Source organism: Oryctolagus cuniculus, chromosome 6 (assembly GCF_964237555.1).
Source record: "Oryctolagus cuniculus chromosome 6, mOryCun1.1, whole genome shotgun sequence".
In the NCBI taxonomy this organism is placed as follows: domain Eukaryota; kingdom Metazoa; phylum Chordata; class Mammalia; order Lagomorpha; family Leporidae; genus Oryctolagus; species Oryctolagus cuniculus.
Genome location: NC_091437.1, coordinates 100,660,051 through 100,804,229, shown reverse-complemented (window position 1 = coordinate 100,804,229; position 144,179 = coordinate 100,660,051). Strand labels below are relative to the sequence as shown.

The following is a 144,179-nucleotide window of genomic DNA, read 5'->3' as shown; positions in this document are numbered from 1 at the left end:
AGACTTAAATGAAGCAACCTATGCAAATTATCCTATTTGGTACATAATACATATTGAGTACTTAAAAACATTATTAACCTTTCCATGACACTTTTTTTATTCTTAATGAAAGAAAAAATATTACTATTGGTGAGGGAGAAGTGGTGGACTCTGGAACACCTCACCTCATTCCACTTTCTCCTCACCCAAATTAGAAAGTCTCATACAGATTCTCTGGATACAGCATTTCTTCCTTTTCATAACCCAACTTCTTTATTTCCAATTTATTTTCCCTGCCAACCCTAAGGAATTTGGCAAGTGTGAACCAGGAAGCTGGATGAAGGCTTGCCAATCGAGAATGACTTGGAAGGGTAGGGGTGGGAGGGTAGCAATACCACTATGTTACTTAGCCCATGAAATTCCTTCCACTTCTCTTCCCCTGCATTGTGGGCATGCCCACTCTTGGGATGAATTGAAAAATATGTGGTCAGCTATTTACATCCGATTGCAGAGAGATTTCCAGTTCAGAAACATATTTCTAAAAATTATTGGAGGCAGGAGTGGGAGCAGAGGTGGGTTGGGCAGGTATTTGGCCTAGCAGTTGAGATGTTCCTCAGGACCCCTGCATCCGTATTGTTGTGCCTGGGTTTGAGTCCTGGCTCCGCTCCCGACTCAAGCTTTCTACAAATAATGCTCACCCTGGGAGGCAGCAGGTGTTGGTTCAAGTACTTGAGACTCTGCCACCCATGTGGGAGACCTGGATTGAGTTCCTGGCTGTTGCAGGCATTTGGGTAGACAGCCAGTGAATAGGAGTGCTCTCTCTCACTCTCTCTCTCTCAAATAAATAAAATCAGCAAATAAAAAAGTTTAGAAATAAATAAACAAAATAAAAATTACTAGGGATGGAGAAACACCAATGCCTTTAAACCTGCTTTGTGCCTTTAAAACAGTGTTGCTAGTTCCTCAGCAGATTAAATAGAATTTCATGGATTAGCCAATGAATTTAGCCTACCATGGCACTATTTCATTACTAATTAATAATTTCCAGCTTTCCAAAAATATGACTAGTACTTTATAAATGCAACGTTTCATGGGCTATTTCACTTTAATAGACAAAGCTTTTGTGCAAGGTGCTATTGTCAGCCACCCAGCTATGACATCCCAACGGATTGTCTTAATCACCAAGGTTTTCTCTCTGACACTTCCCTAAGGAGTTGAAGACTGCTAAGGAAAACTGGATTGATGCATATCAGGGGACACCATCTCAGCCCCAGAAATCATTAGCTTGGAATTCTTCTCATTTGGGCATTTGCAACCTCATGGTTACTTGAGATAAAATCCTATTTACTTTTGAATCCTTTAACTTGGAGAGAATAATGCAGTTTCCCTTGGAAAAAAGCATTAATGAGAAGTATTTAAAGATCAGTTCATTTTTCTTGATTACTGGGGGCATGGGTGGAATTCTGGTTTGCAGTTTCTATCTGGAAAAGGAAAGCATCAGAGACTAAAAGAAAGGCAAGGAAATGAATAAATCTTTAAGGTTCAGCAAGGTGACCCCAGCACTGAGACCATTGCTATCAATAAGTGACTTTCTGTGTCCAGAAGGTCTGGGTCCTTATGGAATTAGAAGAAGCATGAAGATGAGTATGCTGAGCATGGTGAAGGCACTGACTCCCACTCAGTGGCTAGGTGATTCATTCCTCTTGATGGATTACCTACTGAGCAAGAATAAAAACTGTCTTATTAGAAACTTAATCATATCTCAAATCAAAAGTTGGCCGGAAATTGGAAAAAGATCCCAGTTAAAAATAAATAAGAGGGGGAGTCGGGGCGCCGGATTTGTCCCGGTTGCCCCTCTTCCAGGCCAGCTCTCTGCTGTGGTCCGGGAAGGCAGTGGAGGATGGCCCAAGTACTTGGGCCCTGCACCCCATGGGAGACCAGGAGAAGTACCTGGCTCCTGTCATCGGATCAGCGTGGTGCACCGGCTGCAGCGCGCCGGCCGCAGCAGCCATTGGAGGGTGAGCCAACGGCAAAGGAAGACCTTTCTCTCTGTCTCTCTCTCTCACTGTCCACTCTGCCTGTCAAAAAAAATAAATAAATAAAACAAGAGGGGGAATAAGAGAGGAAGGAGGTAGTCTATGACTGTGCAGTATAGTTCTGCATGCAGTCATACAGACTTACCTCTAAAGGCACAGCCTAAGAACTTATCATGGGGCTCCAAACCCGTAAGAATCGGAGGTATAAATGCCATCTTAACTGTTAAAATGATCACATTAAATGTTAAAGTCAACATATAGATTGGTTTAATTATAAAAGTGGTCATATAAATAACATCAAGTGCCCAGTAAAAATAATAGAATTTAAAAAGAAAGAAAATACAATATGGGAAGCAGTCCACATAGAGGACTCCTACAATGACATTTGCTGTAAATGACACTCTGACCTCAGAATCAACCCTTAAGGCTTCCTAGTCTGGCTGAAAGGTCTGTGAGAGCATTTCAAGCATGGAAAGCTCGGACTCTGTGGCAAAAAAAATATCCTACATGGAGGATCTCTGTGAGACCCCAGTGAAAAGAAGGGGTCATCAGAAAAGGATATACTCTTTGAAGGGAGGAGAGAACATCCACTTTGCTTATGGCCATGTCCAAAAACTGATGGAGTTTATGGTCACAAAAGGCTTCCATAGCCTTAGCAGCCATGGCAAGAGCCTCAGGTCATCACTGATGTCATAAATAAGAGTGTTAATTGTTAAAGGAACAACAGAAGTCACTGTGCACTTACTCCCCATGTAGGACCTCCGTTCCTAACGAGTTGTACTATGAGAATTGACTGCAAATTTTGTTCCCAAACTCTGCTCTATATGTTGTGTGTGGTTATGGGTGCAAACGGTTGAAATTTATGCTAAACATGGAGTTGGTCCTCTGTATATAAAATCAAAATAAAAATCAACCATAATGAAGAAGGAGATGGGAGAGGAGAGGGAGGTGGGATGGGAGATAGGAATGGGTATGGGGGAAATAAACACTATATTCCTAAAGTTGTATTTATGAAAAAAATGCATTCATTAAATAAAAACTTGAAAAAAAGTTTAATAAAAAAAAGTTGGCCTGAAATTCAGGGTGCAGAAGCAACAGCCTACCAGTGCTTCATGTCCTTGCATTCCTAATTAGTTGGCCATGCTGAGGTCACATTTTCCCTTTTTATCCCTGAACATGCCTGAGACACCACTAGACATCAGTCAGTGTCTGTAGGGGGAAATTTTCATGCCAGTATACACTGGGACTGAATTGACACATGCTAAGATACGCTGCACAGGTCTGGAGGGAATGGACATGTATTCACCATGACAAGGGAGATTTTTATTGTTTTTCCCCAGGCTTCCATTTCACCTCCTGCAGTGACATTAAGCTGATTTTTTTTCAGAGAACTAATTCTTCCCTGTGTAACTATCATTGGGGAGGTAACAAGGCTAAAAACATACACAACCTATGTTCATCTAAAACAAGCCTTAATCCTGAGTTTTCAGTTGCCTATGCCAATAATTTCACTTTTAAAAACAGTTTGCATTTATTTTTGTGTTATTTGTCTCTAATATATTATATAAAATTAATATAATATGTTATTATTTATACCATATAATGTGATATATATAATATTACATTATATATAAATATATACTATTTTTTGGTTATTAAATTCCACACTCTTGAACAGTCTATAATCTGGGTTATTTTTAGAACCTGAGCTTCAAAAGGGTCTAACCTTAAAACACTGAATTCTTGAAACACATAGAATTCAGGCAAAGGCAAGAATTTTGTTCCATATACTACCGATAATCCATTCACCTCTCATGGTTCTTCCTACCCATTGTTTTGGGTTTGTTTCTCCCTCAGCATTTCATACATTTGCTTTGCTGTCTGCTTTTGACCTCTGTTTTGTCAGTACATCAGCCTCCCTGTGCTTGGCTTCCTGTCTTTAGCTCAACTCTGTATCCTGGACACATTTATGGAGTGCCTTGGGTGAACTCCTTCTGCTGGTTATGACATCCCTAACCCCCAATCTCTTCATTGCACCTCCGCCCTCACCAAGAGTCACCCTTGCTAAAATAGCTGGATTTCTGCACTGAGTCTTACAGGTGTGTCATTTTTGCAATGGAAAGACTTTAATTACTTAGAATCATGAAACAGTGCTTATAATATGCAGAGGGAACATTGGAGATTACTGTATATCCTTCAAGTGGAGAGGACTCTAAACTTTAGAGTGTGGCTTGTTGACATCACAGAGTTAGTTATAGGTATCACAAATTATTACTTATGAAACTTTATTACACTGAGAATGTTATTTGCATCCTTGCATAATAATGTAAACAATATTGTAACAGGATTCGTGTACTGAGACAAGACACCAAGGCCTTTTAACAAGAAGTACTTTTATTATGCCGGCATAAGGCCCAGATGGAATTTTTTATCCAAAAGCCTGAACCTCAAACAAAAAGAGTTATTTTCTTATATATGGTTTCAGCCTCTTTGTCTCCATTATGTGGTTACATGCATATATTTGCTTGGCTATCCTAATGTTACATGGCAGCCACAGGATTGATACACTACTGGGCACACAAACATAGTTATTGATGATGTTTTTCCCATACACATACTGAGCTGTCTGCTGTCTGGCAAGGGTTAACATCATTTCTCTGTACTAGCAAACAGAACCTGGAATGATTACATATGAGCAGATAGGGACTATGGCGGAAGCATTCATAAGCAAGCAGATAACAACCACATTTCATTCCAAGGACAGATGCCTCCCTTTTCCTTCTTCTGACCTTGGAAAGACCTCTACCACAATTTAATCATGTCCGAAACAAGTTTAATTAAAAGACAAAGGCCTCTACCACAATATCAAAGCGCTAACTTGGAGCAGGACTTCTACCTTGTGTGTTCCTAGAAGTTACTAATTGAATACTGACTGAAATTAGAAGCTCTTTTTGTGGTAATGCTTTCTAACACCATGCAAATAGTATTTGCTGGGGTAGGTGTTTGGCAAATCATTTTAGATGCTGGTTGGGACTCTTGTGTCCCATCTCAGAACCCTTAGTTTGAGTCCCCTCTGCTAACGTGTACCCTGGGAGGTAGCAGGTGATGGCTCCAGTAGTTGGGCTCCTGCCATCCACGTGGGAGACATGAATTGAGTTCCCAGTCATCTGAGGAGCAAACCAGCAGATGGGAGCTCTCTGTCTCTTTGACTCTCAAATAAATAAACAAGAATTTTAAATAATGCTTGGCAGAGAAACTTAGTCATGGCCAGACTTGTTCAAATCATCAAACTTTCTGTGAAGTCTTATTATGACTTTCTGACTTATCTCCCACTTCCTGCTACTTACATTAATTTCTCTGAAAAGTAAACATGTTGTAACCACAATTGTTTTGGCATTGTTCCTTACGTAATTGTCACTTCCTTGAATGTCCTCCCTTAATATCTAATCTTCATTCAAGCAGAACTGTTAACTTGCCAAAAATGCAATGTTTCCCATATTACTCCATAGTTCATTTGACTGCTTGGTTCATTTAGAAGAGCCTCTAGGGAAATAATAGATGAATCAGATCAGGAAAAAAAATCTCGCCATGTTTATGGAAAATGACAGCAAAGTGTGAAAATGTTTGTCCTCCTCTCAAAGTGAATTTGTCCTTTTTCTGATTAAAACCCTGGGGTGAGTACTGACCTCAAACTTACAAACTTTGCAATTACTCCTCCTGTGCTCTCAATCCCACCCCATTCTCCCTTCTTGGGAAAAGAGATCATTTTCTTCCATATCTGTTAACTCTTGGCTGCTTACCTGAGGCTCCCAGTCAGCAAGGTTGCTAGAGCAACTCCTACCTTAAAATCACTCACTCATTAAACCAACAAAATACCAAAATTCTCTGGTCCCTTGCCTGCGTCCGCTCTTTTAAAGCCAAATTTCTTGAAATATCTATCTTAACTCTTCATTTTTTAACACTTTTTTTAAAAAAGGATGTATTTATTTGAAAGTCAGAGTTACACAGAAAGGGAAAGAGATAGATAGATAAATAATAGATCAATTGATCCTCCATCTGCTGGTTCACTCCCTAGATGGCCCCAACAGCCAGGGCTAGGACAGGCCAAAGCCAAGAACCAGGAGTTTCATGTAGGTCTCCCACATGAGTATTAGGGGCCCAAACCCTTGGGCAATCTTCCACTGCTTTTCTCAGGCCATTGACAGGGAGCTGGATGAAGTAGAGCAGCTGGGACACACACAGACACCCATGTAGGAGGCTGGCATTCCAGGAGGCAACTTTACTGACTACACCATAAATGCCAACCTCATTTTCTCACCTGTCAATACATTCCTTGTTGGCTTTTGTTTCTATAGCTCCACTGACATTATCTCTTCAACACACTCATCTGCAGTCTCTGTACTGCTAAATACCTTGATCTATTTCTGCCTTAATATGGTGTTACTTCTCAGGCTACTTATTGAACAGGTGATCACTGATTCTGGAGCACCACACTGTTTGCTCTTTCCTTATTTATCTGCAAATCCCTTCTGAATCATGTTTGCAAGCTAATACAGACTCATAGTGCCTTATTCACAGTTGTTGATCTTATAGAACAGCAGCCACTCCATCGATTTACAAGGGCTGCTATAAGAAATAAATGAGCTATTATACAGGAAAACTTCATGCATATAATCACAGATTATAATAGACCCCCATATGGTATTTTAAATTTTTTCAAATTTCTTCATTTTTTATTTATCTGAAAGACAAAAGGACAAAGACAGATCTTCCATCTGCTGTTTCACTCACCAAATGTCTGTAATGGCTGGGGCTGCGTCAGAAACTCAACCTAGGTCTCCCCTAGGTTGTAGGGACCCACGTACTTGAGCCAACACCTGCTGCCTCCCAGAGTCAGCATTAGCAGGAAACTATAATTGGAAGGAGCAACAGAACACGGACCCAGGGAATCTGATATAGGATGCAGGTATCCCAAGTGGCATCTTAAACTCTAAAATAAATGTCTACTCCTCAAATTGTTATTTTTAATATATTGAGAAAGCCTTTAAAAGCTGTTAAATTTGTATTTAATAATTAATATAGCTAACTTGTTATTCATAATTATGTATGGTAAAGAAAAGTATCATGTTATACACCTTAACTATATGTAGTTTTGTCAATTATATTTAAATAGAGCTAAAAATAATAGATAATCTATTATGCTTTAATTGGTATAGCATTATCCCTTTCGAGGATAAACTTGTGGTCTAAATACAAATATATATTCAAAACCAGCAAAGTTTTGTTATCAAGTTATCCATTTCAGAACATAATAATGGCATGCCTTTCCAATTATAAAACTCATAAATTGATAATCAACACAAAGTTTTACAGTTAATGTTATTAGTGAATTTAAAGTATGGTTTATAAAAATTGTTAGAAATAAAATTACTTTGGGAAGTTGTCTCTAGGCAGGAAAGTAGGGCAAGCATAGCATTCACCTGTTTCTCTTCTTTCCAGTACTACTATCCTACACCACTTGTGTAATACACAAAAACTGCTCTTTAATAAATTTTGTCCCCCTTTTTCGGTTGTTCAGAATGGGATATTAAATACAGGCTATCATTCTATCTTAGTAGGAAGTGCAGGTTCCTAAATCCTTGGGGGCATAATCCCACTGGTTTTGATACCGTCCTTACTTTCTGGTCCAATAAGACACAAGTATGTTTTGTACATTTCTACTCTAGGCCTAGATGAGCTATTTCTTCTTTGTTGTTAATAATAGTTTTTAGATAACATATCTGGGTACCAAGAGTGTTCACTGCTACTGAACTATCTTTGCCTTTGGTTCATTGTTCTTGCTATGGAAAAAGCTAAAATATATTTAACTTCAAGAGTTAGAAAAATTGTGGATTCATATGTGTGTTTTCAATTCCATTCAAAGATCACCTTATAAATTTTATTCTTTGGATTTACACTCATATATGTGCTATCTGATGCTGGAAATTTTGGTTTCTAACAATGTTAATATAATTTGTTTTACCATATGTATATATTAAATAATTTCAATGTACGATACCTATATTATTACCAACAAGAAAGACCACTTGATGGAAAAAAAAGAACTATTGTTCAGAATTAGTTTTGGTCTTCAGTTCTGGTAGCAGGAGCAATCATTTCTTCTGCATGATGATGTTGCTTTAAATTTTAAAAGGAAAACTTTTCCTAAGCAGGTTACTATTAGAGCTTTAAGATTTCTCATAGAAATCCATATTGGCAAATGAAGGCCCAGGAGTAGCTTTAGGCTTCTAGAACTACTAAATTACTGCCTAATTCAGTCGGCATGCACAAAGTATTATATCTGGATCAAACGATTTTCAAACTGTGGGAAAGCAACTTTCATAAGTGAAATTTTTACTCAATAAATCATGCCTAAATATTGGTCTTGATTCTTTTTACTTCACCAATCTTGAATTCCACTTTACTTAAGCAACCATTTTTGTCCTCAAGCAGACAGTTTGGTATGTCTAACTTTCTCTTCCAGTATGACATCAGAAAACTGTAACCTCTCATTATTTGCAAAACTATTAATTCAAAAACCTTGCAAAGTGTAGTATAAACATAATTTATCTGTAGTGTTCCAACCAAAATCCCTTGAAAATTTAAAATGCTATTCAAGTAAGATTATAACTAGACCTACAAACATTTCCTGTGCCAGTGCAATGTAGGATCTACTACAATAATAATTTCTATTAATTGTATGGCCCCTGACAATTTAAAAAGCACTCTTAGCCACTATCTCTTCTGATCACTGTAATAACAATTTATGTCAATAGTATTATTAAATATCAAAGCAATTATTAAGTATTACTATAAAAATAGCAAATATTGCTTGTTGGTAAGGATTTGGAGCCACTTCTCATACATGGTTAATGGAAATATAAGTACAATCAGTTTGGAAAAATGCTTTGCAGTTTTTTAAAATGTTAACTATAACTTATCATAAGAGCAAGACGGTGCACTCCTAGATGTCTACTCAAGAGAAATGAGAACACATGTCACACAATATCTTGAACAAATCTCCACACTAGCCAGAGACTGGGAACAAACCAAATGCAGGTGTTATAGAGAAGGATCAACTGTGACTTAATGAGGCAAATGGCTGTATGACCTGATCTGCAAGTGGCAAAGGTAAGATTGAAAATCCATACCTAATGTGGTTCCTTCTACTTCAATATTACATTCTTTTCTTAACAAGTAGATGGTGTTTATACTAAATAAAGCAATGTCTTTCTTCATATGAATACTCCATTCGGGTACATATTATTTCAAGTAAATCTCTGTGTCATAATATCTCATGATGCTAAATAAAGGTGAAATAAAAATAGTAGAGAGAGGAAGAAAGAGACATAGGGTGGGAGAGATGGGGAATGGGGGGCTCCATAAGTAGGAATAATGAGGATGAAACTATTTAACACTAGACTTAAAACACGAAGGATATTATTAAAATCTTAATTTCTTAAGTCTTTGATTTTGAAAGGATATTGAATTTATGATAAATGTCTTAATTGTGATCCAAGCATTACAAATTCAAAGGGAAGATATATTTGTAATTCTTGCTTTACAATTAACATAATCTGTCTGAACTTCAGTAAATTCCTAAGAAGAGAAATACAGTGCAACAGAGAGAGACAGAGAAAGAGAGAGACACGGACAGAGAGAGAATGAGAGATCTTGCATCTCTTGGTTCACTCCAAAATGGCTACAATAGTCAGAGCTGGGTGAGGACAAAGCCAGGAGCCAGGAACTCCATCTGGGTCTCCACGTGCCTGGCAGACACTCACGCACCTTGAGCCATCTTCTATTGCCGTCCCAGGCGCATTCACAGAGAGCTGGATTAGAAGCAAAGCAGCCAGGACCGAGATGCTGGCATCACAAGTGGCAACTTTGTGCCACAACACTGGCCCCTGATAGATTGTTCTCATACTTCTTAATTGTAAATCTATAGCTCTCAATATTAAAAGGATTGTGATATCTTCACAGCATATACCTTAATTTTTTCTATAGAGCAAAGTAAATGTAAATATAAGATCATCGTATCTTTGTTGACCTGTTCTTTCCACTGGGATCTCACTCCCAGAGATCTTCCATTTAGGATTTTTTTTCCCCCAGAGTGTCTTGGCTTTCCATGCCTGAAATACTCTCATGGGCTTTTCAGCCATATCCGCGTTCCTTAAGGGCTGATTCTGAGGCCAGAGTGCTGTTTAGACATCTGCCATTCTATGGGTCTGCTGTGTATCTCGCTTCCCATGTTGGATCGTTCTCTCCCTTTTTGATTCTATCAGCTAGTATTTGCAGACACTAGTCTTGTTTATGTGCTCCCTTTTGCTCTTAGTCCTATCATTATGATCAATTGTGAACAGAAATTGATCACTGGGACTAGTGACATGGCATTGGTACATGCCACCTTGATGGGATTGAATTGGAATCCCCTTTCTCTGAAGGGAGGAGAGAACTTCCACTTTGACTGCGACCTTGTCTAAATATGGTCAGAGTCAGTGAACTCGAAAGGCTTCCATAGCCTTGGCAACTCATGACAAGAGCCTAGGGTGATTACTGGTGCCATAAACAAGAGTGTCAATTTGTTAAATCAACAACAGGAGTCACTGTGCACTTACTCCTCATATAGGATCTCTGTCCTTAATGTGCTGTACATTGTGATTTAATGCTATAATTAGTACTCAAACAGTATTTTTCACTTTGTGTTTCTATGTGGGTGCAAACTGTTGAAATCTTTACTTAATATATGCTAAACTGATCTTCTGTATATAAAGAGAATTGAAAATGAATCTTGATGTGAATGGAAGGGGAGAGGGAGAGGGAAAGGGGAGGGTTGCGGGTGGTAAGGAAGTTATGGGGGGGGGGGGAAGCCATTGTAATCCATAAGCTGTACTTTGGAAATTTATATTCATTAAATAAAAGTTAAAAAAAAGATCATCGTATCTTACCTAAATTATGGTAATAACTTTTAAATTTATTTAAATAATCCATTGAACCTGCTCCGAAACATATTTTCCCAAACTTACACCTGATATGATAATATTTTTCTGCTTAACACCTTTTAATAATTCCTTATTTCATATAGCAGTACTTCTCAAAATGTAGTGGGGCCACCTCAGTCACTTTTACCTCTAGTAGAGAAGTTAAAATAGGAAAGTGTTAAACATAATTATAGCTATAATAATTTGTTAATGGACAGAATGTAGAAACAACTAAAGTATAACATCAATGATATAAGATGTGTGGTACAGGGTATAAAAATGTAGAATCTTTTTTTATGTATTAGAAATTAAGTTATCAATACATAATAAACTTATGACTGTAATATTTTTATTTAAGACTAATGGTAACTACAAATAAAAACCCTATTATATACACACCAAAGGTAAAGAGGAGGATGTCAAAGCATACCACCACAAGAACAAACAAATCACAAAAGAAGACAGCAAGAGAAGGAACAAATGAATTACAAAACATTCAGAAAACAATTGACAAAATTGCAATAGTAATTCCTTACCTAACAATACTTAGTTTAAATGTTTATTACACAAATATCTCAGACAAGCTACTTATAATTGAAAGCAAATTACTTCATTCTACAGATTAAAGTCCAAAAGTAGGGTCCCTGTTAGTTCGGCATCTAGTGTTTGCATTCTTACTGACAGTGTCCACTATGATTTGAACAAAGAGGCTCCACCCTAATGACTCCATCTAATACAATTACCTTCCAAAGGCTAAATCCTCAACCAATATGAAGAGAGAAACTTTCTACTCTTATAATATCATTGACATAAAACTTTGAGGGCCGAATCTCAAACACATGGGTTTTTTGGGAATATTCAATATCCAAACTAATATCTAAACCAGCAAAAATAAATGGATTTAAATTCTCCATTCAAAAGGTGTAGCGTTGCTAAATGAATGAAATTGAGATCCAAAATATGCTACCTAGAAGAGACTCACTTGGTGACACACATGGGATGAATGTGAAAAGATAAACTACATTATGGGGCCGGTACCATGGTGCTGTGGATTAATCCTCCGCCTGTGGCACCAGCATCCCATATGGTGCCGGTTCTAGTCCCGGCTGCTCCTTTTCCAATCCAGCTCTCTGTTGTGGCCTGGGAAAACAGTGGAAGATGGTCCAAGTGCTTGGGTCCCTGCACCCACATGGGAGACTAGGAGGAAGCACCTGGATCCTGGCTTCGGATCAGCACAGCTCCAGCACAGCTTTGACAGTTGCGACCATTTGGTGAGTGAACCAAAGGAAGGAAGACTTTTCTCTCTGTCTCCTTCTCACTGTCTGTAACTTTCTCAAACAAATAAATAAAAAATCTTTAAAAAAAGATGAACAATATTATTCCATATTTCATACAAATTATAAACAAAAAAGCAGGGATGGCTAAATTTATATCAGCAAAACTAGACTTTCATACAAAATATGTCATAAGAAATAAAGGTCATCATATAAAGGGATAAATTAATGAATATATATAACAATTAAAAATATATGCACCTAACATTGGAGCACCTGAATATCATAAAGTAAATATTAATATATTTTAAGGGAAGATTGGACAACCATTTAAAGATAATAAAGGACTTGAATCCCCACTCTCAACAAAGGGTATGTTTTGCAAACATAAAATTAATAAGGAAACAACAGGCTTGAATAACACTAAAGATCAAATAGACGTAGACCTATGTATAGAAGATTCCATTGCAAAGCAGCAGAATCCATATTCTTCTCAAGCACATTTAGAACACTCTCCAGGGTAGACCATATTCTGGACCACAAAATCCATCTTAAACTTAAAACTTCAAGAAATGATATTGGGAACATTGAGTATGCATATAAAAAGAATGAAATTGGACTCTTACCTTACCTCATATAAAAAGATTAGCTCAGATGGATTAAAGACTTAAATGTAACACCTAAAGTCATAAAAATACTAAAAGACAAGATAGGAAAGATATTCATTGACATTAGTCTTAGAAATGTTTTTTAGATATGACACCAGAAGCAAAGGCAAACTAAAGTGAAAATAAATAAGTAGGACTACATTGAATTAAAAATCTCCTGCATAGTGATGCAAGCAATGAACAAAAGTGAAAAGGCAACCTATAGAATATGAGAAAATATTTGCAAATCACAAACCTCATAAAAATTTATTTCTACAATATACAACTAACTTATACAATTTAATAACAGAATAATATTCAGAATAGCATAAATTTGAAATGCATAATTGACCTGGATAGACATTTTTTCCCAAGAAGAATAAGAAATAAATAAATGGTCAAACAGAGATAAGGAAGTGTGCTCAACCTCATTAATCATCAGGAAAATGCAAACAGAACCACTATGAGATATCACTTTGTATCTGTTATAATGGTTAATATCAAAGAAGGAGTATTAGAAAGAACGTGAAGAAAAGGAAAACTGGGGCAGGTGTTCTGATTAATTCACCATTTGGGGTACTCGCATCACAAATTAGAGTGCTAGTTTGAGTCCTGTGCTACTCTGCTTCTGATCCAGCTCCCCCACTACTGCTCCTAGGAAGCAGAAGATGGCAGTTGAACTACTGAGTTCCTGCTATGTAGGTGGGAAACTTAGAGGAGTTCCTGACTTGGCTTCAGCTTGACCCAGTCCTAGCTGTGGCGCCATTTGGGGAGTGAACCAGCAGATGGATGATTCTCTCTCTCTCTCTTTCTCTCTCTCTCTGCCATTCCACCTTTCAAATAAAAAAGTAAATCGTTAAACAAAAAAAATTGAATTAAATAAAATAAAAATGGGGTTGCTATTTAATCCAGCAATTCTATTTCTGGCTTATATATCCAAAGGAAATCAAGAAAGAAACAAACTAAATATCCATTGATAGATGAATGGATAAAGAAAGTATGATGTGTATATACAATGGAATATTATTCATATGTAAAAAGAAGGAAATATTTCCATTTCGAATAACTTGGTTTAATCTGCAGAATTTTATGCTATGTGAAATAAGTGAGACACCAATAAACAAATACTGCATGATTTCACTACATACAAAATCTAAACAATGGCTTTCGTAAGAGCAGAGAATATAATGGTGGTTGCCAGGGGCCAGGGGAAGGGGAAATGAGGCAATGTTAGTCAAAGGGTAGAAACTCTTTTTTTTTTTTTTTTTTTTTTTGACAGGCAGAGTTAGACAGTGAGAGAGAGAGACAGGGAGAAAGGTCTTCCTTTTTCCGTTGGCTCACCCCACAAAGTGGCGGCTACAGCCGGCGCGCTGCACTGATCCAAAGCCAGGAACCAGGTGCTTCCTCCTAGTCTCCCATGCCGGTGAAGGGCCCAAGGACCTGGGCCATCCTCCACTACCTTCCCGGGCCACAGCAGAGAGCTGAACTGGAAGAGGAGCAACCAAGACAGAATCCGGTGCCCTGACCAGGACTAGAACCCGGGATACTGGCACCGCAGGCAGAAGATTAGCCTAGTGAGCCACAGTGCCAGCCTAGAAACTCATTTATAAGATGAATAATTTCTGGGGACACAGTGTACAGTATACTGTTGATAACACTATGTTGTACAATTAACATTTCATTAGAGAGTAGATCTTAGATGTTCATATTACCAAAAAAATTAAATAATACTAATTATGTGAGAATTTAATGAGTACATTAGTTAACTTGTGTAAATATGTTGAATAATCACATTGTATATTTCAAATGTATATAGTTCTTATTTGCCATTTCTACCTGAATGCATTGGGAAAAAAGCATCAAAAACAATAAATATAAAATTACTCATTTAGAAATTATTGCATACATATTATGAAATATCTAACTAAAGGGAAAGACTTTCATTCAATGTAAGATTCTAGGGATGATCCTTAACATCTAGTTATTTTAAAGGGCTAAATTAAGGGTAAAAGTTGAGAACAATAAATATATTTATTTTCAACTATACCAAAGTACTATTCATATTCTGCAGACAAAAAAATGTTAAATTAATTTTATCCTTCAATAAGCTATAACAAACTATAATTTTCATCCAAGTTTGAGGGACATAATAATTTCAATAAATAAAGGCAATCATCTCTAAACAGAGAGCCACAGGATTTTGGCTGACAATTCAGAAGCTTAAATACACAACGGGACTTCAACAAATTCATGGAAAGGAAACTAAAAGTTAAACTAAAAATATAAACCATATTTCTCAATTTAAGCTGTTGTCAGTTCAAGATAATTTTGTGTGGAGACAGCACTGTGGCTCAGTAATGGAAGCCACCACTTGAGATGCTGGTATCACATTTCAGTGTGCCGGTTTGATTCATGGCCACCCCATTTCCAATCCAGCTCTCTGCTAAGGAGTCTGGGAAAGCAGCAGAAGATGGCCCAGGTACTTGAGTCCCTGTCATCCATTTGGATGACCTGGAAGAAGCTCCTGGCTCCCGGCTTTGGCCTGGCCCCGCTCTGTCCATTGCAGTCATTTGGGGAATGAACCAGTGAATGGAAGATCTTCCTATATCTCTACCTCTTTCTCTGTCACTCTGCCATTTAAATACATTAAATAAATATTAAAAAATAATTTTGTGAACAATGAGAACAGCTACTTAGTCTATCTCTAAAGAACTGAGAGTCCTGAGAATTTAGCTGTATCAATGTAGTCTTCTTTTTAGATTCTTAACTAAAGAAATGGGTGGTCTCTAAAGATTTTTGAAGATGAGGAAATGAAAAAAACAATCAGAAAGATCCAAACCAACTCCATAAGGTTATCTAATAATTTCTCATAAAAGTCTGGCAAAATTTAACTTGGTTGATAAGGACAATGAGTGAGAACATTATCATGATGCACAGAACCTTTCCCAAGGTGTTTTCTGCTAAAGCTTTACCTGATTTTCTCCAAAACCTCATAATGAGTAACTGGCCCTAAAGGAAGTCAACAAGCAAAACGTCTCTGAACAGTGTTGGCATAACCTTTGCTCTCTTCTGGTCTGCTTTTGTTTTGACTGGACCACTATCTCTTGGTATCCAGTATTTTGAATATACATCGTTTCTAGGATCATCCTAGTAGAGCCATGTTTCATCCTCCATGGCACTCATTTTGAGGAACTGCTTTAGGATCTGCATCACCCTGACTGAAATTTCAGTTGAAATCTCTGCTCTTCTCTACAGCTGCTCTAGGTGCAATAGTTGTGACACCCTCAGCAAAAGGTTTGCTCCGCTTTAATTTTTCAGCCAGAGTTCTGTAAGCTGGATCAGCTGAGATGCCTTTAGTGTTGGCTATAGTTTTTGCTGTTAACCATCAATCATCTTCACTTAAAGCATGATCAAAATTAACGTTGTCCTAGCAAAGCCTGGGAATGATTTGCCACTATAGGCTTCCACATGAACACCATCCTGCCCCTCCTTGAAATGCATTATCCACTCCTAAACTGCTGATTTATTTGGGGGCATTGTTTCATCATATTTCTACCTAAGCTTCAGAATAAATTTGGTATTTGTTCTTGCTTCAATTTTAGCATAATCCATATTACTCTGAGAAGGCCTTATTTCAAGCTGAGGCCATACCCTTCTTAGTGCCTCAAATTAGATCCTGCTCAGATGTGTTATACCAAATTTATTTTGGACCTCTTCAAAAATATGAAATCCATGCAGTTTTTTCACAATACATTTTTCCATGAATTTTTGAGACCCCCCATATCTGTTAAAATTTACACGGAAAACCTATTATAAATATTTATGATAGCTTTCTAAAATTTTGTTTTCATATTTTTTAACTAAAAAAATGAAATTTACAGGAACTTATGCCCAAAATAATTCTCTGGAATAGAGTTTGGAAACCAGATTTAGCTGCTAGGAAAAAGGAAAAAAAAAGTTCTATGTTGCCAATTGAAATAAGAATGATTATTAAAAAACAAGAAGCTGGTGTTTGAAAATTTCCTTTCCCAATTAAACTTTTGAATACTCCCAAAATCAAACCTCTAAATATTGAATGGGCTATAAAAATGAAATTTGCACTTGTTATTATATGTTAAACATTGTTCCTAGAGATAAATATATTGGCCACACTTTAATTCCAAAGAAAATATTTGAACATCATCTATTCTTCGGTTGTGCAAATTTTTCCAGCTTCTCTTTGAAGTGTGTTCCTTAAATATTCTGAGACACATGAACAAAACTGTTTCTTAAAAATCATTCACCCTTAAACACTGTGACTATTGGAATTCATATGTTTTCGTGTTGTTAATATTTGCTCAACAACTCTTGATGATGGCTCACTGTAAAGATCAAATGTAACAGCATATTTTGCTTGATCTTAATTTCTCTTACACTGTTACTTTTTATCCTAATGATATATGAAATCTGTAATAAAATACTTGGCGATGGTGGTGCCATATGCTCCACACGGTGGTCCCTGCCGTTTTGCTTTGCTACCTGCTGCAGTCGGATACTGCTTGGTGTTTGGTGTATGGCTGGTGTTGGGTCAAACAGATGTTTTCACAGTCTCACACTCCAGCTTCCCTCTCAGGCAGGCCCTGTGTTTCTGAACCTCATATAGGATTTTTGTCAGTGTTCCCTTCCTTCTCCTGGTGGTAAAAACATCTGCTTTCTCCTCATTACAGGGTCTCTGCACTGATTGGTTGAATGGAGAGTGAAGCCCGAGTAGCAACAGGTTTCTTACTCCTATCAGCTAAAGATCCTGTGCACATGTGTGTTTCTTGTGTCTGCAGGGCCTTTATCCAGTGTCAGGGAAGACTGATGGAGCAGAGAAAGTTCTTCTACTCAGAGAAACATTTTCCTTCTGATTATTATAAACAGATGAAGAGATATGGAGGACAAGGTTTCTGGGAAAAAGCCTGAAGTTTCCATGCCAGGGCTGACACCCTCCTTGTACTTCCATGTGTTCAGCAACATACAAGCTCTCCCAACCCGGCAGGTTAGGAATACTTATGCAGCCTTCATCATGTGGGCATGATGGGCTGTTGACTCATTCTCGACCATCTTTGATGGGAGAATAAGAGATGAAAGTTCTAGGTTTTTTAATCAAAGTTTGATCTTTCTTTAACCGGCCTCCAGCCAGGAGCTCACTGAGAGTCAACCATGAGAACAAAAGGCACTCCTATTACCTAGGAAATTCCAAGGGAGTAGGAGCTCTGTGCCAAAAATTAGGATTGAAGGGACTGGCACGGTGGCTCACTAGGTTAATCCTCCACTTGTGGCGCCGGCATTCCATGTGGGCGCCGGGTTCTAGTCCTGGTTGCTCCTCTTTCAGTCCAGCTCTCTGCTGCGGCCTGGGAAGGCAGTGGAGGATGGCCCACGTGCTTGGGCCCCTGTACCCGCATGGGAGACCAGGAGGAAGCACCTGGCTCCTGGCTTCGGATCGGTGTACCTCCGGTCGTGGCAGCCATTTGGGGCGTAAACCAGCGGAAGGAAGACCTTTTTCTCTTTCTCTCTCTCTCACTGTCTAACTCTATCTGTCAAATAAAAAAAAAAAAAAAAAAGAATTAGGATTGAAGACCATGGGTTAGAACAAAAGATGTACCTAGCATCCCTTCCACTCAGGAATAACAAATATGTTAGGAGGACTGTATCACTAACTTGAAGCAGAGACCAGATATATATTTCTTGTTATATCACAATATCACATTTCTCCAGAGGCACATCAGCAGGGAGCTGGATTGAAAGTGCCGCAGCTGGGATGCGAACTGGCACCCATACAGGATACTAGCATCACAGGTGACAGCTTAATCTGATGCACCACAACACAGGCTCCACCAATATTCTTTAAAGATTTATTTATTTATTTGAAAATCGGAGTTGGAGAGAGAGAGAGAGAGAGAGAGAGAGATCTTATATCTGCTGGTTGATTTTCCAAGTGGCTGCAATGATCAGGGCTGAGCCAGGCTGAAGCCAGGAACCTGTAGTTTCCTCCAGCTCTCTCATGTGGGTGCAGGGGCACAAGTACTTGGGGCTTCTTCTGCTTCTTTTCCCAGGCTGGACTGGAAGTAGAGGATCCAGGACATGAACTGGTGTTCATAGGTGATGGAAGAATTGCAGGTAGTGGTTTTGCACACAGCCTCCATCAATATCCTTAAAAGGCAAGAAAGACGAGGCTCATGGAGATTAAGTCACTTGTTCAAGGTCTCAGACAGTAAATGGAGACATGAGATTTCAAAAGCAGGCAGCTGGGTTCTAGTTGCCTTCCAAATTTGTCTTTGAAAGTCCTCAGCTCAGATCAATTTAATATTTTTAAATCCTACTGTATCAATATTAAGCCACACAAGTCAATTCCTCATGAATTTATAACAGAAGAAAATATACCAAAAAAGCAAAGAAGCAAAAAACCCAAGCATAGTTTTTGCTAGCAAACCTTCCCTTAAAGTTCTCTGAACCAAAAGGAAATGCTAACAAAAGTTTCACAACTTCAGATTTTATGATATAAATACAACAAACCATATTTTTTCTCATGAATTATTAAGTAATAGCTGATTATTGAAAGCAAATTGTTGTGGTGGTACTCATAGCATATAGAGGAAATATTTCCTATGATTGTGCTTAAAGATTATAAAAAATTGGGCAGCTGTTTGGCACAGAGGTTAAGACAACACTTGGGACATCCACAACCCACACTGGAGTGCCTGGGTCTGCATCCTGGCTCTGCTCTAATTCCAAGTTCCTACTAATGTGTATCTTGGAGGCAGTGGGTGATGGCTCAAGTACTCGGTTCCCTGCCACCCATGTTAGAGATCCAGATTGAGCTCCTGGCTCCAGGCCTCAGCCTGGCCCAGCCCTAGCTGTTGAGAGCATTTGGAGAATAACCGGCAGATAGAATATCTCTGCCTTTTAAATAAAAGGAATAAATAAACTATTTGAAAAATATGAAATATAAAAAGGTCTAAATGGAAGTAAGTTTTCTACTCTTTATCCAAAGTAGCGAAATGTTGGTACCAGTGTACTATGGCAGATTTACACCCTTGATCAAATATTTCCTTAAATCTAAATCATCTAGAGCAGGGGGTGTTTGGTACAGCAGTGCAGAGTCCGCTTGGATTACCCACACTCCGTATTGGACTGCCAATGCTCAAACCCTGGTTCTGCTTGCCAGTCCAGCTGCCTGCTAAAGACAATGAGGCAGCAGGGGATGGCTCAAGTATTTGGGTCCCTGTCATCCACATGGGGAGGCCCAGATTGAGATCCAAGCTCCTGTATTTTGCCCTGGCTATTGTGGGCATTTGGGGAATGAACTAGCAGATGAAAGATCTCTCTCTCTCTCTCTCTCTCTCTCTCTCTCTCTCTCTCTCTTTCTGTCTTTGCCTCTTGCCTTTGAAATAAAAAAAAAAAATGACAGCTTAAAAGGAAAATCATCTATAGCATTTTAAAAAGATTGACAGAACAGATTTCGTAAAATTATGCGAAGATAAGCTGCATAAAAGAAACTCACTTCAAACATAATGATATAATAGGCAGGCTGGATGTAAAAGGGTAGAAAAAGATGTACTGAGCAAACATTAGCTTTAAAAAGTGAGGAAGTGTATCTGTTGATGTCAGATTTCATAGCAAAGAAAATTATAAGAGACAGAGGTAGTTAGATAATAAGAAGATAAATGTATCAGCAAGACAAAGTAAATAGCTGAAACTCAAAAGTTGATACATGTATCACTGTTTCTATGATTAATTAGATATGTAAAATATCAATGAGCCAGATAATTCAGAAAATTTCATTGTGAGCATTAGAGTTTGGTAATAGAGTTCTATCTTCCATTCTGATGTAGATGTTTTAAAGTCTCCACAGATTCATCATGAAAAATAATTTCAAACACTGGTTATTAAACTTTTGTGTGTATCTAAATCACACGGAGGACTTGTTAGAACCTAAATTACTGGTCCCTGACCCTAGAGTTTTTGAGTCAGAAGGTCTGGAATTGCCTTGAAAATTTTCCACATCATGGGATCTTCATTAGACAATAGATTTAATTTTAATTCTAATTATGATGGCACATTAGTAAACTTCCTATGTCTCAAATTTGATAGCATTTTTCTACATGATACTAGCAGTGGACTATTTCACATATTATGTCAGCAAGCATACCTTAAACAAATATTTGAAATATTCAAAGTAAGTCAGATGCAGTAAAAAAGCCAATTACATTCTAGTTATAAATACTTTAAAATAATATCAATTAAAAACTGATAGTAACAGCCGGCACCGTGGCTCAATAGGCTAATCCTCCACCTAGTGGTGCCGGCACACTGGGTTCTAGTCCCAGTTGGGGCGCCAGATTCTGTCCCATTTGCCCCTCTTCCAGGCCAGCTCTCTGCTGTGGCCCGGGAGTGCAGTGGAGGATGGCCCAAGTGCTTGGGCCCTGCACCCCATAGGAGACCAGGATAAGCACCTGGCTCCTGGCTTCAGATCAGCGCGGTGCGCCAGCCACAGCGTGCTGGCCGCAGTGGCCATTGGAGGGTGAACCAACGGCAAAGGAAGACTTTCTCTCTCTCTCTCTCACTGTCCACTCTGCCTGTAAAAAAAAAAAAAGAAAAGAAAAGAAAAGAAAAAACTGGTAGTAACAAGGAAAGCTAAAAATAATGTCCACGGTGGAAATGATATCAACTTGTCCTTAGACATTGGGTAGTAACACAGCTGGCAACATATAACGAAGCTTTGGACTAAACTGAGGTCTATAGTCCAAATATGTCTGTGCAGAACTATCATATAGGGTACATTACAGATTTTGTGTTAATAACTACATGAGTCATTAAACAGAAAGTTAGTATTGTTATCAAATTTTTCTCAATTTGTCTCTAGTAGAACTCCTTGAAGAAAATTTAAGCTAGGTTTGTTGTAGGTGGAAAACAATGAATAAGTATATGCAAGTCTCATAGGTAAGAATGCTGAAGATATGCACATGGTTCTTACTTTCAAACATCATTTCAGTCCTTGAGTCATGGTAATTGGCCTCTGTTTCTGAGGAACAGTAAAAGAACCAACCAGCATGTTAAAATAAGAGACTGAGAAAGTAAATACAGCTGTAAATAGCAACAGGCCGTAAAACAGCAGCTACAGACAAAAGGGCAACACTTTTTTAGACATATATTTTAAAATTGATGTTACTGTTGAGACTTTCAGACAATATCACACATGTATAAATTTGTCAAGCATACAAATTTTGAATGGAGACAATCTTATATAGAACAATAACTAGAAATAATGACTATTTTTAATTTCAGCTACTTTAGTTCACCTTTCCTAGTTTGAATCACTAATTTATTTTCATCCCTCCCAACATTCCTCATCTCTACATGAATGTTTTCATTTTGACATGCAAATTCTTGGATATTGCTTTCATTTTTCATCTAGAAAATCTAACAAAATTTTTTTGTGTGTAGTAGTAATTGTGTGACTTGTGGACAGGAAGCATCAAGCTATGAATTTTAACTTTTTATTCTCAGTAACTTCCTATCTTATCTCCAATAAAACAATTTGGGTTAAAGGTGTCTATTTTAGACACAAAATAAAAGTAAATTCTAGACAAGCTTACATTCAGTTTTGGACAATGACTCTTATGCTAGGCAACATATGTGTATTTCTTGAAAATAAGCTTAGTGGCTAATTTCTTTATGAATGCAACCAAAAATAGCATAATTGGATTATAATATAATCTTTATACTACCTCTAAATGTCTCTATAATTAATTCATATCATAATAGTATGCAGCTTTTTGAAAGAGAGATCTCTAGTGTAACCTTTTCCATATTTAGGTATATTATTATTTTTTAAAAGCTGTATATCTCTTTCCAATAATTCAGCATCATCTGATAAAGGTATAAAAATGCCACAAACACTTCCCAGTGCCTGTCCTCTCATGTTATTTGAGTATTCCGTGAAGTGTATTTTGCTGATAAATACACTGAGATTTATTCTCAGGAGGCCAGGATTTTACACAACTTTAAGCTCCACATAACTTAAAACACCTTAGGAAAAATATTCATTCAAAAATATAATTATCAAGTGCCTGAGTGATAGACATTGGGTCTATTCTAATTAAAGACACAATCTGTCCTGGAGTTACTTGTTGCTTAATAGACAAAATAATTAATTAGGTAAATATCAGATAAGGCTAATTATGGGGTCTGTAACTGTCTCAAGCAGAATCACTGATTCTTGGCTAAAAACCATGGGAGGCATCCTAAGGAACTGATCTCTAATTTAACTTGCAAGACAAATAATGTCTTGTTTGCAGCTACATAGAAACAGAGTTTGTTGTGACTAATTACCACAATAAGTTGGTGACTACCTCCAAAATTTGGAAGGAGCATCAAGTTCATGCACTATCAGAGAGTGTATGCATGTGTACTGGAAGTTGTAAATGCGAAAAGTGTTATGTGTATAACAAGCAAACAGACTAAAAAAAATCCTACAGAGAAAGAGAGACATGCTTGTTCATACGTCTACAAGTGCTTCAGTGTAGTGAGACCTGAGGACATGATGAGAGACTGGGCATGTATTTACAGGTATTACAGTGACCAGATCTTGAAGAATAGCATATTCCATGGAAAGAACTTTAGAATTTATCCTAAGGATCTAGGGAGGAAACTGAAAAGATTTAATTAGGGAGAGCATCAGAGTCCAATTTGTAATGTCGGCAGTGGATAAATTAAGGGAAATGACTAAAAACAAAGTGGCAACTCAGGAAATGGTTAAAATAGTTATAGAAAAGAAAATGGTGCCATTACCTATAGGCCTTGATAGAGGAAATGGAGAAGAGAGAAAAGATTTGAAATTTAGGAGGGAAAGTGTTAGATTTAATAATACAGCAGAGGTAGGAGCTGAAACAGAGGAAAACAGGGTGACTTCATAGTTTCTGATGTTGATAATTGGATTAACAATGACAGATGACCTTGACAAAGATGAAAATACAAGAGAAAATGTTTACAGAATATTCAGATGAAGATGTTAAATACAGTAATCTATGAAAATTTTTGTATGAAAGAGTGATTTGGGTGAGCAACTTATAGACCAAATGGAAGCAATTAGAACAGATGAATACAATTTAGGAAAAATGTAAAAAACAAAAAAGAAGTTGTGCCAAATTAAAAAATCTGAAGGAAATTGAGAGGAAATGATTGATCTCCTAATTTGCAAAAAGGACCTGTAAGAAGTGTCATAATCACTTTGCCTGTGTTATATTCAATTTGAGGGGCAAGTGCAATTTCTAATAAAAAATACTTTGAAAATAAAGGAAATTACTAAACGAATAAAATATTGCTATGTCGTGGTTAATTAAATTATGTATTACTTATTTCACCATGCCTTCCTTATCTCTTTCATGTTTCTTTTCCCAGAATCTTACTCTCAGAAATATCTTAATCTCAGATTCATTCCTGGTTTGCTTTTCTTTTTCCTCAGCCCCATCTCTTGGCTTATCCCTTACATTCTCAGTTCTAACTGCTATCTACATACTGAGAAGTTTGAAATCTTTGTTTCCAACTCTAACATTTTCTGAGGCCCAGAGTCACATCCTGAGCTGCCTATAGCATGCAGTGAACTGAGTGTCCTAAAAAACAAGTTTCACTTTTAGTTTTCTCCAAGACATTTTTTTCTCTGTATTCTTGAACATAGCTAGGAGCACCATACCAGAGCATCAGGAATGCCTAGGCCAGAAACTTTCCCTCACACTCCATATCCAACCCACCACCAAATCCTTATGATTCTATCTCTTTACAATCCCCTGTTAGTCATCATTCTTTGTGGAAAGTATCACATTATTCACTTAATTTCCCTCTCTTTAAGCAATCCTCCACCCTGCAGCCAAGATAATCTATCAAACAAGCAAATCATACCAAATCTCTGGCTCCCATTCCTAGTAGGATTTTCGCAAGATCTTTAGTACTTCAGACAACCTTTAGCAATCTCTTCCTTCCACTCTGATTCCAGCTCACAAATCCTTTCCTCTTCAGGCTCAGGTTACTGAAGAATGATTCCTGGCATGAACTTTGAGATTCACTTGTCTTTGCATCCATGGACATTACTCCTTTTGCCTATAATTCCCTTCTAACTTTTTCTTTGGTTAAAACTAGAATCCTTTGACACTCCAAGTATCCTTCCCTGAAAAGAGCAATCCCTGAACCCACATCTTAGCTTAAATTCTGAATCCTTTCCATGAGCTTCTGTTAGGCTCTATATGAGCACTGCTCAGGCCTTATTGACACAAATGTGGCCATATCTCGGTATGTTCACCTGTTAGCGGCACTGTCTAAACCAAGATCACAGCTTTCAGGCAGTTCCTGGGACAGCGTAAATGTTTCAGGCATATGTGTTGAGCTGAACTGGAAGTAGTTCATAATAATAACACCAATGCAGTAACTACTATGCCATCTCTCCTACATCTTGCCAAACTTCCCTTGATCTAAGGCTTCCCTTTTGTTCCTATGACAGGTGATTGAGATCAGGAAGAGACTTTACAGAAAAGTAAGAATTAAATCGAAGTTGAACAGGTCCTTCTGCCATGGGCTTCACTCCCCTTTTAGAGCTCATTAGCTCGTTGTTACATACTTAACTTTCTCAAGTAACAAGATTCATAGAATGATGAAGATTAATGAACGATGCCATGAGTGCTTGGTCTCTCACCATCAGAGACTGGAAGCTGGCAGCTGTGCCAAGGACTCGCAGTGAGAAGGCCTGTTTACTATTTTTGGCTCTCACTCCAACTTGCTGAATGTCCTTAAGCAATTTCCTTAACCTCTGCATTTGCTTGCACTCCTTGTACCATAAACGTAGCCCTTGAGGCTCATGGGAATCCTCCTTTGAAAGGCAGTACAAAAATGTCCTTCTCCACATATTTTTGAAAGTAAGGGATTTGGATATCAGCAAAAAGAAAGACAGCCTCCCAAGAGATTAAAACTAAAGAGCAATGAAAACTTTAAATCAGGTTAGGTGATAAATTACAAAGCTTACTCAGTTTTTCACATTAGTAGTGAGCTTATGGTCCCTAACCGATGTAGATGAGTTCAAAACAAGAAGGGTTTATTTGCTAGTCATTTGGGGCAGGCCAACCTGTGTGGCCACCCTACCAGCTAACAAAATATGTCTTTGTACAGCAACATGTATCTTACTTTTATGTTTTTACAGTCATGTACGGTACACTTGCTTAAAAATGATTTCCCCCCAAAATGACAAGCTGTTGAAATTCACTCCTCCTTATTTTTCACAGTTTGACCACATGGACAGTTGAATACACAAAGATCTTTGACAAGATATAGAGAAACAACAGGACAAAATTATAATTATAAAGATTCTGAACATGAAACATTAGGAAATGTTATTTAGTTTTATGACACGCATACCGAAATCTTAAAAAAAATAGTATTCTAAAAGACTTCTGATATAAATTTTATAAGTCACATACTTGTGGAATTTTGAAGTGTCTTTTATTTTGGCTGTTGTTGCTATTGTAACAAAGAAAAAATAATTGAGTTCTCAAAATAAGTTGTAAATGCTAGAAAATATAAAGATATTGATAGAAAGCCTACATCATATATTTTTTATATTCAGATTCAGATAAAATTAAGAATAACCTACAACTTTATAGCAATAGATTTAAGAATTAAGTTCTTAAATATTGCCTATAGATAGTGTTGCAGAATAAAGACAGCTGGCCAACTTTACCAATCCCTGTTTTATACTGCCATGTGAATAAAAATATGGTGAAAAGATATGGCATAATTAAACTGCATTTTTTAATAACACAGAAATTATCATAATACACAAGTAAACTATACAATAAGATGAAATAATATAAGGCAGATCAAATAAAATTTTCATTTCCTTTGATTTTCCTCGAGTAGGTGCTATGGGGTCGACTGTTAACTTATTTTCCATGAAAAGCAGAGTTTAACATTCTAAGCATACATATAAAACAACAGAACTAAAATTTTTAATCATAGATGACATTAATAAATAATTTTAAAGTCAACAGGTTCAGAGAATTCATATTTATCAGTCATGATTATTTTTGTGGGCTACTTAAAAGACATTTATGATTCATTTTAGCAAACTTTCAATACAATATACAATGCCAAAAATTGATAACTTTCCAAAAAAACAATAAGTTAGTTAATTCATCTGAGTGACTCAACAGAATGTATTTTATAAATGTCATATACTTTTTAGAGAATATTTTAAAATTTAGTGAAAAGATCTATCAATTTTGCAACAAATGTGTATTCCATATGCTCCACCCTGTTTTCTATATTTCTACTTTCTTACTTAGACCTATATTCATCTTACCTAGAAAACTGCAAATATATCTTTTTAATGTATATATACATATATATTTAATATACATATTTGAAAGGCAGAGTGAGAGAGAGAGGAGGAGGCGAGAGATAGCCTTTATCTGTGGATTCATGGCCTCCGTTGGCTGCAACAGCCATGTCTGGACCAGGCTGAAGTCAGGATCCAGGAACTCTATTCATGTCTCCCACATGGGTGACAGGGACCAAAGTACTTAGGCCATTATCCTCAGTCTTCCCAGGTACATTAGCAGGAGGCTGAATGGGACACATAGCAGTAAGGACTCAAAGTGGCACTCTGATATAGGATCTCAGAATCGCAAGTAACAGTTTAATCCACTTCACCATAACACAAACCCTTGCAAATACATCTTTTTATTTTTAAAAGTTTACTAAATTGACTTTTTAAGTTTTATTTATTTTATTTGAAAGAGTTACAGAGAGGCACTCACTCCCCAAATGGCCACAATGGCTGTAGCCACACCAATCCAAAGCCAGGAGCTTCTTTATAACTTGGTGCAGGGGCCCAAGGACTTGGGCCTTCTTCTACTGCTTTTCCAGGTCATAGCAGTGATCTGGATTGGAAGTCAAGCAGCTGGGACTTGAACCGCTGCCCGTATGAGATGCCAGCCCTGCAAGCAGTGACTTTACCAGCTACACCATAGCGCCGGCCCCATGAATACATCTTAAAGTGTTTCCTTGTTTGCTATCTACTCACACACCCCATCCCATTTCCTTCAATCCATAATTATGAAGCCAATGTTTGATCTTATTCCTCCTGTATTTGAAAAGTCTTCCATGGCTTTTAAAAAAGTGTCTCCCACCTTATTCTATTGTTACAGTTATCCAGGACAAAATGTTTACAAGTGATGGGCAATTGGTAATATCACACTGTAGGTCAATTCATTCATTTGTCCTCAATAGAAAAAAAATCACCTTCCGATGTTGAGAGTTCCTATGCTTTTTCTTTCAGCCTTCCTCTTTCCATCATTTTCCCTTTTCTCTACCTTTTCATAAATCCCAGTCCTGTCTCATCTCTCAGAGTGGAAAGCCTGTTTCTGCCAATGTTGGCACTTCTACGTTGAGTACTTAAGGAAGTCACATGTTTGAGACATCAGCAACTTGATAAGAGGCAGTGATAAGAGGCAGGAGGGAAATGCAGAGAAATAATCTTTGTAAAACCTAACAACAATCAACCTGCTCCAGTAGGACACAGAGATGAAAAGAAATGGTCCAGTACAAGAATGGCTAACTGAAAATATATTTTGTTGATTAAAAATCAGACATAGCTTTTGAGGGAGCAGGTGAGAAGAATGAATTCTTGACTTTTGAGTGAGCTATGGGCACCAGGATGGCTGTCGGTGCGTGAATTTTGGAGAGAAGCATGACAGAGGGTCAGATGATGTGGAAAAAGAGGGAAGAAGACAAAAGTTCAGTTTGGAGCATTCAATTTGAAGATAGCGTCAGACATCCAGGAATCTGTCAGGATAGCAGTTAAAAATATATATTTGCAACTCATGGGAATATTCATCTGAACTTATCGATGTGAGTGTCATATTCAAAGGCTGGGAATTGAAGGCATCGATGCACATGAGATATTGCCCAAGGAAAAGATGGAGGAAGAAAAGAGCCCAGCAGTAAGCTTTGAGGGCCTCCAACTTTGACCCTCATTTAAGAAGTGTAAATCCAGTACAAAGATAGAATAGCCAGAAGAGTAGAGGGCAGAAAAATACGGTATCACAGAAAGCAAAGGAAGAGAGTATTTCAAGAAGGAAGGAGAGTTTTTAATGTTTAGACCACATCTAAGAGGAAGAATGAAAAGCTGTTTAAATGTTTTTTCAATTTTATTTATTTTCCTTTGATTTGAAAGGCAGAGAGACTGACAGAGATCTTCTATCCTGTGTTTACGCCTCCAAATGCCCACAACAGCCAGAGTTGGGCCAAGCCAAAGCCAGAAGCCAGAAACTGCCCCCAGGTCTCCCTTGTGGGTGGCAGGGCACCAAGTACTTGAGCCATCATCACCTGTTGCCTCCCAAAGTGCACATTGACAGGAGGCTGGATAGCAACCAAATTAGCCCAGATTAGAACCGGGCACTCCAAAATGGGATGTGAGCATGCAAGCAGCAACTTCATGCCTGTGCCAAACGACCACTCCAAACACACTGTTAATTACATTTAGGTACCGGAAGTCATTAGAGATCAGTAGGTTTTTAGATAATTTGGTGGACCAGTAAGTCAACTCAATTAATAAAGAGTGAGAAAGCCTTGAAGAAATGAAAGCAAGGCATGTAAGGGAATCTTTCAAGAATTAAGGCTATGAAAGGAAAAGAGACAAAAGTGTAGAAGGCAGAGGAGAAGATGGGGGCAAGAGAGGGTTTGTTTAAAGTGGAAAACCTTTTTTTTTTAAATTAATTGATTTTTTTTTCCCAAAGAGAACTTTTATTTAAGGAATACAAATTTCATGCATGGGAAATACACTTTGTTGCATGTATTAATAGCCTTAAAAATTGATTCATTGTGATGCAATAGTTATCCACAAAATAACTGAATTCAAGTAATCATCTGAAATAGAATTTAAAAGTTCATACCACCAAATGTGTACATGCTCACACAGACATCTTAGATTTTTGGAAGACAATAGCCCATAACATGGAAAAGATAATTATGATATAGCTTTAGATTGTAGCAATGAAGAAACAGACTTCCTTCATGCAGTAAATACTTACTGAACGTTGTTTTGCACAGCAGAATGTTTGATAACCAGAAAAATGAGAATATCTGTCCTCAAAATAAATCACATACTCATGGTGAGGGCCAAGCAGTTAACACAATAAAATACCTACTCTATGTCCTGTTCTTTATTAGGAAATTTCACACTGCACTTTGACTAGACTCAGAACTACGTTGGGAGGTGGAAAATGAGGATTCTGGTGGAGAACTAACGTGTCCCAAATCACAAAGCCAAGAAGGAGCAGGGCTGCTATACAAACCGTCATTCATCTGATTCTAAAGCCAACATTTTTCCAGTAAAATTTGTGTTCACTGTGCCGTGGTTCTGTTGTCTCTTTTGTTAAACTTACATTGGGATACAAATCCAATCCACAGTAGCTACAGAACTGGCTGTTGTAATATGCGATTTCTGGAGGACTGGGGAAAAGGATTCATTTTATATTTTTTTAGTTATGTTTTCAAAGGTATAGAATTTACCTAAAGGCCTCAACCTGGGTATAGATATTCCCACCTTTGGAGAATCATTTTGGAATGGAATGAAAGTGTTCCCTAATATAGCGGTAAAGTTGCAACCTAGTAAGAACATTTATATAAGCTTTTGAAATGGACTCGGTGCTCATTGGAAATCTACTGTATTCAGTTTTTGCTTTCAATACACACTAATAACTCAGAGTGCCCCTAGGAGAGCTTGAGCATGTGGTGTAAAATAAATAATGTGAAATTCACTTCACTTCTCTGGATTCATTCCTGATTGTCACAGTTAACAAATTATTGATCCTGAGAATTATTTATCAAAGGTAAAGTTGGCAGAAAAAAATAAAAATATGCCATCATTCAAATTTTAATGATGTAAACAGCCAGATTTACTCCAGTCTCACTAGGCTAACTTGCCAGTCTACAACATGAGCCAATCATAATAAGCACAGCTGACCTCATGCCAAGATGTTGGAGTATAAAGCTGAGGCTATTACAATGTTTCCATTCTATAATTTTCTATTGGGTTGCACTACTCATCTGTCCATGTAAACAAATGAATTTATTCACATATGAGGTATATTCAGTGATTCAGTTGGATAAGCAGTCAACTTAGGTTGTATAACTGTTTATGTCCTGTATGTAGACAAGTTAAGCATATGAGTGCTCATTTGAAAGGTTGTCATTACATTTTTATCTAAATGTCTATCTGACAATAATATAGCCTAAGATATTACTTTTGCCACAGCTCACAAGAGAAAGCCTTATTCTTAAATCAGAGATGTAAGCAGATACTTATGTAGAAAAGTATTCTTCACCATTTAACATTTCAAAATCTGGTAGAAATCATTCCATAAGAAAAAACTCACTAATATTAAGAGTGCAATAGCTTCTTCAAGTTTTGTTTCTTCTAGAAGGATTGCTATTGGCCTAGGATCTAAATGTAAGCTTGGTAGATTTTTCTCATTTCCTGAATAAGATAACACAGCTCAGAGGAACAGATTTATATCTACCATTCCAACTAATGAAATAACAGAATTTTAATTTTCTCATTTATGAAACTATACTATCAGGACATTTATTTTGATAAGGGAATGTAGCCATTCTATACGTCAATTAAATGTACAAGAAACAAAATGAATAAATTTAAAGCTGCTGTTGAATATGGAATTCAAATAAATAAAACCAAATGCTCTTGAAAAGTGTTTACCTTCATTATGGTAAAGTCTATAGGTTGCTCTTTGACCTGCTGTGGAGTATAATACTTTAATTTTTTTTTAAAGATTTTATTTTTATTTATTTAAGAAGTAGATTTACAGACAGTGAGAGGGAGAGACAAAGAGAGGTTTTCCATCCGCTGGTCCACTCCCCACATGGTGGCAACAGCCAAGAGCTGAGCCAACCAGAAGCCGGGAGCTTAGAGCTTCTTCCAGGTCTCCCATGCAGGTGCAGAGGCCCAAGGACTTGGGCCATGTTCTACTTCTTTTCCAGGCCATAGCAGAAAGCTGGCAGAAGAGGAGCAGCCGGGACTAGAACCAAGAACTGTATGGGATGCCAGAGCTGCAGGTGGAGAATTAACCTACTGCACCACAGCACTGGCCTGTATAGCACTTTAATATTAACAGTTTGTGTGTTTTCCACATAGTACCTCATGTTGTCGTAGTGTAGTGAATGAATGTTGATAATTTCAATCTCTAATTAAGAACCAAAAGCTTCAAATGGGTAAAATACTGCTTTCTTTACATTTATTTTATATGTATTCCCTTGCCAAAAGTGAATTGTCAAGATGATTTTTTTTACAATCATCTACTCCGGAAACAGGTTATACATAGCTAATGATCTCAACTCAAATTTCAAAATTTGTTTTCAAGGCGGATATTTAATTATTGGTGTCAGAAAAGCTCCTAAACTCAACCAAGTTAAAATTGTATATTACTTAATTTCACTCATGTGATCAGAAAATATTTATAACTCAATTCATTTCAACTCAATCCAACAAATATTTACTGGACAGCTACTACATACCAAACATGCTAGCCACTGCAGTGTGAAGTACAAAGATGAATCCATTATCCCTGCCATTAAAAAGCAACTAACTGTGGGGGAAAAAAACAAACAAACAAACAAACTTAAGATTAAAAGCAGCTTCACAATTTTCTAAAATATCTTTTTTTTTTTAAAAAAAAATTCATTTATTTATTTGAAAGTCAGAGTTACAAAGAGATAAGGATAGGCAGAGAGAGAGAGGTCTTCCATCTGCTGGTTCACTCCCCAATTGGGCGCAATGGCCAGAGCTGTGCTGATTGGAAGCCAGGAGCCAGGAGCTTTTTCCAGGTCTCCCATGCAGGTGCAGAGGCCCAAAGATTTAGACCATCTTCTGCTTTCCCAGGCCATTACAGAGAGCTGGATTGGAAGCCGAGCAGCCGGGACTTGAACCGGTGCCCATCTTGGATGCTGGCACTGCAGGCGAGGCTTTACCCGCTACACCACAGTGCTGGCCCCTACAATATCTCAATATCCTAGAAAATGTATGTCTTCCTGAATGTTTTGGTTATAAGTTGTACAGGGAAATTTTTTTTAAGAAAAGTCTTCCAGTAGAATGATTAACCATGTATTTTAAAAAAATTGCTTTTTTTTGGAAGCAAAGCAAAATGATACAATGAAAATCAACTATAGAAAAAGTCAAGCAGGCACTGCGGCTCACTAGGCTAATCCTCCGCCTTGTGGTGCCGGCACACCGGGTTCTAGTCCCGGCCAGGGCGCCGAATTCTGTCCCGGTTGCCCCTCTTCCAGGCCAGCTCTCTGCTGTGGCCCTGGAGTGCAGTGGAGGATGGCCCAAGTACTTGGGCCCTGCACCCCATGGGAGACCAGGAGAAGCACCTGGCTCCTGCCTTCAGATCAGCGCAGTGCGTCGGCCGCAGCGCGCCGGCCGCGGTGGGCCATTGGAGGGTGAACCAATGGCAAAAGGAAAACCTTTCTCTCTGTCTCTCTCTCTCTCTCACTGTCCACTCTACCTGTCCAAAAAAAAAAAAAAAAAAAGTCTCATTTTCTTGGCCGGCGCCATGGCTCACTTGGTTAATCCTCCGCCTACGGCACCAGCACCCCATATGGGCACCGGGTTCTAGTCCCGGTTGCTCCTCTTCCAGTCCAGCTCTCTGCTGTGGCCCAGGAGGGCAGCGGAGGATGGCCCAAGCGCTTGGGCCCCTGCACCCAAGTGGGAAACTGGGAGAAAGCACCTGGCTCCTGGCTTCAGATTGGCGTAGCTCTGGTCGTGGCAGCCCTTTGAGGGGTGAAGCAACAGAAGGAAGACCTTTCTCTCTCACTGTCTCACTCTGCCAAATAAAAAAAAAAGTTTAAAAAGTCACATTTTCTAATTAATATTGTCATTCAAGCTAGAATATAAATTTTCACAAATTTAATCTATGTTAATTTTTTATTTAAAAATATTTTTTCACAATTTACCTTTATCCTGGACTTAATTTTTTTTTACTTTTTTCTTTTAATTTTAATATTTTATTTATATAAAATGAGCTAATTTCATGTATTTCATTTTTTTTTTGGGGAGAACATGCCTGTAGGTTTTATTTTGCAGCCATAATACTTTGCATATTGGAAGACATGTATTTCATTTTATACAGATTTAAGAGCATATGATCCTTCCCACTCTATCCTCCCTCCTACCTACACTCCCACTCTCCCTCCTCTTCCTTTCTTATTTTTCTTCTCATTTTCATAATGACATACTTTCAGTTTATTTGATAATCACAAGCTTAAATGTCCAAACAAAGGATTCAATAATTATTAAGTAGAAATCCATTGTTCCTCAAGACTATAGACAAGGGCTTTAAACAATATCCAAGTCTCAAAATGTCAGTTTCTCTCATAGACATTATTTTTTTTTTAGCTCTGTAAATTAACTAGCACAAGTCAGGGAATGCATATGATACTTGTCTTTTTGAGAATGACTTATTCCACTAAGTATAATGGTTTTTTAGTTGCATCCATTTTATTGCAAAAGACAGGATTTCATTCTTTTTTGATGTCTGCATAGTATTTCATAGTGTATACATATCACATTTTCTTTATACAGTCAGAGAACAGGTATAGTGTTAATACCTTGAATAGCTCTTTTTTTCTAAATATTCTGTAAATAAATCTAAATATTCCATACATAATTCAAATATTTTCTCTACATTAACAGCAAATAGAATAAGAATTTTTTTTCAGTATGAATATTTGAGACAGGTTTTTTGGAGCATTTAAAAACTTGGTAAAGCTAAGGATCCCAAATTCATTTAATTTTGCATACTATTTTTCAAAGGTTGTCTCAGGTATGTCCATGAACTTCTACAGATAATAACAATAAAATGTTCACCTTGCCATTGCATTATGATACTCGATACTTGATGGCACACTTTTTCAACTTTCTCATTTCAATATTCTTCATTGGTAGCTTTATCAATTTCTTTATTTGGGCATACTGCTTTCTCTTGTGATCTTGCTTAATGCCATGCACTTGCCTTAGAAAAATTGTGTTTTCCCTCAATCAACTTAACATCATGTTGCACCTATTTTTTGTTTTTTTGTTTTGTTTTGTTTTGTTTTGTTTTGCCAGGCAGAGTTAGACAGTGAGAAAGAGAGACAGAGAGAGAATTATAGACAGTGAGAGAGAGACAGAGAGAGAGGTCTTCCTTCTGTTGGTTCAGTTCCCCAGTGGCCGCTACGGCCAGCGCTGTGCCAATCCAAAGGCAGGAGCCGGGTGCTCCTCCTGGTCTCCCACACGAGTGCAGGGACCCAAGCACTTGGGCCATCCTCTGCTGCCCTACCAGGCCATAGCAGAGAGCTGGACTGGAAGAGGAGCCACCGGGACTAGTACCCAGCGCCCCAAAAGGGACTAGAACCTGGGGTGCGGGTGCCACAGGCAGAGGATTAGCCAAGTAAGCCACAGAGCTGGCCTACATTTAAAACATTCTAACAAACCTCCTTTGCCCTTCAGAGGCAGTTCCCAATACAAGTCAGTTTTGTATTTCCGAACATGCTTAATTTTTTTTCTGTTCTTACATCTTTTCAATAGATAATAATAATCACAATTGAGAGACAACAACAGTGCTATAGACAAAGAATGATAATAGCAACAAGTTGGTTGAACAGGGGGTAAACTAGAGGCAGGTGGACTGGAATTCTATTTCCATGAACTATGGCTTGAACTCAGGCACCACTGAGCACAGATTATTGGCTCTTTTCTCCTCCCACCTCCTTTCCTCATCCAACTAAGGTACTACTTGCCCAATAGCCTTCATCTCCTGTTTTCCACATCAGTTGTTGTGCCTTGAGAGGTACAGGTCCAGGTCATAACATAGTAAAATTGCAAAATCTGAGTTTACTTTCCATCTTCTTCATTAACTTTTCCCATCTTCCATAATTTTCACTTTACCTTGGCCTTATATCTTTCCTTTCTAGTCCAATTTAAATTGTCTTAAGGGATACTGATTACCAATTGCCTAAAATGGCTAAGATGAAATAAACAGTAACTATGCTTATACTAGAATTTCACATAAAGAATTTTGAATTTTCTATTTAATTTTTTTCTAATTTTAAGAAGTAGTATTTACATAATATAGTACTGCATCTTTTGATTTATCTTCCAGGGTGCAGTAACTCTGCTTCTACTAGAAAGAATAACCTCTTTCTTATGGAGAACTCTCCCCCAACTCCACGACATTTAAGTAGAGTTGTCAATCAGATTTACATGGACTCCATCTACAGCAGCCATAGGAATGTCAGATTACCTAGGTCTGGCCAGTCAGGTTTCTCAAGTCAAAAATGGCCAAGTCTATCAAACTAATAATCCCCTCAGAATTTTCTGATCAGAGACAGTACCAAGGAAGATCCTCTTTCTCTTGGGGTCAATGTGCTGAAATGAGTAGGTGTAAAATTGTTTTCTGACATCTCACTCAGTTATGAGATAATAAGTGAGGGAATTGGGGCTATTTACAAAGAGCTTCATAGACAAGTAAATATAAGAGATGGATTAGAAGAGTAATTAAAAAAACTCATTTGAGCAATGCTGGAATAGACTTAGGGTTTAGAGTAAAATGTCTTGGTTTCAATTTAGCTTTAATAGAATTCAATAAATATCCATGTGCCAAAAACTGTTATATGTTTGTATGAGGAAGACTGCAATTAAAATGGTTCCAACAGTCTGGTGCCTGTATGCTTTCAAAGCAGGCACATTGCCTTTCCAAACTTCAAGCCAAAACACAAACTTAGTGGAGGGTCATGAACCACTCCTTCTGAGAAGACTACTATAAACTTACATAGTTCCTATCTGGGGCACTAACTACTCCTATATGCATTAATTTCCCCAACCACCAGCCCCAACAGAATCTTGAATTTAGAAGAAGTTCATCTGTTCCAAGTCCATGTCCACTTTCCACTGCCACAGAACACCACTGAGCTGAAAGAACATCTATCCAATCAATGCCACAATCCTTTTACCTTTTTAGTCTTGTCTTCCTTTCTCCATCAAAACTATCTGCATTTTAGAACTATAATGGTTTCTGCTCCATGCTGTTTCATTGTGATTCCTAAAATGGCAGCTAGTCAAAAACCAAGCAAAAATAAAGGCAACTCAGAATTATATTGAGAAAATGGGTGGAAGTAAGGAAGAAGTTCCATATAATGAGCACATTTGCTGGCATGAAGCCCATAGGAAGACATTTGGGTGATAGGTACTATCTGACTCTCTTTGCATTACCTATATTATCTATCCAATAAAAATCAAGAGATTGGTTTCCCCAGCTTCTTCAATATGACAGAGGACATTGACAACTTCCTATACCTTCATCAACAGGAATCCACAAGATATTTCAACTCTTCTTTTGCTCTCAGCCAACAGAGATCTTACACTTAACTCAAATCCATTAATCTTCCCCCAAGGTCAAATTGAGGTGACTCTTTAAATTATCCTATGATTTGGTGACTGCTTACTGTCTATCACACTGGAAGGGGCCTGGCCGAAAGAAGTAGTTGTGGTAAAGATCTTCTGTCTTGAGACTGAGGCTGGAGATACAAGATGAAGTCATCAATCTGAGGAAATCTGACCTCAGTCAATCATGAAACAAGTTATGTGCCACCGGAATGTTCTTAACATCATCCTTCCAGTTTGGAGACACATTCCAGGCAACCAAGAAGAACATGGCTCTCTTGATTAACACGAGTATCTCACCATATTTTGTCCTGTATCTGGCCCTTTGCCCTTTTGCTGGTCCTGTGTGGGACTCCAGGGTCATGTCAGTTTTATCAAGTACATATTCACTTTATCCTTTCAAATTGTCTTGTGTTCACACCAAACAGATCAATGCCATTCTATTCCCAAACATCAGCCAAGTAAAGATGGCTAGACCACATACTTGACCTCCAAAAGAGAGAAATAGATTAGCTTAAAAAAATCTTAAACATTTCCAAAAATATCTTGAATGTAGTTCATTCTAAATGAAGATGTTAACAGAAGCATTTTCTGCCTCTGACTTCTTGGAGTCAATGACTATGATTGTGTCCATATTTCTTTGTATGAAAACTAAACACATAAAACAAATTTCACAGGATTAGGAATGGAATTGGTAAAGCAGGCCTGGAAAATGCAGATGCTTCCAGACTGTTTCCAGGGGTGGCGTGTCACTCTTGTTCCTTCCCTTTGCATGTCCAAAAAATCCAAAGGAATTGAGAATTGCCTCACACTCGCAGAAAATACATGGGGTTGAGTTAATTATTTACTTAAACATAAAAATACTACTTATATCCCATAACTTAAGAATAAATACTCTGGTCAGTCTGTATGCATATGACCAAGACCACTATTTCCATATGTAGCTATATAAACATGCACACAGCAAATAATTGATGTTGGGTTCACTTAAAGTCACTCAAAAATTGTTTTTCTTGCACATATGTAAAGTTTTGCATGCAAATAAAACCAATGACTGAATTTGAAAATTTGAATATGTCATCAGAGGAGGGAGGAAAACATTTAATTAGGTGTTCTAAGCAAATCAAGCCACCCATGAGTGTGTTTTCTGGAGATGATAGTATTTTTACTGGCATGGTATAGCTACATGATGTTATTTTTCTGTGTAATATATTCTGCTGAACAAAAGTTTGACCAAAAGAATTGGCGAAAGACATATTTTATTTTTTAGTGTGTGTTTAGGGAAGGGGTGGGTGCTAAAAGAGGCATCCCTTTGGAGATGTAATGTTTCAGTGGATGTCGTTTCTGAAATTGATTAAAATGGACTACTATGTAGCATTAAGAATTGTTAGGTGGAAAAAATGAAAACCTGGTGAAATCTGAGAAGATCTCCTGCAAATCTGACACTCTGTTTCATAAGCCATTCCAGTACTATTGATGATTAGGTAATTTTTCTAAGAAAATAAAAAGTTCCAGCCAGTGGTAAAATCATTAATTCCTAACATGAAATATATTAGACATCAAGAGTCGGTAAGATGGTACTGTATAAGCCCTGGCAAGAAGTGGTCTCTATCAAAAAAGTTATAATAGAAATCAAACAGAGAAGGCATAAATATGTAGCAAGATACCAGATGTTATGTAATTATAAATTGTACAGAAGGTTCTTTCTCATCATCCTTGTGTGGCCAATTTGTATTCATCTTTCAAGATCCATTTGACACACGTTACTTTGGAAAGCATGTCCCAATCTGTCACAACCTCTCATCCCAGAACCACACTTCTCTAGTTGGTATTTCATTGTACTTTGTGCTTATCTCCAACATCAGGGAATCCAACTGTGTCATCGCTGTTTACCTGATGAGACAATGAACTATCAAAGGCCATGACATTTGTTTGTTTGTTTTCCCTAGTAATTGGCATTACCAGACAATGAGTAGAAGCTCAATAAATGCTTGGTAGAATAAAACTGAGTAGAGTCCATCGGGGAGAGTAAGGAGAGATCAAGAACTGAGAAAAAGTGACTAGGAGAATGTATATGTCAAGCTGATAGTTCAGTGCAAAGGATTATAGTGGGTAATTTTTCCTTTTATGGCCAAAAATCTCTTTCCAGTGTAGAACTGCACTTCCCTCATCCCATATGAGTCTGCGAGTCTGTGCTAAACCACAGCCACGTGTCTCAAGGTAGTCAAAGAACTGGACACAAAACAAGAATCTACTTGAAATGTACCACATCAACACAGGGTGAAAGAGTCTCTATATCAGTCCATTTCCCATTACAGTAATGAAATACTTGAGTCTGGATGCTTTATAATGAAGAGAGGATTACTTAACTCATAGATTTGGGTATTCAAGAGCATGACATCAACAGCAGCTTGGCTCTTATGAGGGCCTCCTTCTCTAAGTCATATGGTAGATGGCATTGCAATAGTAGGATCAGAGGTGAGAGGGATTCAGGTGACCCAGGAAGCCAGAGAGAGATTCTGCTATCAGGATTGCTTTTTTTTTTTTTTTATAACAATTCACTCTCACGGAGCTAACCAGGGCCCCGTGAGGACTACCTTAATCCCTTCCAAGTGCAGCGCCCTGAGGTCCTAACTATCTCCCACAAGACCCCATGTATGAGGCCTACACACCTCCAACATCATGACATTGACGACCAAGCTTCCAACACATAAACCTTTGGAGTACATACTTCAATCATACTGAAACCACAGCAGGTTCCTTCTTCCTTTTACATTTTAAGCTGTAAGCCCATCAGCTCAGGTTTTGGATTTTGGAGTTTTGTTTTTTTTTTTTTATAAAGATATATTTATTTATTTCAAAGTCACAGTTAAAGGAAGAGAGGGAGATATAGAGATAGAGACAGAGATAGAGATAGAGAGATAGAGAGATAGAGATAGGTGGGGAGGGAGAGGGAGAGAGAGAGATATCTTCCATCCAGTGGTTCACTTCCCACATGGTCAAACAGCCAGGGCAGGACCAGGCTGAAGCCAGGAGCCAAGAGCTTCATCTGGGTCTCCCATGTGAGTGGTTGGGATCCAAACACTGCAGCCATCCTCCACTGCTTTTCCCAGGCCATTAGCAGGGAGCTGGATTGGAAGCGAAGCAGCCAGGACACAAAATGGCACCCACATGGGATGTGCGCATTGAGAGCAGCAGCTTTACCCACTATACCATGATTCCAGTTCCTGGATTTTGGATTTTTGGCACTACTTTTGTCATTGGTGAAGCAAGAGAGAAGACAACACAAGGCAAGATGTACTGAAACAGTCAAAGCCAGCATCCAATCCAGATGTCCATACGTGGACTTTAATGCATCTTCTCTTTTGTTTCAGTAAAAGGGAAAAAGTATTCTGTCACTTGAAGCCAGATGGTGCCGTCTCATGTAATAGGCTACATTCAAGAGTATAGTAAAACAAGTTCTCTCATGCACATTATCTCTTGAGTCTCCAATCACTTCTTGTTGCGGACACTAGTATCGATCTTTTTTTTTCCAAGATGAAGAAATTGAGGGTCAAAGGTATAAAATACCTGTTTGAGATCTCATAGCGGAAATGTGGCTACTTTACCTAGATGCACTCATTTCAAGCATACACTGATTTCTTTTTCAAATTTACAAAAATACAAAACATGGTGTTATATATATAATTTAAAGAAGTACAATTTATGGTATTATACAGAGCAGGATGCCCTAGGGTGAACATATATTGAGAACAGAAGGAAGGGAGAATAATACCCATGTTTGTGTCCATTTCTTCGCAGAGTACAGAATGACTTTTGTTGAAAAAAAAAAAAAAACATAATGGCACCAAAGACGCAGGACTTAGCTTGCTAACGCATTCTGGGCTATTTTAGAAATTTTGGCATGGAGAACGAGGACCTTGAATGTATAATACAAAGAAGAGACAATGAACAAGGAAAATCTGTACATAGCACCTCATTGGAATTCACATTGTGAAGCTTGAAAACAACCAGGTCAAATTCTCTTTCTCAAATAACATATTTGAGTTTTAGGAGCTAAGCAATGATGGAAATATGCTTCCCTTCAAAATGTTTACATCTATTGACTTGTTAATGGATTATGCTATCTGGAGTAAACAAGATTATATTGTTTGTATATCTAGAAAGGTTGATTTTTGTTCCTAAATGGTTATTTAGAATCAAGAACACTCAGATGGAATTTGAAATGCAAGATAAGCTGGCTCTATGATCTTGAGCAACCTCGTTAAATTTCAGTTTGCTTACTTAATAAGCATGACATTAATAATTACTTCTCAAGATACTTGCCAAGTTAACAAATTGGTATGTACATATGTGAATAATAAATTAGACAAGTATAAATATTAGCTTTTGAAATCTTGGTTATGATTTTGTATTCAATGTGATTTTGCTGATAACAAAATGTGAAAGGTGTTTTCCAGGTTTAAAAAAAAAACAGTTTTAATAGCTATTATTAACATTATTTTGCCTAGACACAATTTCTCTTGTGTGAATTTATATTTTGCATTTGTTTATATATAATATCTTAAGATACTAAACACAATATGAATTGAACAAAAATGACTGTAAGTTAAAGCTCCTCATTTCAAGTTTTCTACATTTTCATCTGAGAGAACTTCAAAAAGTTTATGGCAAATATGTGTTATCTAATTCTATTGCTATTTTCTGATTTACCCTTGTATACAGAAAAGATGTCTGCTTAATTATGGGTTAATCTGTCTCTGCATTTAGGAAGCAATCCCATTACATCCATAAGTCTATGTCTCTTCATTTTGTCAGAATACAAGAACTGAAGGCAGCATGCAGGCAAAGATCTGCTCAGGACATGAACCAAAATAACCCAGCCTGTCAGCACAAAAGGACCTGCTTGCATTCGAGCAGGTGAGGTTTGGCACCACTTCCACTACCTGGCAAGGCTAGTGTGGCTCCCTGGCCTGGCTTTTCCTTACAGTTTACAGTCCTCCAAATTGTATTTCCCCGCCCTTCCCCCTCACCTCACATGTTTGTCCAAACTTCTGGATTGCTCGGCCCTATGAGGTTGGAAGACTGCCTTAAACCTGTAATTTGGGCTGGTAGGGGGTGGGGTTAAAGGAAAAGCAGTACTGGTCATCCCAGTATCTTCTATCATTTCATTCCGACTCTACTCTTCACTCCTCTATGATATCGTCTAGTACCCGCCTCACTGACAAGCTATGGGCTTGGGACCTGCTTTAACCCATAAAGATTTGTCTGCAGTCAGGACTCTGTAAACGCTTTCATTATTAGCATCACCACAGCTCAGAACTCCTGCTACCATAAACAAAATTAGGAACCAGGGGCAATCAATCTCTGCCCTGTTCAAACGGCAGTCTGCCACAGTCCCACGCGGATTTTGATTTGGGCTTTTTGCCTCTTCTATGAGAATCAAACCTCCACCATATGAAGTTCCTCCTGTGCTAGGGAAACAGATTATTTCCCTTATTTTTGTTGGCCTACTGTTAAGGGCCCTGCATGACCCAAAGCCAAGAACACACAGATTTTTGAAAATATCCACACCGAATAGAATGCCTAAAAATAAGTTATTGCTTTCATCAGCAAGTGAAATTTAATGTTTCTGTTAGCTATTTCTCTCATATAATTGGGAAAAAATGAAAATTATTTTAAATGTGCATTTCTTTTTTTTATAGTGACTCATTTTTTTCTTTAAAGATGTATTTACTTATTTTAAAGGCAGAGTTACACAGAGAGAAAGACAGACAGACAGAAAGGGAGAGAGAAATCTTCCATCCCTGGTTCACTCCTCAAATGGCTGCAACATCTGGGGCTGGGCCAGGCATATGCCAGGAGCCAGGGACTCCATCCGGGTCTCCTACTTGAGTGGCAAGATTCCAAGGATTTGGACCATCTTCTGATGCCTTTCCAGGCACATTAGCAGGGAACTGGAATTGGCAGCATCAGAACTCAAACCAGGCACTCTGATACAGGATGTAGGCATCCTAAGCAGTGTCAATTGGTGCACCAAAGGCCTGCCCCTTTGTCTTTTTGAGAGTGCTCACTTGACACCCACTTGTATGTGTGTATGTGTGCACATACTTTTGTGTCTGTGTGTGCACAGGATGTCTCTATGCCAGATTCTAATTACTTCCTTTTCAAAAATTAGTAGCAGGACTTGTGTTTACTTTAATGCCTTCACTCTAGGAAGTCAAGATCAGTACTACAATTATGAATCCAGCATAATCCCTTGTTCAAATCTGTTTAGTTAAATTTTTATGACCTCTCTTACTAATTGCTCTCCTTCATATTCAGAATCTAATTCAACCACTCTAGTAACATTATGGACATACTATCCATTTACTTAATCTAAGCTTCCAGCAAATAGTTTATGATAAAATGTTCTTTCTCAAATTTCATTTTGCCTGTCACAATTATAGAAGTATAGGCTTTATGCTATGTATACCAATTAATGAGATGACTTCCTGTTTGCTTTATCTAATAATTTTCTCTTTGAATATTGAAGTAGAAAGCTAAATTTAAGTTTCTTGGCTTGTTATATTTCCAACAAGTTTTTCTTTCTTTTTTTCCCCCAAACATTGCCCCCTTATGCCTTTGGTCCCTCAACAGCCCCATATGAAGTTAGTCATGTTACCCAATGATATATGCTGTTTCAGCATTGGGCACACTCCACTCTGGCAAGGTCATATTTCAGGAGTGACGCAATTTGTGTGCATAGGGTTAGGGGATGGGAAGGTAAGAAGAGGGGAAGACTGTATGTACATATTCATGTAAGGAATTTGGGCTTCCTTTGGGTTGAAACACCATATAGACACATCGTTGTTAGTAAGATTGAAGACCTTGTTAAACTGGAAAACCAGAGGCAAGAAAGACTTTTTGTTTTTAAATATGGAAACAGAAGAAGCCATAACTGAAAATAAAGTGGGGTTCCTGGATAGTCAGCCTCCTGTGTTTTTGGTTGGTGAAAGTCAATGGAATCCTTTCATAGCAAGCAAAAGTTGGCCACAGGGGCAGCTGACATTGGAAACATAGCACAGAGCTCATGTTTTGTGGAGCTTATTGACTGCTTCCCAAACAGAAGAAATAAACAGAGGACTGGGTTTTTAATTTTAGGATCTATTTGCACCCTATTAAATTAAAGAACCCAAATGACGTCTGCTTGGAGGAACTCCTGGCTGCACCAGTGCTTTCCCTCCTAGCCTGACAAAAGAGGATTCAGTTCTAAGTGGGCACATATCTCTTCCTTGTCCACCAGTAGGAGTCACGGGGATGAAACACAAAAATAAGGTTTTTCCCTTTATGTTTGTGATAATATCACACCTTATGCAGATTGGTCACTTAATTTCAATTCAGCATTAAGGGGTTCATGCCAAAACTAAGTTGTGTATTGAAAGTCATTAACTTTCAAGTTCACTAAACTGTGGCTTGAACTGGGGATCCCAAAATGAGACCAGTTGAACTTTCAAATTGAATTTTATTTTTAATACATATGTAACACTTTGCAGAGAATTAGTTTTTACTTATCTAGTTCAGATATTTTGTTAATTAATTTATTGTCTTTCATCATTAGAATGAGAGTGTAAAGACAGTAGGGATTGTTCATGTATTAATGGAGGAGCAAGACTGAACACATTAATTACACAAGAATCACTTTCACGAAGGAGTGAAGTAGAGCACATAGACACACACAGCTATGCAAGCTGTAGTGCTTGATTTTAGAATGATGCATTCTTAGTATCAGATTTTCTCTGAGTTGTCCTTTGCCTTCCCTGAAATTTATGAATTAATACAAAGATATAATCTGATACTTGTGAAGCAGCAGGGGGCAATTATATGTGGATATTTTTCTTCTCAGAATGGCTAATTTGTACAATATTCTGTGTACTTGGGGGTTTGGGGGGGAGAGTATGGTCTAGTGTTTAAGACACTGGTTAAGATCCCTGTGTCCCGTATGGAGTACCTAGAATATCCAGCTCCATTCCTGACTCTAGTTTCCTACTAATGCAGACCCTGAGAGGCAACGATGCTGGCTCAAGTTACTGAGTTCTTGCCACTCTCCTAGGAAGCTTGTATCAAATTCTCTTGGCTTTGATGATGAGGCTGGGGGCTATTATCGGCATTTGATGTGCTAACCAGCAGGCAGGGAGCTTTCTCTCAGTCTCTTAAATTAATAAGTATCTAATACAGCTTAATTTGTTAAATGAAAGCTCTCAAATAGTGTTAGCTTAAATATGTCTTATTCTAACCAAAAATGAGCATTAATCAGAAGATAGTAATTCCTAGATTCTTTCACTAAATTTTCTATTAATGTACTGCTGAAAGCAGTCATATTGATTTTTAACTGTGATTGTCCTTACATGGTCACTTAAAGATTAAGTATTAAAAAGAAAGTTTTGGGGCCAGCATTGTGGCCTGAGTTAAGCCACTGCCTGCAATGCTGGCATCCCATATAGATGGGATATGCCCCAGATACCCCACTTTCCATTCAGCTCCCTAGTAATGCATCTGGGAAAGCAGCAGAAGATGGTCCAAGAATCTGGGACCCTTCACCCATGTGTGAGACTTAGAAGAAGAAGCTCCTGGCTCCTGGCTTTGGCCTGACCCAGCCCTGGCTGTTGCAGCCACTTGGGGAGTGAGCCAGCAGATGGAAGATCTTTCAGTCTCTCTCTTTCTCTCCTATACCGTATACTATTTCCTGGTGCTTTCTTGCTATAGAGTCACTTGTCCATTTAAATTCAAATAAATTCTTCCAAGACATCAATTCATAAATTCATAATGTAGCAATCTAATACAAAGACTATTTCATATGTACACACGTACATACACACATATGCCACCACCATCATCACTACCAAAAGTATAAGCAACAGAGAGAAAGAATGGAAAAACTGGAACTTATCAAATTTAAAATGTTTGTGCATCAAAAACATTATCAAGAAAGTCTGGAAATATGCAGAATGTGACAAAGCGTTGGCTAATCAAATGTTAGAAAGGGATTTCATGACTAGAATATTTAACAAATCTTACATTTCAGAAATTGAAAGATAAACTACACAGTTAAAATATCAGTGAAAGATTTAAATAGACACTTGCACAAATAAGATATATATGAATGAGCAATAAGCACCTGAAAACACTTTGCACTAGGTAAACCCAAACCACAATGAAGTACAACTCCACTTTCACTAAAATGGTTACAGTCAGAAAAACAAAAAATAGCAAGGGCTGGCAAGGATGTGAGAAACTGGAGCCCTTGTGCATTGTCAGTAGGAATGTAAAAAGGTACAACTGCTACAGTAAATGCATATTTTGTTAGATCCTTGAAAAGCTAGACATGGAGTTATGAAGAATCCATTAGCTCCACTCTTAAGAATTCAAGGGGTCTTCAAAATGTTAATGGAAAATATATACTATGAAAAACTGCACAGATGTCAAAAATGTTTAAACTAAAATAAACTTGTTATAATATGTCTGAACAAACTAGTTTGAGTCACTGAGAAAAATGACATCAGTTAGAAAACAGCCCTTATCAAAGCATCATGACTTCTGCTAAAACTGGAGCAAAAACAAACATCAGATTGGGTGAAATAAGGCTGCTTTATGAAACATTTATGGGGAAAATACCTGCCCCCACTAACAGATCAACAGGTTAGAGGTCAGGACTGTGGCACAGCTTGTTAAGGCACTGCTTATGATGATTGCGTCCCATACCAGAGAGCTGGTTCTAGTCCTGGATTCCCCACTTCTCACCCAGCATTTCTGCTAATGTGCCTGGGAAGGCAGCAGAGGATGGCTGAAGTACTTGGGCCCCTTCCAACGATGTTGGAGACCCAGATAAATTTTCTGGCATTTGACTTTAGCCTGGCCCAGCCCTAGCTGTTGTGACCATTTGGGGAGTGAACCAGCAGATGGAAGATATCTCTCTTCATCTATCTCTACCCTTATCTCTATATCATCTCTCTCTCTCTCTCTCTCTCTCTCTCTCTCTTTCCTGCCCAGGCTTTTGAACAAATAAATATTAACATAGAGAAAGCACCAGTTTATGAATGAAAAACTCCTTTTAAGAAGGGATAAAACAACATTGAAGATGAAGGATGAAGCTTTTAGCAGTGTGCCATCTTCATCATTTTGTAAGAAATAATTAATCTTATTTATTCCCTATTTGAAGAGGACCAACAAAACAATCAAAACAATCACCTACATCATAGACTTCTTAATTGGTTCAACTTATACAATTTTGACTAAAAACATTAAAATTCAGCAAAATTTCTGCTCAATGAGTGCCAGAGCTGTGTTGTCCAGGTCAGCTATAGACAAGAGCCGAACTTTCAATAGATATTTTTTTAAGTGGGAACCACAATCCTCAAGAATTTCCTCAAAAAATTGAGAATTGTAACAGGTGCTTAAACACAGCTTTACCAGTATGATCTTATAGACAAAGCAATGAATAACAAAGCCCCGTCGAAGAAAAAGCAGGTTAGTTGAGATCAAAGTTCATGGCAACAATTTTGGGGGATTCTCAAGATATTTTGCTGGTTGACCTTCTGACAGACCAAAGAGTGGTAACATACACCTATTGTGAGTGTTTTGTGAAACTAACTAATGCTTTATCCAGGAAATCTTCACCAGAGTGTCCTTCTCCACTGTAACAATGCTTTTACTTATTCATCACATCAAAAGGGACAGTTCTGTGAGATTTACAATGGGAAATCATTTCTAGACACACTATTTACATTGTTGATTTGACTCATTTGTCATTTATCTTGCATCCTAATTTTAAGAAATCATTGAAGGACGCTCATTTTTCTTCAGTTAATAATGTTAAAAGGACTGCATTGACATACTGCAATAATACAACGAAAGCAGCCATTAAATAGCAACTTTGGGGAAAATCTTAAACAGTTCAGGGAGATGCTACAACTGACTAAAATATAATTTTATTACAAGAATCTATTGTGCTTCACTTATACATATCAGACAATTTTCAAGCCTTTGAAATATGATGACAAAATCATAAAAGTCAGACAGCTTTCTGCCTTCACAGAGTTTACTGTGTTGCTGAGAGGTACAACAGAGTGGAGTGTATGCGCTTGGAGAACAAGGGCATATTTTAAAGGCTGGGAAGAGTGAAGAGTTATTCTAAATTCTGGATGCACTGTTTTTCTGGACACTTCTTTAAGATTTGTTTTTATTTATTTGAAAGGGAGAGTTACAGAGAGAGAGTGAGAGACTGAGACAGAGAGAGATATTCCATCCACTGGTTCACTCCCCAAGTGGCTGCAACAGCCTGGTCTGGACCAGGCTGAAGCCAGCTGCCTGGAATTCTGTCTGGGTCTCTCTAGTGGGAAGCAGGATATAAGCACTTGGGTCATCCTCCACTGCTTTCCCAGGCATATTATCAGGGAGCTGGATTGGAAGTAGAGAAGCCAGGACTCAAATGGCACTCATATGGGATGCCAGAATTGCAGGTGGCAGCTTAACCCATCTCGTGACAATGCAGGCCCTTCTGCACACTTCCATGAGGGCTAGCTATTTTATAGCAAATGGAATGTACAAATATGTCACATATGAAGTAGGCTTTTGGTGCAGCAGTCTAAGTCACCACTAAGATACACACAGCCCATATCAGAGTACCTGGTTGAAGCCCCAGTTCTGCTCCAGATTCAGTTTCCTGCTAATTTACGAACTGGGAGGCAGCAGGTAATGGCTCAAGTGAGTCCCTGTCACGTACATGGGAGACCAAAATGGTATTTCAGGCTCCTGGATTCAGCCTAGGCCCAGCCCTGTATGTTATGGGCATTTGAGTACTGAACCAGGGGTGAAAGATTTGTGTGTGTGCGTGTATCAGAGTGTGAGTGTGTGCCTGCCAAATAAAAATTTAAACGAATAGGAATTATACTTCCATATACAGAGATTTGTCAAGAAAGGGAAAATTGAGTCTAAACTTCGAAATCTCTAAGGTCATTTTGTTTAACTGTATCAACTTATAAGAAGCTATTTTTGAGCAAAGAATGACATGGAAATTGTACTTATAAATAAAATTTATAATGTGGGCCTGTTTGAGTTTCCTGGTAGAACTGAGATTATGAGAAAGGACAAATACTATGACAAGGAGTCATGAGTGTAAAATGGGATGGCTGGTGTTGAAGTGTTGAAGTTTTTCTCTGGGAGAAAAAGACTTTGAAAAGTTCAAGAGATGGAGCATTTAAAGAACTAGTAAACAACAGGAGTGCAATTACTTTTTAATCACTGTTGTTTCAAATTTAATGTTTTTCATTACCTTAGACTAAAATAAGTCCTGCCATACACAAATCCTTCGGTTTTATAAAACTCAAAGTGAACTTTTCCTAGATCTGCATTAATAAAGAGTAGCAAGAAGATAATAGTGCATGAAAGGGAGACTGAAAATTAAACTGATCCATCATCACCAATTAAAAAATAAGGCCTTAGGAACTCACAGGAACAAAAGTGAAAATGGAGCACTGCCTCCCACCTACACTTACAGAAACAACATATATCTGTGAGCTTGAGCCAAGTTTATTCACATGATATGTCAATAATGGATGACTTCCATTAATATGATTTCTTTCTATTTCAATGGGAGAGGCATCCTAAACCAACAAGGAGACACAGAAGAAAAAGCATCATGCAAACTCTAGAGAGCTACATGTACCCAGATGTAGTTGGACCATAAATTCCGAGGTCAGAGTATCAAGGGATAAGGCTAATTGGATAGGATAACCCACTTTATGGCCATAAAAAGCTTTCTATGCTTGAGAAGGAATTGGTCCCCCAGCCACCCACCCACACACACGGACAATAGACAGTTTTTTAGGCAGGGAAGTGATAGATGAGATTTATGACTAAGTAAAACCATTTGGCATTGTGGATAATGTGGCTACAAAGGACTGAGAAGAGTTCAAAAGGCCACTCATGGAGCAGGTTAGTGACAGGATTAACAACCTTCTAGTGATCTAATACGTGAGCAGTTTCATTCAACATTTTTTGCAGAGGTCTAGCATCCTGGCCAGTGGAAAGCATAAGGATCAAGAAACCACTGCCTAGAGAAATGGAAACTCAGATTCAAGTGAAAAAGACAAAACCACAGAAGGATGATTTTGGTATTTTCTTTCAACTAGTAAAAACATCAGAAATTGCTAACACCCACAGTTTTCCAGGAAGAAAGAATTGCTTTGCCTGGGCCTTTCTTGCCAATATTCTCTGCCCTCTCCTACCCGCTGTGATTTGGAAGAACACCATTGGGGCACTTCACTCCATAAATTCACTATTGAATTATTAGCTTTAATTTTCAAAATTTTGTATAGGAAGTGAGTTTTCTTGATAAAAAGTGTTTGTATAGATTGACTTTTGAGAAAGCCAGAAACTGACATGGGAAAAGGGCATGGTTGGATGTATTGAAAAGATAGAAGGACACTTTAAGCTATGATTAATTGAACAAAAAAAAACACAAAGAAAGATACTGTGAAAAAATTGAACACAAAGAATATTGTAAAAAATTTACATATTACAATTAGTATTTAAAATCTTCTATGCAAAAGAGGACATAAGACAGCATGTACTAAGAAATAGGAGAAGTAATATTCTTATCAGAATCCCACTAGTTGAAGAAAATTAAAAAAAGAAAGATTTGGTTCAAATACTTATTTTTTTCAATATCTTTCTGAAGAGGTAAGAAAAAGTGATTAAGAGGAAGCCATAGACCAAAATCAGTGAAAAAGAAGTTCTGAGAAGACTTAGCCACTTTAATTTAGTTTAAATGTTTGGGCCCAGAAAAAATAGATTTTATGGATCTAAAGGAATATCCAAGGTGGTCATGAAACCATCATCCATAATGTTTGAGTAGTTATACCAGCTGTATATCATTTTGCCTGCAAGAAATAGAACATTTGAATATTGGATACTTATGAAATAAAAACTTAATATTTTTGTTATTAACAATAACGCTCCTAGTGGGTGCTTCTATTATAGTTCTCTATGCTCAGACTAAATAGGTTTTATAATTTACATAAGGATAACCAATCACCACCCACTATCTGGGAGTCTGTAAGGAATGTTCTTTCCATCTAATTGCAATTGGTCTTGTTCCAGTTTTGCTTATGCTAACTGACAAACTTATATGTTTCAGAACTCAACAACTTCTGGGAATAACTGACCATGCAGGAGACACAGCCATTGCGGTGACCAAGACTGCTCCAGCTCACAAAGCCAATTTGTTGGATGAGATAGGCAGACTTTCAGACTCAGGACAGGCAGGGCCTGTGCTGCACTTCTCATAAGCAAGAAGCAGCTATAGAAGATATGATGATTCTTTGTCTTCAGTATCCCTTAGGATTAAGGGAATGGAATCTCTGAGGGGGGAATGATGTAGGCAGCCATACAGGATAAAATTCAGTTAGGTTTGTGAGCTAGAAGACCATGCCTTCACCACGCCCCCTGTTATCTCATGACCCTACTGGACCACACCTGTATGCCCACCTGCCAATCCCTTTTGGAAGTGGATTTAAGGCCTGGAACACTGTGGGCCCAGCCCCTTTTTTTGCCTTTCTTTTCCCTCCCTGCCCTTGATCCCCTTGCTGCCTCGTGCCTTCAGAGTGCCTGGCTTTGGGCCACCTGTTCCATGCTTTCTGGCATGTATGCTCCTCCATGTGGCTGGCTCCTGGTGCTCAGTATGAATTATTTCCCTCTCTCTTTTAGATAGGGCCCTCACTCTCCTATGCATTCCTCTCACTAAATAAAAAGCTTAAAACTTAAAAAAAAAAAAAAAAAAAACTGGAGATAGGAAGTTTCAGGCTTGAGGGCCATAATTCAACAAAATTACTTCTTAAAGTTTTAGCTTCTTACTATTTTTCTGCTTTTTCATCCTCCACATATTAGCATCATTAAAATAAATGTCATCTCTTTTTCATATAATAAAAAAATCACAATTACAAGCTACTGTACAAATCTTCATATGACTTTGTCCAAGATAAGAGAATATTTATCTTATTATTCGTATTTTGTTTGTTTGTTTTAAGTTTTACTTATTTTTCTGAAAGATACAGTGACAGAGAGAAAGAGAGAGGGAGAGATATAGAAAGAGATCTCTTCCATCCGCTGATTCACTCCCAGATGGCTGCAATAGCAAGGACTGGGCCGATATTAAGCCAGGAGCTTGGAACTCCATCCAGGTCTCCCAGATAGTAACAGCGGCCCAAGTACTCGTGCTGTGTTCTGCTGCTTTCCCAGGTGCATTATCAGAAAGCTGGGTCAAAAGCTGATTAGCAGGGATTCAAACAGATGCCCTGATACAGTGGTGGCTTATCCAGCAGTGCCACGACACCAACCCCTACTATTGCTTCTTTCTTCCTTTCCTTCTCCTCTTCCTCTTCTCTCTCTCCTTTCCCCTTCCTACTCCACTCCTCCCCCTCCTTTTCTTCTCCCTCTCTACCACCTCTTCCTTTTCCTTATTTATTACAAAAAGCCATGAAGCAAAATCCTGGCCAGAACAAGCCTGCCCCTAAGCAGATGTCTCTTTAAATATCTTTGTTTATACTGCTCACCTCCCTATCCCCAGTGAGATCAGTGGCAGAGTCAAATACTGTAACTATGCTTAATTTAGGTATCTGTGCTTCACCCCTTGGTGAACAGGGATAGATCTGTTTTCCTTGAGTATTTTAGCTCCCAAATAATAATGGAGTTCTATAAGCTAATAAGGAAGAAATATTGGGTAGTCCCAAGAGCAACACCACACAGAGGCAGGCTATCAGAAGACAAAGGCAAACAGGATGTAAGAATTTTTGAAATTCCTTTCTTAAAGTTTTATTATGAAAATCAAAACAGTAAAAGTAGAGTAGAAAAAACGAATGGTCCCCAATATCAATCTACCAGCTATAATAATTTTAATATATATTTTTATTTGACAGAGCTAGACAGAGAGAGAGACAGAGACAGAGAGAAAGGTCTTTCTTCCGTTGATTCACCCCCTAAATGGCCGCTACGGCCGTTGCTGCGCTGATCCAAAGCCAGGAGCCAGGAGCTTCTTTCTGGTCTCCCATGCGGGTGCAGGGGCCCAAGCACTTGGGCCATCCTCCACTGCATTCCCAGGCCACAGCAGAGAGGTAGACTAGAACCCGGCACCCATATGGGATGCCAGCGCCGCAGGCAGAGGATTAACCAAGTGAGCCACAGCACCGGCCCAATAATTTTTAATATTTTAACAAATTTTTTCACTGATAAACTCATCATTTTCATGGGAATACTTAAAGAAAATCCAAAAATCATAATATTCCATCCTTAAATATTTTATTATAATATGTGAATGTATGGCCAGCGCCTCGGCTCACTTGGCTAATCCTCCGCCTGCAGCGCCGTCACCACAGGTTCTAGTCCCGGTTGCTCCTCTTCCAGTCCAGCTCTCTGCTGTGGCCTGGGAGTGCAGTGGAGGATGGCCCAAGTGCTTGGGTCCTGCACCTGCATGGGAGACCAGGAGGAAGCACCTGGCTCCTGGCTTCAGTTCCGCACTGCGTGCTGGCCATGGCGACCATTTAGGGTGTGAACCAACGGAAGGAAGACCTTTCTCTCTGTCTCTCTCTCTCACTGTCTAACTCTGCCTGGCCAAAAAAAAAAAAAAAGAAAAAAAAAAGTGAAGGTACTCAAAGTCAAACAATATTTCTTCACATTAATACATTAAAAATACATAATCAATGCTTGTACAAAGTTTTCTAATCATCACAAAATACAGCATTTAAAAAATCTTAGATTTACAGAGAAGTTGCAAAGATAAGACAGAGAGGTTTCTATTTCTTCTTTACTCAGCAGCCCCTAATGTTTAATATTTTGTATGGCCATGTTGCAATTACAAAAATAAGAAATTAACATTGTTAAAGTACTATTAACTGAACTCTAGATTTTCTGTAGATTTCCCTAATTTTTCCTAAACGTCTACATTTTGTTCCAGGATCCAATCCAGATTATTACATTCCATTTAACAATCATTTCTGCATAGTCTCCTCAAATATGTAATAGTTTTATAAAATTTCTTAATGTCTTCCTATAAGAAGATTTTTAAAATAAAGGATAGTGAAAATTTGTAATTGTTTGAATAGAACTATAATGAGATTAACATTTGAATTGACTGTAATTTCTCACTCAATCCTTTTATATTCATGCAACAAATAGTGAACTCATGATATTATTCATATGTTGGTGATACAGCAACAAATAGAAAAAAAATCCCTGTCCTTGTGAAATTTACATTTTAATATAACTAGCAATAAAATCCTGAGCTAAATATAAATATATATAATTGGGGACAGAAAGTAAACAAAGAACCTCAGGAAGTCATTCTAAACAAAGATTTTCAGAGAAGAATTGTTATACAACTAGGAAGACAGCAATAACTCAAGTAAGGAGTGGTAAACTGACAGAAGGTCTTGTGATCTACAGGAAAATAAGAATATTTCTTGGGAATTTGTGCTGAGCCATGAAATGACCTCTGCATTTTAATTAGAAGTATCTTGCTTGGCTATTCTACATTTTAAGTCAACTTAGAATATTGCCCTCTTCCCCCAATAAAAACACAGCTTATTAGTTTCCAGGGCTGTAGCTCAATTCTGAAATCCCAAAGCAATTTCCTCTTTCTATTTTAATCAATAACTTAGATGGTGGGATGGATTGAATTACTGCTCAAAAATATCTGGTGTCCCTCCCTTGGGAAAGATTACATTTCTTTGCATCCTTGAAAAATGAACTTGACCAGTAGCCTTGGCTGATGAACTATGAGCAAAAATAGCTTAAGTCACTCACTTGCTGGGTAAAGTGTTAGAAGTGGGGAGCATTTCACTGCATTTTCTTCTCTGATAGCAAACTTAGCATCTATGTTCCAGCTCATGTTGTGTCAGAAGGTGGTCCAGAGTGGGGACCACAGTGATGGGAGACAACGGCGATGCCTTTCCATCTATTTAGTTTCGTTTCCATCATCACTATTTTGTGCAATAAGTAATAAAGATGTGTTTTTACAAGAAAAATCATGACTTCTGTAAATAAAGACTGTTTTACTTCTCCCTTTCCAAATATGATGTCTGCTCTAGCATACCTTTTTCTTACTTTATTCTAGAACCTACAGTGTAACATCTTATTGACATGGTGAGAGCAGATATTGATGCTTTGCTCCTGACCATAGGAGAAAGACAACATTTTTTTTTACCAAATATAATTTTGGATTTGTGTATTTTTCCTTATGATTACATCATGCTTTCCTTCATGTGTTTTGAAGCTCTGTTATTAGGTGAATACACATTTAGGATTTCTATATTCTCTCTATGAATTGACCCTTTCATCAGTGTGAAATATCTCTTTCATGCTATATGAATACTCATATTTCTTATTAAAAGGTTTACTTTATCTACCATTAGTGTACTAGTCTGGCTCTCTTTTAATTAATCTTTACATGGCATATTTTCCCTCCTTTTATCTTTCATATATTTGTGTATTTATTCTTAAAGTGGAATCTTATACAAAAGCAAGTTACAATGTTATATCCAGTCTGAAAATGCTGCCCTCGCCTCTTGCTCCACATCCATGCTGATCCTGTTCAACCTGGTATTTCTTGGGGGCAACGAAGTTGGGAAAACCTACTGGAATAGGATCTTCATACAAGGCTGGCCATGGGTGACCCTCTCTGTCCTGGGATTCCTGTACTGATATTCCCACGTGGGCATTGCCTGGGCCCAGACATACACCTGGGACTAACGGCGCTGGCCCAGGCCAGCTCTCCCAGCCAGCCTCCAGGGCAAATGCTGCTGCAGCCTACTCCAGGACACTCTCCAAGGGACCAGTGCTTGATCTGCTCGTCTCTGTTGAACTTACCTCCCTGCAAGACAGAAGCCTGAGATGTCACAGTAAATTCACAACCATGCAGTCTTCTAACTTGAGGGCATTATTTGCCTGTCGAGTACCTTGGGGCATGGTGCGTAGGGTGTTTGGCCTGGCTGCACATGATGATGTTTTGATCTAGAACCTAGTCCCAATGGTTCTTTCATTTCTCTCTCTGCTCAGAATTAAATGCAATGGACATTTCTTGTTGGAGGCGCAGAAATCCCAGTTAGCAATAGCCCCATCCTCCACTGGGCAGTATCTCTAGAATATCTTGGTGTGGTGGCTAGAACCAGCCCTAGCTTCTTCCTGCAGATCCTCAGTAGGGAGGTGACAGCGACAGCTGTGTTTCTCATGACCTAGTCCAAGAAGACAGACACAGAGTTAGAGACTTCCTAGGAGTCCTCCTGTGATTTGAACTTCATCAGGGAGGACTACTTAGGCTACTTGTTCCTGAGACCTTCAGAAAAGTATGGATATGGTGGTTGTTCTGACAGTTAATTGCTTACTAATAGAGTTTAAAAGCCAGAGAATAGTGCTTGCATGAACAGATCCTGTCTGGCAGGTCACAGAAAGTAAGGAACAGGGAGCCTTTTGTGGTCCTGTCTGCCCTTGCCATGCAAGTCCCAGCAGTCACGGCCTCCACGGTGGTTTATACTGCTTTGTTTTGATTCAAATAAAATGAAGCCTTTTATGTTGCATTAAAAAAATGTAATGTGAGGCATTTTGGACCACTGATTGCCCCCATCACTTCCAACCTGCTTACCTCTGTTCCATTGTGAAATAGTCAAGATCCGGAGCTGGGTTTGTTGAACAGTTGGTCACCCTCTGCCACACATAGTAACAGAGATTTACCCAGGTATGTGATCATCCAGATAAAAATTATATTTCTTAGCTTCTCATGAAGTTAGGGGTGCCCACCTTGCTCTGCTTGTTAGCTCCTCCATTGATCCCTAGTAATATTGGGGAGGAAGGAATAGCCTGCTTGGCACCCACCTTGTTCAGTCTCCTTGATGTCATGAAGGGGAGGAGTTTCATTTCATCTGGGCAAGGGAAAGGGCAGTGTGGATTGATAGAAGTTCTTGATAGTCAGCACTGCTACTGCTGGATGGGGACTGTAGATCAGTACCCTGCTTAGCCTAATTGTTGCTGCTTTGGGAACCGAATCAAAGCACCTCCTGCATCAGCCAGTGAGGATGGGAAGTCAGCTTCCTTTTTTATGTAACAGCATGCAGAGTGGATTATCAGAACATCACCTGTTTCTGAAAGAAGGGTGTGCAGTAGAAGATCAATTTTCCCTGTCTCTTTATGATAAAAATCATCAAGATGCAAAAGGGTGTTTTGCTGGTGTTCAGTATTGGTCCTTTATCTAAGAAGAACAGACTTTTCTTAAAGAGTTTTAAAAAAAACAAATCTGTGACTGGATGCTTCCAGGTTGGAGACTTCTGCAGCTCCCTATCTATGTTGTGGGAGGCAACAAGACCACTCATTTTGGTAGCTTTCAAGTCTTGATATTATGAAGGAACCCGTCTTCTTCTGCCTGCTCTTGGAGATATACTATGCTTCATTTCTGTGTTATTTCATTTGTAAGGGGCAGTACCTGGAAAGAATGGGACTATTTCATATTGGTAAAACTAAAGGTTGTATGTGTGTGTATGTATATATATATATATATATATATATATATTTTAAAATGCAGCCTTGATAAAATATCTCAACACTTATGTGATAATAGCTGCTACACACACTTACAGATGTCTACCTCTCTATTTTTGATCCCTAGAATTTGCAACCATGTCACCTAACACCAGCAATAGGAAACTAGTACATTTACTACACTTTTGGCAGGGTTGTCTTAGAACAGTTTCTCTTCCTATCTGAGTACTACATCAGAGGATGTTTTCAATATGCATTTCCGTATGCATATAAAACCTGAGAATATTTTCAAATATTTATTTGAGAGGGAAGGAGAACACACAAAGAGAGAGAGACAAACAGAATCAAAGAGCTCCCTTTTACTGATTCATTATCCAAATGCCTACATGGCCTGAGGCTGGGCTAGGCCAAGCTGGGAACCAGAAACCCAACCTAGAACTCCCACATGTGCTTCAGGAACCCAATCACTTGGGTCACTATCTGCTGTCACCCAGGGTGCGTATTACCAAGAAGCTGGAGTCAGGAGAGAACATGGAACTCAAACTCAGGCACTCTGACGTGGAATGTGGGTATCCCAACCCAGCCTCCTACCTAGTAGGCCAAATGTCCACCCTAAGAAGATGTTTATTATACTCTCATATTTTGATTTAATTTGCCTGATTAAAATTATAAAATTCAACAAGCAGGATAGGCAAGCAGAGGTGTTCAGTGCTTGTCTCTTCCTCCACTAAGAGGAACCAAAAAAAAAAAAAGAAAAAAGAAAAGAAAAAAAAAAACACAAATAAAAAGTTGCATTTCAGGTATGTTGTACTGGCAACCAGAAAGGGAGATTTGGGAATGATATAAGACATGGAGACTTAAGAAACCGACACATAGAGTGGTAAAAGGCACACAGCCAGGAAACTTCCTGTAGCAGAAGGGGGAATGGGACAGTTCTAGCAAGAGGCATCACGAGGAATACCAGCAACCCAAGGAATAGGAGTTCTCCACAAACACCAGAGCACAGTTAAGGGCAGTTACCTGGAATCTGCACCCTTGTTATGCTTTTGTAAACTTTACTACATTTTCTCCACCTAGTCTCCAAAACTCAGGCTGCTACACTATGGTGACATAGTGGTGGCAAAACCATGCTGCCAACCACAATAGACTCCCACCACTTCTGGACCTGAGATTCAAGTTTCAAGATAAAGGCCCTCTCTCAGCTGTGCTGAAATCTGCCAAGCTGCAGCTGGGTCTCAGGCTTTGCTTTCTACGCTACATGTCCCCTGCTTCTGACACTAACCCACACATGTCTCTGGCCTTTGCTCAGCAAGAGGAGCACAGGCACCACACACAATCACTGCTGCTGAAGAAATAGCCACTGCACACTTCTAGCAGTACCATTCTCCTAACTATAGTGACCACATAGGTAGTGCCACACCACCACTGCTATGTGCATCACACCCACATGGCCACTCGAGCACTCTCTTCCCTGGTGTGATTCTTCAAATCAAAAGAGAAACTGACTTCACTATTACATGTATAATACCAAAAGGCATTGATTAAATCCAATGAAACTACAGGGAGACTACACTGTGGCATGCAACTGAAACCAAAGTCAACATAAGTCTACAAATCCAACTCACTATGGCATATCTTCAAGAGGAAACCATTTACTTTAAAAGCTGTGTTATAAAAGTAAAGAGACAATTGATTCACCAAATGAACAAATCTGAACGCAGGAACAGAAAAAAAATATAAGAAAGTACAGTAATATGATATTTCCAAAGGAACACAATAACTCTCCCAAAAGAGATTCCACCCTCCACCCTTCCCTAAAAAATGGAAAATGACAAATTATGTTACACTGAATTCAGAAGAATGATTAGAATGAATCCTAAGGAAATACAAAAGAAACATATAAGTACTTTAACAAAATTAGAAAAATAATGTGGTATATGAATGAGAAATTTGGTAAAGAGTGATATCTTGAAAAAATTAAATAGGAATCTTGGAAATGAAGGATTCAAGAAGTCAAATAAAAAATACAGTTGAAATGCTAGACAACAAAGTATGTACAGTGTAAGTGAACTTGAAGACAAGCTTTGTGAAATACCAAAGACAGTGTTCAATCAGTAATAAGAATTTGACAAGCAGTAAGCAGAAAAACCACTGTTCCTTAAGAGCACAAAGGCTATAACCTATAATCAAATCTCAAAATGCCAATTTTGTTCATATATATTACATTTTTAGAAGAACTAATCCCAATTCTTAAGCTATTCTATATAGTTGAAAGGGAAGGAATCATCTCAAACTCCTTCATGAGGCCAGCATCAGTTAAATTCAAAACCAGAAAAAGATACTACAAATAAACAAAACTATAGATAAATATCCTTGGTGAATATTGTTGCAAAAATACCCAACAAATTACTAAGCAATCAAATCCAACAACACATCAAGAAGGTCAATCATCTAGACCAAGTGAGATTTATCCCAGATATTCAGCGATGGTTCAACATACACAAATCAATAATCACAATAAACCACCTTAATAAATTGAAAAATAAATACCACATGATGATCTCAATAGATGCAGAGAAAGCATTTGATAAAATACAACATCCTTTCACAATAAAAACATTAAGCAAATTGGGTTTAGAAGGAACATCCCTCAACACAATCAAGGGAATATATGACAAACCCACAGCCAGCATCACATTAAATAGGGAAAAGCAGGAAGCAATTCCACTAAGATTCAGAACAAGACAAGGCTTTCCACTCTTACCATTGCCATTTAATACAGCTTTGTAAGTTTTAGCCAGGGCCATTAGACAAGCAAAAGAAACCAACGGGATACAAATAGGAAAGGAGGAAGTCAAATTATCCCTGTTGAAATATGGCATGCTCATTTACATAGGGGAACGAAAAGACTCCAGTAAAAGACTATTGGAACCTGTAAGACAGTTTAAAAGGTTGCAGGATATAAAAATTCACAAAAATCAATAGCATTTGCATACACAAACAATGCCATGGCTGAGAAAGTACTTGTAAGATCAGTCCCATTCACAATAGCTACAAAAAGTTTAAATAAGTTGGGACAAATTTAACCAAGGACCTGAAAGATCTGTACAATGACCATTACAAAACATTAAAGAAAGGAATAGAAGACACACAAAAAAGGAAAAATATTCCATGTTCATTAATCAGAAGATTTAATATCATCAAAATGTCCATACTACCCAAAGCAACTTACAGATTCAATGCAATCACTAATCAAAACATCAGATTAGTACAACCACTGTGGACCACAGTATGGAGATGCCTCAAAAACTAAAATCCAAAAATGTATCTACCATAAGATACAGCTATCCCACTTCTGAAAATAGAGCCAAAGGAAATGAAGTCAGCACATGGGACACCTGTGCTCCAATTTTTATTGTAGCTCAATTAACGATAGCATAGATATGGGGTGAATCTAGAAATCTATCAAGTGATGACTGAATAAAGAAAATTTGGTATATGATGAAATATTATTCATCCATAAAAAATGAAATCCTGACATTTGCAACAAAATGGGAGGAACTAGAGATCATTATAAGTGAAGCTGACACAGAAAGACAAAGACCACATATTTTTCCTATATGGGAAAGTTAATAAACAGAAAATATTAAAAATGTGTGGATGTCATGCTGTTACATAGCTATATATTATCTTCACTAAATAAGTCCATGTTCATCATAATGTTCCTTCCTTTCCCCACATTATGATCATTGTTATGAATCTCATATTACATGATATTAATATCCCCACTTTTTTTTTTTTTAACTTTTATTTAATGCATATAAATTTCCAAAGTACGACTTATGGATTACAATGGCTTTCCCCCCGTACCGTCCCTCCCACCCACAACCCTCCCCTTTCCCACTCCCTCTCCCCTTCCATTCACATCAAGATTCATTTTCGATTATCTTAATATACAGAAGATCAGCTTAGTATACATTAAGTATGGATTTCAACAGTTTGCTCCCACACAGAAACATAAAGTGAAAAATAATAGATGATTTTTTAAAATGATGATGAAATCAGAGCAGACCTATTGTCATGTTTAATCCCAGTGAGAGTCAAGTTGGGAATTGATAATTTCTTTTTTTTTTTTTTTTTACAGAGGATCAGTTTAGTATGCATTAAGTAAGGATTTCAACAGTTTGCACCCCCATAGAAACACAAAGTGAAATATATTGTTTGAGTACTCGTTATAGCATTAAATCTCAATGTACAGCACATTAAGGATAGAGATCCTACATGAGGAGTAAGTGCACAGTGACTCCTGTTGTTGACTTTACCAATTGACACTCCTGTCTATGGCATCAGTAATCTCCCTATGCTCCAGTCATGAGTTTCCAAGGCTATGGAAGCCCTCTGAGTTCTCTGATTCTTATCTTGTTTAGACAAGCTCATAGTCAAAGTGGAGGTTCTCTCCTCCCTTCAGAGAAAGGTACCTCCTTCTTTGATGGCCTGTTCTTTCCACTGGGATCTCACTCGCAGAGATCTTTTGCCAGAGTGTCTTGGCTTTCCATGCCTGAAATACTCTCATGAGCTTTTCAGCCAGCTCCGAATGCCTTTAGGGCTGATTCTGAGGCCAGAGTGCTATTTAGGACATCTGCCATTCTATGAGTCTGCTGAGATTCTCACTTCCCATGTTGGATCACTCTCCCCTTTATTTACTCCATCAGTTAGCGTTAGCAGGTACTAGACTTGTCTATGTGCTCCCTTTGACTCCCAGTCCCTTCACCATGACCAACTGTGAACTGAAACTGATCACCTGGAACAGTGAGATGGCATTGGTACATGCCACCTCGATGGGATTGAATTGGAATCCCCTGGTATGCTTCCAACTCCACCACTTGGGGCAAGTCAGCCTGAGCATGTCCCAAATTATACATCTCTTCCCTCTCCCATTCCCACCACCATGTTCAACAGGGATCACATTTCAGTTAATTTTCAACACTTAAGAATAACTGTGCATCAATTACAGATCTAAACCAGTGGATAATATCCCCACTTTTAAGAAAAAAGATTAGGTATATTATTTATATATGAAGTGAATATGACAAAACGTTAAAAATTGATACATCTTTAAAAATACAATTTTAAATGAGCAAATGATTTGAATAGACAATTCTCAAAAGAAAAATATAAATAGCCAACAAATTATGAAAACATCTGCAATCTTATTAACCATCAGAGAAATGCTAATCAGAACTTCAATGACACAGAATGGCTATTATCAAAAAGACACAATATATCAAATACTAGCCAGGATTGGGGGCGGCGGGGAGAGAATGCTTATACATTGTTGGTGGGGATGCAAATTTGCACAGCCATTATGGAGAACCCTGTAGATTTTCCTCAAAAAACCTTAAAAATGTGGGGCCAGCATTGTGGTGCTGTGAGTTAAGTCTCTGCCTGTGACTCTGGCATCCCATGTGGGTGCCAGTTCATGCCCTGGCTGCTCCACTTCCAATGTTAATGGCATGAGAAAAGCAGCAGAAGATGGCCCAAGGGTTTGGGCCCCTGCCAGCAACGTAGGAGACCCAGATGAAGCTCCTGGTTGCTGGCTTTCATTCTGGCCTAGTGCTGGCTGTTGCAGCCATCTGAGGAGTGAACCAGCAGATGGAAGATCTCTTGCATGCTTTATTTTGCTCTCTTTCTCTGTCTCTGTCTCTCCCTCTCTCTCTGTAACTCTTTCAAAATAAATAAATAAATCTATAAAAAGGTTTTAAAGTGCTCTACCGTGAGACCTAGCTATAGTCCCACTTTTGGATACACAGCCAAAGCCAATAAAATCAGCATTGAAAGAGGCTTCTGCACTCCCACATTTGTTGCAGCATCATTCACAATACTCAAGGTATAGAGTCAACCTAAGTGTCCACTGACAGATGAATGGAAAAAAAAATATGTTACATGTATATATGAAGAATGTAATATTATTCAGTTATAAAACCAGAATGAAATTTTATCATTTACAGAAAAATGGATGGAACCGGAGATCACGATGTAAAGCGAAATAAGCCAGGAAGACAAATTATACATCGTGGATGTATAATTGTCAATATGGAAGACACAGTGACTTTTGGTCTATGTTCTCACAAAAGCAATTACTGTACACATTTGACTTATAGAAAGGGTTTAGTTAAAAAATAACTTAGGAAGAAAAATAACACCATTTTAAATCTTTCAATTTATTTAGTTTTTTTTAATTGTGTTTGTGGCAATATATTTTTCTTATAAGAATTTAATTATTTGTTCATATCCTCTTTCCAGCTATGAAATACTTTAGCTATTACCAATTTTATTTTACAAAGTATAGGCTAAAGTATATGCATGTAGACAATAATGGACACTCAATAAATGCTATTTATTATTAGTTTTTGTGTTATATTATTTGATGATGTATTATTTGGAATGCAGTTTTGCTTCTTCTAGGTTATTGCCCATAAGCAAACATTCTTCTCACTTGATCTTAGCCAAAAGGCCAAGAAACAATAAAGCAAGCAAACATTCTCAATACAAATAAATTTAAACTCTTATTTTTAAATCAATAAGCATTTTTTGTCTCATATTGGTAGATGTCAGAAGTTTGGAAACAGACGCCTAGCTATGATGCCCTTTCATTCCGACACTTTTCAACAAAGTTAAGAAATTTAATTCTTGTATAGGATTAGATTGACACAATGACCTGTATGCATCTCTCTGTACACACATGGGGAAGACTCAAAAGCACAAGAAATTATCTGCAAACCTCCACACTGAATGGGTGTGCAGTCTGGCAGTTGAGACACCTGTTTAGGTGTTCATGTCCCAGATGAGGGGGCTCAGGTGTAACATTCTGCCTAGCTTCCTGCTAACGCAGATCCTGGGAGGGAGGAGGTGATAGCTCCGCTAATTGGGTTCCTGCCACCTACCGCTTTGGTCTCATCTTCCAGACATTTGGGTGTTGGAAACACACTTTCTTGCTCTGTCTCTCTCTTTTTTTCTACCTCCATCTTTCTTGCTTTCAAATTAATTTTTAAAAAGTTTAAAAATAATGAGAACAAAGAACTTTCTTGCCTATTGAGGTGGCATTCCCCCCACCCCGGAAATTAACCTTTCTCTTGATTTGTATTAAGAATAGTGTTATTTCTAAGTGTAAAGAATTTGCAAGAAGTCAATACTATTGACACCTTTATATGAACATTTTTAATTGTGTTCTTTTGTTTTAAAATCCCATAAAAGCAATAGCAGGAGGCTATGAATTATATGGAAACATTTCTCACTTTATTCACTCTAAAAATTCTTATGTATTTTTATTTTTATGGAAAAGCATACCCCAGTTGTTCTCTGTTATTTTTTTCCTGAATTTTTCCATTTCCTTTCCTTCACTCAAGCCCAGGTTTTCACATCTATATCTGTTTCTCCTTTCCAGTCAAGTGCTCCAACCAGTAGGCAAGCCTGCCAGTGAGCAAAGATTTACTCAGTGTGCAAAGACTTGGAGGAGTGTTTGGCTGGTGCCTGCCCAGCTTAGCTTTCTCTGGCAGGGCCACACTGAAGGTTACTGTCAAGCAGAAGATCATATTGACCAGAAGAGCTGGGGAGGAGCCATTAGAACCAGCGGAAATTATCTGTGGGAAGTTCTATTTTTTTTTCACTGTGAAAGAATATTCCTCCATTTCTTTCAAGATTGTTAGATTTCTCCAATTGGCACAAGGTAAATATTTAAGTGATTTAAATTTAAGTGATTTAAACATGACATACAGAAAAGGAAAGGCATTTCAGCATATACAACAGAGTTTATATTTAACAATAATTGCTATTAAAGAGAACTTAAAGGATTTCCCAATTAATATTCCTGTATTTAAAAATTGGTAAAATCCTCACATTTATTGGTTTAACTGCCAAAGGCTTTTTAAACAATTAATTAGCTGCACTATTGTGATAGAATAGAGTGTATGCAGATAAAATAACTAATGCACATAAATAAATTATTATTATTATTTTTTGGACAGGCAGTTTTAGTGAGAGAGAGAGAGAGAGACAGAGAAAGGTCTTCCTTTTCCATTGGTTCACCCCCAAAATGGTTGCTATGCAAATCTGAAGCCAGGAGGCAGGTGCTTCCTCCCGGTCTCCCATGTGGGTGCAGGGCCCAAGCACTTGGGCCATCCCCCACTGCCTTCCCGGGCCACAGCAGAGAGCTGGACTGGAAGAGGAGCAACCGGGACAGAATCCAGAGCCCCAACAGGGAACCTGGGGTGCCGGCGCCGCAGGCAGAGGATTAGCCAAGTGAACTGCGGCACCGGCCACACATAAATAATTTGCCTGATGATAAGACATAAATGTTTCTTAACATATGCAGTATATTTTGTGTATATTCATGTACATAAATCAAAATATGCACAAGTAGCTTTGAAAAAATCCTACAAATAAAATATTTTTCAATGATAAAAACGCAAAGTAGCAGTTAATAATTCAACAAGTCCTTTAAAGATGGTTGCAGATTCAAAGTAGATCTTCAACTGCAATTGACCAACATCCCCTTAAGTGGGTCCCATACCATACCCCATGAATTATGATCACTTTTTTATTTAAAACCATTAAAACGTCAGGCATTTAGTTGATTGCACTATGTCAGCAAAGGAAAGATATAGTTATAAACTCTCCTAGTGTACAGGAGGTATACACTAACACTTTTACATTCATTGTATGAATACAACACATGCTTTCAGAGAAGCTGCACCTGTGAGATTTCTCTTTCACATTACTGCCAAATGAACCCATTCAGACTCTTAATCCCTTCTGCTTTATCATCATTTTTATTGTTCTATTATGTTTATCTTGCTCTATTGAATTTTAATATTCTAGATTCATATTTATAAACCATGAACTGATTCCAACTTTTTTTTTGTCTTCTGTATCCTGGATTCCCATAATGCCTTTAAACCATGAAACCTCTTAGTTCTTAGGTTGTCAGGAAATTCCAATGGGAGACTCACTGATTTTGGTCCTAAGTGTCTGTTCTCCCTAGGTGTAGGCTGTAGCTCATGGTTTCTGTTTGGCATCAACTAAATGAACAGAGGAGTATCCTCCAAGCATGGATTTTTTAAAAATAATATCTAGTATAAATTTGTTAATTTTGAAAAAAACAGATATGCCAAGGTGTGTCTTTCAGTCATATATAAAGGTATTGTCTTCTAATTGCCTTTCCCTCTTTTCTCTAAAGTTGTTTTCTGTACACTTTTATGCACATCATTTCATGTAGCCAATTTTAAGTGAAATACATCTAATGACTTTAGAGTATGCAATATACATAAAACAGAATTAGAACCAGGATTTGATATAAGTCCTGATGCTACACAACATTTTTGGTACACCAATCGGATCTGGAGATCTTTTCCAGAGTTTAACATCAGTTTTTAAACTCATGGGTTAGAAATTTCTCCTTTTTTGCTGTTTGATATCTCAAACAAAGTAGTAAGTGACAGGAAGATTTAGTTTCCCTGCTTGGGATGTTTCATTGTAATATTTTTCTAAGTCTTTGTATTATTAACAGCTTGTTCTTTTAACCAGAAAAATTTCATAGCCTATGGTTTGGGAAGAACCGGTATTTTTGAGTCTTTTATGATGATAAAATACTCCAATATTAGTAACAGATAAAATAATTCTAAGTCATTTTACTATTTCAATTATGCTGAGAGAATTATTTACATTTTGAGATCCCCTTCATAGGTTCTTAAAACATTTATAATATTTCTTATTAAACTTTAGGTACAAGTCATTTGCAGATAGAGTAATTCCAAAAGTGGTGGGAAATAACATACATAAAATAAAAATATCTGATGATATTTTTCCTTAAAAATTTTAACAGGCATATAAAATGTGCATATTTATGGGATACTATGTGATGTTCTGTTACATGTCTAATTAGAGCACATTTATATATTCTTTTTAAGATTTCTCTTTAGTGAAAACATACAAAATAATTTCTTATTGTTTTTTAATGAGAAACATACAGAACATATCTTTAGTCACTCTATTATAGAAATATCCCAAAAATTCTCACTTCTCTTAGGCTATAAATTATTATCTGTCAGTCAACTTTTCCCTTTAGTTCTCTCCTCACTTCTTTTCCAAGCCTCTGGTAACCACCACTATATTTTTAACATCTATGAAATCAATTATTTTTTTTACTCGATGTATGAGTGGATATTTGTCTTTCTGTGCTTAACTTATTTCACTTAACATAATGAACACAATAACCTCCAGTTCCATCCATTTTGCTGCAAATGACAGGATTTCATCTATTTTTTGGCTGAGTAATATCTCATTGAGTATGGCTATCACATATTTTTTATCCATTCGTGGATGGATGGACTTAGGCTTTGTGAATAGTTTTGAAATAAACATGTAAATGTCTCTTTGACAGATGGATTTAATTTCCATTGGAGAGTGTTCACTTGGCACTCATTCCTGTGTGTGCCACACAGTTTGTGCATACACACTATGTCTGTGTGATACCAATAACTTCCACTCCTAAAGCTCCCAGCAGCATCTGTGTTTAATGCCTTCACTGCAGGAATTCAATACTTAACCAATAATTGTTAAAAAATAAAGCTTACTGGCCAGCGCCGCGGCTCAATAGGCTAATTCTTTTTTTTTTTTTTTAAATTAAGCTTACTGTAACTCAGTATGTCCTGTTACACCTGCAGCCACCTCACACATTTCATGTTTATACTACTTTTCTTGGTTGTATCAAGAGGCCATTTTGAGGATTGTGGTGCAGCAGGTTAAGGCACTACTTGGGATGCCCTCATTCCATATCAGAGTACCAGTTCAAGTCCTGGTTGCTCAATTTAAAGCTGAGGTGACATTCTTATTATACAATATATATGCATATATAATTATATATGATTAAATTAGAATTTCCAAACTCATGAGAAAATTTCAAATAATTTCAAATACAAGAAAATGTAATTATATGCTAATATAAATTCAGACTAGTCATTTATTTCTATTCTATACTTCCTAGAAGTTTGTGATTTACCTTAATTGTATACTACAATAAACAAATCAGTGTGTGATTAAATATATTTGCTTTGAAGCTACTTATGCCGGAAGTTTCAAATACGCCATAGATAAGAGATAGTCTCTACTTACAAAGTGACACATTTCTCTGTATATCTCTTGTAATCATAGCAAGTATAAAATAATATGAAGACAGGGCCAGTGCTGTGGCACAGCGGGCTAAGCCACCGCCTCCAGTGCTGGCATCCCATGTGGGTGCAGGTGCAATTCCTGGATGCTCTGTTCTGATCCAGCTCTTTGCTAATGGCCTGGGAAAGCAGTGGAAGATGGCCGACCCATGTCCTTGGGTCCCTTCGCCCACATGGGAGACTGAAAGAAGCTCCTGGCTCCTGACTTCAGCCTGGCTCAGCCCTGGCTGTTGCTGCCATTTGGGGAGTGAATCAGCTGATGGAAGATTCTCTCTCTCTCTACCCCCCCACCCCGCCCCTGCTCTCTCTCCGTAACTCAGCCTTTCAAATACATAAACCTTTAAAAACAATGTGAAGATATTATCAACTCAATATTTTCAGGACCCAGGAAATAAAACAACCATCTAAGGCTAGACCAAAGCCAGATTCACTAACAGTTCTTCACTATATTAAACACAATAATGAACCCCTAACATTACTTGGGTACTTAATCATGTCTCTCATTTTCTCACTGACTATTTTGTGATTTTTTTAGATAATTTGCCAAAAAGTCCTCTGCAAGAAAATATTCATTTATGGCTGGCACCGTGGCTCAATAGGCTAATCCTCCACCTGCGGCGCCAGCACACCAGGTTCTAGTCCTGGTCGGGGCTCTGAATTCTGTCCTGGTTGCTCCTTTTCCAGTTCAGCTCTCTGCTGTGGCCCAGGAGTGCAGTGGAGGATGGCCCAGGTCCTTGGGCCCTGTACCTGCATGGGAGACCAGGGGAAGCAACTGGCTCCTGGCTTCGGATCAGTACGGTGCGCTGGCCGGAGCGTACCGACTGCAGCGGCCATTGCGGGGTGAACCAACGGAAAAGGAAGACCTTTCTCTCTGTCTCTCTCTGTCACTGTCCACTCTGCCTGTCAAAAAAGAAAAAAGAAAGAAAATATTCATTTTAAGCCTAAGTGATCTTTGTAAGAATACTGTGTGAGTTACTAATACCTACAAAACCAACTATCTCAAGAATTTATGGCTACTAAAATGAATTAGTGTATATTTCTAAGTTTTTAGTATATACAAGGGATGTTTGTAGGTAAATAAAAGCTATGTACTAAGAATATTATCTAAGTTAATTATAAAACTCAATGTTGAAGCATATTTTGTTAGTTATTCTTTTTGGTATTAACTAGAATGTGTTTATTTATATCCAGTGTCGCCATGTGATATATTTTAAACATTAATGTATCTACGTTCTACTTGTTATTCATCTTAATCATCATACAATATTATTTTGGATGTCCTTTATTCTATAATGACTTGGAGTTCCTACACGTGGTTCAGTCTTGCTAATATAAATTCTTTTTAATCTTTAGTTAACTGGGGTGGACACTGTGGTGCAGCAGGTCAAGCTACCACTTGGGGTGTATCTCATATCAGAGTTCCAGCTACTTCATGCTTCTGATCCAGTTTTGTGCCAGTGTACCTGGGAGGCAGCAGATGGCGGCTTCTTCAAAAAGCACAGTTCACTAGAATACAGAGAAGAACAATTTCAGGTGTTAATAAGGTGAAAGGTTTGGCTTGGCCTAGCGGCTCAGACATTGACACAGACTGTGGATCTCTCCATGCCTGTGTCAGCTCTGTTCTCAGGCAGGACCACATGATACAGGAGCAACAAGCAGACCTAGCTGATTGTCCTTAGTCCATCTCTACAAGAAAAAAAAGAAAAATGTTTTGGAATAGTTTTTCAAGCTAATTCTGCTTTTCCAAAATAGTTAAAAACAAAAGTGCAGATTTTTTCTCATGTTTCCATCACAAAACATTTACTTTGGCCACAGTTTGAAAATGCTTTCTTCCAGGCCTGAATCATAGCTCACCCTAGGATTCTACAGGCAGAATGTGCTCCAAATTAATCAGAAGGACTGAAAGTATAGGAAGTATCATCCCCCCAAGTCCTACCAAAATGCCCTTACTAGGGGAAAACTGAGGGAAAGCTGACAAAGCAAAATCTACAGATTCCACTCTAAGTCTCTTCTTGATTCACAATCCCCTGGGGTAATTTTATGCTCCTCCTAAGGATCAAAGTCCAGAATTCAGGATCACTGTCTGAGCCTTGAGCGAATACTCAGGGACGTTTAGGAAAACAGGCATGGTCCCATAAAATTACTGCCTCTGAATCATGCTACAAGGTGTTCCTGGTCCCTAACTTTTTGAATCCACTGTAAGATGCTCTAGGAATACCAATGTTCTGCTGAAATGAAAAGTACAGAAATTATGGTAGAAGAAGTTATGATTATAACAAAAGATAAAAGTTCGGGGCACATAATACCATACCTGTGTTTTCCAACTGGACTATTTAACTGACAAAACGTCATTATGTTTTCTATGGATAAATGAACATACTAGACTAATTAGAAATTATATTAAAGTATGAGTAATAAGCCATACCAAACATCTGAATACTGGTTCATAAATAGGGTGAATGGATCAGAAAATAGACTCAATAATTATATCAAATGTTTATGGAAATTCAGTTCAAATGAGGCAGGATTTTCAAATATATGTGGAAAGGATGGATTATTCAAAACACAGTGTTAGGGAAAACAGTCATCTGGAAAAACACAGTCTGATTCCTCCTTCTCTCAGTCCTCATACCAAAATAAATTTTAGGTTGATCCAACATTTGAACATAATAAATGAAAACTTGAAAGTGCTGGATGACAACACTAAAAATGTTTTAAAACATAAAAATGAAGTAAGAATTGCTCTAAACAAGACACATTATTTAGAAATCATTAAGGAAAAGATTTGACAAACAACACACAAATATAAAACAAAAAATGAAAAGAAAAATGACTGGAGACTGTTTTAAACCAATAAGGGAGTGCTAATTTTTAAAAGATTTATTTATTTATTTATTTTTATTTGAAATTCAGAGTTAGGTGGAGGAGGGTGGAGACAGATCTTCTATCTGCTGGTTCACTCCCTAAATGGCTGCAACAACTAGCACTGGGCCAGCTCGAAGCCAGGAGCCAGGAACTTCATCCGGGTCTTCATGTGGGTGGCAGGGGCCCAAGCACTTGGGCTATCTTCTGTTGTTTTTCCCAGGCCATTAGTAAGGAGCTGGACCAGAAGTGGAGCAGCCCAGACTTCAACTGGTGCCCACATGGGATGCCAGAGTCACAGGTGTTGAGTTTATCTGCTATGTCACAACACCAGCCCCAAATTTCTTAATTAGAGTAACACAATGTATAAAATTCACGTATATATGCACACATTCATAAACAGAGGTACACATATCTGTGATTGGAAATGCATACATGATCTGTTGAATTTGTAAAAGGAAACTAGGATTTGAGGTAATAATGACTTTCTTTTACTCATATATTCTCCAAACTTCATGTTTTTTTTTTTAATGTTGTCATGGGTTACATTACCTTTTCTGTACAAAAATAAACATTTGTAACCTTCTGTTTCCAAACATAATGGAATAGCTTGATTTGGACTAAGCCTGAAGCACAAAACAACTCTAAAAGATGGAAAATTTTATAAAACATATTTGAAGGTTTTGGAAATCAAGCAGTGTTGGCAGATCTAATCCTTGGGAGAAAGGAAGTGGCTAATGTGAGCTCCCATTCTTTCTGGCTTTTTCGCTGAAATAATTTTCCAAATTTCAGACCAAAAGGATAGAGCCTAAGCAGGAAGTACAAGTCTTAAGGTGGTGGGAAGACTGAGGTCAGATCGGGGGCTGCTCCACTGTTGGAGATTTAGAGGACAAGAAACAGGCAAGGAGAAAGCCATAGAGACAGAGCCCAAAAATCGGTACACAAACTGCCCCAGGATGACTGGCCAACTCCTAAGCTGCATTCACAGGTTAAGACTAAGAAAGTGTACAAATAAAAAACACTTAGTGGAGTCAGCATCTGGAATGTCAAACCAATAAAGCAAGAGATGGCAGCAGACACACAATTGTTGGTAGGGAAGCTGGAGTTCAGGTCCTGCAAAGGTGGATGACATTGGTGAGTCCTCAAGGCTTTACTTTCATATCCCAGGAGGACTATGGTCTACTAATAGAGGGCACACCTTTAGAATAAATACAAGAACAAAATAATGAGTCCTAATAAAGACTAAACTCAGTCGTTTATAGGACCAACGTGATCCATTGACGCTCTGTTTTCCAGCAGGAAATTAAAGCCATCTGGAGGAAGATACCATCATTTAAAATTCCTGCAATTTTCCATCCAATCCAACCATAAAAGGCATACAAAAAGAAATGACAAAAAATCAAAAACAAAAATTAAAGAGAAAGAGGTAAGTTATATATGAGTTAATTACCAGCTTGTTATCATTCAGCTGCCAAAAATTAATGATAAGAATATTTAAGAGCACCCAAAGGGCCGGCACCGCAGCTCACTAGGCTAATCCTCCACCTTGCGGCACCGGCACCCTGGGTTCTAGTCCCGGTCGGGGTGCCGGATTCTGTCCCGGTTGCCCCTCTTCCAGGCCAGCTCTCTGCTGTGGCCAGGGAGTGCAGTGGAGGATGGCCCAGGTCCTTGGGCCCTGCACCCCATGGGAAACCAGGAGAAGCACCTGGCTCCTGCCTTCGGATCAGCGCGGTGCGCTGGCCGCAGCGCGCTGGCCGCGGCGGCCATTGGAGGGTGAACCAACGGCAAAAAGGAAGACCTTTCTCTCTGTCTCTCTCTCTCACGGTCCACTCTGTCTGTCAAAAAAAAAAAAAAAAAAAGAGCACCCAAAGAACATGACAGTTGGCTTTCAAAGAAGCAAGAGCAGGAAGCAGGAATTATAGCTGAATGGTAACCATTACCATGGAAGACAGAGACAATGAAATATCTATCTAAAAAGTGATCATAAAAAATAAAAAACAAAACAAAAAAATTAACCTAGAATTCTCCATCTAGCAAAAACACTCTTCATAAGTGAAGCAGAAAAGATGTTTCAAATAAATAAAAACTGAGTAAATACAGCACCATTAAGCCTGCACTGCAAGAAATTATGAGAGTTCCTAAAGTTAAGTAAATACTCTACTATATGGAAATATAGAATTTTAGGAAATATACAATATTAGAAAAGGTAAATGAATATTGACTACTTCAAAAACAATGTTATTAATGTCTTCTAATGCATATCACAGATATAAGAGTAGAATTTATAAGAACACAGCCATAAAATACAGGAGTGTCTGGAGGTGCTTACATTGAGAAATGATGGCTGTCTTAATTTAATGTCAGCTGTAAGATATGAAAAATGCATATTAAAAGACTCCAAAAATTGCCACCATAAGGAAAATAGAGTGCATAGAGCTAAAGATTTAATGGGGAAGGACAAATACAGAATAATTAAATCCAAAACCAAATGGACAAATACGTACATGCATGGGCAAATGAAAAATATATACTAAATGCAGGGATTCGGTGGGTTTCAGAGTCCATAAAGGAATAACGTATAATCCTAAGGAGGCAGGAGCACACACGTAATGTATTGGGCAGTGCTTTAACAGGTTTGTATGCAGGGGAGTCCCTCACAACATGAGACTATGCACAAGCTAAAGCATGAAGCCAGCAACCAGAGGAAAGGAAGGCAAGGGAGTTTCTAGGGGACAGAAGGGTTGGATAAGGGGGGTAATGTGCTCAGCTGATGTCACTGAAGAGCCCAGTGGGGAGCTGTCTATCTGAGTATTGGGTGCTCTTCTACAGCACATGACTCCATCAGCACATTTGCTTAATATAAAAATACTGGGGCCAGCATTGTGGTGCAGTGGACTAAGCTGCATCTGCAGCATATTATATAAGTTCCAGTTCCAGGCCAGGCCACTCAGCTTTCCAGCCAGCTTCCTGCTTATGCATCAGGGAAAGCAGCAGAGGCATGCCCAAATGCTTGGGCCCTTGCCACCCAGGTGGAGGACACAGATGGAGCTTTGGGCCCCTGGGTTTGGCTTGGATACAAGCCTCTGCCATTGTGTTCATCTGGGGAGTGAACAAGCAAACAAGCAAATTGAAGAGTGCTTTTTCTCTCTCTCTCTGGCTTGCTCGCTCGCTCTCTCTCCCTCCCTCCCTCTCTCTTTTTCAAATAAAGAAATAAATCTTTAAAAAGAAGACAATAATATATTCATATCTGAATCCCTTAAAATATATAGACAGTGACAGGGTTGGTGTACCTTAGATTGGGTTGTTTAAATATCTAATGAGAGGCTAGCATTTCGGCTTAGCAGCCACCGACCTGCAATGCTAACATCCAATATGGATATCAGTTCATATCCAGGCTGCTCCACTTCCCATCGAGCTCCCTGCTAATGGCCTGGGAAAGCAGCAGAAAATGTCCCAAGTGCTTGGGCCCCTTCCAGCCATGTGGGAGACCTGGAAGAAGCTCCTGGCTCCTGACTTTACTCTTGCTTTACTTCCCAGCCCTGGCCAGCTGCCATCTGCAGAGTGTATCAGCAGATGGAAGAGTCTCCCTCTCTTTCTCTCTCCCGCCCTCTCCCTAAATATCTAATGAAAAAGATGCTATCTGTGGGAACTAATTAAATAAGAACAGACTCAGATTTCATATTCTGGCTCAAATATTTGTTTCCTGAATGATTCTGGGAAAGTTACTTTAACTCCTCTTTTTACTTATAAAATGAGCGTGAAGATCACATTCCCCTGCCTAGGTTATAGTATGGGTTGTGTGAGTTGATGTATAAATTACTTCCGACAGTGCCTGGCACATAATAAGAACTATGATATTCATCATGATACCTAAACTGCTTATACAATCACCAAATTTTGGTCCTTTTTGAAATTTGTGAGGACGCATTTAAAATATTCAGACATGAAGACTTTAAAACTTGATTTTAGTTCTCATTGTTGGCTTTTTTATCTCATGGAAATAAAAATATGACTGCAAATCCGAAGAAATTATTTCAGGTAAGTTACAACTCCATGTGACTTTGGAAAAGTCAGAACATTTTCAATGTTTTGCATCTGCAGCTGAGGAAATGAATGGTAGGTTAGAGAAACAATGAGATGTTTTATAACACACTATTAATCATTGAAAAATATACATTTATAGACACACTTACACTCAGATGCAATTAGATAGAAGTTATCCAACTATAGCTCTCAAAATATTCTAAAACTTTTATTTTGTTAGTCATTAAAATCATATCAAATTTATGGACAATTTCCAGCACATCTGTTCTGGATAATATTATCATAATTATTTCCTTCCATTGAACATTTCAACAGTGCCAAAGTACTAAGTCAAGAAGGAGCAAAACTCCTATTATTAAGCAGTTACAACAGCTTTCTATTATTTTTGTCCTCTAATGTATGATTAAGTGAAGCAAATTTCTTTAAGACTTCTGGTGGCATTCCTCAAGTTCCCATGAAGCTCTCTTGTACTTAACAAATTTGAATGAATGCTTACCTCTCAGCTAAGAGCAGATGCTTATTTTGGCTTATTTTGGTTACTACATGGACACTTTTTAAATTATTGACCTCTGTTTCCTCTAATTAGTGAAAAAAACCAATACAATCATTTCAACCCTACATAATAACTCTTCAATGAACTTTTCAAGTTTCAAACTTTGTGTATGTTTATGTTTTATATGATACACTATGCATAATTTAATAGGCTGCTAAAATGGGGATTTTACATGAGCTTCAAACTGGATGTTTATCAGTTGCTTCATACACAGAATTTTAAAAATATATTTGAGAACAATTCTCATAATTTTGAGATCTGTCACAAAGCAAAGATAGGAAACACTCAAAGTAAAGAAGAATCTGATTTTGTGAAGGTCTGCTTTTATTTTAATTTTTAAAAACATTTGTTTATTTATTTTGAAAGAGTTACACAGAGAGAGAGAGAGAGAGAGATCTTCCATCTGTTGATATACTCCCCAGATGGCTGCAATAGCCAGCGCTGGGCCATGCCAAAGCCAGGAGCCAGGAGCTTCCTTAGGTTCTCCCACATTGGTGGCAGGGTCCCAAAGCTTCCTCTGCTTTTCTCAGACCTTTAGCAGGGAGCTGGATCAGGGATCAGCTGTGAATGTACATGAACAGACACTCTTATAGGATTCTGGCATCACAGGCAGGGGCTCTATCTACAACACCACAACCACAACCCAAGGGGTGTGTTCAAAGAGTGATCATGCTGTGACCTCACAACACTCTATGGTGCTGAGTGGAAGCAGTGAGGCCCTGAATTCCAATAATAAGTCAGAGTGTGAGATGTGCGAGGTTTCTCATAGACACGTTGTAAGGAGAAATCTAAAGTTTTCTCTCTTGGAGGCAGAATCATCAAAAGGGACGAGGGAACCATGAAGCAAGAACTTGTAGCTGAGTTCCTGATTTTGAAATGAGAAAGCAGTCTTAACCTAAGTAGACAACACTGTTAAAAAAGAAGAAGAAGAAGATGCCCTAGAAATGGGAAGCTGTGAAGCTGCGTAGAGTACACACACAACATGACCCCTAGTTGGATCAGAAACAGCCAGTAGTGAGTAGGCTAAGACACAACTTGAAAGACCAGAGGCTGAGCACAGCTGTGAAGCCAGGAAGCCAGCAAGTGCTAACAGGAGCAAAGGACCAGTAAGGAAAAAGTCAGACCTTTGAATGAGGGCGTGTAACATGTAGGTGATTTTTAATACAAAATATTTTCTAATTTTTCTAAATTAAGTCCCTTCTTGCAACTTTAAAGTACCTTTTGACAGAATATTGAACAGAAAAATCATGAAGATTCCCCAGGTTTCCATCCAGAAAATTACCCAATGGGTGTACTTTATAGGTAAGATTGTAAAACAAAATTATGTCTCCAGTACGTAGCACGTTATGTTTGTTTAACAGGATTAGGCGTTTTCTTCTGTAAATTTATCACAGTTGTTTTTATTGTTAGCACTTGCCTAAATCAGTGTCTATCTCAAAGCTCCCTGCTTCTCTTTCACAAAGTGGACTTCTTCACAAGCATCAAGTCACTTAATTGGGAAAGGGAAATTCTGTGGAGGGTTCGGGTTACTTCTGTGCTTAGTGCTATTACAGCACTTAAGATACTCTGATACCCAGAACAGGGTCCAGCACCCACTGCCATCATGTGATTCATCGGCTTCCAAACCTATTTACCAAATCTTTTTTTTTTAAAGATTTATTTATTTATTTGAAAGAGTTACACAGAGAGAGGAGAGAGAGAGGAGAGAGAGAGAGAGAGAGAGAGAGACAGGTCTTCCATCTGCTGGTTCATTCCCCAGATGGCCGCAATGGCCGGAGCTGTGCTGATCCAAAGCCAGGAGCCAGGAGCTTCTTCAGGTCTCCCACGTGGGTACAGGGGCCCAAGGGCTTGGGCCATCTCCGACTGCTTTCCCAGGCCATAGCAGAGAGCTGGATCAGAAGAGGAGCAACTGGGACTCGAACCAACACCCACATGGGATGCCAGTGCTTCAGGCCGAGGCTTTAACCCGCTGAGCCATAGCACCAGCCCCCTAAATCTTAATTTTAGTTATTACACTGTTGTTGGAAAACTTCCAATTTATTTTAAAAATATTTCAAATTCTCAATCTTACCTATTTTTGAACATATTAATCAGTTATTTTAATATCTGTGTCTGATTATTCTATTAACCTGATCACCTCTGTGTCTGCCTATGTCTCTGTTTCTCTTCTTGTTGTTCCCTTTAATGACTGGTCATTTTTTCATTGAGTGCCAAGCATTGTATATGAATACTGGTGAGGTTTTGGATGATGTTATTTCTCCTTACAGAGGATTCACCTTATTTTGTAGCAAGCAACAGAAGGCAGACCACCTCAAATGAGTCACGCGCTGATCTGACTTAAGGATTTCTTACAACTTCTGTCAGTCTCAAATCAACCTCTGTTTCATTCTCCCACCAAGAATAGAGGCTTCCATAAGTCTCAGATTTTCCTAGGGCTCTCATTATTGGCAGGCTCTGACTGATGTTCGTCTCTCTGTCACTGTGATTGACAGAAACTCTCCTGTTCTTCTTGCTGACTATGCTTGGCTTCTTAGCATCTTGCCTTTCAGAATAAGAAGGAAATAACCCTGACTTTGTGCTTTTCCTCTCTCTGACACGTGTCCTCTCAGGTTCTTGCTGCCTTACCGCCTCTAATCTTGAATTTGTATGACCCTAATTCCTTGAGTTTTCCCAAAGCACCAATTATTTCTCTGCCTCTCAATACTAACCTTCTAACTTCCCAACTTTGTATCCAACACCAAAATCGGTGAGTGTTTGTTGGAAAGAGCAGCATGTATAAAGTCAGGCTTCCCTCTAGAATCTGGCCATTTAGGTCTTGGATGCCTCACCAGTTTTCACATGACTGCAAACAGGAACATTTTTATGATTTAAAAAAATGTTACATGACTATTCTCATTCTTGGTGTTTTGGTCTGTCATATGCTTTACTGTTAGATGCAGAAGAGGAAGTTCCAGACTGTCTTGAAGGGCAAATTGGGGTTTGTAAGTTGAAAAAGATGGCAGTGTATTATAGACAGAAGCACTTGGGCAATTACATCAGTCAAAAGTGAACAGTTATGTCTGTTGGGCATGGCATTTCAAGACCAGAGTCCACAGTAGATTGAAGAGAAATGAGATAAGAGGGGTGTTCTAGGTAGGAAATTACTGTGTGTATAGATTTTTAAGATGTATTTATTTTTTTGAAAGGCAGAGTTACAGAGAGTGGGGTTACAGAGGGAGAGACAGAAAGAGAGGAGAGGGGGAGTTTTCCATCTGCTCGTCATTCCCTCAATGACTGCAATGGTTAGCACTGGGATAGGCCAATGCCAGGAGCCTGGACCTCCATCCAGGTCTCCCACATGGGTGGAAGGAGCACAAGCACTTGTGCCGTATTCCGCTGTGTCCCGGGTGCATTAGAAGAGATCTGGATCAGAAGCAGAAGAACTAGAACTAAAATTGGTGCTCTTATTGGATATAGTTATCACAGACAGTGGCTTAACCTGCTGTGCCACAACACCAGCTACTGCATATATCTTTGAATTTTTGTCCTATAGATTTTGGGATGTCATTCATAGATTTTTGAATATAATATTACATAAAACACATAAAAATAACTCAGGATATTGTAAAGAACCAGCCTGAGTGTGGCAAGGGTGACAGATAGAGCAGTTAGGTGAGTATTACTACAATCCAAACCAGAAAGCCTAAGGTCTCAAAGCAACACAACAACAGTGATAATCGAGAGAAGAGGTAGAAATTATTCAGAGTCAATGCAATTTTGTGATGGATGAAATATTACAAAGCAATACATAGATTCACAGATAATTCAAACTTATTGCTAAGAGAGGATGTTGTTATTTAGTTACATATGGAATAAGGACAAAAACATATTTGTTAGTGAAAACTATACTGGGCTTGCTGACTTTAAGACACCTGAAGCATGGTTACATAAAGATATACAGTTGGTGGTTAGATTTATACCCCTATTAGCAGACATCCTGGCCAGAAACTGAGATTAGGATGTCACTATGGACTAGGTAGTTGTCACAAGCATGGATAGGATCACCCATGCCGAACTCGGTGCTTGGCTGGAGGTATGATGTGATCGTCCCCCATAGCGGGTTGTGATTAGAGGTTTCGTCCTAAGGTGTTGGTATTTGGAATTATTGGGAAGCATTTGGGAACTAGGACCTAATGGAAGGCTCTTGGTAGGTAGTTCTCATGGGGGAACAGCTTTCAAAAAAGGAAGCTGGAGCTGGCGCTGGCTCAATAGGCTAATCCTCCGCCTGCGGCGCCGGCACCCCAGGTTCTAGCCCCGGTCAGGGCGCTGGATTCTGTCCCGGTTGCCCCTCTTCCAGTCCAGCTCTCTGCTGTGGCCCGGGAGTGCAGTGGAGGTTGGCACAGGTCTTTGGGCCCTGCACCCCATGGGAGACCAGGAGAAGCACCTGGCTCCTGGCTTCAGATCAGTGCTGTGTGCTGGCCGCAGCGTGCTGGCCACAGCGGCCATTGAGGGGTGAACCAACGGAAAAGGAAAACCTTTCTCTCTGCTCTCTGTCTCTCTCTCTCACTGTCCACTCTGCCTGTCCAAAAACAAACAAACAAACAAAACAAAAAACAAAAAAACAAAAAACAAAAGCAAGCTGGAATCCTCTCATTCTCTCTGTTCCTGGTTCAAGATGTGATTGTGTCAAGGTGTGTTCCTGCCATTGCCATCTGCCTTCTGCCAGAAGATCCACATCAGAACTGAGTTTATACAGGTGGTCTTCCCTTGAACCTCCAAAACTGTGAGAAATAAAATCTCTCTTCCTAAGCAGCCTGTGCCAGGTATTTCAGTGTAGTAACACAAAGCTGAGTTGTACACCTGATATTGGTTTTCCACTAGCAATTCAGCTTAGTCATAGTTTATCAGGCCTTTCCAAAGAAATCAAGAAAGAATCTAAGAGTTTTTTCTGAACATTTGTTTGGGTAATTTGCAATTCTCAGGTTTGCTGAAGTTCTTCATATGAACTATCTGATTTGATCTATGTTTCTACTACACTGATGATTATGAATTTTATTAGGAATATTATTCTTAGGTAGGCATAACATTATTAGGGGCTTATAGAAAAGTTGAGTTGCAAAGGATCTTAAGATACTTGCTGTGAATTGTTTTTCTTGCTCATGTTGGAAGACATTCTTACAAAATGAAGCATTTCATAGCAAGTATAGAAATACATTACTTGATATTTTCCAGCTCAAAACTCCTCTGTCATTTATTAAATTGCTTTGCCATTAACTTAGGTATTAGATAATAAGTTTATTTATCCTGATACTATTTACATAGAAAAAATTGCCTATCTAAAATTAAATAAATTTATATGATACATTAAGAAGTTGTATTGTCAAAATTACTTGGATAAACATTAATATTATAGCTATAATATAAAAAATTCAAGACAGTGGGGTATAGAGGAATAGTAACATAATATAAATGTCCAAACATATTAAATAAGTCCAACATCTAAGATCTTAAAATAACCATATCCAGTATAGTTTAACTTTATTTTTAGTTTTGTCTTTTTCACTTTTTCCATTTAGCATTCTGTTTTGAAGGATTTGTAGTTCACAGCCTTCAACTTATTTGTAAGGTAACATTCCTGATTATTCAGAGATCAAATTGTCAGGTTGAATGCATTTTGTTTTTTCCTACAATCTCCAGTAAGCCTCTAGCAAGAATTCCTGCTGTTCTGATCAAATTCTTGGATCTGGTAAACTAGTGAGGTCTGTGAGAAGCCACTAACATTTCGATGAACTTAAGAATCTACATATTTGAAATAGTACCAAAAGTTTTCTCAAATCATAGTATTTTTAAAGGATGAACTGATTACCATTATTTAAATATTTGTAAGCAAACAGGAGTGAAAAGTAATGTGAGAGAGCTTTCTCTTCCTTTACTTATCTTTTAAAAATAACTGTAGGATCGGCATTTGGTGCAGTTGTTAAGACAGCAAGTGGGATGCCAGAGTGCCTGGGTTTGAATTCCAACTCTACTCCTGATTCTATATTCCTGTTACTGAGCAACAGAGGAGGCAACAGGTAATAGGTCAAGTACTTTGGTCCTTGCCACCCAAATGAAGGATCTCAACAGAGTTCCTGGCTCATAGCTTTGGCCTGGCCCAACCTTTGGGTTGCCACAGACATCCAGGGAAGTGAACTAGCATATGGGAGATTTCTGTCTCTCCCTTTCTCTACTTCTCTTTCTGCTTCTCAAATATATATATATATATATTTATATATATATATTTAAATTAGAAAATATCTGAAGATTCTTATAGCTCACCATGATGGGATAATAGGAAAGAAATTATTTTCCTAGCACAGGTATGTAGACAGGAGGAGAAAATATATGAAACAACTGTTTTCAGACATTGTCATCAGGCAACACATCTAATGCCCGACAGGAGGGAAACAGACAAGATGACTCCCTTGAGACTCTTCGAAAGCAGCCCTTCGGCTTATGATATGATATAGGCAAACATGTCTGTATGTTTCTGTATGTATGTATGTATGTCAGGTATGACACAAAAACCAAAAACTATAAAACAAAATCAATAAATTGGATTTCATCAAAATTTAAAAGTTATGCTCTTTGTGTGTGTGTGTGACGGGAAGAGTCACAAAACAGTGAGAGAGAGAGAGAGAGAGAAAGGTCTTCCTTCCATTGGTTCACCCCCCAAATGGCCACCACAGCCAGCATGTTGCGCCGATCCGAAGCCAGGAGCCAGGTGCTTCCTCCCAGTCTCCCATGCGGGTGCAGGGCCCAAACACTTGGGCCATCCTCCACTGCCTTCCCAAGCCACAGCAGAGAGCTGGCCTGGAAGAGGGGCAACCAGGACAGAATCTGGCTCCCCAACCAGTACTGGAACCTGGGGTGCCAGCACCGCAGGCGGAGGATTAAGCCAAGTGAGCTGTGGCGCCAGAAAAAGTTATGCTCTTTCAAAGACACCATTAAAAAAAAAACTAAGAGTGAGCGATTGCCCTGGTAGTCGAGACAATAAAAGCCAAAGAGTTAAGCTGCTGACTGGAAGAAAATATTTGAACTACACATATCTGACAAATACTTGTACCATGACATAAAAAAACTAATTTACTATAATAATTCAATAATAAAAGGCAACAAATTCCAATGAAAATTAAGAGAAATTTGAATAGACACTTTAGAAAGTAGATAAGATGCTGGAAAGTATTATCCATTAGGTAAATGCAAAATAAAACCTTAATAAAGCAGCATAATACACATATTCATAAAAAATTTAGAAAAATTAAAAATGCCAAGTTTGCCAAACATGTAAACCAACTGAAAGCTTTCATACAAATGGCCTGATCACTCTGAAAAATAGTAAAATCTGTTAGATATGTATTTGATATATATGGTCCACAATTATTCTAACATTTACTCAAAAGTCTGTGTGAAGACTTGTGCATGAATGTTCATAGCTATTTATATTAGCTCTGTTACTCATATCAGCAAAAACTGTAACAATTTAAGTCTTTATACAGGTCAGTGGCTAAGCAAATTGACAGACATATGAGCAATGAAATACTACTCAAGGATGAAAAGGACCAAATTGTTAAATGCAGTAACATGAACCAATCTCAAAGTCATCATTCTGAACAAAGAATCCAGACAAAAGATTGTACATATGTGCTATTTATATTTATATGAAAGCCAATAAAAGAATAAACAGTGACTCTGAGGGCATTTGAGACATGTGCTGGGAATAAGTGGCAGAGAATTTGAGGGGAGGGGTTATGGAAAGGTTTTATATCTTAACTTGGTGGTGCTATGTACCAATGTGTAAATTTGTCAACACTTATGCTACAGTTTTAATTGTGCTTCCAGAATTTCTTGCATTTCCGTTCTAACCAATCATAGTACCCCAGAATGTGCCCTCATTTGGAAATAGGGTCATTGTTGTTGTAATTAGTTAAGATGAGGTCATACTGGAGTAGGATGGGCCCCTAATTTAATATGACTGGTGTCCTTATTAAAGTGGGAAACTTGGACACAGACACATACACAAAGAGAGAACGTCATGTGAACAATGAATTTTTACCACAAGCCAAGAAACGCACAAAACTGCCCACAACCAGAAGTAGGGCAGAGGCATGGAATAGGTCGTTCCCTAGTAGCCTCAGAGGGAGGCCTCGGCCCTGCCAACATTTTCATTTCAAACTCCTGTTCTCCAGGGCTGTAAGACAATAAACTGTTGTTTAAACCATTCAACCTGTGGGACTTCATTACAGCAGCCTTGAGAAATTCATACAACTCATCAAAATGAATAGCTGAATGCATACATTTTGGTAGCTAAATTATCCCTCGATAAATATGATTAAAATTATTGAATCTAGTTCATACAAATCTCAAATAAAATCCATGCAACCTCTAAAAGGATGCAATATTTGTGTGTCCATATATATGCCCACATATATGTAAACATATATATACACATGAATGTATGGTCATTTAATTAGAATTTAGTAAGTGCTAGTTTCAGCAATATTCATTTTATCTGATTCTCATATAAACCCTGTGAGGAAGTCATTAGGATTCCAATATTACAAATGAGCATACTGTGTCTGAGAGAAATGTAATAAAACTTTGAGCATTATTCAACTAGGAAGAAATGAAGTTGGCATAGGCACACAAGCTTTTTCATTAGAAATTCAGCATTTTATCACAGCTATGTCTAATTTTACAGGATTATTGACAATATCTAATGTTATTGTGTATCTGCATGCCTATGTGCATTTTGTCTTTAAAAAGATGCACTCCACATCTATATCTCTATTGAAATTTTTTTGGTCTATATCACAATGTCCAAGCCTATCTTCATTCTTACTTCCTGGGATCCAATGGCTGAGTCTGATAATTTTCTTGTTTTCCAATTGTTTATTTTCCCTACTGGCCTACTGTTAGATGAATGAAGTATCTTCTAAACTTAGGATATTAATGGATACTCAGGTTCTTAATGATGATATTTTGGAGAGAATCCTCTCTTCCTAGAAATGTCATTGTGGAATTGGTTGATGGTAGTGATATCTGTGCTTATGTCTGATGATTGCTTTTGTCTGCTCACAGTTACATTTAAAGAACTGGATTGGTTAACACAAACATCTCTTACTATCCACCTGTCACATAGAAGAGGAAGACACAAGGTTTTCTCTGTGTGTGGTCCATGTTGATTACTGAATTCATCAGAAGGCATCAGGACAGGGTGAGATTGGAAAGTAAAGCAGGGGAGACCATCTGACTCCCACTGCAGCACGGCCAGGCCAGGGAGATGCGGGTCTGTGAAGGCTTCCTGTGTGTGACTCCTGGGTGCATGGCAGGGTTGCTGATGTCCACGGGGTACAACTCATCACTGACTCCATCAGCAGACCAGGGAGCAGACCTTCCCTGGCTCAGTTCTGAGCCCAAACTGGGAGTGCCAAGGCTCCTGCCACTTCATCCCCGTGCCCGGGGCTGTCAGAGCCACCAAGGGGTAGCGGGGAGCTCACAGCTGCGGAACAGGGTGCCTCTGCCTTAGTGGAAGATGGAAGATTCACCTAACTCCCAAACAGGAAAGTAAGGAAAGAAGGAAAAACCAAAGTTCTGGTACAGAGATGATTCTTAACAGATGACGACTATTAAAGTTAACGGGTAAACTTTGAAAGCTAAAACAATGATGATGGAGACCGAAAGTAGGGACAAACATGACGACGAATAGACTGACAAAATTGAGAGGGCTTCCCTTTTGGGGAATGCGGAACAAAAGATGAACCTGCTGAAGTCAAGGTGGTAACGTACCTTTGGCAAAAAGTGTTCCCATCAAATATGCTTTATATTTTGAAATTTTTAAGACATAAATCAATAAGTTTTGATTAACTACATTTGGAACCACTTAACCTCCTGCCAGTACTTGATAAATAACCTTGAACCACTGGTCATGTCCTCATTTGCTCTCCAGCAGCTATTTGTTGGAGTCCCTCTCTTCTTTTGTAAGTTTCCATAGTATTTTGCCCTCTTGCTTTCTCTGACTCCTATGTGTAATTTATCTCCTTTTTATCTGCTCCTAAACTCTTCCTCATTTACTTTCTAAAAATGCTTCAAATATTTGTCTCAATTCCTTTTATAATCACTCTATATCTTTTATATTCATTTGTTGTGCCTTATAAATTACTCTCCCACATTGTATTCAAATTCTTCCTTGCTACAATGCTTCTAAATATATGGTTCCATGTTTTTTATTTCACAAATACCTAAATAATTATTTTGACTTTACATGACCTGTCAATAGGTACATTATTCGATAAGCCAAATAAGGCTTTCAACAATAATATTGTTCATTTTGGCCAAAATTATTTCTAAATCAACATAAGCATGCAAAGGGAACTGAAAATAATACTTTGAAACATGATTAATTTTAATGTTTACAGGAAAAGAGTAAATTCACTAGCAGAAAACAAAATTACCAAAAGTAACACTTTACAGATTTCTTTTAGTCTCAAAGCAAGATACATTTTTCATAGAAACAAATATATCACCACTACAGGTACCATAATCTGGCAACATTTATACACAAGGCCATTTACCATTAAGAAAATCAGTGGCAATGGAAATGCAATACATTAGTTCGTCTCTGTTCAATTTTTTCTACTATACTTCCTGGCCTGCAGGAGTATTTGCCAGGATACAAAAGAAAATGTGTGGCCTCAATTTCAATAATATATAGAAAGCTCTGGCTGCCCATTTTAGTCCTATATGTACTATACAATCACTAGGAATGTTTTTATACCACTACTCTGACTTAATCCATTTACTATTAAGTCCATTCCCAAGGAACAAAACATTTTAACAGATTCATGGGGATATTATATGATTATTTTATACAAAATAACAAGTGCAATATCAGAACTTAATATTCTCTATGTCTACCCTAACAGAAGGAGAAAAACTGTACAGGGATTAACTAGAAAATAATTTGACATTATTTGGAATAGGGAATGTTAGAGAACTGGATGGGGGAAAATACAGTAAGGTTTCTTTCAGTTTTACAGTTGATTGCTTTTAAATGCACCAGATGATTTTCTGAGGGCCATTCACATTCCATGTTTAGATTCACTTTATTAGTGGCATATACAAAGCACCATATAATATAATATATGAAATGTAGAACAATCATGACCATGTAATTAACTGTAGAAATAACTGCTAAGAAAATATAGCAATATTTAACACAGGATTTCTGAAACCATTACATATTCCTTACTTTGTCCAAAGCTAAAGTCCCATGTTTTATTTTATAGACTTTGTCTAACAAGATTTATATGCATTTGGCACTGTTTTGGGCTGAAATAGTTGATATCTTCTGTACAGTAATGTTACAGTTTTATACAAACTTCAGATATACGGCATTTGGAATAGTCTTTATGATCCCCTTTCCAAGTGTTCCGTTTCACACAACAGCAAATACTCTGAATGCCTTTCCTCCTGGAGGATTCTGTAAACTGCAAAAGAAACCACAAAAAATATATTGATGTCATCTTCACATATAATCCTCCTAATAAATCATGTTTTCTTCTGACAGCCAAAAAAGCAGCTCTATGAATCCAGATGGTCAACTTTCTTAGGCTGCCGTAATTTATAAATTACTGGAAAGCTCCGAGATGACATAATTCTTTAAATACTGGTTGCATGCTGGAGTGCAGATTCCCTAGAGCAATGTAAGACACCTAATGCTAAGGAAAGCAGTCTCTGTGGAACTTCACGGGTTCCAGATCATGCTTTCACACAGCACCTTCTGCCTCTGAATGTACCAAAGCAGAGTTCAGCAACTGCGATTTCACTTGACAGGGGGAGTACTGAGACAAGTTTTACAGCTGAATCGCATGGTTAACAGTTAACTGCAAGTTAAATACATGGCTGATACTTATGCAGTAGTCTAGGGTACTAGCTTATAGTTATTTCCTCAGTCTGACAAAATTATATTGACAGTACACAGATTAATACTTTTGACATCTACAGTTTCAAGAAAAATGTAAAGAAGTGTAATGGTTAAAACTAAAACAACCAAAGAATTTCTTCTCTGAAATACAAAAACACCCAAACATATAATCATACACTCCTTAATCTCATTTCATAGATATTTAAAAAAAGTATTTATGCTAGAGCCAGAAAGACAGACAAAGAAAGAGCTTCCACCCACTGGTTCACTGCCCAAATGTCCAGTGGGCCAGGGCAAAACCAGGAGACAGGAACTCCATCCAGGTGTCTGATGTGGATGGGAAGAAGTTAATTATTGAGCCATCATTGCTACCTCCTAGAGTCTGTGCAGCGGGAAGATAAAGTCAAGAACCAGAGTGGAAGGACTTGATTTAGGATGTGAGAGTCTTATCCAGTGTCTTCAGCATCTTAGTTGGTGTCTCTTTTTTTTTTTTTTTTTTTTTTTGACAGGCAGAGTGGACAGTGAGAGAGAGAGAGAGAGAAAGGTCTTCCTTTTGCCGTTGGTTCACCCTCCAATGGCCACAGCGGCTGGTGCACTGCAGCCAGCGTACCGCGCTGATCCGAAGCCAGGAGCCAGGTGCTTCTCCTGGTCTCCCATGGGGTGCAGGGCCCAAGCACTTGGGCCATCCTCCACTGCACTCCCAGGGCCACAGCAGAGAGCTGGACTGGAAGAGGAGCAACCGGGACAGAATCCAGTGCCCCGACCAGGACTAGAACCTGGTGTGCTGGCGCCGCAGGCGGAGGATTAGCCTAGTGAGCCACGGCGCCGGCCTAGTTGGTGTCTTAACTGCTAGGTGATAATGCCCACCCTATGAGTACTGCTATTTATTTTTATCTTTTTAAAGAATTAGTCCGAGGCATTTGTTATGTATGTATGTGTATATGTGTATTTCAAAGTCAGAGAAACACAGAAACATCTTCCATTTGCTGGTTCACTCCCCAGATGCACACAACAGCTGAGGATAGAGCAGGCCAACACCAGGAGCCAAGAACTCAATGGTTATAATTGAAGGACATCATGTTGAGTGAAATAAGCCAGACACAGAAAGACAAATCCTACATATTCTCTCTTATACATGGAAGCTAAAATTAAAAAAACAAACAAAAAAAGAAATATCTGTATGTGTCAGTATTGCTGCAAATATAGTGTTTTGTTAAACTCTGTTTCATATCTTGTCAAATTATTAACAATGACATATTACTGTAGTTTAATGATCTGTGACTATTTCAAAATTCACTGTGACACTGACATATTTTCATTAGCTTCACTGTTTGTAGCCCTTGTCTGTATTCCTACTGAACTATGGTCTTTTTACTTGTCAAACTTTTTATGTATTGTAGCACTAAGTCTTTAATTATAATGTAAATTAAAAATGTCTTCTCAAAAATAAAAATAAAAAATAGATAAACAAAGCAATAAATAAAAGAAGCACCAGGGATATGACTTGAACCCAGGTGTCCCAAATGGTGTCTTACCGGGTGAACCAAATGCTAACACCAGTAAGTAGATGTTAACAGTAATGCAGAATCATAAATTTTCTTTTTTATGGAATTATTTTATATTTTACTGGGTAACATTAATCACAATTTATTTTATTTAAAGGTGTAAGATGTAAAATGGTAATGCTATTAATCATTGCAGTAAGAATAAAGACACAAAGTACAATACCTTTCATCTTTTATTTATGTACAAGAGAAGAAAAGAAGAAAATGTAGAATAAGAAAAGGCTGAGGTATGCATACAACACACAAAGGCACACACATGTGCCCCAGTCTTTCCATGCAAGCAGATGCCATTGTAAAGACATGTTCAAACTGGAAACAGACTGACTATGTGCCTTACGAAGTGGATGCTTTTGTCTTCTTTAAATACAACGACATCCTAGAAAAATGTATATCCCTCGCCTAAAGAATTAGTGCTGAATCTGAGCCCTGTAATTTACAAGTTATTGGACCACTTTTTAATCAGTATGAGCCTCAGTTTACACACATACAAATTAGAGTCTACAGACTCAGGAAGATAGGGCTGCTGGTAGAGATGAGCTAATGTAAAGACTATCCAGTAACATCTACCTTCTGGGATATTCCTATAATTGATTCTCAAAAGTAATTCTCAGTTTAATAGCATATCTAACACTGTAAAGGTCTAAAATAAATATAAGAAATATGACAGGTAAATGAAACCACATCACTCAGCTTATAAAACTACAGACTGCATTCTAGAACTCAAGTATCCATAAGTTGAGCATTGATCATATCTGCTTAAAAAGGCCATGAGCCAAGTGACAGAGTGACAGAAAAGTCACTGAAAATTAATACTAAATACTGATCTTTCTATGAGATGATACCCAGATGGTCAGAGGGAAGGCAATCTAGAAACACTGCATGGCACATCCTTTGTCATCCTGTAGAGCAAGGGTGGGGAACATCTGGCCCATGGGCCACAGAAGACTCACAAAATCATTCGGCCTGGCCCTGCCAAGCACTGGCAGGCAGGACTCAAAATCCAATAAATATATAGCAGGTTAATTTTCAAACTGATAATTTTGTCTGGCCCACAAATGATGTTCTAAATCTCCAAATGGCCCTCAGCAGGAAAAATATTCTTCACCCCTGCTATAAAGTCACCATTGTACATGTGAACCCTCCACTGGCAATTTTGAGAAACTCATGAAATATCTCAAAGAGAAGAATTTTTCCATATTTACACAAATGGAAATTCATATTACTTGCATAAGTACCAATGATTTAAAAAGCAAATCATTATAGGTTCATTTCTCTTAATGTATATTAATATTTGATAATGAAAGTCCCTTAAATTTTCCCACATAACTAATATATATACTCATACATACTAGTGGACTGAATAGTATGAGATAAAGCTCATTTATATAATTCCAGGAATCTAATTTCCAATCAAAAGGAGAAATTTGGTTCCAGGGAAAATCAGACTAATTGTTTTGGTCAAATACTTTGTCAGATAACTGGATTAAAGAAATAATTCAGTGCCTTGCTCACCTCAAAAGACTTAATATAAAAACTAATCTACAAAATCCAGAAGAGGATGAAAGAAATTTCCTAATTATAAGATCAATTAACAAAAGAGTGGTTCTGACTTCTAATCCGATTTTCATGTTGATTTTTAAAAGCCTGCAGGAGACAGGCACCTCTGGTACTGCAGTTTCTCCCATCCTGGAAGACCAGTTGTTCCACTGTTACACAAATGTGCAAAGGAAACACTGACTCAGTCACTTCCCTTCCGTGCCACTCTGACGAGGCCCATTGCAAAGCAATCACAAAGAGAAAGATGGTATTAAAGAAAAAATGTGTGTGTGTGTGTGTGTGTGTGTGTGTTTTGTTTTTACCTTTCTGAGAAGATTCCATTCTGGAAAGATGCGATGTAAGTCTTTCTTTTGTCCACAGGCATAACGTCAACATAACCACCATGATTTCGAACCACCCCAGCATGTACTGCTGCTCTGCAGATACTGGACAGCTAAGAAGGCAAGGAAAACAACGCCTATGATTAGGAAATTCCTGCCGAGATCCCCAGTCAACTTTTATGGGACCGGAGTCCCTGACCTCTGTCTCTGTTTAGACAGAGGTAAGCGCAGGGTGACATTTTGCACATTAAGGAATGTTTCAAAAGTCACATGTCAGAGGCAATTCTGAGCACATCTCCAGGCCTCTCCACCATTTCATCTGCAAACACAAGGCCAGTACAACCCGCAGGCTTGCAGAGTCAAAACAAGGAAAAGCAGATTCACTCCGTTTCTCTCTTCAAGGGCCCATCTGCCATCCTTAAATTTCAGCTTTTGCGAGTCTACTGGATTCACTCTGACAGACTAAACACAGGACTTTTTATGTCCAATTTTGATTTAGACACATCTCAGCCATAATTCTATACATTTCTATGGCCCCTTTTCCAAAATACAAGCATGTATCAAATGAGTTTTTTTCTTACTAAATAATATAATCTATGCAGAAAAATTCTGCCTGAAAGGATAACCTCAACAAAAAAATAAATAGAATAAAAAATAAAATGTCTGTTGCCGGTTTGAATGGTCCAATATAAATTGCTAGACCAGTTCTATGTTTCTATTAAACTGGTTATGTAATCCGAATTGACTGGGATTTCTGAGGAGGAGAAAATTACTGTTTCAGGTCCAAAACATTCATATTTTTTAAACTACCAACATTCAAAAGACAAACCATTTCTTTTGGCCCAATAAATCTCTAGATTTTACCATGTGCTTTAATCTAAACGATCCATAGCTGAGGGCAGCCTGAGGAAGTCCCACCACGGGAAATGCTTGAACTGTGTCAGTTAGAGAGGTCCACCTCATATGCCCACCAGTCTGTCCTGATCCCAAGGGCGTGTTCCTTTCTCAACTCCATGCACATGCGGGTGACTTAATGTGCTTTTCTAAGTTCACGTAAGCGTGTGTATCTTACATGACTTTGCTTTATTACTGTGCTCTGAACTCTGTGGCATCAGTCAGTATTTATTAGCTCAGAGAGCCTGATGCCAAGCTGTTTAATCCTTTGCAAGCTTTTGCTATATCACTAAATACCATATAGTGAAAATCTTCTATCCATACTCTGAAGAGGCATTTTGTTCTCCACTTAAAGACTCACATTGAATTAATAATTGTATTCAAAATGGTTCATAACAGATGGAATTAAAAAGAATACTGTGCACATTTCAGTATTTATTCTGTTATGTTAAAAGCGTACTATCAGCATTTTTCCTGAGGCAAGAAAAGTGCTTAGATATAACATTCACTAAACCCAACCACTTGATATGTTTTGAGACTATTGTTTCGCCTACAACAATGCAGTCAGCAGGCATTCCTATTTGAGTTCAGAGGTCAAAAGACATTTTCTTTTCATACCACACTTTATGAGAATTAATGTAGCATGAAAAGAAAGAAGAATTTATCTGTGAAAATGGAATTATGAAGTTAAAACAAACTATAAATAAAAGTTCAAATTAATGGGATGTACAAGTTCTAATCTGTAAATAGGAAAAGAAGAATGAGGGGAAAGGACTGAGAGGGAAGGGGCGAGACAAAGAAGAGAAGAAGGAAGGAAGGAAGGAAGAGAATGAGGAAGAGGGAGGCTGGTTGGTGGGTTCCACCTTTCCTTATCAATCTTATTTGAAAAGCTAATGCATTTCGTAGGGATTGGAAAGACTGACAACCAATGGTTCAATCTCTGACTCTGTATTTACCCTGTGATAGCAATCTTTATACTTCCAACTTTTGTCTTCAGAGTACCTACATAATACTTATTACTTATTGATTTCATTGAGGTAGGACGAAATAAGGTGATCTCAGGATGTAAGTTCTAACAGAACTGATTCTAGCCAAGAGACAGCTTTAAAGACAAAGAAGTCGGTAGGGACTTTCACCAGATATGACTAAAATAAAAAGCTCTGGTACTTAAAAACCAAAACATCTTAAAAAACAACTTCTTTCTCCAGATATACACATTCTCATACATTTAATACTTTGTTATTTTTCAGCAAATATTTATACGCCTGGTACTTGCTTAACATATATAACATATATATACTGTGTGCTCTGAAGTTCTGTTGAGGCAGGAGCAAGCTTTGTTCACAGCTTGGCACGTATCAATGTGGTGATGAAAAAATGATGAATGGATTGCCCAGCTATTTCCCTCAGGGAGCTTACAAATAATATAAGAGACAGAGAAAGCAGTAGAAGATGGCCCGGATCCTTGGGCCCCTGCACTCACGTAGGAGACCTGGAAGAAGCTCCTGGCTCCTGGCTTCAGATTGGCTCAGCTCCGGCCTTTGCAGCCATTTGGGAAGTGAACCAGTGAATGGAACACCTCTCTGTCTTCTCTCTACCTTGTTCTATTACTCTTTCAAATAAATAAAATAATCTTTTTTAAAAAAAAGAGAGACAGGGTAACAATGACAACATCTAACAAAATAGACTATTTGCTAACAGGGAAAAACAAAGGTATAGGGGCTGAAAGAAGGACAAACATTAGGAGATGCAGCAATATCCCTCACAGAGGAAGTAGCAATCATTTAGGGCAGGAAGAAAGAACAAGAATTTGACAGAAAAATTCCAGAGACAAGGATAATCCAGAGACTAGGAAATCCAAGACAGCAGCAGGATATTTAAGCTGCTGATAGGAATAATGTGAATAAGCCTAGATCTTAAAAGAGTCTTAGAATTGGAGAATAGTTTTAAAGGTGACGTCACATTGAAAAAAAAAAAAAAACTTGGACCTAAATGCATTCATCAAGACTCATAAGACAGTGACACATACATATTTCAGGACTCTTCATGCAAATCAGATCCCTACAGTGTTCTGTTGAATATGTACATCAGGAAGATACTTTCCCCAACTTGCTTTTGTAATTCTCTGGCCACATAAAACCTTAACCAATCAGCATGTACTTCCAGATTCTCCCTCAACCCGTTTCAAGAGCTGTATTCTTCTATTCCTTAGACTAAAGTGGCCCCTTTAGCTACAGTTCTCATCAGCTCAGAGACAAGCAAAGCCATGTACTATGCCTGCAGGCAGCGCAATTATTCTCACCTACATGTAGATGTCATTCAACCAACCCATAATGTGTTCCCTAACCTTCTTCACCAAAGAACAGCCCAACCTGGCTCACAAATGTATTTATCTACACTGAAGCCATCACAGTGGGTATTTCTTGTCCAACCCCACTAAAGTCATCCGTTACCACTTCTCCTCAACTCCTCCCCTTTGGTATACATTTTAAGATATTATTTGCTTTTAATTTTATACCCTTTGGCAGTGAGGATACTGTTTATACATTTGACACATTCTTAATCATCCAGTTTACACTTCAAATAAGAACCAAAAGGAAGACTAAAGAAAAGCTAAATGCATTTTTCCTTCCCAAGACTGCTGCCAGGCTATTTAAATCATTGTGTGGTATCAGATATTTGGGGAAGACATAATAACATATCTAGTTAAAGTAAATGACTGTACACTCATAGTGAGACTGTTGCTATCATTACAGAAACTGTGCTCTTATACTGTACTGCAAAGCACATACATACACTTAAATATGCATAGGTATCAAGGGTGGAAACCTTATTTCTGCCAAAGGCAATTTGGATATTTATAACATTATTCATGGGCCATACAAAATTATTAAATTACAAATTAGCCTGCAATAGTTGTACTGACTTTTGTGTCCCACCTGCAGGATGTGGCAGGGCCAGATCAAATGATTTTGCAGGCCTTATATGGCCCGCAGGCCTGACATTCTCACCTCAGGGTATATTTTTATTTATAGTGAACACTGAGAGATGTATAACTAGAATACTTACGTCAGAATAAACTTGAGTTCCAATTACACGAGCATAATGTGGATTAGCTTGCATACAATTGCGAGGACAGTATACTCTGAAGAAAAAAAAACAACATATACTTCCATATTAAGCGAGTTGGTTAACATCAGTCTTTCTTACTAGTAAAACCATTGACAAGCATACACAAAAGTAAACTCAAAATTCTACACTCTTTCATTTCTTTTTCTCCTGAAATACGTCAAGGGACCCAGACAGGCAGTAGATACAATCCCTTCTGTTTATTTTAACCAATTCCAGTTTTTGACACAAATTTGGTTTCTTTTTAACACTAGGAAACCTTCTAACTTCCAGTTTTAAGGCAGAAAGAAACATAAGAAAGCATCACTATATATGCATCTGAGAAGGTGGTACTGCAGAATTTAGTAAAGAGGTAACCTGGGAAATCTGAATCACCGTTTGCCTCATAATGTCTCATGGTTTTTCTTCTTCACATTAACATCTTTGGTATCACATCCAATTTCCCAGTTTGAATTATCATCTATAATCTGCCAATTCCCAAATTTGCATCTCCTTTTGGAGCTACTCTTAATTCCAAATCTGTATATCCCACTGCTTATTCAACATCTGCACCTGGAGCTAGTACCTCAGACTCACTTGATATGAAAACAAAATTTTTTTAAAGATGTATTTATTTTTTCAAAGGTAGAGTCAGAGATCTTCCATCTGCTGGTTCACTCCCTAAATGGCCTCAGCGGCTAGGGCTGTGCCAGGCGGAAGCCAGGAGCCAGGACCTTCTTCTGGGTCTCCCACGTGAGTGCAGTGGCCCAGGGACTTGGGCCATCTTCTGCTGCTTTCCTAGGCACATTAGCAGGGAGCTGGATCAGAAGTGGAGCAGCTGGGACTCAAATCGGCACCCACATGTTATGCTGGCACTGCAGGCAGTGGCCTAACCTGCTGTGCCACAGTGCTGGCCCCAAAAACAAATTTCCCAAATCTGTTCTTTCTGTAGGTCAAACCCTTTACTCTACCCTTAATCTCTCTCACACACCTTAAATTCAACCCATCAGCAATTTATGTATTAGCTATATCTTAAAATATATCCAAGAGCAGAGCAGCCCAAGCACTTCACATATGGTAAATCTGGATTCTATTATTTGCTGTTTAATTCATTGCAGCAGGCTTCCTAGTGATCGCCTTGCATTCCGTGTGGCCCTCCTCAATCTATTTTGCACACATTTGCTAAGTCTAAACATGTCATTCCTCTGCTCCAAATACTCTACTAGCCTTCCAGCTCCTTCAGAATAAGTGACAAGCTCTTTGGAATGGCCAATAAACCCTGCATGTCCTGTACTCCCACTGCTTCTGACTTTATATCCTACTCCCCTTCTACTTCTACAGCCCCTGCTCCAGTCACATTGGTCACGTGGGAATTCCACAAACATACACAATATACTCCTAACTCAAGGTCTTTGTACTTATCTTCCTCTTTAACGGAATGCTGTTCCTCCAGGTGTCCTGTTACTTTACTTATATCCAATTGGCTGACATCATTTACAAGAAACTGCCCCAATCTATTTATTTTCGTATACATCCTAATTATCAGTGTTCAATCAGTCACATGATATTAAAAAAATTCATTCTCATAGTTCAAGAAACCATGAAGTGACACTTAAAAAAATTAACTGGTTCTCTAAATACACACGCACACATACACACACACATGCACTAAAAGGAAGTAAATACTAAAACTAGAAAAATATATTCATTTTACATAGCAAATCAGACTCTCAACATAATAGCTACATTAAAATCATTGATGGGTGATAGGATCAATAATTTTGCTAAAAGTATTCTAAAAAAAATAAAACTTTAATGGAAACTACCCTCATTAATTGAAGCCGATTTTCAAGACAGCTTTGAAGAAATAGTTATAGCTTTTATTTCTAAAATTTGTATAGCATTACATACTCTAGAGTGCATAGAGTATTTAAATAAACCATTTAAATAAAAGTTTATAAAGGCATATGAGTTTCGTAACTCTGAATTAGAGGGTTGACTGTTCTAAAACACGCCGTCTGAAATTTCTGCGGGCGGCAGGGCGTCCTGTTGACTGGAAAATGACCTCACTGTATTGGAGAACCGCTGTGCATTCACTGCACACCCTACGGTTGCAAACCACCCGCTCTAACGTTAGGATCACGCTGTTCTATGAGCTCTACCTTGCCCAGAGTTAGCACGTGGTTTATAAAAGGGCAACATCAGCTGCTTCAACTTGAGTTAGCCTCAGGTTAATTAAAAAAAAAAAAAAAAAAAGGACTGTGGAAAGGTGCTTTTTGTTTGTTTGTTTACTCTGTTTTCCCAAATTACCTTAAATTTACGTTTGTTATGTTCAAAGATTTATTTATTTATTTATTTGAAAGGCAGAGTTACAGAGAAGCAGAGGCAGAGAGAAAGAGAGAGACTGACTGATCTTCCATCAGCTGGTTCACTCCCCAGATGGCTGCTCTGGCAAGCACTGGGCCAGGCCAAAGCTGGGAGATCATCCCAGTCTCCCACATGGGTGGCAGGGGCCCAGAAACTTGGGCCTTCTTCTGCTGCTTTCCCAGATGCATTAACAGGGAGCTGGATCAGAAGTGGAGCAGCTGGGACTCAAACAGGCACCCATATGGGATGCAGGTGGGTGCTTCAGGTGGCAGCTTTACCTGCTGCAACACAGCACTGAACCCTATATTTTTTAAATTATGTCTTAAAGTCAGAGAGACAAGTCGCGAGATCTTCCATTATTGGCTCATTCTCCAAATTCCAACCAGATGGGGTTGGGCCAGGGCAATAAGCCAGGAGGAGGCAAGAACACAATCTAGGTCTCCTAAGTAGACATGGGTTCAAGATGTGACTGCTCCACTTTCACTCCAGTTCCCTGCTGCTGTGGCCAGGAAAGCAGCAGGAGATGACCCATTTACTTGTGTCGGGGCCATCCGCATAGGAGACCCAGATGAAGCTCCTGGCTTTGGCCTGGCCGTTGCAACCACATGGGAAGTGAATCAGTAGATAATGATCTTCTGTTTCTCTCTCTATGATTCTTTCAATCAACAAATCTTTAAGTAAATAAATGAATCTTTAAAAAAAATGAAAATAGGAAATTGGTTTTCCTCTTTTGGAACAATAGCGACACAATGACAGAAAATTACCATTCCAAGCATTTAATAGAGGGAGATCTTATGATAGAATATTCCAGAAACTGTTCTTATACAGCTGAAATACGGCCTGGCATAATATGAGGGGTCCTCAAAAAAATTCACAGATATGTGTATTACAAAAAAAAAAAAACCAAAAAAAAAAAAACCAAAAAAAAAAACTGTATGAACGTCAAACTTTTTACACCAACATAAATAAATTTTTAAGTTTATTTTTTTCCTAAACTCACTGAAGTCCGCTTGTACTGGTACATAATAGGTATTTAAAGAACATTTATAAAGGCACCATCAAAAATTCCTGTTTTCATGTATCATGATGCAAAAATTTACCAATTTGACCTAGCAATCTGACTCTTCTTCCTATAAAAACAGAACCTGTGAGCTCAGAGGTACAATAAATCTGAAAAAAATATTCTAAGACTACAAAACAAGTCATTATTTAATCAGATCTGTGAGACTTACAACATAATTAGTGAAGTTCTAATATCAGGAGTCTAAGACACTATATTTTTATAATAAAAATATCTGACACATAATTCATTTATGGTCAGATGGTAAAAAGCATATGATGCATTTCACACGTAATCTGCACATTATCCTATAGCCTGAAATCTGCTGATTTCAGTAAACACATATGCTGAAGCATTTAAAAAAATTCTCACATCAGCATGCACCAACCTAGCCAACCCAAACCATTACAACAACATTTGCCCACTAGCGTAGAAACAGAAAGATTTGTTTTTAAAAAGGAAGCAAGTGAGATAGTCACGGGAAGGAATGAATGTGTTATCTCACATCTGTAACTGAGAAACTCCCTACTGCTAGAAAATGAAGTACACCCTCTCTTATATCAACATCATCTACTGTTACCCCCTGACCAACCAATCTCATTCTTTAAGTGAATCACTGCTTTAGTTTTAAAAGGTTAAGAAATGAAGCTTTTCCAAAGAAAATTAACTCTGGCATAAAAATTAAGTGCTTTACATTTTTAAGCTGATACAGTTTGCCAAACTACAATTATCTCTCTAAATCGCATTACTGATTGTTGGAAGTAGTGTGAATAGAACAAAGGTGGGATATATCAAGATATACTTTAAGGGTGGGCTCTGTGGTGCAGCTGGTAAAGCTGCCACTTGGAATATCCTTATCCCACATCAGAATAGCATCTACTTGGTGCTTCCATCTAGTTTTCTGATGATGCATCTGGGAAGCGTCTGGGATGCAGCAGAAGATGGTCCAAGAACCTGGGTTCCTACTACAAACATGGGAGACCCAGATGATGTTCCTGGCTCCTGCGTTTGGTCTAGCCTGGCTCCAGCTGTTGCAGGCATGTGGCGAGTGAATCAATAGATGGAAGATCTATCACTCTGCTTTTCAAATGAAGAACTAAATCTTTAAAAAAAAAAAAAGAGTAATTCTTCGGTTTTCACTTGTATTGATTATGACTGTGGCCATAATACTTGTAACAGTAATCATCTGAGCGTAGCCAAGATAAATGAACCATTTTTTTCTATGACTTTATAAACTCTATTATAACTTTTGAAAAGAAACTACACAAAACAAAAATAAAACAAAGGAAGAGAGGACTTTTTGAATTACTAATGGAAATGAAATTGATGCAATTTAGGGACTGGATAACACTGCTAATAATATGAGTAACATCACTTTAATTTTGTAGCAAGAACTTGTTATAGACTGAATACTTGTGTGCCTCCAAAATCCACATGTATCCCAATCCCAATCCCAATGTAACTGTTTTGGAGAAAAGATCTTTAGGGTAATTAAGGTTAAATACAGACATAAGAGCAGGCCCTTATCCTATACGATTAGTGTCCTTAGAAGAGACACAAGGGAGTAAACACTGTCTCCATGCACCATGTGAGGACACAGGGAAGGTAGCTGCCTACAAGCCTGGCAGAGAGCCCTCATGAGGAACTGAATCAGCAGGCACCTTGCTAATGGACTCCCCAACTTCCACAACGGTCAAAAGCAAGTGTCTATGGTTTATACCACACAGCCTGTGGCATTTTGTTACAGCAGCTCAAGAAGACTAATGTGGAATTCTTTATATCAAATATGAGCATACAGATTACGTGCACAAGCCCGGCTACTATGGAACAGCAGAAAGTACTTATGTATTTGGACAAAGGACACTAGAAATACATGAAATACATGTAGGTTGCTCATCCTGCTTAGCAGGTCAAGATCCCACACAACTTTGAATTCTGGAGACAACAGTTTCAGGTGAAAACACTTATCTCACACACACACACATATATATATCATTCGTTCTTTTTGATGTTACTGTTTTTCACAAGAATTTAGAGAACATTACCTTGGGCAATGCGAGGCAGGCTTATGAAATGGACAGAGCTGTTCTACTGTTGTTTCACAAGTCACAGCCTGAACTGCAGAATTAAAACATAAAACAATAAATCCTTTGGAAGCAATACCACAATATAAAGCAGCAAGAAAATTATATGAAAAAGTGCTTACCTGTTACTTTAGAGACTGTAAAGGAATTAGCAGATTGGTATTTGCTGAGGACAAATAAGAGTAAAAAAATTTTAGAAATCATCATTAGCACAATTTTATTATCTTTTAGTCAATGAATTTTTTTAAACATCTGTATTACAACAGTTAGGTAAGTAGTATTATAAGAATACAACATCTATTTTATGCTAAGTCCATATGACCTTCATGGATATACCAAATTATCATCATTCCTAACATTAGACATAGGTCTCTTTTCATTGTTAACCTCAAGAATTTATAGATAATAGAAAAAGCAATACATGTCTATATATTTGTTTCCTATCAAAATTAATTTTCAAATTTTAATCCTGCATTTCCATATAGCCAAACTATTTAATCCTTCACAATAGTATATACAAGGTAGTGTTGTTGAGACTGCAAATAATTAAGTACCTTACGGGATTGTGCATTAGTTATTTTCTATTTCACCTAGTATATCTAGTAAATTACCTACTGTGAATAAATGGACCTCTTCTCATTACATACACTATTTAAAACAGGAATATAAGATTAAGCACACTATTACATATCAAAATTTTAATTGGTTGATGTATATACTGATTCTCAGAAAACCCTCTATTGCAAAGGATAAGCCTTCTTTGGACTGGTACTTAAATAAGGTACACCCTCCAAATATATTAGCTCAGAATTGAAGTTGTAAAATATCTTGAATCTTTTTTATTTTTGTTTGCTCCAATATTTAATATCACCTACAACGTGCCCAAAAGATGTAACATTGTTTGAGGCACAAACATAGAACCTACTAAATGCAGTCAATTTCATGTTTCAAGGTAATTCCTCTAATAGATATAAGCAAAAATTAAATTTAGATGAAAAAAGTAAATAATAGAGCAAATGTTCTTTGGTATAACATCCACTATTTGGCTTACTAAAGCTAATAACTAATTACTATTTATTGAAGAAAATCAATGTTTGCTGAATAAGTTAACTAATAAATATCACAAACATATTTTACTAAAGAGAGCTTCTGATAATGGCTGAAAATCACACATCAAACTTTTGAACAAAAGTGTACACATAGGAGATCATTAAATTTGTGAGAGTGTATAAATTTTTTTATAATTATGAATTCTAACTTAACCCTTCTGTTAAGTTTCATATAGCTATATAATCACAACAGAAAGAAATTTTGGTACATTTCCTAACAGGCACTTTGCAAGAGGACTTAGAAGAAACAAGACACTACAAAATATTTCAAAAGTCCACGAAGTTCAAAATGCTTACGGATAGGGTGGGCATTGTGGCACAGCAGATTAAACCACTGCTCGTGGTGACCAAACACCATATCAGAGTGCTAGGAATGAGTCCTGGCTAGTCTGCTTTTGATCCAGTTTCCTATAATTATGCCTGGGAGACAGCAGATACGGCCCAAGTACTTGTGTGCCTGTCATCCACATCAAAGACCCTGATGGAGTTCATGTCTCCTTGCGTTGGCCTAGCCCTGTCCCGGTGGTTGCAGCATTTGCAGAGTGAATCAGTAGATGGAAGATCTTTCTGTGTCACTCTATCAGATAAATAAATATATCTTGAAAGAAAAAGCTCATGGAAAATCTATATTCCATTTTCTACAAACTTGTTTTTTTTTTTTTTAAAGATTTTATTTTTTTATTTGAGAGGTAGAGTTATAGACAGTGAGAGGGAGAGACAAGAGAAAGGTCTTCCCTTCCATCTGCTGGTTCACTCCCCAAATGGCTGTAATGGCCAGTGCTGAGCCTATCCAAAGCCAGGAGCTTCTTACAGATCTCCAAAGCGGGTACAGGAGTCCAAGTACTTGGGCCATCTTCTACGGCTTTCCCAGGCCACAGCAGAGATCTGGATTGGAAGAGGAGCAACCGGGACTAGAACTGGAGCCCATATGGGATGTGGAGGATTAACCTACCATGCTACAGCGCTGGCCTCTTCCACTGAATTTTAAAAAAATGCAGTGCTTTGGAATAAGGTATTTCCTACACTTAAGAAGCATTTTAAAAGTTAAGCAATGCTTTTCATGTTGTGTTAAAGTACATATAAACTGACAAAAGATGATACAGTATTTTACATAGAGAATTTTTCAAATGCAGTTTTCCTATTAATTTATCTCATTAATAATGTTTTTACTGCATGAAACAATTTTCTCTAAATAGAGAAGGAAAAATAGGCAAATTAATTAGCCTTCTATGGAGTACTTTATAACTGGAAAATGCCTTGCTTTACATTGGGAATCAACTATAAATGTATATATTTTTAATGATACACTTGAAAGTTGAGTTTTCAAGACCTTCTGTAAACAGAAATGCTCAGCTTTGAATTCAGGTGATCTTTCTTCCTCTCCCACCCACCCCCTGGAAATTTCATAGTTGAATTGAATCTTGAAAGCTACGAACTTCTCCCTTCTATGCTTTGCTCTAAAAGAAAGTGTTAGTTTACTGTTACAACTTAAAATCACCTGGTCCAAAAGATCATCTGGATACTCACCCAATTGTTTGAACACCATTTCTATTAGACTTGATGAAATAATGTTTTCTTCCTTGTCTAGTGATGTCTACCCAACCACCATCATTGTCTATTATACCATAATGAATTGCAGCTCTACAGATGCTGGATTGCTTGGGAAAAAAAAAAAAGAAGATAAAAGGATGTCAAAATATCAGAACTCCATATAAGACACAAACACTTATTAACTACATGACTTCAAATGAATTGAACATTTCTGAGCAAAATACCTACATTTATAGTGATTTTTTACACTAAAACCTGAAAAATTTTATGGAAGGATTCTTTTCCCAAATAATTGTACTTATAATACTTACCATTTCATAATGTACACTGCCAATAACTTTAGCTTTACTATCCAAACAGCCAGCAGGGCATTCATACCTAGTGAAGGTAATTGGGAACAAAATTTAGTTTCTCAGAATGTCAGCATTAAATGAAAATATTTTATATATTCTGTCAGTTTTGAGAATCATAACAGATATTACCTATTGCAGGTTGTTCCTTTGCACTGATCTCTTAATCTTACTTCACAAGAAACAATTTGGGCTAAAAAAAAAAAAAAAAACCAAACAAATAATATGAAAGCAGCTATGATTCACCATATACATTGTAATGACAAGTTTTTTTCTTTTTTTTCTTTACCAAGATGTTTAAATTAATGAAGTGTAGACAGATATGCAATGGTCTTACACATTTGCTGTGTGCTTATGACTTCATTTCTGTTACTGTCATCCGATCTTGTCCGAACGTAGGTATCACGGACTTGTGACTGCTGCCGTTCAATTTCATTTGTTTCTTCTTCCCGAGGAGGATAATACCTGTCTGACCCTTCTGTTAGGGAGAATGTTGTAATAAGTATGAATCCCATTGTACAGCAATACAGATGATCAAATAATTTACCTTTATATATCGATTTAACATTTAAAACCAAAACCCTTCATACTGCTTTGTCACTGGTTTTAGCTTAAGGTGGGACTCTTTTGTACTGAATCAGAATAAATGAAATACATGCAGAGACTTTGAGCTCCTGATTTGTTTATGTGTTTTGTTTTCATAATGAAACTATGAAATCTGCACAGTGATCTCATAAAGTCAGGATTCAGTAAATTTGAATTTGTTTCCTCAAATGAAATCAGATTCTTTAATGATTTACTTATTTATTTATTTGAAAGGCACAATGACAGAGACAGGGAGACAGCAAGAAATTTTCCATCTATTGGTTAATTCCTCAAATGCCGGCAACATCCAGGGTAGTGCCATGCCAAAGCCAGAAGCCAGGAACTCCACACAGGTCTCCTGCATGGGCCCAGCTTGGGTCATCCTTCCATACTTTCCTAGTCACATCAGGAGGGAGCTGGATCAAAAGCACAGCAGCCCAGACTCAAACCTGATAGGGGCTCACAGTGGATGCAAGTTGTGGCTTAATCAGCTGTGCCACAACTCAGCAGAAATCCTAACAATTCTATCTTCAGGAGGATCACGTTTAGAATTCTCCCAAATGGGAATTAGATCTAAACAAGGACTAACATGCCTTGTTTCTCATTACAGGACCTGTTTCCATGGAAAGGCTTGTCTATCTGGGGAGGAAATTCAACATGTAGAAATTTAAACTTTGAATTTTTTCCCAGATGGCTTATATTCAAGGGCTTAACAGTGACACTTTGTAAAGGTGAATTATTTTCACGTATGTCCAAGAATTGAGAATCCAGAAAACAGGAAATATGAATTCAGAGGAAAGTCAATTTTCAGTACACTACAGAAGTTTTTGGTGAAGGGGCAGGCAGGGTGCAGGTTTAGGGGAGTGGAAAACACTCACCCAATAGCAAAAATGCTGCAAAGGCTTCCAGGATTTTAAAAATGGCTTACATAATCGAGTGACATATATGGGCATATGTATATGTATGTGAGAGCACTACTTTTACAACAGTTTTACAGTACTACATTTTTTGTTATTTTGGCTTGAGAATTTGTATTGAGCAAGGTCCAATTAGATACATGAATGGAGGGCCGGCACTGTGGTGCAGGGGGGTTAACGCCCTGGCCTGAAGCGCTGGCATTCTACATGGGTGCCGGTTTGAGACCCGGCTGCTCCACTTCCAGTCCAGCTCTCTGCTATGGCCTGGGAAAGCAGTAGAAGATGGCTCAAGTCCTTGGGTCCCTGCACCTGTGTGGGAGACTAGGAAGAAGCTCCTGGCTCCTGGTCTCAGATCAGTGAAGCTCCGGCCATTGAGGCCAATTGGGGCGTGAACCATCGGATCTCTCTCTCTCTCTCTCTCTCTCTCTCTCTCTGCCTCTCCTCTCTGTGTAACTCTTTCAAATAAATAAAAAAAAATTTAAAAAGATACATGAATGGATACTTTCATAAAAACTTTTAAGTGCTAAAAATAAATTGTATTAAATACTTCAAAACCACCAACAGTTATGTTAGTCAACAATATAATAGTCAATAATATAATAGCTTTAAGAATACAAACATACTTCTCACTCTAGTGTAATTTCAAAGTGGAACTGGAAGTGACTATCTGAAATAATCATGAAACTTTCTTTTAAATATGCAGTTATAAGAGAATTATTGTTATAAATATTTTAAATTAATTCTTCAAAATATTTGAAAGAGCTCTGTAAACTTTTCATGTAATAATTAGCATGCACTCTTGGCTTTTCTAATGCGAATTAATGTACATGTACAGCTGGATTAAAACATCAATCAAAGTGAATATTACAACAAAACAGCACTGACCTTTGTAGCACAGATTTTCTCTACAGCCCCCTCCAAAACTAGGTGGGCAAGCAGAGCATGGCCGTCCGTGTTTGTAAGGGGCGTGGCCCCACCAGTTTCCCCTAAAGAGATGATCCATCCATTAACAGGGAGTCTAACAGCACAATTTGTAAGATGTTAAAAAACATTACTAAGGCTCTTCTAACTAATGATTTTGATGTGCTAGATTTAAGACATTTGCAAATTTTACTATAATAGTGTCCTTTGGGTTACAGGTTTAAATATAGATTACTGCTGCATTTTTTTTGAAAGTTTTCTAAGGCATCTTCTGTGTATACTGTTAAAAATTTTACAAATCAAATTTTTGCATGAAACAACTCTGCTATGGAATATACACCTATAGTCTATGTTTTTAATAAAAACACACTTTAGACTCAATTCATCATGAGAATTATGTAGTATTTTCAGTGTGATCACTTAAATAGTTTTTACACAGAGCAAAAGACACTTCTCAACCTATAGTTCCTAATCATCAATTAATAAAAATTAATAAATCTTTATGGAATATATAAATTGACATAAAATATATTCCCTGTATCCCCAAAGATCATATTTTCAATTTTCAAATTCTCTTGAAGCCCCAACTTTTACATATCACATAACTAATCATCACCACATTAAATACACTGAATTAAGACAATAAACTTTACTCAATTCACACCACAAATGAGAAAAGAAATATAAGAATATAAAGTAGCTTTCCATTTTTAAGAAAAATTTACATGTGAAAGTAATGTTTTATCCACTTACTTTGGGGAATAATTGCACACCAAGTAGACAGCTTTGGGCCAGATCTGTCCCCAGATGTTCATATTGTGGCACAAATTAATGGCACAGCCTATTCTGCTACTTGTTGCCCATACCACCTACATCAGAGAACAGAAAGGCTCAGAGATAACAGGCTCAAATGAAAAAAGCCAGCAACTTATCCAACAGAAAAAATGTACAAAACTGATCTTGAGAAAGTCACATGTATCTCTCCAAATGAAATGAGGAAATATCAAAAGGGGTATTTTTCTTGTGACTTTGGATAGTCCCTAACTCAAATATACACAGAGATCTATAAGTAAAGAGCTCTATCTGGTATAAAACATAAGCATTTTCAGAATGTAAGCTCACTACATAATTCCAAAGTTATATCTTCACAAAGTTATATGTCATATTAATATTTCAGTGTAGACATATATCTATCCAAGAACAGAATTCTATCTTCAACACAAAGTACTCAAGCAAAAATTCAGGTGTTCAAATTTCTTACATAACATGATCTCTTTACTGTGTCACTAGTTGTCAGGTAGCTTGTAGCTAATCTTAGTCTTGTCACATGCAAAGCACATAGAACATCAGTATGCTTTATATTTACTGAAAAGAGGTCATAGAAATCTGGAAACTTAACTCAGTGGTGAGCTTCACCTAAATGAATCTGCCTTTGTTTGATTTAGAAATGCAGAATATATCCAATGCCAAATGTGAGCACATTTGAAAAAGTTCATGGAAAGCGTATGCTGTTACCTACATTTTCCATAAACTTTTTGAAGCATCAGTAACAGTAAATATTGAATGCTACTGGTAAATAATACTATACTTTCCATTTTGGAACAAAAATTTTGACTTTGAAAATGGTAAATTTCTCTCCATGTACATGAGTTGGTGCCAGACTGAAAGGTTTCACTGAAACAATGTTTAGACCTTCTGAGGAGGTAATTACTTACAGTGTTTATAGAAATATGTCAGCCTATTCCACACAATCAACAAATATACTTTTCTGTATAGTATCTATTAGGGCTTGGCTACGAGTTTGGATGTCGAATGCCTCCTTAAGGCTCATGTGTTAAAAGCCTGGTCCACAGGCCAGCGCCGCAGTTCAATAGGCTAATCCTCCACCTAGCGGCGCCAGCACACCAGGTTGTAGTCCCGGTCGGGGCGCTGGATTCTGTCCCGGTTGCCCCCCTTCCAGGCCAGCTCTCTGCGGGGCGCTGGATTCTGTCCCGGTTGCCCCCCTTCCAGGCCAGCTCTCTGCTATGGCCCGGGAGTGCAGTGGAGGATGGCCCAAGTGCTTGGGCCCTGCACCCCATGGGAGACCAGGAGAAGCACCTGGCTCCTGCCTTCGGATCAGTGTGGTGCGCTGGCCACAGCGCACTGGCCGCGGCGGCCAATGGAGGGTGAACCAACGGCAAAAGGAAGACCTTTCTCTCTGTCTCTCTCTCTCACTGTCCACTCTGCCTGTAAAAAAAAAAAAAAAAAAAAAAAAAGCCTGGAAGCCTGGTCCACAAACTCCTATGTTAACGGTACTAAGAGACAGAACTTAACCTAATTACGGTGTTTAGTGGGGAGGGCCTTTTGGAAGTGATTAGATTTTATGAGTTTTTTAGGGTAAAGCACCCTTGACCGAATCATGACTTTGTAAGGAGAGACAATGAATCCCTTCTTGCCATGTGAAAGCCGCTGCCTGCAGTGCTGGCATCCTCTATGGATGCTGGTTCAAGTCCCAGCTGCTCTGCTTCCAATGCAGCAGCATTCTAACCCACCTTGGATAGCACCAGAAGATGGCCCAAGTACTTGGCTCTCTACCATCCACGTGGGAGTCCCACATGGAGTTACGGTTCCTGCCTCACCCAGCTCCAGCCATTGCAGCCATTCTGCTCTGTGCTGCCTGAGGATCAGCCAGCGAGAATGCCATCACCTGATGCAAAATCAACTGGACTATGAACCTCAAAATCATGAGCTAAACAACGCTTTGGTTTTTTTAAAGTTGGTTTTCTCAGATATTTCATTGTCGTAATGAGAAGCTGAATAATACAACAACCAGATAAAGGAATATAAGGAAGATGCATAGTCAGTAGCCTAATTCTCCTATGGGTATCCTAACTCAATCTGGAGGAAAGGAATAAAATATGCCTCAAACATACCTGGGTATAATGAGTGCACACAGGACCAGAACATCTGAATGGACAGTAAGGGTTGCATTCATGTTCATATGGGTAGCTAAAGTCTTTCACCTCATCATACCATGCTTGTACATGAAAAGTTGGGGGCCTGTATCTATCAGAAAGAAAATAATCACAAAGAGCAAGAAAAGCAAGGTTAGCAAAATATAAAATACTGCAAAATAGATTGATAAAGCTTGATAGAAAGATATCTTAAATACGTCCATTACATGATTAATATACTAACGTTTTAAAACAAAGATAAGTTTACAAAACTGCTGAGTCATATGGCATGATATTTGGTTTTTGTTGTCTTATAATAACTTATCTGTCTTCTAGGCAGCAAGCCTCTGAAAATGTGCAATGACGAATTAATAAACATTTCATTTCAAACTCTTACATTTGCAAAAACAAAGAGTTGCACGTTACCTACCTTCCCCAATGTGCTCCCAAGTTCTGCCCAATGGATGGCAATAAGTTTGCAGGTCCATGCTCCCACAAACAAGTTTCAGCCCAGGATTCTGCAGATCTTTCCAGTTCTACATCCCATGTCTAAAGTTTAAAACACAAACAAAATACAGATATATACACATAATGTACAAACACAGACACTGAACTGAACTCTACTGAGTTCTTACGTTTTTCTCCCTTCTTTGCAAAGTCAACACCTTAGTCCGGGTTCTCATCATTTCTCACCTAAATTATTGAACTAGCCTGATTCTCTCCTTGACCACATCTTCTTTCCTCTTATCTGCCCAACAACTTGTCAGAACTACCAAAATGATTTCAAATCCATGTAACTCCTCTGCTTAAATTGTCCAAAAAGTCCTTCCACACATGAAGTCCAAGGTCCTTATTTCTTAATGTAATATCTTTTGCTGGCATTATTTTCTCTGCTTTCTCTCAGGCAGACCCTACTATTTATCAATATAATACATTCTCTGTGATCTATTTTCAATTCTATTAGAAGTAAGCTCTTTCTTCCTTAGGCTCTTAAAGTTTTGTTGTTATGTTTCTTTGTTTAGCACCTAATAAACTGCAGTATCGGTACTGCTTGACATGTCTATTTCACAAAACTATAGATTGCTTTGGGGTAATTACTTACATTGGGCATATCTGGCCAACTTTCTCTCACATACACAGATGACTAAATGTTTGTTGAATATAGGAAGGATTAATAAATTTGATTCTCACAAAATACATTACTTTTAAACAAAAATTTATTAAGCGTCACTAATTCAGAATTTTGAAATAATTTATAAAGAATTAAAATTATAAAATGATTACTGAAATAAACATCAAATACTGGGCTTAGTAGTCAATTTTTCTTTTAAATTATTTACTAATTGAAAGAGTTAGAGAGGGAGAGACCGACAAAGAGATTGATCTTCCATCCACTGTTTCACTCCCCAGATGGCCAAATAGGGCTAGAAGTTTCTTGCTCGTCTCTTATGTGGCTGGCAGGGGGCCCAAGCACTTGAGTCACCCTCTGCTGCTCTCCCTAGGCCATTAGCAGGGAACTGGATCATAAGTGGAGCAGCTGGGACATGAAATGGTGCCCATATGGGATACTGGTGTTGCAGGCAGTGGCTTTACCCACTAGACCATAACGCCAGTCCCCCCAACTTGTTTTTAACTCAAAGAAACGGGTTGTACTTAAATGTGATGGTAAAAGCATAAAGTAGAACTGGATTCTACGTTGCCAATATAATTACAGCACTCTGGACATGACAGAGGACAGAAAAAGAGTCTACGGAACAGAACAGGGAACAACCGAAGGCAACAGCAATGAAGTTACAGAAGAGCAAAGACTGAAATGATGTTTAGACTTAAATTTCTAGAAGTTAGTGAGAGATCAAAGGTAAATGGTGAGCAAAGAGAAAAGGCAAAGAATGATCAGGTTACCAAACGGAGAAAGTGAATATAGGAAGAAAATGTATCTGAGTATTTTTTTAATTTTTAATTTTTAATTAGTTTTTAACAGATTCAATGTGATCTGCTGATATAATTCTAAGAACATAATATTCTCTTCCTCTCTCCCTCCCTGTGTATTTCTAGGCATATTTCAGAGGGGATGCAGGAAGACAGTATATGTCACATAGAGTGGGAATACACGATTGGGGTTCTAAAGAAAAAATATATACTGAAGATATGAGTTAAGTTATTTTCTCAGGGATTAATTTCTTCAAGTAAATTATATAGAAAGAGAATAGAAGTGAAAAAATGAAAGAGAAAACAAATGAAAAAAAAACAATCCCAGGGTTATTAAAATTGAAGATGAGAAAAAAATGTGATTATAAAAGTCAGGAAAATGGAATCAGAAATGTTAAAGGAAAACAAAAACCAGATTAAATTTTAGAAATGATGTGACAAGAAATTTGAAAAGTAGAAAATGAGCAATAGGTCAAGTGACACAGAGAATTCAAGAAAGATGAGGTTTGCTAAATACTACTTCATGGTTAAGGGCAAATTAAAATCAATGACAGTAGAAATCAGGACACAAAAGATTAATGAGTGAACAGTAAGAGAAAGCAAGTGGGGGTTACTTTCTCAAAGCTTTAGAAAGGAAGAGGAGGTGAAACAGAAGGAAGGAAAGATGCCAGGATATAGGGAGAATCTGCTTGCTTGTTTTGATTTTTTAAAGGACAGAAGAAGCCTAACCAAGAGTATAGTGGCACAACAGCTTAATTCTTTGCTTGAGATTCCCACATCCTGCATCAGAGTGCTGGTTTAAAGCCTGATTACTCCACTTTCTATCTTGCTTCCCACTAATGCATCCTGGGAAACAGCAGATGCTGGCTCAAGTGCTTAGCCCCCGTGACCCACATGGGAAATGCAGATGGAGTTCCAGGTTCCGGTCTTTGACCTGACCCAGCCGTGGCTGCTGCAGGCATTTTCCATTTGGAGAGTGAACCAGTGGACAGAAGATCTGTCAATCTCTCTTTTCTTTTAATAAGACTAGAGGCTGAAAGGAAAATAAACCAGAGAGAAAGAGGTGGCCCCTCAATCTATCTCTTCCACACTGTATGATAAGGAGAAATTTAATCAATTTATATATTTTCATAAATGAATATTTGCCTCATTTGACTGTAGGTATGAAATATGGAAAAATCAATGTTTTCAAAGTCACAAAATAAAATTTATATAAAACTAGAATAAGTATATTCTTACTACAATGACTCTTATTATCTAACAAAAGTATAAAATATATGGTTACATTCAAGTAAAAATTAGAAGCAAGAATCATTGATTTTCATAATTCCTTAATTTGCACTGAAATAATTTCAATTATTCAAGATGATCAGTTTTATGACACTGACATGTGAAACACATGCTATAACCATTAAGCAAGCAATTCATTTTTCAACAATAGGCATACTATGATTAACACCACTATTTGACTTAATTTTATAATTATATATTTTATTTATAATGTAAAGATATAAATTTAAGTTGTTGTTATTGCCTATCCAAACAAAAATTAGGTAGGAAACAATGTATAGGACTGATGTCCCAGAAAATGGGAAAAATGCATTTCTTTTGTATCCAGAAAGCTAGAGAAATGAGAACCTCTCAAAAGCCAGCAGAATTCCAAACTAGAGCACCCCAACAGGTAGGAGACAAACTCTCGTCTTCAATCCTAGAAATCAGATTCTTATATACCACCACTTTCGCCATATGCACAGTAAAATCACACTTATCCATGGATTCTAAAAAGCAAGCTCATATTCAAAGTGTAATCAATAACCAAATTAAATTATAAACAATTCCCAGATGGCTTTAAAAAATGCTTAGGAAACACTGTAATAGTTTTAAAATACCCTTCCCACAAAACAGTTGAAATTATCTCCTCTCTCCTTCAATTTCAGCTGGACAATAACACATTTCCCCCATACACACACCCCAGAAAACATCTATTTAAAGTATACAAAATTCATGTATTTCATAAATACAACTTCAGGAACATAGCGATTCTTCCCACCCACACCCCCACATCTTCTTCCTCTTCCCTCTCCTAGCCCCATTCTTATTTTTCACCGAGAGCTATTTGCAATTAACTTTATACATATAAGGTTAACCCTATACTAAGTAAAGAGTTCAACAAGTAGTAATGAAAAACAAAAAAATAACCCTGTTCCTCAACAGTCCAGACAAGGGCTGTTCAAAGTCATCCCATCTCAAAGTGTCAATTCCATTGCGATGGCTTACCATAGGAATGTGTGTGCTCTATTAGCAACACACTTCTAATAAACAAAACAAGACTGTGTTATTTCTGAGGCTAGCTTGCAAAAACTCCATCTTTCCAGACTTTTATTTCTTTTAAGACATATCTTCACTGGCCTGAGCCAACAAATTAAGAGCATGGCTATTGTGAAGAGGCAGCAGGAAAGACAATACAGAGACCACACAGAAATGGAGACACAGGAATTGGCTCCAGCTGTGTGAATTTTCCCAGTCTAGTCACAAGACATGTGCGTTTGCCAGTCCTCAGACAATGGCAGTCCAGGTCATGGCAAACACCCTATAGGACCAGGAGTGAGGACCACCCAGCCAGCTGAATCCTCAGAGTTTCTGACCTCCACTCAAGGTCAATTTACTCTAGTTTGTCAGTTTTTCTTGTGAAACTGGATATGGATTCTGTTTAGCGAAGTACATAACTGGTTCCACACTCACAAATGTGTATATTTCAAAAGTTTATATATCTGTTCTACAGAAACTAGAATATGAACTAAAATCATTCAAGTGCTTTAACTTTTCTTATTTGTAAAATGTGTCAGTTGAAATAGAAGGTTACTCAGATCACTTAGAGGATTGAAATTCATTTATTAATACAAGATATTAGCTGTTTTTAAGGTATGAGTTCGTTTTTCATTTAGCCCACAAACACAGGAAAGGAAACTGAATAAACTATAATACTGCTAAGATAAGAGCATATATTATTTTAATATAAGAAATAGGCAGAGAGGCATGCAACTAAAATTTATTTCCGCATCAATATTTGATAAATATTAATTAGTAATAATTTAATACTTTTGAAAATCAAGCATGGATGTTTAGGTTAACTTCACTAATATGAGTAAAGATTTTTTTAAAAAAATGTACTGAAAGTATAGCAGTCCTGGAAGAAATATTATGTCATGATAGCAGCACAGAATGTATATTTTTATTCTACAACATATTTCAGGCTTTAAGAATACCAATAACTCATACTCATCCCATTTAAATGTAGGTTGGCTCTACACATTTCTATTTAAATTCAGGTTTGAAAATTAAATCAAGATGGCCTAAGGCACTTATTGTTTTTTCTCTCTCTGAACTATTCACCCAGCACTAATTTTATTCACCCAACACTAATTTAAAGTCAAACCACACTAAAATTACCATTTCTTTATAAAATAGTACTTGAAGAATATAGAAACAAAAACAACTTTATTTTCCAACAGCATCTGTAAGTTGTTCCTTCTTAGAGCAAAGTTTCAATGAAGTTTTATTACTAAAAGAAAAATATAAAATACTACTGACATTTTAAATATTTTTAAGCAAATAAAACATGTTTGTGAGTGTGAAATTTTAAAACTTGACAAAAGACATTGAAAAATGAACCTAGAAATACATAGCAATTTTAGTACTAAAATGCTATACTTACAAAAACTGGAAGTTATATATATATCTCTAGACACATGGAAATTTAATTTATTTCTATACTCTGAAATCTGAATAAGCATACAATCATATTCTCACTAGCATATATGCTGTTCTGCTCTAGTAGTCATAAAATAGACAATTAATGATAGCTAGAAATTCTTCAAGAATGTAGTTTTTGGCACAGTTAAAGCTGCTAGCTTACCACACAGTTGTGTCTCCATAAATTAGGTAAAAACAATCATCAGTGAAATAATTTTTCCTTCTCTTTGATAAGGAGAATAATTTCTTCTCTTAAAAATGATTACGTATTTTCAAGTCTATCTTCTGACTATAGCCTGAAGATTAATATCCTTTTGTTAACTGACGTTACAAGAATTCTAATAATTGGGGCCGGCGCTGTGGCACAGCAGGTTAAAGCCCCAGCCTGCAATGCTGGCATCCCATATGGGCGCCTGTAGAGTTCTGGCTGCTCCTCTTCCAATCCAGCTCTCTGCTATGGCCTGGGAAAGCAGTAGAAGATGGCCCAACTCCTTGGGCCCCTGTACCCGCATGGGAGATCTAGAAGAAGCTCCTGGCTCCTGGCTTCAGATCAGCTCAGCTCTGGCTGTTGCAGTCATTTGGCAAGTGAACCAGTGGAATGGAAGACCTCTCTACCTCTCTTTCTCTCTCATGTAACTCTGTCTTTCAAATAAATAAAACAATTCTTCAAAAAAAATGGTAATAATTAGCCTTTGACTATAATACTTATTAGGTACCCTAAGTAAGTGACAATTAAACATTAGCCCATAATATAATTTACAATTTCATTTGGACTTTTAATATATCATTTCTCCCTGGAAAGTAATAATCTAATGAAAGCATGTAGGTACTGAGAATAGTTATGCCAGAAATATGGATATAGCCTGTAAGATCTGGTCTTACCTCCCCACCATTAAAAACTACAAAAAAAAAAAAACAAAAAACATAAAATTAATTTAAATTGTTTAAGCATTTGTGATAAATCTGAAAAATGAATTACATACTCTTCTTTTGAGACCTACAAATATGAATAATTAACTCTGAATACTATTCCAGAATCTCCAATCCTACCCACTCCAGTTCCAAGTACTGCTGTCTAAAGTACTGACAATAACCTTCAATGGCGATGAAAATACCCTTTCCTTGGTGTTATATATTCTGGACATACATACATTCAAGGGTATTACTAACACAGTTTCCTCCTATTTTCTCATTTGGGTGAGTCAAAAGTAAGCTACTAGTCCAAATGACTCAAACCACTGATAAATGACATAATATATCCTACGAGGATTTTCTTTCCTATCTAAATTTTATACTTTCAAATTTATCTTTTTGATTATGCCACGTTTGGTGCCAGTCTTATTATTGATATTTATAATCTCTTAGAAAACACCCTGTATTGCTTATAGCACCTATGATAACTTATTAATTGTAAAATAATACTTCTGGTGACAATTAAAAGTCATTTTTGTGATTTGAAAGATCACATAACGACATAGGTTTCAGATTTTCTAATTATGAATCTAATTATTAGAGCTGTGATCATTTCTGAACAATTTGCTTTAATACTGTTCAAAACTGATATTTACAACTATAAATAGTAAAATTTCCTAGTTAGTTGACTAGAAGTATATTTTCATTAAACATTAAACCAGGCCACTTTTGCTTTGTCCTGAAGGTGTGATGATGGTAGACTTCTACATCTTATCTTATTCTACACCCAATATTCTTTTAAAAATTATCTTTTTTGCTACATTTACTTTATTTATTTGAAACACAGAGTTACAGAGAGAGAGAACGAGAGCGAGACAGAGAATAAGAGAGAGAGAAAGGAAAGAGATTTTCCATGTGCTGGTTCAATTCCCAAATGACCACAAAGGTCAGGGATAGGCCAGGCAGAAGCCAGGACCCAGAAAATTCTTCCAAGTGTCTCACATGGGTGAAAGGGCCCAAGCACTTGGGTCATCTTCTGCTGATTTCCCAGGCACATTAGCAGGAAGCTGGATTGAAAGTGGAGCAGCTGGGAATCAAACTGGCACCCATATGGGATGCTAGCATTGCAGGTTGCTTTACCCACTACATCATAACCCCAGCTTCTCTACACCCAATTTTTTCAGCCAACACAAGAATGTGCAAGTGGTTGAAAAAAAATCAAAGGCACAGATAATTTTTTTTCTAAATATCACCTTTGTAAGATTTTTCTTGCTATACTGACACTTTTGTAAAGGCTGGTTTGTAAAGTATCCATCTTATTTCACAGTTAAATCCCTCCCCATGTTATTGTGTTTTCCCTGTTAAATCAGAAACAATCCAAAAATATGGTGTAAGGTGTCAGTATAGCCCTTTTCTATAGCAATAACGCGACCTTCAAGATATCCCAATCATTTGTTAGTCTATGTAAGTAACACACTGCATAGTTCAGGAGACCTCGGATTCAAATTCCAAATATAATGCCTCACTACAAAAATCTCTAAAGCCACTTCACTTTCTCTAAAACAGACATCAATAGAAGAAAGAAAGAAATAAATCAGTATGAAAGAGTGTGTAATTTTTTAAACTAAGTCTGCCTGCATTAAAGCACTATGGAAAGAGCTGTCAAACACATTCCTTACAATTCAGATTACCTCTGGTATTTAGCAACTAAGCCTCACCTGCTCAGAAAAGACTGTGGTTTTAGGGAAAATGCAGAAGGCTCAGATTTCAAAGAAAACTCTTGGGTTACCAGGCACAGAGGCACTGCCAGTTATTGAGAAAGTTGCATTGCCTCAAGGCAATACACATTAGGGTCTCCTGGAAATTACAGAGATGGCAGGTAGGTGAAGAATGTTTTTACTTAAAATGTAGTTTAAAACAAAGCGTTATATTCTCAACAAAAAGTAGTACCCTAATCATGAAGACTAGAAATGCCTCTTCATTTTGAAACAGAGATTTAATATGGAGAAAAACGCCCAAGATGATTTCAACTAAACCTATTGTTTCAATATCATATAAACACATTCATTATTTTAAAAGATATACAATACAGAGCAGACTCCTCATAGGACAGCAGAGCCATTCATTTTTCACAATCCTTATATTTTTTACAGATTTTCTACCGATTCACTACATCATGCTGTCAAGGCTCCCCTCACCCCCATCACAGGTTCCTTACAGAGGTCTCCAGCGGTCTCCAGCAAACCTTAAGAAGCTCATAAGCCACCAAAGGACCTTGTAAAAATGCAGATTCTGATAACTGGGTCAGGAGAGAATCCCAAGCTATGACACTTCTAACACCTGGGGCTAGGACAATCAACTGAATAACCACACTGAGTGGCGGGGATCCAGCACTTGTCCACATCTCAGTCCCTGAACCCACAAGAGACTTGTGCCTCTAGGACTACTGTAACCTTTCCTCCTTAGATATTTAAACCTTACCCTTTCTCCAAGGAATGTTCACATTCCTTCTTCGTTGTGAAGTCATTCCAACCGCAAGTCTTCCTTTATTCCAACCTTGTCTGAATCTTTCTAAACACATAATTTACAAATTACTGCAGATTCTCTCTATATATAGTCTTTAGCTCTGTCTCTATGGCTTTCAGTCTTAACTCCCAAATCAGAATGTATTTGTTTAAAATCTTATGTGAAATGTAGAGGGGAGAGAGAGACACCACAGAGAACTTGCAGCCACTGGTTCACTACCCAAATGTTACCAACAGCCGGGGCTGGGCCAGGTGGAAGCCAGGAGCACAGAACATCTGGGTCTTCCACAGGGGTGGCAGGGACCCATTTACTTGAGCCATCTTCTGTTGCCTTCCAGGATGTGCATTAGCAAAAAACTGGAATTAGGAGCCGAGCCAGGCACTCCTATATGGGATGCAGTTTCCATAACAATGTCTTAACACCCATTCCCCCAACTAGAATTTTAAGTGAAAACTGTGTCATACTTTGTGTGCATTTTCCATAGGCACCTAATATAAGACTTGGCTTATAAAAGATCACCGATATTATTCACTAATTATTTCCGGTCTCACATCCTAGGAGTGAGCAATAACTTAGGGCAGAGACAACTCAATTCCCTGCTTCAAATACACATGGCTGATATAAATTCAAGTGGAAGGGAATTTATAATGGGTCCACGTTAGATAGAGGCAAAGCCCTACAAAGTTTAATCTGTATTTTTTAGTCAATGTCATATGTTTTTATTGACTTTCTCATAAATCCAAGGCTGAGTTGCTGTCATTATTTTAATTGTCATATAAGAGGGAAGACCTCAGTATTTAGGAAAATCCTTTAGTAAGGGAAAAAGTACCATCTAATTTTTTTTTGGACAGGCAGAGTTAGACAGTGAGAAAGGTCTTCCTTCCGTTGGTTCACCCCCCAAAATGGCCGCTACGGTCGGCATGCTGCACTGATCCGAAGCCAGGAGCCAGGTGCTTCCTCCTGGTCTCCCATGAGGGTGCAGGGGCCCAAGCACTTGGGCCATCCTCCACTGCCTTCCCGGGCCACAGCAGAGAGCTGGACTGGAAGAGGAGCAACCAGGACCGAACCGGCACCCCAACCAGGACTAGAACCCAGAGTGCCGGCACCACAGGTGGGTGGAGGATTAGCCTAGTGAGCCACGGCGCCAGCCTATCTCCTACAATTTCTAAACAAGGACTATGAGGAGGATCTCCCTCCCTCCCTCACACACACACACACACACACACAGTTTTCAAAGTCTTTTTGAGAAAGTGACAGGAACACTGCACTAAATATCCTTCATCTGTGCCACAAAGCCACTCAGCCCACTGCTGCTCTGCTCTGTGTCCCAAAACACTAAACACCGCCCACTGAGTTAGCTGGGGCTCTCTTGCTCCTTAGCTTCCTGTTGGATTTAGCCATAGAGGACACAGTGAGTCAAAGGAAAGGAGAACAGTTTCAGTAAGATTCACCCCTCTGCCTTCTCTCTGCTTCATCTTGCTGGTGAGCTTGTCCTCTCACACAGCCCTATTTCCAGGCTCCGGGCCTAACCATCCCCTGTGGATCTCCTTTACCTGGTTCAAACCTACACACACACACACACACACACACACACACAATTTCCACTCAACCCTTATTATTGTGACATTTATTCCCAGTGAGAAACAAATATCTCAGAATAAATATATCTCAGAATTTTTATGTAAATTGTAAAATTTTATGAAAATGTATTACCTGGGATATACTAGATCTCAATACATGTTCTTTTCTCTTTTGTTTTAACAATCTGCATACTTTGCTGTGATTAATATAGCACTTTTATTTGCATTTAGAACACTGTTGGTATTCATATAACTAAGGTAGGAATTCATGTCCAAAGTTCTGAATCATCAAAAAACAAGGCAGAGGTGTTTTTTTGGCTCAGTGGTCAAGTTGCTGCCTGGGACAACCGCATCCCACATTGCAAAGCCTGGTTCAAGTCCTGACCCCTCCTCTTCTAATGGTATCTTGCTCATGTGCACCCTGTGAGACAGAGACGACGTCCCAAGTACTTGGGTCCCTGCCATCCATGTAGAACCCCTGGATTGAGTTCCTGGTTCCTGGTTTTAGCTTGGTCCAGCCCTTGCTATTTTGGACATTTGGGAAACAAACCAGCAGACAGAAGCACATTCTCTCTGTGTGTCTGTCTGTCTCTCTCTCATATACAATAAAATTAAATAAATGAGAAAATTTTCAAAACATATGACAATCACTGCCACTGAAAGTTCCAATGAAAGAATAAACAAACATCTTGGAATTTAAATTTCAAACAATATTAATTATCAAGTAAATTTAGAAAAAGTTACTCCGAATTTTGCTGTGAATTTCTTGACATTTAACTAATTTAAGAACTTTTTGCATTAAATTTCCATGATATTTCTACAGGAGCCTGTATCTCTGAAGATACACACACATACACACACACACACAGGAATATTGTATAAGCATTAATAAGCCCAAACTCAGAAATAATTTGTACTAACTGTTTAACTTAAAAAGCCAAACGATAGGTAAGTGTCTGATATAGCTCAGGACATCTGCATTCCATACTGGAGTGCCAGGTTCAGGTCCAGGTTGCACTCCTGGTCCAGCTTCCTGCTAATGTACACTCTGACAGGAAGCAGATGTCAAGCACTGGCCTGGCCCAGCTCTGGCTGTTGTGGGCTACTGGGGAGTGAACCATCAGTTGGAAGATCTGTTTCTATCCTGTCTCTCTGTCAAACAAAATGAAAATGTGTAATAAAAAGTCAAACCATCACATTACCTCAAATGAAGTGTGTCTTCACAGGTTTGCAGAGGAGAAAAAAGAATAGTGCTGGGCTGCTCGAGTCTGCCATGATTAACACATACTACAACCAGGTTCCTTTCAGCACTTAGAAAAATGTCTTTAACCAGCTCCCTAAAAGAGGTGTGCTGAGATCATGACTGCCATGTCCTCCCTTAGAATGAACTGCGCACATCTTTCCCCATCAATAACTTAATGATAAGGCTGTCAGCACCCAAATGCTTGAGGACACAGTACCTACTACACAATGACTATAATCTCTTCCTAATACTGCTACAAATTACACCTAAGAAGCCTTCCATGGTCATCGCTTTTTATTTTGAAAATCTTTATTATTCTTATGTAATCTACAACATAATATTTTATATATTTCTTACTACTTTAGGATTAACATTTTGAAACCAATTCTCCAGGAAGAGCCTTAGCATCCTGATCATTCTAAATCCTGTAAGACCCCATCCCTCTGACCTGAGGGGATCTAATCACCCCCCAAAAAATAAAAGAGATGTCAGAAACCCAATGTAACCCTGAAGGATACTGAAATCCAACGATAATTTGGCCATCTTTCATAATTACTAAACAATGATATTGTTCCAACCAAAGTTTTCGTGTACTAGATAAAACTTGAACACAATACTTCATGGGAAAAAAATGCTTTCAAAGGTCTTTAATACCCCTAACTTGTCAAAACAGAATTACATTTTTTCCTTCTATCCACTTTAACTTGTTGAAAACCTAGTCATTTTGTCATGTTTTTCATTCACTGCATTGTTTTTCTAGCATCTGTCCAACTAGCATTAATGGAGATTACAGCACGTTTTAGTGGCTCAGCCTAGGAATGCAAAGATGACTACGGCACAGCACCTTCCCACAAAGGAATGCCAGGCTGGAGAAAGAGGCAAGGATGCAAACAGTAACGTCATGTACAAAAGATTATAGAATCTAGGAACCTAAGCTGGTGCTGCCTAACTCAGTGGAGAGTTTACACAAGGCCTGCTTATACTTTAGGTGAGGCTTGGAGGAAGAGTGGGAATTCACTAGAGAGAAAACACGGATGGCACAAGCCTCTCCTATCTACAAAAGCAAGTGGGTTTGGCAAGATTCAGCATCAAAAAACAAAAGGTATATGGGGTAACAGCACAGTTGTTCATGTGAAACAGCACGCTTTGTTTGTTCAGGTGGTACTCACTTTGTCCACAGTACTCCTGATTTAACAGACTCTTGACTTCTTTCCAGGCAGTTCTGATGTTCTTATTCCATCTCCATTCAGAGCCACCCTTCCCCCAACACTTTCCTCATTTTGGTTTCCCTTCTCTACCCAACATCTGATCTCACCATTCAGTTCTGCGGATATGGGTTGGCCCCATCTTGAGCAAATGTTAAGACACAGTTTTATGTTTTAGGACCAGCACTTTCATTGGATTATCCATTGTTTGGTTACTTGCATTACTTGAGTTGCAATCATACATAAGGGACTAACCATAAACAGTAACTTATACATGTGTCCCTGCTCTTACCAAATATCTCATTCCCTATTATCTAGTGGCCGTCCCTTCACAGTTCTTGCCCAACCTGAAATTTTAATTTCTCCTCTCTCCCATAGCCTTTAAAGTTTATCCTCTCCTTGGCTGCACTTCACTTCTGACTACCCAGAATTGTGTCACTAATTTTGAGATTCCATTTTCCAATCCTCTTGCAATGAGGTTGCTTTAACATTAGACCGTGGGGAGTCTTACTGTTCAAGCTTTTTCATCATTTTGGTTTTTAAGTACCTGGTAAAACTGAGTGAGGAAGAGTTTCTGTTTTTCTTGCATTAACAGTTTACAGTTGGGAAGGGGAAAATAAAAGAATCTGAATTCTACAGTCATCTGTTCTCATCAGGACTGTAACCCTGCTTCCTCCAAGAAGCCAATGCCTTCTTTCTCCTCAAACTGAGGTGATATGGCTGCCATATCACCTGGGAGCTTTTTAGGTGTGTAGAACATTGACATCCACCCACACTTACCTACTGAATCAAAATCTGAATTGTAGTTCATATGTACATGGAAGTCTGAGTAACATTTGGCTTAACACTTCTTATATTTCTAACCCTCAAATTATATCTAGCTCTTTTCCATGATAAACACTTCCTACTCTTTGGTTTAAAACCTTAAGATATAAAGTGTGCACAGCCTATTAAATAGATTGAATCCATATTAATATTTTGCCTTTAAGGTTGATAACCTGCCAATATAGAAAATCTGTTGCTATCTTGTCCTCAAAAAGCTGTATGTATTTAGCTAACTTAATCATACTTACTCATAAACTAGTAAAAAAAATGAACAAACTGAGATTTACCAGTCATAGTTTATCTTTGGCCAGTTTTGTAACCCACTAATCAAAGTTATTTTTTGTGTCATTAGTTCCGTAATTTAATTTTATATTACTATACCACTATCTATATTTAGTATTCAGTGCACAGTTGAACTTCAAACACACTGTTTGTTATGTTTCTATACCTGTACTTTGCTCATATTACCTAATATCTGAATCTTTGAATATCAAACCCTAAACTAACATGTCTTTGAACAAATCTGTCTTATCTGCAGGAGTTTCACAGGCAAGTATCTCCAAAGCTCAAGCATGTGATATGCCTGGATAGAGTTATGTGACCAAAGGCAAACCAGAGAAAACCTTACTACTTTAAACCCGACTACTGGCAATAACTTGACACACAATAGTAAGCTTCTTCCTTATCTGTTAGACCTGAATTTACAGAACTATGGAACCAGTGAACATACATTCTGACTTGACAAAGTCTTCTTTACAATATCTTTAAAATCAATATCTCATAACATACTAATCTTCAGATTCCCTCATTTTTTTAATTTTTAATATTACCCAAAAGTACAACTTTTGGATTATAGTGGTTCTTCCCCCCATAACCTCCCTCCCACCTGCAAACCATCCCATCTTCTAGCCCTTCTCCCATCGCATTCTTCATTAAGATTCAGTTTTAATTATCTTTATATACAGAAGATCAACTCTATACTTAGCAAAGATTTCAACAGTTTGCACCCACACAGATGACACAAAGATAAAAGTACTGTTTGAAGACTAGTTTTACCATTCTCATAGAACAACACATTAAGGACAGAGATCCTACAAGGGGAGTAAGTGCACAGTAACTCCCGCTGTTGATTTAACAATTCACACTCTTATTTATGATGATAGTAATCACCAGAGGCTCTTGTCATAAGCTGCCAAGGCTATGGAAGCCTCTGGAGTTCACAAACTCCGACCTTATTTAGATAAGCATAATCAAAGTGGAAGTTCTCTCCTCCCTTCAGAGAAAGGTGCCTCCTTCTTTGATGGCCCCTTCTTTCCACTGGGATCTCACTCACAGAGATCTTTCATTTAGGTCATTTTTTGCCACAGTGTCTTGGCTTTCCATGCCTGAAAAACTCTCATGGGCTTTTTAGCCAGATCTGAATGCCTTAAGGGCTGATTCTGAGGCCAGAGTGCTGTTTAGGGCATTTGTCATTCTATGAGTCTGTTGTGTATCCTGCTTCCCATGTTGGATTGCTCTCTCCTTTTAATTATATCAATTATTATTAGCAGACACTGGTCTTATTTATGTGATCCCTTTGACACAGACTCCCTCCTTTCTTGCCCGCTCAATTTCACCTAATGAAATTTTAGAATTCACTGAGAAAACCAAAAGCATCCACCTGGTAATTCCCATCTCTTTTCTTTATTAAATGCCCTGAATTTCCTGCTTCTGTACCTTCAGCTTCAGCCTATTTTGTTGGAATAAATGAACTGACTTAATTATTACTTCTTCTCACCCATGCCAAGTGCTTTTTCAACTTATCCAATCAAATCAACCTATAAACATGCTCTCTCAAAATCAAAAGTAAAAACTAAAACAAGGTTTCCCATCTTCCTCTCTATAACCATCCCATCTCTTTGATCATCATCTTCATCTTCAGAAGTCAGTTACTACTCCACTCCCTCACCTCCCTTTCTCTTCTTACCTCGTCAAAAAGGCTTCAGGGCCTTACTGATTTCAGGGCCTTCAGAGCCACTGAAATTACTCCTAAGAAGGTCACCAATGGCCTCACATTGACAAAACCATTGTTGCCCTTTCAGCATATGCAGTTCTTCAGTGATACTGAGAAACATGGGCTTCTCCTTGTGGAACATTCTTCTGGCTTGTGGGACACCAGAGTGTCCTGTCTTTTCCTCCAAACTTACTGACCATTTGTTCTCTTCTTCTCCGCTAGCATCTCCTTTCTGCTCAACCTCCACACAGTGTTGTACTCCAAGACTCAACCTTTGACCACAAATATCTTCTCCTCAGATGATGTTGCTCAGTCAGTTCAGTGCAGGTAATTTCTAATAATAGTTGTATGATTTCCACATTTTTATATCTAATCTCATTCTTCCACTGACCATTAAGTAACTGATGCATGGCATCTCAAGCTATGATCGACCAAAAAAAGGAACTCTTGATTTCATCCTCACTTTCTTCTGTTTCTCCTCCTGTCTGAACAAATGCTTCAACTATCCAAATGCCAGCATCAGTCAGAGCTGGACCAGGCAGAAGCCTCCAAGAGCTCAGAACTCAACCCAGGACTCCCTCATGGGTGGCAAAGACCCTAGTAGTTAACCATTATCTGCTGCTTCCCAGGTTACACATAGGTAGAAAGCTGATATCGGAAACAGGGTCAGGACTTGAACTCATTCTGATATTGGATGCTGGTATCCTTAGTGCATTTCAACCACTATGCCAAATGCCTACCACTCATAATATTCTTGAATCCCTCTTGGATCAGTATATCCCCACCCAAACTATATTATCAGTTCTCCAGTCTCCATATTGTTACATATGTCATTAAATGTCATAACTGCAGTTTATTTGAGCTTTATAAGCTGCACTTAACAGACTGGATCATTCTTTCTGCATTTCTTTATTTAATTTCCAGGTCCTCATGCTCCCATGGCCCTCTTTCTAATTGTTAACTCTCTTTAATTAATCTTCCCCACTGCTCTATCCTGTAAAGGGCATCAAGTGCTCACTTCTTGGCCATCTCTGTATTCATTCACTAGATGATCTGGTCTTTCCTCATGACTTTAAATACTATCTTAATGCTGATGAATCCTAACTTTTCAAGACTAGACCACATATATCTGGTTGCCATATGTCTGAATGCATTCATGACAAGTGCACTTGCATACCTATGTGAAGTAGCAGGTTTAGTATGTCTTAACACTTAGCTCCAGTATTCACCAAAAGCTGGTCTATCCACATTCTTCCCCTTCTTAGAAACTGAGAACTATAAAGATGCCAGTTCCTCAGGCAATAACTGTATACAACATCCCAAGTCCAAAATCTGTCTACTACACTACTGTCCTTTCTTGCTTCTTAGGCTTAAGTTTTCATCTCTTTTATTTATGGACAGTGAGGAAGAAGAATGGGTTTGGGGAGGGGAGGGCAGAGTATGTCAGAAAACAGGCAGTATCTCCATTCTGAGAAGCAGAAGTTAGAAACTGGGTTCTGTGTCCTCTAATCTCTTGGGATTGTGCTGATAAATTAGTACCAAGAAACTAGTGATTTTCTGGAATCTCAACAAATAGTCTGGAAGCCTCTGCAAGTTAAAGGATCCAGAATTTTTCCCACTGACATTTAAATGAAAATGAAATTGCCACCAGTCTTTAAAAACCTGCAACCAAGCCTTGGAAGGGTTTAGATCTTGCATCACTTGCAGGATATCCCAGCCTAGTGGCTGCTTGGCTGACCAATTCAATTTCAATAGCATTACAACAGGTTTCCTTAAATTTGTCAAAATTAATGTAATAATTACAAAGAGGTTTACATTTGTGTTCTTGACATTTCTTACCATCTTCACTGCCACTACCCCACTCCTAGCCACCATCAACTGTTGGATGGATTACTGCAATAGCCTTGAATCTCTGCTCATACCCTTGCTCCTCTTCCTTATGCTTTTAAAGTCTTTTCTCAGCAAAACCAGAATGAAACTGGATAACAGGAAGATCATGCTACTTCTCTATTCAAAAATTCAGATGGTTTTTTATCAATGATTTAAGGTGAATCTTTACAATGACCTGTATCTGTCTTTAACTTTCTGATCTCAGTTCCCACAGTCCTTCCATGCCCAGTCTGTCAGCCAGATGGAGCTCCTTGCTGAATGTAAAGATTTGGGGCCTTCACAATTGCTCCAACACAAGGGATAACGCTAGTTGTGTTTAAGGCTGAGCCCTAGACAGTGACTGGCTTATGATTAATTCTAATACCTGCCAAATGAAGTAATGAATGAATGTACATTTCCAAAATTTTGGGGTACTTTTCCTAGTCCAGGTTGTTCCATTCCCTGATAGAAACTACTTCACCTAAACATGTTTATATTGTTTATATTTAAGGTAGAATCAGTACTCTCCCAGAAGTCCAGAATTTCCAAGTTCAGTGGAACTGGGCTATGATGTCACTTTCTTCCTACAGGAGTTGCCATCTACAGTCAATTTCCAAAACTATAACAGACCGGCACCATGGCTCACTTGGCTAATCCTCCACCTGCAGTGCTGGTACCCCGGGTTCTAGTCCCGGTTGGGGTGCCGGTTCTGTCCCGGTTTCTCCTCTTCCAGTCCAGCTCTCTGCTGTGGCCCAGGAAGGCAGTGGAGGATGGCCCAAGTGCTCGGGTCCTGCACCCGCGTGGGAGACCAGGGGAAGGTGCCTGGCTCCTGGCTTCAGATCGGTGCACCACATCGGCCGTAGCAGCCAAATGCCTTTCTATCTCTGTCTCTCTCTCTCTCTGTCTAACTCTGCCTGTCAAAAAAAAAAAAAAAAAAAAGTAACAGCAAAACAACTGTCAATGACTTAAGGGAAATGAAGATTCCAAAACGTTTTGTAATCTAAAATTTTGTGCACAAAGATCCTTAAAAGACAACTTTATTATACCTAAACAACATTATTAAAGCAAAAATCCTAGAAAAATTAAATAAGCTATTTTAAAGTTAGAATAAAGAAAGTCTGGTAACTTTCAATAATGACAATATTCTTTGAACCAACAAAGAGATTTCACATATTTTTAAGTGCATATAGATACAGTACATCAATAAAAGATAAAAGGATTTAATTTCCGGAAGTTTTCAGACAAGCACTACTTATCAGACAGAAAGCCACTGTTTCAGGAATCAAGAGTTGCAGTAAAATCTTAATTGCTTGAATGCTGACACTTTCAGCGAGGTTAAGAAATATCTAAACACTGAGCTATGGGCAAACAAACTATGAGGCCATTATCTCTTTATCTGCAGTCACTCTGTATACATGCTGCTGACAGCAAATAATGTCAGAAAATATGGGTCTATGAGAGTAGACAGAGTAACAAACAATAACTTCTGTATACCCTAGACTAACATCACCCTCTTCAATAAACTAGCTTGCCAAAGTCCACTGTCTAGAATTATCTGCTGTTCTGAGGAACAGAAGAGAAAAAACAACAACAACAACAAAAAACAGCAACAAAACCTGATTTCCAATTTTAGCATGGCCTAGAAAGAACATAAAGTGACAAACTGGAATCTAGCTGCTATTGTAGCAACACGCACCATAGGCCGAGAGCACCACCGGGTGTTTGGCTCACAGCTTCTGGTTGCCTAGCAAAAAGAGGAGTATTCACATGTGTTTCACTCTACATGTGGAAAAGTGTTGTGCCAAGCTTCTGCCCATATCCTCACCCAGATGTGAGGCTAGAATAAGCATGCGTAGCTACCAACCCTCCTGGCAGAGCATCTGCCAACCATTCTCATAAAGACACGGAAAGTGTAATAGCGGAAAGCGGTGGTTTATAAAATTGGCCCAAGTGTCGTGATTGCTAAGGTACATTTTAGACTGAGGTATACTTTAATATTAAATTATTTTGGATTTTACTCAACTTACGATGTTTTAGAGGCTCTGTTAAATTTTATGACAAAAAGTAAATACCCAATAATTCATTTTATTAATTAAATTCTAGATCATTTGAGTATTTTTCTTGTGATCTTTATAGCTCTATACTACAGGATAAGTCTTAGCATCCTATGACTATTACAAAGAATAGGGGGAAGTCAGCGCCGCGGCTCACTAGGCTAATGCTTCGCCTGCGGCGTCGGCACCCCAGGTTCTAGTCCCAGTTAGGGCACCGGATTCCTTCCCGGTTGCTCCTCTTCCAGTCCAGCTCTCTGCTGTGGCCCAGGAAGGCAGTGTAGGATGGCCCAAGTGCTTGGGCCCTGCACCCGCGTGGGAGACCAGGAGGAAGCATCTGGCTCCTGGCTTTGGATCGGCGCAGCACAGCGCATCAACGGTAGCAACCACTTGGAGGGGTGAACCAACGGAAAAGGAAGACCTTTCTCTCTGTCTCTCTCCCTCTCACTAACTCTGCCTGTCAAAAAAAAAAAAAAAAAAAAAAAAAAAAAAAACAAAGAAAGAATAGGGGGAAATTCCTGAATTATGTGAAGTATTCATGTCTTCCTCTCAAGTGTTTCCAAATTCCAACCTCTTGTTAGTAATCTCCCTTCCAAAATGTTTACCATTTTAATTCTCTTTCTTAACTGTCCTCCATATATGTTTCATATATAATTTTACCCATTCTTCCATCCATCCCTTCATTCAACATCACAATATTCAAACCACATTTACAGAGTACCTCTTCTATTTACTAGGCAATGGGTTAAAAAGATATATAAGGTATGATCCTTACCCTTCCAGGAGTTCAAAGTCTTAGAAAGAAAAACAGACACATAAATTTTTCACTGCAACAAAATGCTGATACCATGAATCAATAGAATATTTTAGAAGTAGGGCAGGAGAATGGGCACACCAGAGAAATCGTTACAGGAAGGCAATGTATGAGCTTAGCCTTGAGGATGAGTTTGCCACAAAGAGACAAGATACAGAGGTACTGCAAACACAGGAGACACTGAGTATATTGGGGATTCAGAAGCCTGACGAGCACATCTACCAATCAGAACAGGGAGCAGGTCACTGTGAACCCAAGTTCAAATATACCCAAGGAAATTGAAGGCTATGGTACAGATTGGACTACAGGTGTTTTCTTTTATGAGTGATCCGAGGTGGCTTAAACTTGTGAGCAGCCAAGATGCAACAGAACTTCAGTGCAGCTGCATGAGCAACTCAGATTAATATGAGGGAGAAGCCAGCTTTAGTAACAGTGAGCAGGGTAGACTAGTTAGGAACTAACGGAACAGACTGGCACAGGCTGCTGCATAGGAAGGTGTGGTACCAATGTGGGTGTGAGATGATAACCAAAGATCAGGAAAAGACAGGGTGGATTCAGAGATGTCTCTGAGACAGACTCTCTAGGATTTGGGAAGTAACTGTATGTTTGTTTGTATGGGTGGGAATGGGTAGCAGGAGTTGAGGATGCATCCGATTTTCTTTTTTGTTTCTTAGTGAGTACTGAACAGATGTTCATTATATTCACTGAGAACAAATACAGGAAGGAAAGAAGATTGCCAGGTGAGGGTAGAGGAAATGGATAAGGCAGTTAGTTTTCTTTTTGGATATATTCAGCTTGAGGTAACCAAAGTAATATTACATGGAGATGATCCAATGGCCAGTAGGCAATATGAAAGTGAAGCTGAAAGGGTTGTGGGATAGAGATGTAAAATATGAATACATGACACGAATACACAATAGTATTTAAAGTCAGAGCTGTAGAAAAGGCCCTGCAGGAAGGGAGAATGATAAAAGTAGAAAGTTGACGAGCAGGAAACAAGGACATGGGAAATGAAGAGAACCAAGGGATGTGGTCTTGAGGCTCATGAAAGGAAAGGCTTGAAGCAAGTGACTCTGTTCAGCAGCATCAAGTCTTACTACAGACCCTGCAGATTGTATCCTTCCACCCATTTCACCAATGAGAAACATGCCTAGAAGAGTTGCTGTCAGAGTTCACATTACCAGCAAGCAGCAGAGGCAACACGTGATGCTCTCTAGGTACAAACACAGCTTTGTGCTATTCTTTTTCCCTCCTCTCTAAAATCCACTGCCCCTTCTGCAACAGCTTCATTTGATGACCCACCTCCTAAAGTTCATCAATTTACCCTAAAATGAATGTAAGCCATCTCCCTGTTTGGGATTACTGATTCCTATCATCAGTAACTCATTTCTCCTCTTTTGGATTCTGTCAGTGGCCTGTACTTTCATCCACCTAACCTGCTTCTAGTTTTCTACAACCATCTTGCCAATGCCTGCCACATGTTGCTTGTCTACTCCTCTTCCTTTAATGTACTCTGGACTCTTTCCTACAATTCACGGTCCCAATCACTTTCTTTTTCTTTTTTTTTTTTTTTTTTTTTTTGACAGGCAGAGAGGCCAGTGAGAGAGAGAGAGAGACAGAGAGAAAGGTCTTCCTTTGCCGTTGGTTCACCCTCCAGTGGCCGCCGCAGCCGGTGCCCTGCGGCCGGCGCACTGCGCCTATCCAAAGGCAGGAGCCAGGTGCTTATCCTGGTCTCCCATGGGGTGCACTGATCTGCTCTCACAATCGGGAACAGCCCACCATTCTGTGCTCCCCTAACACTATACATAGACATGAATAATTGCTTACTAGAAAATTTTCAAATTCGTCTATTCTTCCTTCTCAACGAACCTATAAGCTCTTCAAAGAGAGATATGCCTTTCTGGTTTTAGACCTACAAGTTAAATGATGCTAAGAAGGAGGTAGGAATGCAATATGAGTAAGTATAAATCTATCTTGGCTGCCATGGGTTCAGAGACAAAGGACAGATTAAAATAAGTACCAAGTATGGGGCCATCACTGTGGTATACCAGCTAAAGCCAGTGCCAACATCTCATATGGGTGCCAGTTTGAGACCTGACTGCTCCACTTTTGATCCAGCTCTCTGCTATGGCCTGGGAAAGCAGTAGAAGATGGCCCAAGTCCTTGGGCCCCTGCACCAGCATGGGAAGACCCAGAAGAAGTTCCTCACTCCTGATCAGCGCAGCTCCGACCATTGCAGCCAATTGGGGAGAGAACCAGCGGATGGAAGACCTCTCCCTCTGCCTCTCCTTCTCTCTGTGTGTAACTCTGACTTTCAAATAAATAAGTTTTAAGAAAAAATAAGTACCAAGTGTACACAATGTAACTGGCCATTCAAACATCTCACATGGAATATCTTACAGGATATAAGTGGCCAAAAGTGGGAGCATTTTTCATAGGACATTGCAGATTTTACAGGAAACAGTTCTTTGCCAGTTCTGATTTTGCTTGCTTAGAGCACATTTTAAGAAACAGAGTAAATTGTACTTTTACAAGATTTAGAACAATATAAGTACTGGTGTTGATCAAAGACATAAATCAACAGTATTTCAAATAAAATAGTATTATCTTTTAGACCTCCCCATAAATGTGTATTCTAGAAAATGAATTCCACTATTACAGTCAGTGAACTTCTCTGCAGTCTGGTTAATGGCCAAGACGCAGTTCCAGTGCTAACAGTATCTAAGGGCAACACAACATAAACCCTGGCTAGTTTCTGAATCTGCATTTGAAGGATAAAATGAAACCAATGAAACTAAAAAGAAACTCTTATAAACAGCCCAGACTAGACATCATACAATGGACAGTTATTTTTTCTGGAAGTCAGTCATGAAAACAAATCACAAAACTGTTCTTTCATGATTTCCATATTACTTAAAATGCATACAGATATTCTCAGATTTCTTTCTGTGGGCTTGAACTCCAAGTTCTTCTTTGTTTTAAATAGAGAGCAACTGAATACCTATCCACATGGAATAAGCATACTGTGGCCTACTTGGAAAGCTTCCACAACTTGCTCTTTCTGTCTGAATCTTCATAGATGAAGGAGCCATAGGATTTTTCACTTGGAGCAAACAGTCAAAAATCAAAAATAGAACACTTTTTACAGATATCTTATCCTGTACTGAATTTTGAGAAGAGCATTTCCTTAGGTAGAATTAAACAGTATGTGAAAACACAGAATTCGTTTTATACAAGAGCACTTCAAATATTAATTAAAAAATGGAATTGAAAGGTAACTTTATTTTGGTACAAAAAATTGAAATCCATGTATACTTTTTTCTTAATTTACACTTTTCATGAATGTTTTGAAGACCCCTCAGATGAATAGATTTCATGAATTTTGCACCAAAATAAAGTTGTATTTTCAATGCATTTTCCACAAAATTTTTAAAGTACCCTGCATATGTTTTAGTGATATTACTAAGATCTTGCAAGTATGCCTGATAATGAGTTAAGATTTACCCAGGTTATCTCACTGAATCTTAACCTTTTGAGGCAAGTGCATGTGTAGACACAAGGAAACTGAAGTAAGCTGAGTGCCCAGTCTCACACAGCCGTCAGTGCCAGAGCTTAAACCCAGAGAGCCTGATTCCCAGAGCCCCAGTTCTTAATCTCTGAGTTCTCTCGAGCACTACCTACTTTCTTGAGGATAAATTTTGTTTTCAACTAAAAGTCAAAATAACATAAGTCCCTATGTTGTAATGGGTCATGGAAACTTACAAATTTCCCATTTCATGGAAATTACCCATCAAAAATATGTAAATGCAGAAAAAAGGAAAAACTAGAATGCATTAAAATTAGGTGTAGGTTTTTAGTCTAGTGGTTAAGATGCCTGCGTCGATGCAGAAGTACCTGGGGTCCATTCTTAGCCCTGGCTCCCAATTCAACCTTCCTGCCAATACACACCCTGGGAGGCAACAGAAGATGGCTCAAATTGGTAGGGCCCTGCTACTCAAATGGGAGACCTGGGTTGAGTTCCCAGCTCCTGGCTTCTGCTAGGCCAGCTTGTGGGCATTTGGGGAGTGAACCAGTAGATAGCGCACTCACTTGCTCTTGCTCTCTTTTTCTTTCTGCCTCTCAATGAATTTTAAAAAATAAAATAAAATTTTAACTACCTGGCAACGTACCGGAAGGATACACGTCATTTGCAATGCTCATTAAGTAAGCTTTGCTATCACCAACTACTGTTTAATTTCAGGCTTTACTAATGCATTCTGCATTCAAGGAAGTAATAGAACAGATTTCAGTCATACAGAGTAGGAAGTAGTATGCTAATGAGTCATATGCTAATAGTCTTAGAGAAGTAATTTTGTTTACCAAACATACTTATTTACTCTAAGAGTAAATTTAAGGTGATTGAGAATACACTGTACATTTTCAGTTAATCCTTTGCAAGGCTTCTTTTCATACTTCAGAGTTTACAAATACTGAATCCAGATAAAAAAGAAAGCCATTGCTAAAGCACACCTTAACGTAAAGCAACCACAGAACTATATCCTTTACAGGAGAGAAATTACTAAAGTGCCCAGAGTCCCACGGCTGGTGGTGTCATGATGCTTTACAGTGGCACTTACACATCTGTAAGAAACAAGGCGCCATTAGAACCTATCTGTATAAAGCTTCTTCAAATTATTTCTGAGTCTTCCAGATCCAGTAGGCACCAGAAGATTCTTTGGGGAATGAGAAAGCAATTGTTCTAAGTCATTTAAAAGCAAATGCAAGAGCAGCTGGGCATTTGCAGTCCTCTTCCCAGTAAGAGTACAACTCAGAGCACTTAGTAGGCATACCACATCTACAGATCTGGAATTCTACTCTGAAATTCAGCTTTTTTTTTTTTTCTTTTCTTAGAAACAAAAGGAATACCAAGTAACAAAAGAATAAGCACAGGAAGATACTCTCAAAGGAAATCTTTTCTTTAAATTTCATGAAGGAGAAAGGGTTATACATGAAAGAACAACAGGAAGGAAGGGATTTAACCATGGTGGCTGAAAATATCAACAAACAATTCTTTTGTACATAGCACTTGATAAACTTCCTTACCATATACTCCATATTAGAAGCTGTTGGATACACCTGACTTCGTAATTTATTATGAAGGTCCAAGATACTCTGCATGTCATCGTCTGTGATGGCCCTTTTCCCTCTTTGCTTGGCCGTCCACCACTCACCGTCCTCATCCGTGTACTTTTCCAACAGTTTCTCAAATAAAGTGGCATTCGGAACCACCATGGCTGGAACTGCTCTAGCCATGAACAGCACTGTGGTTACTCGGAGCCACTCCCGCGCGGTACACTTCATAATGAATGACCTCAGGATTTCCCGGGCAAGATCTCCAAGAAAACGCTCTTCCACTTCTTTTGGCTATAACGACATGTCATGTGATCAAGATGAAAATATCGGCAGATATTTTCTAATAACAAAAGCAAAACAGCAGTTATGAAGGGGGCATGTCAGTCTGTCTATATCATGCCAGCGAATGGACACCCACTTTTGGAAGTAACTTTTTTCCAACTCATTTTTTGTTCCAGATGTCTTTACACAGAACACTATTTACACACACACACACACACACACACACGCCTATACTTTCCAATCTAATATCCCCAAGGATGAAAATAAACGGCAAAATTATCCCAGAAAGGTCAAAGCTTGAAAATAATTTCTGAATAACAAGACTCTAAATTATGTGCAGTTTGCAAAAGGTATTACCTACCTGGACTGCTTTATTTCTATCTAGAGGGCCCTTTTTCTCTACAGAGAATTTTAAGGTGTCATTCTATATTTCAGGCACTCTCTCTGGCTCACATTCATAATGCCCACAACATTCTAAAACTAAAGGTGTTTTAAAGCTGCCACCCACCCATGTAACCACGGGCACATCTAGAAGGCCCAAGGAAATATTGCAAAGAATTAACTGAGGTCACGAGGAAGTCTCCAGGCGCAGGGCACGAACGCGAACATTTCCTGCAAAGTTTGTGCTGACCCTGTGGCCTGCATCCAAACGCGCCAGCAGCGCCCGGGCGGCTTCCAGCTTTTCCTCGCCCTGCACGGCGGCCGAGAGCGCATCCGTCTCTCGTCCCCCACGCGAAGCGCGCGGCACAGCGAGGAGGCGACACTCACAAAGTCACTTCCAAGAGCAAGCTGCCGCTCACCAACACCGCCGCTGCCTTACAAGGAGCCCACCCACCTTCCGCGCTGGCCATTCTAAGTTGGTTCCCCTTCTCCCTCGCCTTTTTCTTTTCTTTTTTTTTTTTTTTTTAATTTAAAGTGGAGACGGGAAAAGGTGGCAGCTTGAGCACTGCACGCCGTCTGAGAAAAGCCCTTACCTCTCCAGTGTGAAGCGCCCTAGAGAGCAGAGAGCCTCCGTAGCCGCCCCAGCCTCCACCCACAACGGCACACACAGCCGGGTTCGCGAAGGAGCAGGCGAGAAGCGTCCGGGGGCTTCGCGGGCGCAGACTGCGGGACGCGCGTCTCTGCGTCTGCCGCTCCTCGGCAGCCCGGGAAGAAGGAGCAGGCAGAGCGTCCCGAAGTTAGCGGCTGCAGCTGGGGCGGAGAGCGAGCTGACTGGTGGGCGCCCGAGCGTCTCTGAGCATCGTCCGCTGGGGCGAGGGGCGGGGACTGCAGCGGGACTCGGCGGCGACCTCGCGTTGCTGCTCCGGGGGGCCGCGGCGGAGTGCAGAAGCAGGCGCCCAGCGCTTCCGAGGCTCCCTCGCGCTCGCGGGCATTTATTGCGGTCCCTGCGCGCGCACGTGACGTGAGCGCCCCTCCTCGCCCACCCCCACCTCCACCTCCACCCAGCCCTGGCCAGGAGCCCGCGGGCGCCGCGACCAGCTGCCCGCCCTGCCTCGGCCCCGGCGCAGCGAAGCCTGGGCGCTGGGCCTTTGTGGGCGTGTTTTGGGCCTCAAAAAAGGGGGCGGAGAAGGTGTGGACCCTGTTGGTGTGTGTGTGTGTGTGTGTGTGTGTGTGCGCGCTTGAGTGTGTGTGTGCGCGCTCTCGCTCAAGGAGGGCCCCCTGCTCCAGCCGTTCCTCTCAGAACTCCTACTCCTCGTTCCCTCCTGGCGCGGTGCTAAGATGCCTTTAACAGTCCTGACGGAAAAGTACTGTTCTGGAGAGCCCCCGGTGGGTGTGGGTGGGCTTAACACCTGAAGTCTTGGAAACTCAGAAGTGGGGGCAGGGTGCGGAGAGAAAGACTTTTTTTGTTTTCTCCAGGGGTGCGCATCTGTTTCCAGGACCTAGATATCTAGAAAGGAGAAGCTGTTCTGTTTGGCTCCCTTAAGCCTTGATGAGGACCAGATGGGAGGGAGTTCCTTAGACTAACTGACAGGCAATCTGCGACCCAGTGTGGCCTAGCAGTTGTGTTCCCCTTTTCACCCATAAGTAGGCAGCACTTTTTTTTTTTTAATAATGTATACATTTATGGAGTTAATAGACTTGATACCTTCAACTTATGAATTCAGTTCCTTCATGCCTATGTTATCTGGAGAAGGAAAAATCACAAATTGTACATTCATTAAGGCTTATTCTACTCAGTGTAGTGCTGTTTCTACACACACGTTTTTCATTTAAAAAACATTTATTGAACTCATTTGGCTTTGCTTCTCTTTACTGGGCCATAATCTCAATTTTCTGTACTTCTAAATGCTGGTGCATCCAGCATAGGACCACTTAAAATAATTATGGTAACTTTCAAATCACCCTCTTTCCACTGCCCACCACACTTTTTTAAAATCACACCTAAAAATCTCAGATTTGAGCCTCAGGTGAACATGAACCCTTGCTTTCTCTCACAAAGAAAAGGGAAGCATTGCTTCCAGAAGCATGCAGAAGGTGAAGGGTTTGGTACAAAACAGCTTTCATAGAAAGTGAAATTGTGCAATTTGCAATTTTGTGATGCTGTAAGCACAAAAAATCAAGTTTGCACTTTTCAAATATTCATAATTCTAATGCACAAGGTTCAGAAAACTGGCTTTCTCTCCTTCTAGAAACTGGTAAAAGACCCCAAATTCATGGCAGAAGAATTATATCAACTGTTATTGTAGATGAATATTTTTTCTGTACTGCCATTTTAATGTGATGTTGAAAAGCATACTGCATATCAAAAGCTCATTAAAAGTAATACATTACTTGAAACATCAAATAAATTGGTATTTTTAAGGGGTTGAAGTTAAGTGCATCGCAAACTCTTCAATGTTTTGTTTGTAAACCTTTGTACACAACAGATGAATATGACACATAAAGACTTTACATTAAAGAAAACAAAATTTGGCCTTCAAGTATTAATCCCCAACCTTTCTCTAGGAAACAAAAACAAACAAATGAAACAAAAGTCCTTGACTCTTTGTTTCTATTGGTGGTTATACTTCAATATAAAAGAGTGATTTAAACATTCACCATGTTGCAAATACCATTTTGAAGGGTAAAAGTCAAATGCAATAATCTTGAATGTTCAAAGATGATATTGTTCACATTTTTACCTGTTGAGAAATTTATGTGTAGACACGGGGAAAATGTCTTCACTCAAAATCAATGCAAAAATGGCACTTTGGTTTGTGTTAAGGCTATTAACTTGTAAAACCATGGTTGTCTTTAGCATTACTACTTTATTGTGGCATATGCTGTTTGGTTGCCTAACCAATAACCGGCCTTCCACCCTTACTTCCTTCCAAGCACATAGCCTCAAGTTTACTGGGGTTATCACACTCTAACATGTTGTCAAACTAGCATCCTCAGAAGGTAAGTCAAGGCCAGGCACCACAATCTATCCCTGCTGCAGGGATGGATTTAGCATGGCTAAATATATATATATATATATATATATATATACATATATATATATATGTATATGTATATATACACCTTGGCTACTGAAGGGACAGAAGATGTTTTCTTGGGGGTAGTAATGAGGATGAGTAAAGTTTTTTTTTTTTTTTAAGATTTTATTTATTTATTCGAGAGGCAGAGTTAACAGACAGGGAGAGAGAGAGAGAGAGAGAGAGAGAGAGAGAAAGGTCTTCCTTCCATTGGTTCCCTCCCTAAATGGCCGCAATGATGGGAGCTATGCCCATCCAAAGCCAGGAGCCAGGTGATTCTTCCTGGTCTCCCATGTGGGTGCAGGGCCCAAGCACTTGGGCCATCCTCCACTGCCTTCCTGGGCCACAGCAGAGAGCTGGACTGGAAGAGGAGCAACCAGGACTAGAACCCAGTTCCCATATAGGATGCCAGTGCGGAGGATTAACCTAGTGTGCTATGGTGCCTGCCCCAGGTTTTCTTTTGTGATAAAAGTAGATAAACAAACAGAAATGTCTCCTCTGGTACTAATGTGTGAGTTTGTGCAATCTGAGCCTACAGCTGTTACTGTGTGCAAAGACAAGATGAAGAGAGAGAGGAACCATCTTGGAGGAGTGGAAAGATAGCCAGTGCCTGAGTCGTCCTGCCATTGACCAATTGTAAGAACATCTACCTTCCATTTTTTTCTATAAAACGTAATAGATGTATTTATTAAGTCAGTTAAGGCGCATGGACCTGGATATTAAATTATTTGCAGCTCAAAGAATTCCAACAAATACAATTCTACCAAGACACTTCCTTCTGTCAATGTCATTTTCTCCATGCTATTATTATTTTCTGTTTGTGTGCACAGTTACAGATTCTCTCTAAAATAGCCATGTTTTTCTAAACCCTACCCTCATCTCAAAGAATTTCATTCACTGTATGACTTAATGGCCACATAGCTGCTGCATCAGCACCTTGTTAATAAGTCCATTCTCCACTGGGCAAGAATAAGAATGGAATTCTTGCTAAGTTTTGGGAGGAGGAATCAGTGTGGTACAATGTTTGACAATACGAAATTTCAATTAACCTGCCTAAGTTAGACTCATGAAGTATCACTTATAATTGAACTTTGATTGTGCTACTTGGCCCCCAAGTGCCTGGGATCCTTCCTCTTTAAGGGGTGATAAAAACAGTAGCCATATGATGCTGTCAATTTGTGTACAGGATGAATTAATACAGGGAATCACTTAAAACAGTGACAGGTAAGCAGAAAGTACTCAAAAAGGGTTATATTTTATCAACATATATGAACTAAATTAGAGATTTTATATATCCTTTTAAAATTAATGGACTTTAATTAAAGTGTTAGCATAACATTTTAACTACTAAATAGAAATAGCTGGCTATACACATTTTAAAAACTATCTGTAATATTTTTGACAAAGTGTTGTGAATTTCTTCCCACAGCTGAAACAGCTTTCACTCCTTCTCACTATAGAACTCAATTTTCCTTCTTATCCAAATCAGACATGCTCTATTTTCAATACTATTCAGTATTTGTATATTATATGACAAAATTGTAATGAATAATACAGTCTTAGAACTCTAAGAATGTAACTTAAAATTTTGTAACTGAAATGTAGCATACACTCATTAAGGTGCAAAAATCTTGAGGCAGCTCAAGGAAATTTTCCCAAGTTAACAAACCTGTGTGAAATCACTCAGATTCAGTAGAGAACATATTCACCCCTCTAGAGTCCTCCTTGGCACATCCTTCCTGGTACATCCACCCCAAAGATAGCCAATATTCCAACCTCTTGTCTAACAATTAGATTTGGCAGTTTTTCGTTTTTGCATAAATGGAATCATACAGTACATGATTCCGTTACCTGACTTCTTTGTGTATGTTGTCTTTGACTTAATATATCTGTGAGACTCATCCATGCTCTCATACATGATAGGATTTCAAAAAGTTTGTGGAAAAATAGAATTAAAAGACAAGTTTATTTGGATGAAAAAGAATTTGAAATCCAGGCATAGTTTTTTTTTTATAATACATATTTTCCATGAATCTTTTGAAGATCTCATGTAAAAACAATAGTTTTTTTTTCTTTTCCTTTGATGAACATACCATTTATTTATTCATTTTATTGTTGAATATTAGGATCATTTCCAGTTTAGTTTATTAAAAATAATACTTCTAAGAGCATTCTTACATGCCTTTTTGGATACATATTTATACATTTTTCTATTGTCTATACAGGCAGGAGTATAGCTCCTGGATCCTAAGGTATGTAAGTGTAGAACTTGAGTAGATAATCTAGGCTTTATACCTTTTGCTTACTGATTTGTAGGAACTTTTTGTTCATTGTTGGGCCATGCCCACTTTAGTTATAAAGAATGTTGCAAATTTACTATTCCTCTCCTTTCTTTGTCTTTTCACCCTCTTAATCATATCTCTTGATGAACAGTATATCCTAATGTTAATAAAGTCCCATTATTCAGTGTTTTTCTTTACAGTTATTGCTGTGTGAGAACTGTTAGAGCAATATTTCCAATCCAAATTCATGAAAAATTCTGTTATATTATATATTTATTATTTTGCATTTCACAATCAAGTCTTTGATCCATCTGGAATCAATCTGTGTTACAGTGTGAAAAAGGAATAATTTTTAAATTTTTTTATGATTGATCCATAAAATTACATATATGTGATACCATGTGATGATTTGACTTGTATATACTATGTAATATACAAATAAGTATATACATATTATAGATTTGCAGATAACCTATTTTGTCATCCTTTTGAAATTTGTGCAATGTTCAAATTTGGATAAGTATACCTCCTCAAACATTATCATTTTTCTATGATAAAAACTTTCAAAATCCTTAATTCTTATTTTTTAAAAAGTATACATTATCATTATCTATAGTCATGCTACTATGTGGTAGAACATTAGAACTTCATTCTTCTATCTATGACATGACCCATTAAACAGCCTTCCTCATCCTTCTCACCCCCTTACTCAGAGAGAGTACTTTAGAGTTACAATGGTTATATAGAAATCCTGCATTTCTTGTAGCCATCTCTATAAAACTCTTCATGAATTTGTTCTGGGGAAAATTCAGATTTCAAAATTAAGAGATAAATGTGTCAGCACTGTGGCACAGCTGGTAAAGCTGCCACCTGTGGGTCCAGCATGCCACATGGGTGCCCATGTGTGTCCTGGCTGCTCCACTTCCCATCCTGCTCCCTGCTGATGTGCCTGGGAAAGCTTTGGAGGATGGTCCAAGTGCTTGGGTCCCTGTACCCACGTGGGAGACCCGGAAGAAGCTCCTGGCTCCTGGCTTCAAACTGGCCCAACTCCAGCTGTTGTGCCCATTTGGTGAGTGATTGAATCAGCAGATGAAAGATCTCTCTTTCCCTGTCTCTCTGCCCTTCAAATAAATAAATAAAATATGTGCAAAAGTAATTAAAAGATAAAATGCGATTGTTCTTTAAATCTAGAATTATTCGATTGAATTATTTAAAAATGCAAGTGCTGTGACACATATGAATGCCATAACTTGGAATCCCCTTAACCTATCTCTTGATAGGTAGGAAAGTAATTGTTTTATCCTATTGTTAGATTTGCAGAAGATATATTTTGCCATTCATTTGAAGTTTGGCTGATTGCAATCACTAGATGCAATGATTTATTTTCAAGTTATTGTCATCTACCAGCTATGCTGCCCTCTTCACGTTTGAAAAATATATTTTCAATCATTTCCATGAATGCTTCTCTGCCTTTCTTGACAGTATTCCCACTGGTTGAAGTCTTCCATTCATTCTGCTCTGAGTGTCTACACCCTAACCATTCTTTTCCACAAAGATTTTTTCACGATTTAACCAGGTTTTATTCCATTAATTTACTTTTCTCTAAATTCTACCATTTTCTGTTTTGTAAATTATAGCTGCTTATGTATTTGTCATATTTCTTCACAATGCAAAAAGCTCCTTGAGAAATTGTATCTGTGTGATCTTTGTATTATTTACAGTGTATGTTAAATGAACATATTAATTTGTATTTTTTTAAATACTGTGCATTTCCCTGGATGTTATGTTCCTGGATGTACAATCCTGTGGGCAGGAAAACTAGAATCCACAAAATAAACACAGAACATCATGCTAGAGATGATTTTCACCTTGATTTTTTTTCCTTTGAGGGAAAACATACTGAAGCAAACATATAATAAATGTGTTATAGAAAAGTCAGGCAATTCAGATTATTATTTTATCAAAAGTAAAACCAGGCATCGCATAACTACTGCCCACATATCTCCAGACCCACTACTACTAGAAGTTTTTCAGTATTTAAGTAATTTTAGGAGTACTGTCTTAAGTCATTCACTAAGCCTAAAATTTATGTATGAAAGCCTTTTTTAAAACAAAAGGAATGTAATTCACATCTATAAACTTCATTCTTTTCCACATATACTTCCTAAACATCACAGGAAAATGTCTCCTGAAGTAAAGAGGAAAGAGTCAAATATTTATGAAGAATTATACTTAAAATGATGCTCTATTTGGTAGGTGTTCTAATATGTATGTTTTGTATCAGTAGCTTATATTTCCGTAATTATGAAGATCTGGCATATGCCTGATGTTAGCGTCTGCAGAGTTGTAAGTCACAGCAGGAGCTATAGATGCTAT

The 144,179-nt window shown here is 38.3% G+C and overlaps 1 protein-coding gene across 1 annotated transcript; it reads right to left on the bottom strand.

Moving 5' to 3' along the window:
* Nucleotides 1-87,106: 87,106 nt before the first annotated feature.
* CRISPLD1 (cysteine rich secretory protein LCCL domain containing 1) lies at nt 87,107-137,588 on the bottom strand. The gene is made up of 15 exons (XM_002710644.5): nt 137,038-137,588; nt 135,752-136,072; nt 110,400-110,518; nt 109,949-110,081; nt 107,790-107,905; nt 107,001-107,101; nt 104,951-105,091; nt 104,746-104,806; nt 104,575-104,641; nt 104,240-104,370; nt 101,726-101,769; nt 101,565-101,637; nt 96,054-96,129; nt 92,073-92,203; nt 87,107-88,211 (listed from the first exon to the last, which is right to left on the bottom strand). Exons 2-15 carry the CDS (start codon nt 136,007-136,009, stop codon nt 88,160-88,162), a joined length of 1,503 nt encoding a protein of 500 aa, XP_002710690.2. The 5' UTR covers nt 136,010-136,072; nt 137,038-137,588; the 3' UTR covers nt 87,107-88,159.
* Nucleotides 137,589-144,179: the final 6,591 nt, after the last annotated feature.

Excerpts from the sequence above, each read along its gene's own strand:
- CRISPLD1 (XM_002710644.5), bottom strand. The coding sequence starts at position 136,009 with ATGAAGTGTACCGCGCGGGAGTGGCTCCGAGTAACCACAGTGCTGTTC. Across the intron at positions 110,519-135,751 it reads CTTCTAATATGGAGTATATG|ACATGGGATGTAGAACTGGA; the intron begins GTAAGGAAGTTT and ends TTTAAACTTTAG. Across the intron at positions 104,371-104,574 it reads GCAGTGTACATTATGAAATG|CAATCCAGCATCTGTAGAGC; the intron begins GTAAGTATTATA and ends TTTTTTCCCAAG.